This window comes from Saccostrea cucullata, unplaced genomic scaffold, assembly GCF_032062105.1.
Source record: "Saccostrea cucullata isolate Sc308-1 unplaced genomic scaffold, CSIRO_AGI_Scuc_v1 ctg470, whole genome shotgun sequence".
Lineage (NCBI taxonomy): Eukaryota > Metazoa > Mollusca > Bivalvia > Ostreida > Ostreidae > Saccostrea > Saccostrea cuccullata.
The window spans coordinates 36,442-179,859 of record NW_026920893.1 but is presented as its reverse complement, the minus strand read 5'-3'; the positions used below and the strand labels follow the sequence as shown (position 1 = coordinate 179,859).

Here is a 143,418-nt window from a genome sequence, read left to right as displayed (position 1 = left end):
TTACACATATTTCATTGAATTTTACTCTCTATCTCTCGAAGTTTTGATTGCGCGTTTATACACGCCAATCAAGCGTAAAATTGATGCAGTCTGGACTTACCTGGAAACAATGAACTCCTTGGGCTGGCATGGAGGTGTTAATTGGGTGTTTACTTAGATGACACTACACCTGTAGGTCGTCCGTGTTTTTATATAATTAATTGGTTATTAATTGCAGGGTAGATTATAAACAAATTTACAACTTATTTCGAATTGAAACTGAGACGATAATTTTTAGAAATTTAATTTATAGATGTTCGTTTCAGTAAGTTCCGATAGACTATGAACTTTTATTATGATTAAATACAGTCTAAATAATTCCAGCATGGCAAATAATGCACAAGAAAATTCCTTTCTCAAGGGCTGAATATACCGATTAAGAAAAATCTGGTGAAGGTCCCGATCAAGCCGCGGATTTTTTTTACTTTGTATCTCTCGAACCCCTCGATCTCTCGAACTTTTCTTGCGGTCCCTTGAACTTCGAGAGATCGAGAGTCACCTGTACTTGTAAATAGCTACCAGGATCAAAATAATTGTATGTACACTTTTAATTATAAAGAGCAAGATCATTAAAAGAATACTAGTACCATTTTTAGCCTTTCTTATTTGGAGAGTGGTCTAGGATATCTTCGTTAGCCTACGCTGTGAAAAAAGTACGAATTTTTTTCTCACCTTGTGATTAGAATGAATTGACATCGTTCGTTTAATCAACAGTTGATTCATCAATGACTATATTTGCGTTCTGGAAATATCTTGACTGCTTAATATCGGGAATAAAAAACAAACAGGCATGCACTTTAACGATTAGCAGTAGTGTCATAAATATCTTAAACTATGTGCTCAGTATCTAATTTAGATTATATATTCTTAATATTTAGTACCGGAGAATTAGATTTAGTATTTACACTTAGAATTATAACATTTGATGATAACTTGATACATTTCTGTTATTAATTCTTTAAACAATTTTAATTTAAAAAAAGTGTGTGAACCTGGATTAAGCGTAGAAAAACATCCTTTCTTTTGAAAGCCCCATAGACTAAGGTTTTTGAGAAGAGTTCCATATATGTATTAGAAACCCGTAGTTAGTGAATATGGCTCTCAAATAGATAAATTGGATCATTTAACGGAATTGAGTTTAAAAACTTTAAAACCCTATACATATTTATGGCAACCCCAATCCAAAATGCTGACAGTAACTGTAATTCTGTCAATAGGGATGTATATTGGAGGATCTTTCATAAGTAACGAAAAGGTCATCACAATATATGGAAAGCACAAACGCATCTTCTGATATTTAAAATATTCCTTGATAACCTTTTCATCTGTCTTAAGTTATTTAAACCAAAAGCAGAACACTTCAACATACTCTTACTAGATAAAAGTATTTCTGTATGCGCCCGGATCTAAAGTTCTTAGGTGTATATTGTTTTAGTACTGTCTGTCTGTCTTTCTGTCTGTTTATCTGTTTGTCAGTTTGTCTGCAAACTTTAACATTCGATATAACTTTTGAACCCTGAATGGTTGAGACTTCATATTTAGTATGCATACATCACTACGTAAGCTCTTTCAAATGACCCCAAGGTCAATGACCTTGTGACCTTGTCTGTGTCCTATATGCTAAAAAAGCTTTTTTGAACATTCATCATATTTTTTGAACCATTTAATCCCAGATGCAATGAAAAGAAACAAAATTAACTTTAATCACATTTATTGTTAAACAATGATTACATTTCGTGGCAAGTATTTTTCACAATCTATTTATACATAGATGTAAATACCCCGGCGGAATCCAAAGAATCACTAACTGCCTACCGGGATTACCTCCCTACTGACCTGGCGCGATAGCGCACCCACAGGTGACTGTGGTGGGAACAGACCTCTTGGAACCCACAAGAGTGAATGCCACATGGAATGAATGAATTCAAGTTCTGACCCAGGTCCCCACTCTATACCTGTCTCCCCTGGAATACAACAACAACATGGGGATAACACCCCCAGGGGTAGCTGGGTACCTTAGACCCCCAAAACCTGCCCTTGGTACCACAAGGATCAAGCCGGTCCTTCAGGTACCGTTGAGGTAACCCCCAAATCTTCCCCAGTACTGAGGATAGATTACCCAGAGTTTTGAGCCAGACATGGTAGAAATCATCATTCGTGGTAATCCCCGAACTCCGCCGCCCCCAACCCAGATTGTGACTTCAAGAACGTTACCATAATCCCAAAATAATATGTATACAAGCTTTGTTGCTTGCGATACTTAAAAAAAATAATTAACACTGTACAGTAGCACTGTACATAACACATAATTATTTATAATAACCATTGACACTGACTTTCTGGTTATATATCACACCTTAAAACTCAGTATTGACTCATTTGTTACAACAGAAAATGTCCGATGGACACCAAACGGTCCCCACCATATACATAATGACCACATCCTTCCTTTGATTCTGATTTCGACCGCTTGGGTGTTCCACATACACAACACTTTCCATTAAGGAATATCCTTCTGTCACTGATATTACAGAAGAGAAAACAGCAAAATCATGTACACAAATTTTAGGGAAGTGTGGGTGGGTGAAATTTTGCAACATGTCTACCCTTCTGGATTTTTCGGTAGATTATGACAATCCGCGTCATAAGGTGCTTGATAATATTACGTCTCTATTTAAAACCCATAGTCTCGATAATGTTTCACTACTACAAATAGAACGCACGAGTTATCTCCCGTGCACTGGTATTAAATGCATTTATCAAAATATGGTGATAACTGTGATTAATCCCAGATGCAATGAATAGAAACAAAATTAACTTTAATCACATTTATTGTAAAACAATGATTACATTTCGTGGCAAGTATTTGTCACAATCTATTTATACATAGATGTAAATACCCCGGCGGAATCCAGAGAATCACTACCTGCCTACCTGGATTACCTCCCTACTGACCTGGCGCGATAGCGCACCTACAGGTGACTGTGGTGGGAACAGACCTCTTGGAACCCACAAGAGTGAATGCCACATGGAATGAATGAATTCAAGTTCTGACCCAGGTCCTCACTCTATACCTGTCTCCCCTGGAATACAACAACAACATGGGGATAACACCCCCAGGGGTAGCTGGGTACCTTAGACCCCCAAAACCTGCCCTTGGTACCACAAGGATCAAGCCGGTCCTTCAGGTACCGCTGAGGTAACCCCAAAATCTTCCCCAGTACTGAGGATAGATTACCCAGAGTTTTGAGCCAGACATGGTAGAAATCATCATTCGTGGTAATCCCCGAACTCCGCCAAATGAACTTGTCTATACAAGTTCACCCGCCAATAACGCGTAAGATGTATCTATGAAAGTTTTAATTCAGCATTTCACCCACCTAACCTTCAAATTTCAAATTTTATAAATGTACATATATATGAGACACTTGTAAGCTAGGGTCCACATGTAATGAAGACTCGTCCTTGTATCTTGAGATAAACTTCTATCAGACCAATTAATTGAATTTGTACCAATAACTTGCAGGAAAGTTCTATACTATGAAACCATAATGATCCAGGCGAGATTCCTGGGTCATTGAAACCAACATGTACATGTTCCATCCAAGTGCAATTCAATTTATTCTAAAACAAAGGATCAATCAAATTCCTTTTTTTTAAAAATCTTTTTATCAAATTGAGGGTTTTTCCCTCGCGGACAAATGATCTCACATTGGGTATCTCAGTATCTTATGAATGCCCTATCCCAATATCTAAAACTACACACAATCTATGAATACCTGCTTCTGGCCTTTAGTTCAATAATTTGTTCAGGAATGACCTATAATGCTGCTGCTGAAAATAGTGTGAACTAACGCAGAATTTGTTCATGTTCCAGAAATGGCTTGCCCTACCATACGATAATACTGTATTAATATAAAAGGGGGAAGACAAATAATGAGTAGATCATGTGAGCCCCTGTGCCCAGCTTTAATCTGTCTTACATATTAATTTTATTCCCCGGGCAAATGGTTGGTACAATTCACTTGCACCTCCCTTATATTTACTTGCCACGGGTGTCAGGCAATGGGGTAAGTCATCACCCGAATAATGCATTATTAGTTAGGAGATTACCATTGAAATAAAACCCAAAACCGGTCATGACTGTACCAAGTTCAGGCTATAATTCCTAATGATTTTTTTTCTCTAATTAGCTTAATGATGCCAATGTGACATTGCTTGAAAGGTGTAGACCAATTATCGAAACTTGTGTTTCTGTTATTGACCTGAGATGCACGAGGACCCCAAAACCCAAAATGAAGCCATTGTCAAATAGAATCTGCAATGTAATTTGATATAACTACTAATGAACTCTTAAATAATTTAACTTAACTAAAATACTGAGATAATTGATATTAAGTACAAGTTTGCTCGTCAGTATGAAAGGTACCTCTCGACTCCAGATGTTGAACTTTTCACTGGAAGAGAGCAAACTGTATCACCCGAGACCTTAATCATATTATAAGTGTTTTTATTTATTTTAAATGTGAAAACTGTTTCTAAACTTTTTATCTTCACTAATAATTTAATACGTTCCCTTTCCAAAGCATTGAAATTTACTTTTCTGTACTTTTTATATCTTTTAAACAGATGCGCACATTACTCCGAGTACACAAAATTTGTGGGCGATTATCGAGAGATGGATAGATAGATACCTACATGTATAATATTTTGTATAAATGTTGTTTTTATCAAATACCAAACGTGTCATTCTTATCTATTCGAACATAATATGGCGATCCTCTAAAGCTTACTCATTGTGAAAAGAAAGTCCCCGAAAACCCTAGATATATCATCTGTATATATCTACATATATTATATATATATATATATATATCTGTAAATAAATGTCATGTATTAAAAGCCAATGACCTCTTCTTTGAAAAAAAAAACAGTAAAAGGGGGGTGGTTGTGGCCATTTTTGACTATTTTGATCTCCTCTGGAAGAAGAGCTCCATCTAAAGATACACTAAAATGATCAAAAACTAAAATTTATGAGATTTTCCTTACCAAATGATAGTTCATAGCTCATGATATTATATGACCCCCAACCTCCTTAGACTATTAAATTGAATAAGACAGTCAGATCCTTCGGTTATAAAATCGGCAATTAATTGAACACTCTCAAAAAAAAAAATGCTAACTCCTTATAAAGTAATGTGTATTTACACTGTACCAATGATATATCTTCGAACTTACATATATCGTTAGAGTTACCTGAAATCATGTCATAGAAAGAAAAATTATCCAATTTCAAAATATGCATATGTTTTCAGAAATTGCAAATGAAAAGCCGTAAGATAGTTGTGCAATTTTACAGTGTAAATTCATGGAGGGAAAATTTTTTTTTTTTACAGATATCCTGGCATTTGGGGGAAATGCATGACATGTTATTTATATACGTTATGGTATTTAGTTCTTATATTTTCTTCAATCCTTATATAACACATACCTGGTGTAAAAAACGTGTGCTTTCCCTAAGAGAATTATCCATATTGAATATAACTTTTTTTTTTAATTTTATTTGTGTTACTTAATTGGTATTAGGCATCTAGACACCTATCTTTGGGATTATTATATAGCTCAATAAATGTATCTTGAGATAAACACATAAGCATAGCTAGTCTCCATACTATCCCATAGACTCAAACCTGATGCGAGTTCCGCTGTCTTATCTTTGGATACTTCATCATACCTGTATGCCATATTCAACACAAACCTAATGAAAAATATCTAGCACATGCTTACAAATAGTGTCTCCCAATTTTCCTTTAAAATAAAAAAAAAATCTTCATGCATGTAATTAATTACATTTTGAATATTTTTTTCAAACTTTGTCCGACCTGGCAAGGGTTTGTTAAAGAGACATTGAAGGGGGGGGGGGGGGGGTAGTATAAGACAAACAGAATGCATTCAACATATACCCAGGCCCAATAGGCGATTAATGAATACTACTTCATCTACTTTACTTCATTTCACTGTACATGTATCCAGATCGGGGACTTACATCTAAATTGTAAAAGTCAATAATTTATGAGTGAAATTACCCCCTTTGGCACAAGGCTTACTCACCACAATTTCAGGTGATAGTGGTCATAACTTCTACCAGTCAGAGAGAGAACCATGTTGGGGAGGGGGGTACCCGGATATCAATGCCCTTTTGGCATAAGCTGTAAATGCAACATTATATAATTTCCCATGAAATGATCGTCGAGATAATTATTCATATTGTAGCCATGATGATAGTTACATTACCCATATAACTCAAACTCAATCCTCCCCCAATAACAATTTATTTACTGGACTACTGCTTTTAGTTTGGATCCGGCGCGATCTGGAGTATTTCCACCAACCAAAAATTAACGCACATTAGCATGAATAATCTATAGCGTTGGTATTTTTTTTATTTGATGAGCTTATGCTCGAACGTTTCATCTTACGATATTTAACGAAGCAGACTCTTCTCATTCAATTTCCACTGAAAATAGTCACTTTACATAGCTAGTGAAATACACTGTACTCTAATTTATTTATTTATTTATTTTTTTAATTTATTTTTTTTAATTTATTTATTTATTTGACAATCTAGAATCCGAGGTTCACTTCTCGGGAGTACCTTATACTTTTGACTGAAGATTGTCACTTTTGAATATTGGTTGTTCGAATCATCCGATTGTCACTACTGTCGAGTGGGTACTGAAACAATGCCATGCCCAGAAATGTATATAGAACTTTCTCGACTTCCCCACAAAAGAGCAGTAGTAAGATTACATTATCATCATGGCAGCACAAAAAGCCACCAACACGCACCCCGACCCAAATGGCCAGAGACCCAAGCCACGTAAACACCGACATTCCGTATACTCGAGTAATAATATTACTCCTTTTTTGTGTCAAAATAATAAAATTAATGCATGTATACATATCCATGATATATATTTAACCTCACCCCATGAAATTTGCCACTGATGCTCTTTTTAGCTGTGGATGACTGGGTAAATCAGTGATCCCGATCCTGCAGAACAGCCTACACTACTTCCATTTTGGGTTGCTCAATCTCCAGACCCGACCCATCTAGAATCCGGAGCGGCGTGTGTGTCATCCTCATACCCCCATCTTGGCTGCTATCTCGGGCATCCTTTCACTTGGTATCCTTATCCGATTTGATGTCGCAGTCTAAATTGTTCTTTCCCCATCTTCCTTGAATCGTGTGACATTACGACCCGATGGCAGCGGATATTTGTGATAGCGTTATGACATGAAATTTTGCAACATGTCTACCCTTCTAGATTTTTCGGTAGATTATGACAATCCGCGTCATAAGGTGCTTGATAATATTACGTCATCTATTTAAAACCCATAGTCTCGATAATGTTTAACTACTACAAATAGAACGCACGAGTTATCCCTTGCACTGGTATTAAATACATTTATCAAAATATGGTGATAAATGCGAAAAAGATAGAGACTTCATATTTGGTATGCATACTCCTCTAATTAAGATATTTCAAATGACCACAAGGTCAATGACCTTGTTACCTAGGCTGTGTCCTATATGCAATCATCATAACATTTAAACAATGGAAAATAGATACTTCTCCTTTGGTATGCATACTGCACTAATTGAGATCTTTCAAATGACAATGCCAAATAAGAAAGATCAATGACCTTGTGACCTTGAGTGTGACCTATATGCTAAAAATATGTTTTTAACTTTAATTGTGAATGACACAAGTTCTGCAAAAACTTTACCTTCTATATATTTCTTTACATTCTTCACATTCTTATAGAACATAACGATTATTAATACAGTAATGAATTACGGAAATATATCCCCTTCTCAATTCGTTGGACTTTGAAGTATCGTAAAAGTGTTTTGAACAGTTTGAAGGTTGTCGACCTCGGTATTTATTTCCTGTGAAATTTTATCCAATATATCTATAAACTCAGCATTAGTAGATTTTTTAAAATGCAACATGCTTAAAATGAGGTTCATTATTTTGTTGCTTCTATTGTTTCCTCGAGAATTTGAAATAGACGGGCAAAACACATCTCCGAAATTTGGGTGAGTTCATTTGTGACTGATCGTTTTTTCTGATTTTATTTCAATCTTTTTCATATAAACGAACTTTTTCTTATTTTCCAAAGAATTAAGAGACATTGTTTAGCTGGCTATAAACTCGAAAACAGTGAATGTGTTGGTAAGTCTTCATAACTTTAGCACTTTAAATTCTGTTTTGATTGTTCTTTCTGATTTCATTCATAGACGTAGAGTGTTAGGGTGTAGATAATAAAATATCAAAGTACTAAGTATTTTGATAAAAAAAGATAACCAGATTTTATCAAGTCTTTCTGTGTATGCTTTGAAAGGATATCCTTTTTTATTTTAGATCTTTTGAACTACATGTTTTGATTATCTTTATTTAAAAAAAAAATGAATTTTATTATTTGTTTTTTTTTGCTGTTACAATTTGGGGCATTAATTATATTTGAATAAACTCACAGAATGTAAAACAGGATACACTGGCCTGAAATGTGAGATAAAATGTCCATATCCCTCGTACGGGTCGAAATGCCAGCAGCTTTGTAACTGCAGTGAAACTAACTGCAACTCTGTGTCGGGATGTTATGGTATGTTCAAATATTTTATAATCTTTGAATTTGTTTAACATGTGCTCACAACTGTTTATACATTTGCAATCCATAGAAAAAATATATCTCTATGTACAACATGATTTACTGGCCAATTAAGGAGCCCAGAATAACCTGAGCCTAACGAACCTAACAAATTCATCAGCAAAGAGTATCGAAATATCAAATTAATTAAATAAAAAAATATTTATATAAAGCTTTCATGTTATGTATCAAATGCTCCATGTATAATTGCTCAAGCTGTATTTTTTTGGAATTCTGAACCGAAATCTATTTATGTTTCACTTTCCAGGTTCACTTCACACATCCTCAGATTTTCTTTTCAAATCTTCAACACAAAACAATGGAAATCCAATTTCGACAAATAATCTGTTCGTGGCGAATGCAAGAGCAATGAACATATCAGAAAAAGAAGATTTGAACAATACGACAAAAACTTTTTTGAGTATTTTTTTTGTCATAGGAATTATCGGTTTCTGTTTAATTACACTGATGATATTAAACATTTTCTTACGAACTCCATGTGGAGAAAAGGTGTACATTTCTCTTATGAATCGATAATTCATACGAAATTGAAATATAAGAATTTTACTTTTGTACCCTTTGTTCAAATTAATATTTATTGATAAATACATTTTTAAAATGCTTTATAATAAAATTGAATGCAATTGTGATGGGAAAATATGCTAGTGATATAAAGTTGCAAAGGAAATCGAGCACATTTCACGACAGCTTGGAGATGACATGTAGATGTACTATATTTGATAACCGAATATAACAAACTATATTCCATGAGTATAACTAAATGCCGCATTTTTCAATTATTTAGTTTAAACATTTTAAGTGGATTACATTGTAATGAGTGGGAAATATTATTGATGCAAATTAAGGGGTTCAGAATCTGATCAACAATGTACAAATAATCTCATCGCCAATCTCAATCATCTTTCGTCACTGTAATACAGAGTGATTCATGAGTTAAACGTATGCATAATTAAAATTGCTCGTTAATCATAACATGTCAATGTGTCTAAATGAAAAAAAAACATTGTGGTTCTTGCAGAAGGAATGATTGCCATGCAAGAAATCAATGATTAAATGTAATATATTGATAAAACAAAGAGAATCCAAGCCCCAAGGTCCATTTTACAAAACAAACATAAACCTTCAAAATTTCCGAGGTAGAATCAGGTATCGGGTGCCATGGAGGAGTGAGCATCCTATGCCGACCGGTCACATGTTTCTTTTCTTTGTCATTGCGCCTCACCCCGAAAAATCCGTTTACAATCCAGTATGCAAATGATGGCTTTAGAATCAGTATGAAAAAGTAAGTCAGCATTTGGTAAATGATAGAACGTATTTGCTGACAAGTTCATTGTATTGACCATAGAATTTACGAAATTATTACCTTTAACGAGACGGCTGATATTTTTGCTTTATCAACTAGTTTGTCAATAAGTTACATAATTTCAGAGATTGTTTGAACATTTTTTGTACATATACGTAGAACTTATATTCTTCTGTATCAAATCAACTGAGATATAACACCGTACGTAGGTGATATTGGTACATTGCTGCATAACTAAGGGAAGTTAACGATCGAAACACTGATCTTAATTAATTTTCAATAAAATACAATATCAGCAATATTCCAAAAAAAATTATTTCTTTCTTTAACCGATAAACAAAAATTACTGGATCTGTTTTCATATATATACAGAAATAAAGTCCGGGTAAATTAAGTTAACATTTTGTATACCTGATTCTGTACAATGATTGATAAGCCAGGAGTAATAAAGGTAAAGTAAAGTAAATAGAGAAAAATATGTGTGAAAGAATTAAGAAGAATACCTATTTTGTACATATATGGGTATAATACTTTTACATATTTACATACTCATTATGCTCGGTACGCATGGAGGTTATTTTAAATGCCATTTTGTATAATAAAACGTAAATAAGATTCATCTTGATCTACTTTGTTGACTAGAATATGTTTTGTCTATCCTGTTACGGTGTCATTGTTATCACCAAACTACGGAAATAAATCCCTAAAATTACTTGATGGACTTAGGAGTTTCACAGTTTATTTTAAGCTATAGAAATTGGACATTGTCTTTCAGGGAATGATATATTCATTCCCGTGACATACAAACGAGACTGAGTGCATTTTATAATTTTCCAAATATTGATTGGTAGTTTTGTGCCTGTAATGAGTATGGAAATTTTTTTTGTCTGAACTCGTAAATTAAAGATATGAGTCGAAAATAGTTTCTGAAGTTTGGGCTTGTATACTACCAATAAGTATTTTATTTGACTTTTTTTTTCAATATAATCGATTTGTTTCTTTTTAAAGGTTTATAAGGCCTTGTTTAGCTGGATTCAGACTGGAAAACAAGAGAGCGTGGGCGATTTTTAAAGCACTCCTAAATGATGTAATTATGATAAAGAAATTTAAATTTTGATTTTTTAATACTCAGTAGAATTAATTTCTCTTTTCTTTATCTCATAATGACAAAGTAAAATACATTGATTCATTACAATTTGTTGTCTGTACCATTCAAATAAAAGTTGTTCACTCATATAGAAACGGCATCCTATCCTGAAGGGCGACATAATTAGAACTATACTCGACATACAGTGTTAATATGCAGTGAGAGCTCCGAATCGTGTAAGCGCCTAATGTGTAAGGGACTTCAGTTCTCGAGGTCTTTTTTGTAAGACTCATTCATTTTCCTTCCCCTTTTAAGGCCTGTCTCTGTCGCAATGAAACGTATATGATGTCATTATTTCATTTTCACATTTTATCTTTAGATTCTTTTTTGTTGAAATGACGTAAGGATGATAAGGACCAAGTAATATCACCTTATTGAGATTGAAATCAAAAGTAATTTCATCATTTTTTTTAGCCCAAGTGCCTTTTCCTGATATAACGAAGATAAAATGATTAAAATTATTTTGTAAGCAAAATAGACTTCAGAGAAAACTGTTTCTTACTTATAAAAAAGAACGCTCACAGGGATACCGGTAGAGTATTTGTAGTGATTGAGTAAAGATTAGCACATTGTTTATCTTTTTTGTAAATAACTACTCACTTTTTTAATGATTGAAGTAAAAAAGATATGTCCATGAAAGAACATATACAATGGATGCTCGGCATTTAGCTTAAAAGATTATTGAGAAAATATAAGGATATTGTGCGAATTTCAGTTCATAACCGTGATAATTTTTATCAATTTCTTAACACTATGCATTTTTCCATATTCTGAACAAAACACATGTAGATTGGTCTTAAAACCAGGGAAAGGTTAACGCCGGTTTTGGGGTCTTTTTCAATCTCTGTTGTCACATTTATTTTTGTTTTTATTTTTGCCTTAAGTCATTTGTTATAGAGTTTAGTCCATTTCCAAATGAAAGGCAATGTCATAAACGTTATAAACTGCGTTGCAATCAAATAATTCGTTGTTTTCTTACTTCACCTCTCTGCAAATATCGGGAAATTACACTTCTCTGCCCTTGATTGGGGATAAGATTTATAAATATGCATTAGAGGCGGAGTTATATTTTGAAGAGTGGTCTAAAATTAGAACTGTTACTGTAGTGACTGTATCAATATTTCGTGCATTCCCTAACAAAAAAATAATATAGTAAACTATAGTTTACTATAGTTTACTATAGTACCAAAGTTATAACTATAGTTTACTGTAGTTAACTATAGTACCAAAGTTATACATGTAACTTTGAAACTTTGATTTACTATGGTGAAAACTTTGGAACTTAAATTTGATTTACAATAGTGAAAACTTTGGAACTTTGATTATGGCGAAAACTTTGGAACTTTGAATTACTATGGTGAAAACTTTGGAACTTTGCTTTACTATGGCGAAAACTTTGGAACTTTGATTTACTATGGTGAAAACTTTGGAACTTTGATTTACTATGGTGAAAACTTTGGAAGTTTGATTTACTATGGCGAAAACTTTGGAACTTTGATTTACTATAGTAAAAACTTTGGAACTTTCGAAGTCCTATTACTAGCAGTCAATACCTGAATCGGTAGTATTAGACGTACTACTGCGTCATGAAGAGAAGTATGGGTGCTCTGCAATATGGAAATATTCGAAAGTAGGCATGCCAAATAGAACAAATTACAAGAAATGGTTTTAATTTAAAAATTGTCACTGCACCGATAAATAAGCAGTATCAATTTAAACTTAATTTGTGCAAATAAATTTTAATCTTTATTTAAGGAGAAAAAAAATTACTAGAAGATAAAAATTGAGTAGTTTAGAATCAAAATATTCCCTTCATTTACTTCAGGCAACAAGTTTTTTCTAATGTTAAATTAACACATTGCATTTTAATTATTCACTTTTCATAAGATGAACAGTATAAATCAGACCTAGCAGACTTAAAACAGTTTAATAATTAAAAAAACTCAATTAAAATATATAAGTTGTCAACGTAATTACAAGAAACATTGGAACTTTGATTTACTATAGTAAAAACTTTGGAACTTTGGTTTACTATGACGAAAACTTTGGAATTTTGATTTACTATGACGAAAACTTTGGAACTTTTATTAACTATGGCGAAAACTTAAGAACTTTGATTTACTATCATGGTGAAAACTTTGGAACTTTGATTTACTATGGTGAAAAGTTGGGAACTTTGATTTACTATAGTAAACTATAGTTAACTATTAGTTAACTATAGTTTACTATAGTATTTTTTTGTTAGGGTTCTCTCTCTCTCTCTCTCTCTCTCTCTCTCTCGGCATATGTTTGTCACTATTATTTTTTAAGATTTCAAATAAAGTATTTATAACTAATATCAAATAACATCGACCGGTAGAAGTAGCCTTTGTTAATCAACAGCAATGGCTGATTTCAACAATTTCGCGTGTTCGAATATAAGTGCCGACTAGCTCAGTCGATAATGCACAGAATCAATAATATTGAGGTCTGGGATCGAGACCCGCCAACAACATTAAGCCCTGCATTATATTTCCCTTTTTATAAAAAAAGAAAGAAAAACGTCACAATTACTTTAGCTTTTCTTAATTTCTTTTCCCCATATTAGCGTGCTTGGGATGGTATGATTTCATTTTTATTCACTGGATCTTACCTTGGATGTTCATGATAAGCGATGATTCAAAACATTATAAATAAATCTCTTTTTTCTTGTAGACTACGAACACATAGAGACATATTATCCACTAGAAAATATATAAACATAGTAAAATGAAACGCTTTTGAGATAAATATAAGAATAATTTTATAGATATCTTATAGTTATAATGTTTGTCTATTGATCTACTTTTAAAATGAGGTAATATATATAAATATATAACTACATGTACCATAAAAAGTAGAACAATAGACAAACATGCGCTGACTATGTATTAAGCCTGTAAAAAGGTGGGCGTACACATTATCCTACGGAGATTCCAGAATATGCGATGACCCCTCCCTATAAAAACGACCTCGAACTTCGTTAATACGAACTTTTAATTTACGTAATTATACAAAGTTGCAGTTAAGCCATTGGCCATTTCCACCATTTAAAGAAATATGCCCATTTTCAAAATTGATTATGTCGCATTTTCTAATTTTCTTTAAGTGCAGTCATCCTTTCACACAGATACATTTAAACCCATAATGGCAATTGTTCAAGTTTTTGTAGTAAATTATCCCTTGATTGTGATAATTCGCTTTCATGACATTCCCCAACTTTGCGATATTTGTAAACATAAAACACTGATTCTCAGGACAAGTATGTACCAGTATTGTATGACAAATTTCTGAGAATATCATAGAATACTTCAATGCATACCTACCACTAACTATCTACTTCATTCAGGATGGCATTGATCATAACAGCCATGAATTGCTTAACAAAGAATGTTTTGTAGAATAATGGAAGAATATGGGAGAATTATACCTTCCACATAGTATAATAAATAAAAAAATGTTTAATCAAAACTCAATCTATCGCAATCTGTTCTCCATTACAAAACGATTATGAAACACCTGTTTTCAATTAAATTGCCAGGCAGGTACATTATTTGGTTTTTCAAGTAATTAAGATAAAGTGAATTTATCACAAGGATATATTTTAACACATATTTTGGACAACGTATATCTCACGCAAAATGAAATGTATTGAAATATACATTTTTGTTAGAACATTAATGATCTTATAATTTTGATGAAGTCTGCCGACACAATTCTATTTCAAAATCAAGCAAATCCCACAATTTGGAACGGAAAGCGAACAATAGCATGAAAACGTACTAGGATGCCTGTACATAAAAACATTATAAACCTATAGGGGGGAAAGAATCTCAAATTAAAAACCAGATTTGTTCTACATTGTAATCAAAAATGCTAAATGAATGTCGCCATATCAGAAAAAAGAAGATTGATTGATTAATTGATTGTATATTGTTTAACGTCCCTCTTGAGAATTTTTCACTCATATAGAGACGTCACCGATGCCGGTGAAGGGCTTCAAATTTAGACCTATACTCGGTACTCAGGCCATTGAGCAGTGAGGGCTCTTTATCGTGCCAGCGCCTACCGTGACACGGGACCTACGTTTTTAAGGTCATATCCGAAAGACCCGTGACTTTCACTTCTAGTGCCGAGCGCTTGGCAAAGAAACAGTCACTACCTATATTTATGTCTTAGGTATGACGCAGCGCCGAGATCGAGACTCGAACCCGGGCCTCCCGATCACGAGAAAAAAGAAGAAAAACATTTTACTATCAAAGGAAGCGGTACAATCGATTCAGCGATGTTTAACTTATCACAAACAATCGTGAACAGAAATTAGAATAATATACAATATTAGATAAATTGTCAGAATTTGCTTACTTGTAAAAAAAAATACTATCGTTGGTTGAGTCCTTTTTGTCCTTAGTCGGTAACTAATTAGGTACGTTTTTGCAGTATACCCGAGGTACAATTCTAATTTTATTTTACAAACAACATATGTGCACATTGCAATGCTTCAGTGATAAATACTCTTTTATATATTAATTCGTAAGAAAGGAAATGAAATCATTTTCAGGATTCTCGGTATTAGAAATGTTATTACTGAAAATTATTTTACTCGTCTTTCTTCTGGAAGGAACGTACAGTGCATTCTGGTAATTATCTATTAAAGTCAGTTGTTCTTCATATTTTAAAGAATGTTTAAATATCTTAATATCATTTAATTGTTAGTTAAATAATTATTGTTTTAGAAATTAAAGAATAATTTGACGATGACATCTGATATAACCAAACTGAATATATATGGTTGATTTATGGACTTTTAAATTGAATACTGTTCGTTTTCTCCATATCCTTCTTCTTGTATTTTTATGACTAATTTCGTTCCTTTTTATAGTGAGGCTGGCAATGACAATATTTAGAAAGTTGGACGCATTGTATTTGGCGAAGCTCGAGGGGAATCAAGCCAGGGGCAATTAGTTGTCGCCTACACAATTGCCAACCGCATCAGATCCAACCTCTATCCCAACACACTAGATGGCGTTATATCAGCCACGTATACGTCCGGTGGTAAACGATACCACGAATACAACACGCTCGATGTGCAAAGCCATACAGTAGAATGGGAGAACGCCAAGAAAAATTATACCCCGGTATACAGGAGAGCGATCATTGCAGCGAGAGATGCTCTCTGTGGAAATCGTAGCGATCCAACAACATGTGCCGTGGCATACTGTGCCACTAGCATAAAAGATTGCTCGGCCACCAAGGACAACAAATACTCTAGAGTTACTAAGACAATAACTATTGGTAGACATGTTTTCGTCTGCAGAGAAAAGAAGAGATAAATCTTGAAATCAATTAAAGTGTATTGCAAGAAGAATAAAAAACAATGAAAAGGATGCTAAAATAATTTCTTAATGCTCAAGATCCTCAATAATATTCTTTTTTGGTGTATTAAATATTTTTGAAAATTACAATAAGGTTTTCATTCGGGGACTGTTTGAATTTACAGGATTCTGTACATCTGAGATTTTTCATTTTTTGTATCAAAATCATAATTTTTAACTCAAGTTGAATAATTTCTAAACCATTGAAGTCCTCTCTTTTTGTATTTGATTTCAATTCTTGAAGAATGTTTGTATCAATAATGTATAAAATATCCTTAACGAGGCCCGATCTAGTTGAAAATTACGAGAATGGAAATCAATCATTGGAAATATATTTGTATGTATTATGGTAAGAAAAATTAGACTTAAATTTTTTTACCTTGCTTTTATTGTAGTCAAATGGTGACACTCTCAAGATATGGACCATTTTCTGAATTTCCTGTGGTTCTTGAAAATATTCTTCTGAACTTGAGCTTAAACGTTAAAATATTCTTGCTATTGGTTATATGTTTATGGAAAAAACGCACAATCGTTAAATTTAGAAAAAAAAAACTAGCGCTAATTGTCACGGGAACCTTACAGATGGTCCACAAACGCTCCTCATCTCCCTTTTGTGCAATATTACCTGTAAGCTTCATTGAATAAGGCAAGCTGTATGCCAGTAAGACTTTAACAAAGTTTTCCCGGAAGAATACCAAGTATAATCAAATTTTAGCAATGCACCCGTGCGCATGAGAATACATGTGCGTAATGAAAATATCATCTCTTAATTGTCTACACAGTATTATTTAGAAATCTTGATATACTAAATATTGAAGCATTTAATCTAAAAGTATTTGAAAATACGCTTACTGATCATTTTACTCATTTTCTCGTGCACGTACATGCATGCGTGTGCTTGATGACCAAACCTTCGTGTAGAAATGTATAATTTATATCTATGTTCTAAATCGAATCCTGGAGTTATAACAATTTAAAGTTTAAGCCAATCAGATTGCAGAGCACGTGCATGCATTTTATAAAATTGATATAAATCACATTGTAGCATATACTAAATGCATGACTATATTTCAAATTTCAAAACATTTCATAAAAAAAAAATATTGAGTTTTTTGTTTCAGCCAGTGTCATATTATCTACACTTTTTATATATCCTTATATAAAATCCTTTTATAATGAGTTTCTAAGCATTCTATCATAAAAATGTAAAAGTTATAGCAACCTATATTAAGTATGTAAGACCCCAATGCCCGATGGTGACGCCAAAGGCCGATGGTCTCGCCAAACCCCGATGGTCTGCGCCAAACCCCGATGGATCTTTGTCTTTACGGGCGCCAAAGTCAGATGGTTACGCCAAAGTCTGATGGCTCGTTTCCTATGAGACGCGCGACGCTAAAGTCCGATAGTCTGACACGCCGAAGTCCGATGGTGCGGATGAACAATCAACGTTTATGACGTCACAGTAATCCGTCGTCAATCCTTGACGCTGTTGTCCTGCCTTCAAAAACAATCATTTCTGAACTTGTCCTCGCTAAAAAAATATTATTGATTTTGCTTATTGTTTGGACCTTTCAGAGATAATAGGGTTAGTCCTCGCACACCACTCGATTGATCAGGGTTAGTACTTGCATTGCACAATTCGAATGAATTAGGGTTAGACCTAGCACCCAAGTCGAGTGATTAGGGTTAGTCTTGCCCAAACTCAAGATAATTAGGTTATTTTTAATACACACTTTTCGAGCGTTATTTCTCGCACCTGCCTGAGAGTTAAGGGTTAGTTCTTGCATTTATTTATACTTATTCTAAAGACCTTTAATTGCATGTCGCAGCATTGAGTTTTGGGCGCAGTGCTACTATGACGTCATAAACGTTAATTTTTTTCCGCACCGTCGGACTTTGGCGTGTCAGACCATCGGGGTTTGGCGCAGACCATCGGGCTTTGGCGTGATCATCGCACTTTGGAGTCCTACAAGTATATTAATCAATTCACATGCTGCACGCATCCGCATGCGCGCAAAATGACCTTCGTTCCATACATTTACACAACATGCCTATTAACCCTAAAATGTTTTTAATTTGCTCAATTGATTGGACATTTTCATAGAACTTAAAGCTTGGACAACCATCAACTTGTATTATTTCTTTCAGTAGTTTGAATAAAAAATCAAAGTAAAAGAATTTTTACTCTTTCCCTATAATTTCCGTACCGTTCACGGTAGCCTAGTGGTAGAGCGTTCGTGATCGGGAGGTCCGGGTTCGATTCCCGTTCCCGGCGCTGCGTCAAACCTAAGACGTAAAAATAGGTAGCGACTGTTCCTTCGCCAAGCGCTCGGCATCAGCAGTGAAAGTCACGGGTCTTTTGGATATGACCTTTAAAACGTAGGTCCCGTGTAACGGTAGGCGCTGGCACGATAAAGAACCCTCAATGCTCAATGGCCCTGAGTGCCGAGTATAGGTCTAAATTTGAAGCCCTTCACCGGCATACGGTGACGTCTCGATAAGAATGAAAAATTCTTAAGAGGGACATTAAACAATATACAATCAATCAATATAATTTCCGTGGAAACTATTGACAATATGTATATTTTTTTTTATATCCAATGAGCACAATTACAGATACTTATCATTACATAAATAAAATTTTACGAAGAATGTTCAAGGGACCAGAGAAAACACTCGCAAACAAAATTCGTAGATTTTTGCAGGTTTCCATGGCAACAATAACCATTTTGAAACTGAATGTCTACACAACACAACTATAAACAGTGATCCATCTTTCAGGATAGTTTCAGGATGTTTGTCCCAGTCATGTCCAAGAAATATCTTGGAGAATAAAAAGCATGCATACAATCGCTATATGTCCCCTGACGTCGTTCGGGGCGACATAACTAGATACGATCTCGTTGCAGGCAACGAGTAGGTCTTCCGTCCGATTTCCGATTAGATTAGATATGATTCTGACTATACTCTTTGTTAAAACATAATATCAAGACTTCCCCCAATTTCATTTTATTTGGCTGATTAATTAGACATTATCAAATAGTTATAAATGAGAGTCTTTTGGTCCCTCTAGGGCCCTTGTTTAAGGGGTCAGCCCCTTTTTCCCTCCTATTAAATGATATTCAGAGACCAGCCCTTAAGGCCCTTAAAGTTGAATGGTTGTAAAGTGTTCAAAATACGATTCTGAACATCTTTTATTCAATACTGTTTATCAAAATATTTCTCCCTCTGGAGGTATAAAGAATCAAAGATATAGCATTTTGGCACCTTATAGCCCCTAATTACGTAACATATGATCATAATATTATAATAGATTGTTGCAGATTATTAAGATAAACACTTTTGCTTCAATGATTTATAAAAAAATGACAGTGAAAGAGAATTGATGAAAGTCTTTTGGCTCCTCTAGGCCTCTTACATGTATTTGATGGTTCATGCAGTCCTTTTTTCTTTAAATCAAATGATTAGGCTTGTGATTTGAAAGATATTTTGTTCAACAACTATTCAGAGATTTCTTTTCGTTTATTAGCAATGCAGAAAAGAAATATTTAGGGGGCCAGCCCTTCAAAGTCTTTATGGGGCAAAAATTAAATGGTTTTTAAGAAAGCAAATTCCAGCAGGCCACTCACTGTCCCTGAAATTAAAATTTGTTTCCCATTGACCATATGTATAATTTATCACTTGTGTTCATTTCATATCTGTCTGCGTGTCTGCAGAAATCTGATCAGTAATTTGGCTTAAATTTTGATCAGTAGATGCTAGGGCTTTCATGCTAACAAGTGTATTCATTGTGAACTGTCAATATGTATCAATATGATTGATCTTGGCCCTAGAGTTTGACCCACTTAAAAAACATTAACCTTGGCAATCAATTTTAAACAGGAAGTACAAGGGATGTTTTTTTTATTTCACATGTGTATTCTTTGTGACAAACTTTCTTTTGATACCAACAATTATAACCCTTTGACCTTGACCTTTGAGCTAGACATACATTTGAATAACTTCTACCTTCGCCATAAGCTGTTATAAGGGATATTTAACAAACACATCTTATCTTCATTACTTTTAAGTGGTGGTGTCTCCATATGAGGGAAATATTCCCGAGAGAGATGTTTTCACAGCAAATAAGTTACTAAAAGAACATAAAACATGAACATGTTGGTGGTATCTCTTGTTGTCCTTTAAATCAGAAATAATGATATAAATATTCTAAGAAATATTTATCATAAGATTTGAAAAGATTGTGCATCTTTAAGTTTTGTGGTTGAATTAGCTATAAAAGTTTACTAGCTTTACTTTGTTATTCACAACACCTTGATCAACTATTTTTTCAATCATACCGTTCAGTTTTTTCAACAATGGATGCATATACATGTACCATACATTTTCAGCTTCTCGAAAAATTGCAAGGAAAAAAAAAGCTTTTCAAATACTGTAACCACGGTAACCCTTTGAAAATACTTGTGAAACCTACGTTATTAGCTCATTTGATCTTTTTCTGGTTTCCTGATCACATTATGTATGTTGTCCATCTGTTCGTATGGAATTATTTTACATTTTTAACTTCTCTACAACCACTTGGACAATTTTAATCAATTCACATAAAAATATGTACATTTGTATGGGAGTCTGTCCTTCTGTCACAATTGATTTAAACTTGGTCATCACGGTCATGTCAATTAAATGAGAAGAGACAAGATATTGTATTAAACATATGTATTAGTATTTACCTATGACAGTGGCGTGACATTTTTACCCATGACCTTAAAGTTTGACCTATTTCCAAAAAAGTGTGGGTATAACTAGCCTTGTAAGGTTGGTAATGTAATGCAGTGAAATATACATTTTTTTCTTTCAAATTCATGGAGCAAAGACCCATATTACCTTAAAATTATACTTTGTGACAAAACATTCAAATCTCTCCGATAAATACAAAAAAATGTACGAGTCCAGTAAGTCAAGACTCATATAGCAAATTTCAATAATGAGAACCTAATTGAAATACAACCCAATTCAGAAATTGAATATGATTTCTTAATAATAAAGCTCTAAAAATTCCGCACGCTTTCTTCCTCCGTCTTCTTTCAACAAAGATAACAAAAATCTAAACAATGCTTTCTCATTTTATTATGATAGAAATTCCTATATGAATTATCATAAATCAACTTTTACATTTTCATTAGAATCTTCTGGCGAAAAGGACATTCGTACAACAAATGGCCTCGAGTTATATTCCCAAATAGTTTTTAATACAATCGCGATCTCTACAACACCAGATTTCACCTGCTCCCAAATTTTTTATGAAAAGACAATCTTCTTTCTGTCAAATAGAAATCGATATATAGAGTTAATGTATTTCACCTCTGTCAACGCGCGATAGGCAACTTGAAAGTATCGTATGGGGTACATTACAACAGTTTTGCTTTAAGAGTTTAAGAGTTGCGAAAGTAGTCGAGGCATATACCCCTCGTTCCCCCCAGCACACACAAGTTCAATACAAAGGAGTTTAAAGTATGAACATTTTTTCACTGCTATTTTGCTTGACAAACGCTTTCCGTCACCACTTTACTACTACTTCTTTACAAAATAACTTGTATGGCACTATTATATAACTTTGAGCAAAAATAATTCTGAGACACGCCAACACCATCCAGGTGTTGCTAAAACGCAGAACGGAGCGGAAAACAAATAACCTGAATTTGATATAAAATTAAAGCAATATATCCTTAATATAAAAGTCATATCTAATGAAAAGGTTATCGTAAACGAATATTTATTCATGAATTAAGCACCCCCATCCTAGAACTGGCATATGTACATGTTAAATACGGTCTATAATATACTTAAAAACTAGACCCATATCCTGAGTAACAATGGGAACGATTAGTAGAAATTCTTTCAAACTCAAATGTTTTCCGGGGCCATTCGTTCCTCCCAAAACACACATTGACACTTTACCACAGATAGTTATACAGTATTATCTATCCTGTATTTTAGTTTATAGGAAGCAACTCTGATATGTAAAAACGGAAAAATTACAACTAGTGTTACATTGGAGGTTTTTGCTCTAATCGTAATCTTAAGAATTAATGCATTTTATTTCTTATACCATGGTTCAACGTACCAAATATACCCCTTTCAAGATGTAAACTTTTTTACTATAGAAAGATTCATTAAAGCTTTTTAGCTCACCTGAGTCAAAGACTTAAGTGAGCTATTCTGATCAAAAATTTGCCCGTTGTCTGTCGTCGTCGTTGTTGTCGTTGTTGTAAAATTTTCCATTTTCATCTTCTTCTCAAGAACCAATGGGCCAATTTCAACCAAACTTGCTACAAAGTATCTTTGTAAAAAGGGGATTCAAATTTGTTCAAAGAAGGGCCACATCCTTTTCCAAGGGGAGATACTTATGTATCAGAGAGAAATTAATGGCATTAAAAATCTTTTTCTCCAAAACCACTGGGCTAGGAAAGAGGAAACTAATGAGGAATCATCCTCAAGTAGTATAAATTCAATTTGTTCAAATCATGACCCCCGGGGCTAGGATGGGGCCAAAATGGCCGATTAAAGTTATACATAAGAATTTATAAGAAAATCTTTAAAAATCTTATTCTCAGAGCCACTGGGCTAGGAAAGATGAAACTCATTTGGAATCATCCTCAGGTAGTGTTGATTTAAGTTTGTTCAAATCATGGCCTCTGGGGATAGGATGGGGCCGAAATGGTCGAGCAAAGTTTTACATAGGAAGATATAGGAAAAAAACTTTAAAAAATCTTCTCAAGAACCATTGAGACAGGAAAGATCAAACTAATGTGGAATCATCCTCAGGTAGTGTAGATTTAAGTTTGGTCAAATCATGACCCCCAGGGGTAGGTTTTGGCCAAATTAAAATAGCCGATCAAAGTTTTACATAGGAATGTATATGAAAAATCTTTAAAAATCTTCTTCTCAAGAACCATCCATACAAATCCATGCTTAGTGATGTTTATATGGAATCATCCTTAGGTAGTGTAAATTTTAGCTTGTTCAAACCATGAGCCCCTGGGAGGTTAAAATTCAAGCCCCCCCCCCCTCCCCCACCACCAAACTAAGTAAACTTTCAGTTCTGATCTGATCTTTGCTTTTACCTAGCGAATTGCTCAGGTGAGCGATATGGCCCCTGGGCCTCTTGTTATTTATGTAATTGATATCAGTTATGTAACTAGTGTAATAAAAATATTAAGGATATATGTTATATGATATACAGTAAATGTATTATTACATATTACCATTGTGCGCCTCTTACTTTACCTTTTAATCTCACACATATTTTGGGTTTGCCATGGCAAAACATGGAGACTGCCATTATATACAAATGGGAGGTCATTGTTCTATAAAATATTGGCTTAAAAGAATAGCAAATGAATCTTTTAATTAAATGATAAAACCCAAACTTTGAGATTTGTGTTTAAGTATGTCAAGCTTAATCTTCGTTCCAAATATCTGAGAGAGAGAGAGAGAGAGAGAGAGAGAGAGAGAGAGAGAGAGAGAGAGAGAGCAGGGTTACACAGGTATAATATTATACATTACTTGAACATATCCTTTTAACGTAAATCCATTTTGCCATCGTCGCCCTTGTGTTGTAATGCTTGATAAGAGCGAAAGTCGCGGAGTAAGGAGTTGATTCTTACGCCGCGGGTTTGAATCCCATTGCAGGCAAGGTTCGAGTGAAAAATTCCCAAAGGGGACATTAAAAAGCAAACAAACAAAACATACCCTTGAACAATGCGTTGTAAAGTTTGCTCCTGGATAATTTCTTATCATACAAACTTCCTCGGGATAACATGTCTGCTTCCAAACACAGTTCAAATCTTCATCACAAGTGGGGCACTGGATGCCTGTTAAAGATTAAACGTAAATCAGCTTTGAAAACACATTTATTTGTGGACAACAACTCCCCCTCCAGATATACAACCCTGGGGATTGTTGGAGTCTTTTTCACAAAGGGATTATTCAGTGAACATGACGAGCGAAAGGCCTATAGTGCGACAAACATAAAGGTGGGCATTGAATTTCAATTACATGTATATAATAACTATCGATAATGAGAACTTAACTCTGAATACAAGAATTCACAACTTGAATATTATACTTTGAAATAATCTGAAGCTATAGGTTTTCTGCACAATAAGTTCACTAATCTCCTTATATACAGCATATTTATTACACTTTTTCAACATGTGTACTTTCGGAAATCAAAGTACTGAAAGCTAGGCTTTATTAGTATATTGTCTGATTCGGAATTAGTACCTATTTAATTGTTTTCTTCGCCATTTATGTTTAGCTACAAATAATTAATATCCCGGAATCTTACATGCAGACCCCATGATGGGACTGAGTTAGTCTAATTGTTGATAAAAAGACATTAACAATGTAAAGCTGTATGAAAATTGAGCTTTCAAAGGTATGCATGGTGATATTGATAGCTGACTTTTAGTGATTTTTCTGTTTAATACAGGTACATGTACACAGTATCCGGTAAAATTAAAGTGTCACCATTTCTCGTACATAAACTACATTATATAATTATTACATTTCAGAAAACTGTGGCGCTGGAATTGTAGGAAGGATTAATATTTGCTGTCATTTCGTGACCAAATTCGAAGGGAACCCCGAAATATATTTGAAAAACACACAGCACTTATTAGTAAGTAAATGGACATTAATTATTTAGAAAAATGATAGATAAATTTAATGATAATAATAATGAGTTACAATTGGGGGACCGTTACAGATGTTCCCCATATGCTCCACGGGTTCCTTTTGGTACCTTCTTATTTCCTTTCAGCTTCATTAAATAAGGTAAACTCTATTATATCTACACACTATAGATTTAATAATTTTTACCGAAGTTTATCAAGTATATTGCAAATTATAGCACTGATGCGCGCTCACATATATGCATGTGCACGATAACCACATTTTCCTGTAGGAATTCGGTCTAAATTTCATTCCGTTTTGATGAAAATCAATAGACTTATGATAATAATTAGAGATTTAAGGCATCAGCAAATTAGATTTTATTACGCATGCATGCGTCTATTTTCACGATTATTTCTTATATATCATGTTGAAGAACCTCGTATGACTATGTTTAAAATTTCAATGTATTTCGTTTAAAGATTAAAAAAAGGTAATGATATTTATATTAAAGCAAATCATAGCGAAGTGCTTGTGAGCTCTTGCTATTTTATTACCACGACATCTTTTCTACACTACTTACGAGGGTTGTCCGGAAAGTTCGTGGACAACATTGATAATTGCTGACAAACATTGATAAAATATGTGAAACTATTATTTTCATTAAATTCATGTTTCATTTTATTAATATGCAAGTTTTCAAGAAAAACAGAGCACAAATAATTATAATTTTATCAAAATAAAAATGACACACACTCAGACTCGGAGCACTAAAATGAAAATTCTTGACGTCACCCGACGTCAAAAGCATAATACGAGTGCGTGTTATTTTTCTTAATATAGTCACCGTATATCTTAATAAATTTCATATGTCGCTTTAACTAATCAAAACTATGTGCACGAAATGTTCAGGTTTCATACGTAAAACAATATTTAACAATCCCTGTCTCATATCCTGCAATCCTTCAACTTTTATCCGCGTAAAAAACAATTTTATTCACGGAAATACGGTAAAGTTACGTTATGAAGTTCATTTTTACAGCGCTGAAATCTCGGAATGATGGTTTTTGTTCACGCATGTCATCCTGTAAACTGTTTCTTCCGTCCGAAAATATTATATACCACTTAAATAATAGTGTACGGCTTCTTTTACTATGTTTTCCCGATTGTTTATAAAATCTATTGGTCTTTGTAGTTGTTTTTTCCGATGTCTACACAGAATTTTATCACTGCTCACTGCTCCACCTTATCTGAAAATGTCCCTTTTTTGAACAATTCCGATCTGTCTTATCATGTTCTAACTTTTATTGCTCAGCCATTTGACAACTTTGAATTTTCAAATTTTGCAGGTTTGAAGTGAGAACGTCTGTCAACCTCATAATGTAAAAGTTATCCAGATTTCTGCAGAATTTTTTAAAATGCAAATGAAGTTTATAACGTGATAAATAATTTTTTTTATCGAAATTTCGCGGTGCTCCAGGTCTCCATACCAAGTCTGATTATGAAGTCATAATTGTAATTAAACATTTGAAATAGAATCCGATTTTACATTTCTCAGTTCACATTTAGTTAAGAATCACAAAAATGCTAATAATAAATATCAATGACGCAACATTTATTTAATTCTTAGCCTGTACACGAACTTTACGGACAACCCTCGTATATATCGTTATGTGAGTTCTAAAGCATATCATCAAAAGTATTTTAAAAAGTTACGGCTATATCAATTATATCGGTCATTTCAAGTGTTACATCCGCAAGCACCTGCAAAATGATCTTGATTCTGCAAATCTACATAACATGCCTAATGACCTTTTAAAGGTTTAACCTCAATTGGATTATTAGTTTTTGAGATAATGATAATAATAAAAAGTTATTCAAAGAAGGTAACCTAATTAGTGCATAGGCTATTCGATCTTCTCCAGGGCCCTCTCAACCTCAAGTTGTTCGAAAGTTCATGGACGATGTCAATATTGAAATAAGCTAAATATCATGTGTGAACATTTTTTTTCGTTTTTTTTTTTGTAAAGTTTTATTTCAATAGATTTAATAGAAATAAATTGACTTCATTTTAAAATCATAATGTAATACATCTTCGCCAGCCAAGGGTTTCTGATACGCTCCCCTCCTCATAAACACTTGGCATACGGTGTTCATATAAATAGAGATTTTTTTCCAGAGTTCTGATTGGATTTCAGTACACCCAGGTCGACCAATCAGCAATTGGTTTTTGTAAATGACGATACTTGCTTTCGGGGATACATCTTCACACTTTAATCGCGGAAATGAAAAACGCAAATAAACAACGATCCGTAAGATAACATTCAATTCTATGAATAGCCATGGTGTCATCCAATATCTTCTTAATATGTGATTAAGAATCTATATTGAAGCTTCAGATTTGTTCTATAAATAACTAAAAAACATAACTCAATTATTGCTCCTTAATTATTCATGAAAAAACTTTGATTTAATTTTTTAATTTATTTCTGGCGATGATACAATCTGTGCATACCTGATAGATTCAAGATCACGTGACGTAAAACAATCCCTTCATCGTATGCCAAGAGTTTATGAGGAGAGTAGCGTATTAGAAACCCTTGGCTAGCGAAGATGAGAAGGGTAGCGTATCAGAAACCCTTGGCTAGCGAAGATGATTGTTTTATTTCCTCGGGGCATTCTTATCGGCAATGTAATATAAAAAAAATAGCGTCAAGATTTTCTTTAAAATATTATCCGTTCATATTTTACACAGTATACTTTAATAATCACTTATTTAAACCTTTTTTCTAGCTCTCGACATTATTTTTTCAAACAGTTTTTCTCCGTGTATATATTCTTTAATCAATGATTTAATTTCTTTTACCACTTAACTGTGTTTTCACAAGATCAACAGCTCTGAAACGTCATTAGCTCATGAACGAATTACTGAAAATTTTGTATAATAATTTGTATTTGTATAGATCAACTAGCTCATAAACTCTTAACCATCAAAGTTTCTCAAGCAGTGGTTTAGAAGAGAAGAATCAGGTGAAGATAAGATCTAGATGATATTTCGTTGCAATCGAGGAATGAGTAGGTCTTCCGATTTCTCCCTAACATTAGATGTAATTTTGACTGAAATATTCGTTAAAGAGAATTGAACAGTTTTCCTCCATTCAATGTTTAAATACTTATATTAACATCACTGAACACAACTTTTTTTTCATTATTTCAAACTATTCCATACTTGTAACTGATCAGCACTTCAGTCGTAAAAAGTTTGATATAAGAAAATATTTTAATGCGTATTTAGATTTTTAATATCCCGAACATGTTACTTTTTTAGTACAAAAAGGTCACACAATAATTTCCGGGCATTAATTTGCAAGATATATTCAATGATAAATATTATTCAAGCTATTTTACGTAAAGTTAGATTAAAGTCATTGCTATGGTTACATCTAATAAAATGTGACAAAGGTTAAAGTAATTAATCAAAGAGTTAAATTTATGTGCAAAAAGGTCATCTTAATTGTACCGTAGCTCATTAAGGTGAACTTTGACAACTATTTTCTTTGCAAATTTTAGTAATACTATGTGAATACTTATTCAGAATATGCATCTTCAAAAATCCTTGTTTTAACAACTTTCACGAGTGACATACCTTAAACATATGAAAATTAAATAATTTGAAATAAAAAAAAAATAAAGATGCAAACAATACCAGAGACTGGTTGAGTCATAGTAACTATTGCTGACGAAACTGTTGTAGCCGGTATTCTATGTGTTGTTTCTGTTGCCCTCTGAGTTGTTGTTACCTAAAAAAATCGAGGTTAGTTTTAAATTCATACGCATGTTGTACAGGAAATATTTTTTCGCACATTTATTTTTCATACAGATACAGATAAATGAATTGTGCTGTCCAGAATGTACCACCTGAAGAATGTGTGACTCCTTCACTCTGTAAAGTTCTTGTATGAAAATTGGTTCTGTACGTGTATGTTTATTTTAGAATTCTCTATTTCAAGTGTAAAAATAAGAAATGAAATCAAACTTGATCTTCAATGTTATGTTTCAAATGAAGGATTGTGATATATTCATCTTTATCTTTGAATCAACTTGCATTAACTATATAATAAATTTGTATTATCCTGATATCAGAAAGGGCCATTTATTCACAGCATTCACCATATATGTTTTGATAAGAATTATTTCCATTTGTTATAAATTGCAGATTTTGATCTCTTCTATTTTGCATTCACTCTTATAGCTGACTCCAGCGACTGTTCAATGCACCTCATGACAATTTTTGCAAATATGAAAAGGCTATCGTGATTTTCAAAATATCTTCCTCTGCAAATAAATCTTACCGTCTATTTTAATAAAAGTCTATCCAAAGAGAGGGTGGAAAAAGTATACAAAACTCTTTTCTGCATTGGGATCCACAAAGGATATTTAAGCAATTATAGTAATACATGTATGTAAATCTGTATAGCCATGTAAAACTTTCAATGCATTCTTCATTTTCAATCGGTATTCAGAAATTTTTTCGAGGAAATTTTATTTATTTGGAAAAAATTACAGATAACCGCGTGGTTCTTCATATTGAAAAAGAACTAACAAAATCAAATGATTGTACAGCCCTCTGAGGCCTGATCCTTTGCCCCTGTATCCAAGATTAGATCAAAGATGAATGTTTATTACACAAAATAACTTATTGACTGTATATTGATTTATGCCTTGTTCAATATTCTTTTACTCATAAAGGGGCGTCACCATTAACCTGTGAAGTGCTTCAGATGACACCCTTTACTCTACACTCAGAGTATTCAGGAGTGGGGGATCTTTATTTTGCCTTCGTCGTTTGAAAGTGTCATAGCTTAAATTTCAAGGTGCTAAGCGCTTGGCGACAGATCAGTTGCAACCTTAGATTTAACGACTTACAATGTAGGTAAGTCGCAGTTTCATAGATTGTAATACATTTATTGAACAAATTTAATGTTTCTATATGATAAAAAAATATGAATTTCAGTTTGTTAACCTTAGTTGTGGTTGATGTTTTTGTAGTTGGGATTGATGTCTTTGTTGTTGATACTGAAGTCTTTGTCGTTGGAATTGATATCTGTGTTGTTGGAATTGAAGTCGTTGTTGTTGTAGTTGTTGGCAGTTCTGTTGTCGTAACCTGATTTAATTTGAAAAAAAGTTGCATATTTGCACTCAATTTTCGAATGGTAAACTTCCTTTAACACCACAACAAAGTGTATACAATTGAAATAGAGGAAGAGAACACCTGCCCGATCAGACAAATGACTACATGTTATTTACTGATTATGGAATTCTGTGAGTATATAAAAATGTTCAGATAGGTTGCTTTAATTTCGTGTTTATGTGTTTGTTTGCACTGCAGTCATAAAAAAAATAGAACGAGCGAATCATTTAGGCTCATTAAGTCATGTACTATTAGCTCGAAATCACTTTGAGGATTATCAGACAACATAAAGAACAACATGTCTACTGTATTTTAATCAACAACAGTTTTCATGATAAGATAAATCTTTAATACTATTTACTACTATAGATATTAATAATAAATATATATTTAATACTTAATTCTTGAAAAAAATGCTAAAATATTTTGTTACTTTTCATAGTACAGACCCTAAACCGTGCTACTACACCACTTGAACGGTACGGTTTGGTACGCTTTTTTCACGGAACGGTACGCTTTGAGAACGGAACGGTTCGTTTTGTGAACGGTACGGTACGCTTTGTGCACGGAACGGTTCGCTTTGTTCACGGAACGGTACGCTTTGTGCACGGAACGGTTCGCTTTGTGCACGGAACGGTACGCTTTGTGGACGGTACGTTTCGTTTCTTGCACGGAACGGTTCGTTTTGTGAACGGTACGCTTTGGGAAACGGTATGCAAATGAAGTTGGCGGAGCCTGTTAGCTTTAATTTTTGATTGGCTACTAAAAATTAATTCATTTCAAATGACTTTTGAAGTACTTAATGCACATATATAATTATATTTCCGCTTTTAACAAATTAATTTCTCGGTTTCAATTTAAACATTAATTTACACTACAGCGGTGATTGAGGAAAAATGAAAAAAAAATGAAAGGAAGAAAAAACATCATCCCACCGATGTCTTTGACATTACGTATAGATATGTATTGATATATATAGAACTCATAAAGATTTCCGTGCTTATTTTTTACGTATATGATGAACCTTCATTTTAAAACGGAAAAAAAATAAATGAAATATTTTTTCCACTTTCAAATAAAGTTGTAAGATAATTAAAAGGAATTAATATATATATCGGGTATATACCTGTTCTATACATATAACGCTACGCACATATGTAACTTATTTTTAATTCATTAATCTATAGAAATAGATATGACTCTTCCTGCTTCACTTTTATTCGTAGTAATTTGATGTGTACATTGCTTTTTATTTTTAAAATAGATCTACCGTTCAAACGTTTGCTTCAGAAGAAAAATAACAGTAAACAAAGTAGATACGAAAATCCGCAGCAGAAACACGAAATCAATACAATAACTTCCGAGTGCTTTCTCGTAACAGAAAACATTCTTTTCACAGACAAGTATTTATGTTTTCAATAATCCTTTCAGTGTATTAAGTAATTATTTCAATAAGTTTTCTTTATTTTATTAAGTTATTCTATTCTTGTAGTCTGTAAAAACGATGTCGTGAATGAGAGAGAGAGAGAGAGAGAGGATAGAGAGAAAGATGCAACCCCTTAATACATTATTTGTAAAGAAAATATTAAATTGTATTTATTCTCATTCTTCGTTTATTTACATCGCTAAAGTCACAATTAATCAGTCTATGATTCTATTTAATCAACCCCTTTACAACTATTGTTCAATGAATAATCCGTTCTCTGTACATGCATGCTGCACGCATGAAATTCTCGTGCATCCCCTGTCAATCAAAATGGTATGACGCTAGGTAAACCGGAAAGTCTGTTTACGCAAGAAGAATTTCTCCTGTTATTTGAAACATTCTTATGGTCAGTTCATAGTTCACACCTGTTTATTGGGTCGCAGCCGGAGGGGCGGGGGGGGGGGGGGGATGCGTGTGTTTAACACACCTTTCAAATTATTTAGTTCTGACCACATCAAGTGTATTTAATCACTCAAATGACATCCAGCAAACTCATCTTCCAGGTTTCACCACAACACTGATTATAGATTTACTTCCTAAATTATCCTTTTTCAGACAAAAATGAAGCATGTATCCATAAATTATAATTTTCTTTTTTTAAAGCACAATTTAAAGTCTCATAAAGTTGCATAAGTATCGCCTTCTAGAGGGGGGGGGGGGGGGGAGTAACAAACATAACTCGAATGGCTTGAAAAAGGATTGATTTTTTTTTATATTTCATTTTATTTAGTAAATTATCTTTTTTCAGACACTAATAAGGATGTTTCCTGTGGATTATTATTTTTTTTAATTTAAAACAACGTACGATTTTGCAGACTTCTAAAGAACTATCGACCAGCTAATACGTATTGCTTTCTACAAGGGGATCGGGATACAGTGTAACAAACCTTATAATATCTTAAATTTTTTCCCACATTTTTTTTTTATTTTTCATGAGATGTATTTTAGAATGAAGTAATATTTATACTGCAGTTTGCACATTTTATTTGCAAGAAATTCGGCTGACGATTTTTGTATATGCAGCGTGAAAGTTTATCACCGATTTATTAGTAAGATTATCATCTCTGTCAGTTCAGTAGAAATATTCACGTTTACCGCATGTACTTTTTTAATCCATATTTTACATGATTACAAATTTTTTAGTGTAAGTAAAACTGCACCAATGATTCGCCTATAGTAAAAATCTTAACGGAATTAATGTGAGAGCCTAATACGGTTCTTCTTTAAATTTTTACTCTAGACAGTTAATATATGTTTTATAATTCTTACAAAATATTTCATTAGTAAAATAACGCATCTGATATAGATTACATAAGAATACATACTTACGACAAAAACGATCTTGTATCCGATAAGATTTAATAATTTAAATGAGCAAAATTAAAATCAAAAGTAGAGACAACCAGGGAATAAATTCATGATAGCGTGTTCTTTCTAAGTGGTATTATAGTCTTATGAACCTATTTTTATGTCAAATATAATTATAGGATTATGAAATATGAATGTACATGTACACATTAAAAGAGGTTTTTTCCCTGGGCACGAGCACAATTATATTGAATTTTGGGACACCTTATAATTTTATTTTAAATATCTGTATAATTAAATTACGATTGTTAAAATAAACTAATATTTCAAAAGAAAATTGATTTAATTTGCTAATATAAAGAATGAAAGACTTCAAAGACGCCGACATCGTTCGAGGTCCACACTGCCCCGTACGTGTTTTGCGGGAACACTCTTGGCCTGTACTGTACGTTTGACCACAAACACAACCAGTTGTCCTAATTTATAGCAAATAAGAAATCGTCTCACACTCTATCTAGTTGTTTTAAAGTTGTAGTTTGCTTCGAGTAGTTTCCTTATTTTCACAGTTGAAGGCCCAGACGCATATGCATGATACTTGATAATGGTGTTTCGAACAGGCAGACAAAACCTCCGTCCTCCTTTCATAGGCGCCGTAGCGAGAAATAAACCAAAATGACTTATTTGGTCATTACATGATTCAAAAATCATTGGGGGCGTGGTTTGCATAATTAACCAAAGAACGGTACGGTTCGATTCTTGCACGGAACGGTACGCTTTGTGGACGGTACGGTACGCTTTGCGCACGGAACGGTTCGCTTTGAGAACGGTACGGTACGCTTTGTGCACGGAACGGTACGCTTTGTTCACGGTACGGTACGCTTTCTGCACGGAACGGTTCGCTTTGTGCACGGAACGGTACGTTTTGTTCACGGTACGGTACGCTTTCTGCACGGAACGGTACGGTTCGTTGTTGAGGTGTAGTAGCACGATTTAGGGTCTGTACAATGAGTTTCCAAATATGATATCGCTGGAAACTTAATAGTGTAATTGTTAAATGCACTGTGCAGGTATTTACCTTTCATTTGAACTGTTTATTCTAAAGTTCCATTGACAAGAACATAAAAACTAAGTATAAATCTGGTTTGCAAAAAGGCTTGAAAAGCAGACAAATAAAAATGAATATTTTAACCACTCGATATTCAAAATATATCAGAATTTTATTTTAATAAAATTTTTCTAGAAAGTAAAATTAATATTGTAAAAATAATAATTCACTCATGATTTTTTTTAATTTTTATGTTTAATTTTTTTCTCGACCAGATGCAGTGAAAATTTTGTTTCGGTCGATACAATCAATATTTATACAAGTGGCCCACGGGTTGAAGCTCTCACCTGTGTCATGATCCTGCTTGTTTCAGTAACAGACATTACTTATGATATATTTTCTCTAAAACTCTCATGTATATTGTGTACCCAACCTATCGCCATGAATTCAATAAGCCAGCTCTATTTACAGGATCATATTAAAACATACTTGAATCTATTTATCTTATGTACCGCATGAAAACCATGCTCTTGCTTATAGAATTGAAGAATCGAAGAAATCACTTGATGTGGCCTTTATCACATACACATCCCAGTTGATTCGATAAGCCTGGGCATGCTTTACGTATGAACAATTTCTAAAAGGAGGTAAATTATTGACACAAGATTGAAAACTCAAGAATATTACATTTAGCAGTCTCGTTTAAAGCCATCATTTCGTAAGATCTATGGTCTATATAATGACCTTGTCAGCAAATACAATACACTATTGAAACAAATGCTAACTGAAGTTTGAGTACTAATTGTTAGTCCATTATTCATACACTGACGACGGATTTGCTTTTATTTCCAGATCATGACATGGAGCACACGACGGATATGAACGGTTGACAGCGGATGCTCACTACTCCATGAACCTGATACCACCTCTGGTGATTGGTAATTCGTGTTTGCTCTGGTCATATTTTGATTTGTTTTATTGACTTTTAATCTTGAATTCTATTCATTATCTCCATATGTTTCATCTACGCTCCACAACGAAAGGTTCCGTGTACTGAATAATTTTCATATTTATGGTTAAGTGGTTTCCAAGGAGGAAATTGGTTCAGTGATTTCTAAGGAGGTAATTGTAAAAAGATGCCACCAAATTTGCACTAAATCATTATTATCTTCGCTTAAAAGAGATTGTGACCCTTTATTTGAAATTAATTCACCGAAACATGCTATTGGCAACTTTTGATATAATGACCCAGTGGTTCTGACCCAGTAGAAGTCAAAGTTGGAAAGGTTTACAAACACACGAACAGACGGAGGATAAATAAAATGTTATCAGATAAAAATTGATTGAGCCTTCACCTAAAACGATATAAAATGAATATATATCAAACAATAAAAATGACAGACGACAAGAATAGTAAAACAATTTGGGATGCCCTGTCCCTCACAAAGGAGAAAGATATGAATCATTAATTAAACACTAACCCTATCTGGAGAGCAGAAGCATTTATTTTGATAGCAATCAATGTGATCGACTGGGCACGGCATTTTCCAGCCAGGAAACACCATAAACGTATTGCCCTGGTTACAGTTATCTCTGGAGGTGCAGGCAGCTACAATTACATGTGATCATAAATATTAAATAAACAGTAGGAGACAATATAAATTTGAATTAACTTTTGAAATCGAAATAAGCATCAGATTACAAGCAACCGTATTTTTTTTATTTTTAATGTTAGGAAAACAGATGATGACCTTCTGAAATAGAATATACAAAAAATTATTTTTCAATAAATATAAGTATACAAAATCCAACTTTAACATGTTCAAGAAATCATTGTCACAATTTAATGTTGAGAAACACAACAGTTCTTGAATAATAACTCTAAAGCAATGATATAGAATTCTGATTGATTCTGATTTTAGTGAATTAATGTATTTTGCAAAATGTGGACCACAACCATTTGACTGGATAAAAATAATTGAAAAAATCATCAAAATTGAGCAAAGATCAAAGGGAAAACAAAAAAAGGGACCAAGAACGAAACGAAGGGTGATAAAAAAAAATCCATGTCTAATCAAACAACTTCCATAGAAGATATAATACAAGGTTTAGATGTCCAAAGTATATTCACAGTAGTCCTCTCTAATTATAATGCTAATATTACACCTTTCTGTCCATGCGCGAATCACGCGTTTTAAGCGGTAAAGTGACTCGCGGTAGCATTCTCTCCAAGACCTATTGAGACTTTTCTGGTAAATATTTTTTTACCATGCTAGTAAATTGTTATGAAGAAAGTCCATTTCTCAGAAATGACCCAAACTCAGCAATAGGATGGGTAAATAAGGATATCCTTTCAGGGAATGAAAATTATTAATATCACATCCCGAATCTACTTCTTTGGAGAGTTGTTTATCTGATGTAGATATAATATGTGTGCCCCTTTTTATCATGTTTTTTTTTTTTTACAAACGAGAGTAAATTATATTTTAGGTATTCAATAATTATATCACAGTCAAGATACACATGTATTGAATTATTTTCTCCGACGATTTTCATCTCAATTAAGAATCGAAGGTTTGAATTTGTCCATTGATGACGTACCTGCTGCTGTTGTTGTTGGGAGAGTTGTTGTACTTGTTTGTGTTACTGGTTTCTGAAAATATTTTTTTGAAAAAGAGTGAAAATTTGGATTCAAAATTTTAAAGCCTCACAATATCAGACGGGCACTTAATTGGAAATTTTAGAATGTTTTTGTTTATATGAATATATATCATACGTTGATATTAAATTAAACAAATCATTCTTAAATGTTCATTGCACCTGTGATGACTGTGTTGACGATAATGCTGTTCCATCTGTTCTCAATACCGTCATGGTCGTCACCTATGATGATTGACAAAAGATTGCTTACCAAGATTTTAAGCATGCTAGGTTTCAATTGTTTAGTAGTTTTAATCTGAGTTATCCAATGCATAGGTCATAATATGAGCGAAATTGTTTTTCATTATAGCAAGCTTCAGGTACAAAATTGGTTTTAAAAAAACTAAACCTAGAAGATATGACAACGTTTCAACGATTTAAATGCAGAAAAAATGAAAAAAAATAAGAAAAGGATATACATTGCACGTTCCTTTACAGCAACCCTTTAACTTACAATTTTAAAGAAATTCATTCAGCGTTAAAAAAAACCATAAAACATAAATTTTAAAGTTCGATACTTCAAGCATTTTGAGAGCTTACCCTTTCTTTGGAACAAAAGCATTTTCCTCTAAAACACTCCATGTGATCCGGTGGACAGGGCATACGGAGGTTGTGAAAAATCCTAAACGTATTATCCTGGTTACAGTCATGTCTGGTGTTGCATTGTGCTACATGTAACGTAAATTCATTTACATTTCTCGTGAAAGAGAGAAAAAAAAATGTCCTTACACTCTATAAAAAATAACAAGAGGTCGATAACACATATCAGTTCAGTATTTAAAAGCTTACTTGTTTGGAGAAGTTGATTTGAATTTTCTATTACTTAAATATGTCATTATGATTATAATAAAGCATGCATACATTGTTTTGCCATGCTTGAAAAGAAGATATTTAAAGATTTTTCCAACATATTACTTGTTCTCCAATTGTGACCCTCCCCCCTCCCCCGAATAAATTCAAATCTTCGCTACTTTCAAATGGTTATATGTCAATTTGACTTCACAATTTTTTTCTGTTCTTGAAAAGATATTTTCTTATATACTCTTATACAAATCTTTGATCCCTCATTGTGGCCACACCCTTCCCCCGGGGATCATGATTTGAACAAACGTGAATCTAAACTACCTGAGGATGCTCACCATATGAGTTTCATCTTTCCCGGCCTCATGGATGTGGAGAAAAAGAATTTCAAAAAGATTTTCTCCTATGTAAAACTTTAATCAACAATTATGGCTCCGCCCTACCAACAGGGGTCATGATTTAACGAGGCCGAGTCTAATTATTTCTGCACTAGGGATTTTGATAATTTTTTGATAATTAATTTTTACTGTTATATTCATTGTTTTAAGATTAAAAAATCGAATGTTTACCACCCCGATTTCTTAGTGGGCTATCTATCTTAAATGTTGTCAAACTTTCTTCAGCGGCATGCATTGCTTACAAAATCCAAAAATGGTGACGTTGTTAGAGCCATTTCAAGGTTCTTTTTCCAATAATTGTCGTAAAATCACATTTCCAGATCAGTAGGAGTTACAAATAATGTTAATTTTGTATTAGAATTAAAATAATTTTTCAAAGATGTACTGTCACACAAATGACTACATGAAATAAAAAAAAGCTGCGCAAAGTGATGCGCATTCGAATTAGACTCGGCCTCGTTAAACACACTTGTGTCTACAGTACCTGAGGATGCTTCAACATTAGTTTTAGCATTCATTGTCGAATGGTCCTTGAGAAGGATTTAAATAAATTTTTCCTTAATATTACTCTTTAAATTTATAGCAGACATTGTGGTCCCGCCCTACCCCAACGGGTTCATGATTTGAACTTATTTGAGTCTACACTTCATGACAATGCTTCTACAGGAGTTTCATCATTCCGGGCCTAAAATTTCCTGAGAAGTTTTGTGCTTAAATATTCTTATGTAAAACTTTCTTCAGACATTGATTCCCCCTACCCTAAGGGGTCCTGATTTGAATAAACTTGAATTTACATACATTACTTAAGGATGCTTCCACGTGAGTGTTATGTTTCACGACGCCAACAACAATGACAACAACAATGACGACAACAATGACGACAGACAACGGACAAAGTTGATCAAAAAAGCCCACTTGAGTCGTTGGCTCAGGTGAGCTAGACTATAGTTTTTATAATTTCATGGTTATGTTAATTTTGACATCAATAACATTTAAGTATGATATACAGCAAATCTCGTTTAGGACGAAGATGTATATAGCGAATTCACAGATATAGCAAAGTGATTTTAGATTCCCAAATATATTAATCAAAGGAATTCCTTATACGGATATGACGAATTATTGGTATAGCGAAGTAATTCTATTGGTCCCTGTGACTTCGTTATAACCGAGTTTTACTGAAGTAACAACTTTAACACTTTGATAAACTATAGGGATATCTTTGACTATTTTAGTTTTCATAAATCATCACTGTCTCAATAATGATGCAAATCGATCAATACATATAACACTTCTAAATTTTGTTCAATTGAGAAAAAAGAAATCATTTGCCTACATCTTCCAGATTAAAATATTTATATCATTTAAAACTGAATTTCCCGACAAAGATCAATTGTTATCTTTAATCCGTTTCTTTTAAAACCTGTATATTCTAAAGACAAGACTATATACATTTCAGATAGGGAGGGATAAATGATGTTTTCATTTTTAAGAAAGTGAGATTATATAAGCATTAAGTACTCTGTATAACGTCCTGCTTCAAAGAATATAAACTGAAATATTTCAAAGCAAAAGAATATATAGGCAGAATCCTTTAAAATCTTCTCCTGAAGAGCGACAAAACCATAATTAGTCAGATATATATACAAACATCCTCATATAGAGGGAATTCACGTTAATCCATATGATGACCCCTTGGGATAGAGTAAGTCATAATGAACGATCAAAGTATTACCAAAAAATAATATAATAGGAAAACTCTTCCTCTCAAGCACACAAAATCCATTATTGTTCATTATTATGGAAGCATTCTAAGGTAGTGTCGATTTCAAATGGTTTTAATCATCCCCCCCCCCCCCTGAGGTAGGGTGGGGTCAAAATGAAAAATCCAACTTAAAGGGGGAATAGCCCTAGAAAGTACATGTAAAAGAGACATGTAAACATCTTTGGTGTAGGTTAAAGTTAATTCAAATCATTTCCAATTCTTCCTCCCTTTGGGGGCAAATGGGGGCTCTTATGCATTTAATCTTTTCAAGTTTGCGTTTTTCCTAGCCACAATGCTCAGGTGAGAGATATGGCCAATGGGCCTCTTGTTTTTCAATCTTATTTTAATTATCTATCCTTGAAAAAGTTTTTTTGTTAAGATTTGAACGAACCCCATCTTCCAGTTATGAAAGACAGATGACGAACAAATTTAATTGATCATTGAACCAAGAAAGCTGAAAGGGGTGTCCTGATATCCTTAAGTTTTATATACTCACAATCTGATGTTGTTTTCTTGTAGTTTTTAACTTTAATTTTTTTCTATACATATTTGGCCTATTATATTGACTTCTGAAAATGATCCTTAAGGTTTCATTTTGAATTTTTTTTCCACAATTATTTTATTGGCTTTTCATTATTTACCACTCATGTCAGTTGAAGAGACTGTCGTTGACGATGGGGGAGATGGTGTCTACAAATAAAACCATATTTTATAATTCAATTTCAAATAAACATTTTTGGGGAAATATGAAGATAACGATAAAAAATATAAAGCACAAACATCAATTTGAGTAATACAAATTTGGAGTGAAGAAAATATATAGACCTCTTACAACTTCAACGATGGGAACAAGTGGTATTTCAATGTGGCTCCTGACATTAAGAGGTTTAAGACATTGATTATTTTTTACTCAATATTGATGTTCAAGTGTTAGTTGTATAACATTTTCTAAGTTACCTTCCTAAATATTCATATTTGAAATTGTTCCTTTTGTTCAATCCACAATTTAAGTACTAGCCTTTTAAATTTTTGTCATCGTTAATTGTAACATTATTCAAAAAAATTCTGCAATGTATATATCGCAGATACAACGATAAAACAAAATAAAATATACCAATTTTTGAAGCAGTGATTACAAAAATGAGGCGCGTTGGTTAAATCTATACTGCATAAAAAAGATTCCTAGGTGCAATTGTTCAGACAAAATTAGATGAAACAACAACATCTTTAAAAAATGTTGAATAATCAATATTACTATTTAGGGGATTATGATCAAATAAAAAGAAAATAATAATAATAATAAAACAACATGAAAATCATACATACCTCCCAAAATATACACTGACAACGTCCGTCAACACAAATGGGAAAAAGGTTATCATCTGTGCAGTTCTTATATCGTTTTGTACCATTGATTTTCATTTCTAGTACTGTGTTTTCAGAAGTACATGTGTGATTCAAGCCTAGGTTTGAATCACAGGCTGCAGGAATTAAATAAAAAAAACATTGTGATAAGTATTGTATTCCATCACTTACCTAATCAGTCATAGATGTACTTGTCACGCGCTAAATTATTCGATGAAAACGTGTTTAGCATTCAACCAAATCACTGTTATTGTTCATACATGTACATACAATCAGTTATTAGTTCCTTATCAAATCATGAAGCTTTCCATTAAAAGGGTCGACGCGGGTTTCCATTGCACAATACATCATATAGTAAAATAAATCGTATTTATTCCTTGAAAGCATTGGCAACAATTTTCACAACATAAATAAAATCAACAAGTTAAAGAAATCACATGCTAAAAACATCACTGGTTTACAATTCTACGTATATTATTATTTTTTTATTTAAAACAATTTTTTCAACCGATAGGCATATCTAGTTCGTTATAACATTAATATTATAGCGTCTGTTTGTGAAGTGCGTTAATTTGAATTTCTTTAAGAGTGGGTCGTAAAAATTATCTAATGCATAAGTACACGATACATGTCAAAGCTCTTGAAATTTTAAAGATAGAAATTTGAGAATCTTACTACAAGACGTATATTTTGGTATCCCTTTAAATATTTTGTAGTACTCCATGAAACAGAAAAAATGTGTTAATTATGCCATTTTGAGATACCCCCCCCCCCCCCTCTGGAAACCAGACCGTAGAATTTTGTGGTTCAGTTAAATAATGTACAACATAATATTAGTAATCACACATTATAATTTGCGCAAAAAAGTAATTTAAGATTTTGCATGATTTTCTTTTAAGAAGAGAGTTAGACAGTTTTCAAACTAATCCTGTTTTTGAGACGCTCCCCACAAATACACAGATGGTAGATTTTCCCTAAACATGAATGCACACTGAAGTAAATGCAAGTTACAAATGCTATGAAATAAAGAAGATTCTTATTGTAGTTTATAAACAAAAAACCTCAGTCGGTTCCCTTATCCTTTCTTCTTCTCTGAGCTCATTTGCTCAAATTACATTAAGATGATGTAAAGAGTATTAATTTCATCAGATTGAAAATAAGATGTGTTTGTGGAACATTGATGCCCCTGTATGAAGCTTTTGGCAAGGGTTGAAATTTAAAAAAAAATGGTCAAAATTTTTAATACTCTACGGTGGCTGGTATAGGACATGGTATGAAATTTTTTTTATTAATTCGTGGCCACGAAATAAAATTCGTGGGAACGAAATAAAAATTCGTGGCTACGAAATAAAAATTCGTGGGAACGAAATAAAATTGTGGCCACGAAATAAAATTCGTGGGAACGAAATAAAAATTCGTGGCCACGAAATAAAAATTCGTGGGAACGAAATAAAATTCGTGGATACGAAATAAAATTCGTGGCCACGAAATAAAATTCGTGGCCACAAAATAAAATTCGTGGCCACAAAATAAAATTCGTGGCAACGAAATAAAAATTCGTGGCAACGAAATAAAAATTCGTGGCCACGAAATAAATTTTCTGCTATATATATTTAGCTTCTTCTCTTGTATTCATTCAAGATGAACGGACTTATTATTATCATTCAATTAGACTGAGCCAAATAGATTCATGGGTTATGGGTATTGAATAATAAGCCTGAACCATTATTTACTATTGAAATTTGATTTTTGCCAGTAACTTGCATGAAGAGCTGATGTACGAATAAATAGTACTTATCAATACTGATCTTACTAGTTCATCGCAATTTTTCCCTTAACAATTACATGTACCTTTATTGAAGTAAACACATTTTCATTTGTATTAAACAGTTGAGTTTTATGTGAAAACAATCATGACAATATATGAATATTGCTCTAATTTTTAAGAGGCCACGTTCCCGATAATAGGGGCCTACTCTGCCACTAATTGTTAAATAAATAAACATTGAGTGTTTGACGAAAAAAGCCTTACAAGTACATTCTATTTATTGAAACATCTAGCAATAAATGTGGGAAATACATTAAAAAATGCACTAGACATAATCTTAGCTATTGTAAATAACATGTATTCTCAGATTTTTGTCTGCAGATCCGCGCGCGCGTCTATGGACACATCTAAATTACGAACCCGATCTGTCAATACACTAGATTCTTTATCTTTTATTTCGTGGCCACGAATTTTATTTCGTGGCCACGAATTTTTATTTCGTGGCCACGAATTTTTATTTCGTGGCCACGAATTAATAAAAAAAAAAAATCTCATACCATGTCCTATACCAGCCACCGTAATACTCTCAAAGAAGGACTTCTCACAAGGATTTACACCTGTGAAAAATAAAAGTCACTCCCAAACAAAAAAAACTATAGTTAACTATTGTTCACTATCGTAAACTTAAGTTTTTCAAAGTGTCAAAGTTTTCGCCAATTTTTTTAAAGTGTCTAAGTTTTCTCCAACGTTTTTCAAAGTGTCAAAGTTTTCGCCAAAGTTTTTCAAAGTGTCAAGATATTCGATAATTTTTTCAAAAGTTTCAAAGTTTTCGCCAAAGTTTTCAGAGTGTTTAAGTAATAACTATAATTAACTATAATATCAAACTATAGTTAACCCACTCAAAATTTATTAGCAAGATTTACTTTTTGCGGACAAACAAAGAGATAAATAGACAAACAGGCAGACACACAGGCGAATGGACAGGGCAAAAACTATAAACCGCCTAATTTTTTTTTTTATAACGGGGGCATAAAATTAAGCGTATGATATTTTGTTTCAAATCTTTTACAGCTGTAATTCTTAAATAATAAAATGTATTTAGTGCATCTAAATTCAAAGTTAGAGTAGAAACTTGTAATCAAAAAGTTATAATGATGTAAATAAGACTATTTTCATGTACATGTAGGTGCATGAACTGTATTTGATGAAAACGCAAAACATTCTACATGTATGCATGTCGGAAGTGACCTGCGCCCAAGATTTATGTATACTAGTAATTGACACTGTTTCAAATGTGGCTTAAACTTTAGCTGAAAATTGTAATGTTATTATACGCAATTTAATTCATTTTTTAGTGACTTTTTGATACTTTATACATTGAACAAACTTGATACTTTGCATGAACGACATTTTTTTTTAATTTAAAAGGAATCGCAATCATATAGTAAACGCCATCATTACACACAAAATGTATTTATTTGTCAATTCTGATTAATATTCATGTACGAGGGTCATTCAAAAAGTTCGTAGACTTTTGTCCTAACTTTTTTATTTAACGTCATATAAAATCCAAATTCGGTAAACATATTTTAACAACAATTTCAAATAATTTGAGTTAAAAAATTGGAAAATATTTTCATATTCATACAAATTATCAAGGATTTAGAACAACAAAAATGGGGTCACGGAGCAACGTCAAATTAAGTAATTTACTAACTTTCACTTTATAGATTCTATAGCCAAAACTCGAATAAATGAAGCTAAAACAAAGTAAGATTTATATGTTTAAATTCAATCTTGCTTTATCATTTAAGATGCTATCAGATAGTGTAATATATCGCTCCATTTAAAAGATATCAGTTTCTAAATACATATGGACTTGATTAAAAAAGGCAAAAGAATTATGACGTTGGAGGACATCACAGAGCAGCGAGTAGCTATAAAATTTTGCCTTGCATTCGGGAAACTTCGTAAACAAACTTTTAAAAATCTGTATAAACCAGGAAATTTATGAAAAATACGCCAGATATTTGTATAAAATGGAAAATACAATTTTTGAGTTCTAGGGAGTTCATAAATCAGACGATGGATGATATTCAAAGAAACAGGTTAAAGTTAAAAATCTTGTCAAAAGAGTTAGGGACTTAATAAAACGTGATATGTGCTTCACTGTTGCAGAACTAGTCGAGTTCCGCAGTAGGCCTAAGGAATTTGAAAAGAATAACAATCTCGTACAAGCTATTTGCACAATTGTTAGCAAACTAGGTACAATGAAGCGCATTGAAGTGGTAAAATTTTCCGTTCGAATGGAACGTTTTGAGCTATCTTTAGAACGTTTATTGTCATCTTTTGACACGCCCATTTCTTTAGAAATGGATAAAACGGTCTATTTGTTTTTCCGAATACCTGTAGAACAGGTTTTCCGTAAATATAATAGCCAATGAAATTGACGACCTAAATAAATACCGAGTAAACACGTGTTCGACCGAAACATGTGTTGTGGTAACTTCAATAGAAATGATAAGTTCAAAAATATGTACATTTTCGTTGCAATTTGTGTTTTACAGAAGCGGAGAGTCTGTAACTCTCTATTCTAATTCTTTTAAAGCTCCATTTCAGTGTAACTCATATTGCTTGTCGCGAAGAATGGGGTGTCCTAAAACATTACGAGGAATATTTCTTTCTCGTTTCTAAAAATATGGGCGTGTCATTATGTTGTAATTGACGTTCAAAACATGACTCAGAACCTTTCGTCCAAACGGAAAATTTTACCACTCCAATGCGCTTCATTGTATCAAGTGTTATGGATATGTTTTTTGAATGGAGAAGATGCTACAAACTGTCTATGAAATGAAAAAGCAGAGCAATTATGAGAAACTTTCTCGACGTTGTTTTTGACGTTACAATTTTAGTTAACCGTGATCCGTGGTAACAAAACATGTTGCTTTAAAAATTGGCTAGCAAGATTTCAATTTAATCAAATGGAATGAAACTTCACGAATCGACAAAGAAAATGTTTTTTATTTATGAAAATGTGTTGATCTATAATCTTCTAATAATATTATGACGATGAGGAATATTGTCTACGAATTTTTGAATGACCTTCGTATATTTTTAAAACTATACATGAATATGAATGTGCAATATCTAACGATTTTAATATATAATTAAAAAGGAAATTGGTTGATTTTATGACAATTATGCTAGCAAAATATGCATTGTAATGTGACCAGAAATATGCACTACTTGTGATTGGCAATTTAAAATTAAAAACAGCATTATTTGGTTCAGTTTACACATTATTTGAATATAAATAAAATAATTAAAACTTACCTGGATTGAGTTTACATTTACACATTCCGTTGTCACATACTTTCACTTGGTAATGATTACATTTGAGGTGTCTACAGGTGGATGTGTCACTGCCTCCACAGAAGTCTGGAATAGCTAGACATTGACAGGTGTTGTTCCCGCATATACTCACTTCCCCCACGGAAACGTCGCATGTTTTGTGTCCACAATCTGCATCACCACTTTTGCAATAGTCTAAAGGTTTACATGTACAGGTTCTACCATCACAGAATTTCTTCTCTCCTGGTCTACATCTCAGATGGAAACATTTAGTCACATCGTGTCCAGAGCAGGTATCAGGGACATACGCACAATAGCAATGATTAAATCCATTACACTTAGCAGTAAACCCCGTGGTACATGTTGCATCTAGATACGCACAGTATAAATGATTTTCTTTTGGGCAGTAATCATGACTCTCGCAAACGCATTGGCCATCAACACAAAATCCCTTTTCGGGGCAGTTTTTACATTCACTGTCTTGATTGCAAAAACACTCGCATCTGTCATTCGAATTGCACCTCTTTGATTCGTCATGCAGGCAGTGGAAATTTTTGAGACAATAATATTGATTTCCTCCAGGGCAATAGTTATTAGACTCACAGACACATTGTTCGTTAATACAGAAACCTTGCTCTGGACAGTTTTGACAATGACTGTCCTGGCTGCAGTAGCACTCACATTTGTTATGCCCGTTACATCTTGTCAGTTCATTATGCGGACAGTGTAAGGGTGAACAAGGGTAATCTGTATTGTCACAAAAGTCTGCAGGATAACAAAGACAACCATGATTATCAGTAGTGCTATGACTTAAGCATTCAAACTTTCCTGAAGGACACAAATGATGGCAGTGATCTAAAATTTAAACAAGAAGAAAAGAATGAAATAATTAGGTAAAGTTAGACCTAGTTCTAGTTATTCAAATTTTAATCTTATTTAACGTCAATGCTATTTTAAAAGACTAATGCCTAGAAGGATTAAGTTTTTTGATTCACGTTCACATAACAAAAATGACTACTAGCCGTTAGATAAGAAAAGGTTTTCCCTGTGTATACGTATCTTTCGGTCATATATCATTAAAGTTTTATCATTTGCAATTGAAAAGAAACTTCTCAAAAATATATAGATAAATAAGTACTTACTGGTATAACAAAGACTTAAAGCATGATTTGTAGCTAAAGGGAAAAATAAAAGATAAATGAAAAAATAATAATGAGAATCAAGTCAAATCAGGAAGAATGTTTATTATTATTCTTCGATAATAAACAAAGAAAAAGGGTGATCATCATAACATACTTTAAAGTAAATGGAAAATAAAGGTATACATGTATAAACAGAATATATGCCTTTTCATATTTTTTTTTACACATTTTATAATAAACTGTTCATTTTAATTTTGATATGTAAAAAAATGATAATAATCTTCATTTAAAACTTATAATTATTTGTAAAATAATTCCACACTTTGCAAATCGTAATTTATACGAAGTTGTTCATAATGATAACGTAAACTTTGAGCAATATCAATAAATGCCACAAGAATTCAAAACGTAGAAGAACATACATGTGCATGGATTTCCTTGTTACAAATAATAACAAGTATATAGTTCAAGAATGGGAATCAGACGGAAATGCAGGTGTTTTTATTATGCAAGTGAATATATTTATCAGAAATGATGTTTATAATATGATTCTACTTACTTGATAGAAGCAATAAGATCTTGAGAATGTTGTACATTTCCATTTGAGGATATTCTTTAGATGTCATACATTGATTTAGGTCATTCGAATCGGGATTTATGTAATGGACGTGTCCAAGTGCTTGATAAGGAACATTACTAATGGAAGAAATCAGGTCGCCGAAAATGAAGTTTTGGAAAAGTTATAGCATTGATCAATTTATCATTTATCTTGTATGAATAGTAAATATGTAAAGATAGAATTATATATCGCCGTGGGGTCAACATCCTCTGTGGAAATGTTAGCGAGACGCAAATTTAGCGATTTGTCCTTAAGAATGTGTAATTTAGATCATGATAGTAAAAATGTTTTATTTATTCTATTTTTATCAATTTAGGTCATATAAATATATCATGTATGCCTTTCTTTGTTTTGAAATAATATATATACATATTCATAAAGTATTCCCGTATCTTTTTGGTAACCAGAGGTACATACTTCATTGATACAATAGTTGAAGCATTCTTTGGAAAAATCGTAAAGATCTAATTTGGGGACTTTTCTGTACGTTTATCTGTTGCGACATTATTGCTGGGTTTCTTGAATGTTTAGTTTGCTGAACTACTCTGCATACTGTGACATAATTGGGTCAGTGTTGTTGAAATACTGTAGAAGTACCTTTATCCGCGTGGTGTTAATTAACGCTATGTACGCGGTCACAAATTTTCCGCGGAAAATAGTCCCATCGTACTAAATTCAAACATAGGGCATATAAGGAGACCCTCAAGATATCTGCGTATTTTTTTATCAGCGGGTTTAACAGAAAAAGAGATTCCGCGAAATTATGACCCAGTTGAAAAAAGTACGTTTACAGTACCATTATTCCTGGAAAATGGGGAAAACGTTGATATGTTCAAATAGAAGATTATTTTGATGTATATAAATGCAAGATGTTGAGATTTTACAGGTTTAGAAAGAAACACTGAAAGCTTTTAATAGATTGATAGAAAGTTTAACTATAATTGGTTCTTCATGTATGCATAGAATAGGCTTTCGGAATTACTTTAAAAATGAAATCTTGAAATCGTGCTTGAATAAGAAAAAAAAAGCATTGTCCAAAACTAACTACAAACGGAGTACTTGCTGCTCATACTTCATGAACATGCACGCGTAAATTGCTAGATAGTGCGAAGTACTACGAGGCTTGTCCGGAAAAATCGTGCACAAAGTGTTTTTCAAGAAAAGTAATGGGCGCATCAATCTGAAATTTTCAGGTAATGTTTATTAATCATATTTTACGTGCATCATTATTATACAATTATTGCTGTGTTTTGAGGTCAATACAATGATTTAGCCATCTGAGTAGTACAATATTCACCGAGCCCGGAGGGCGAGGTGAATATTGTACTACGAAGATGGCTAAATCATTGTATTGACCGAAAAAAACAGCAATAATTGTTTTATCATATGATTCACTAATAAAATGATAAAACCCATTACTTGTTTGCATTTAATTAAGTCCTATCCAAATACAATTAAGAGAAGCAGAATTAAAATGATAATCAACCTTACCGGTCTTATTTATTTATTTTTTTAAAGTTTTTTTTTATCAATTTTAGTTGCCATGAAAAAAAAAATATGTCAGTTTTTTTAGGATAGATTTATAAAGGAAGGATTATTATCAGGGAAAACTGACTGCCAAAAAAGTAAATATTGTTGTTCAGTAAAAGTGTCGGAGGGGTGTCTCTGCATCCCCTCTTACCACCTTCACCCGAAAATATATATTCGTTTGTTTTGTTCACATAAAAAAAAAGTCATAGTAGTTTAAATGGCTTTCCAAAACAATTTGTATCAATTTGGAATTTCCCGATCTATTTTTAGATCAATGTAGAGGAAATAAATCCTTGTATTGACCTGGAACGTCACGTGCAGGTCAATACAACGTAGTATTTTTCTAACATAGTTGGATCTCAGCCAATCAGAGAGGTGGTAATTATTCAATCATATAATAATATTTGGTAATCTATAGACAATAATAAAAGATTTAATTATGCTTGAATGTACACAGGGTACGGTCCTACTGCACACGGTCAAATAACCAAGGTTTTATTAGAGAATACACAAGTATTAATAATAAAAGTTTTAAATACATAAAATTGGGATAAATATTATATTTAGTAGATTCCACAATCTAATTTGTCGTCTTTTTAAAATTTTCAGTGCATTTAGCAAATTTTTGACAGTTTCCCGAGCATTCGAAATTGGAAAGTGGTAAAAACAATAAAAAAAATGGCAACCTTTGATGACGTTACGGTGCGTAAGTGCATTTTTTTGATTCGAGTCCCCGGGTAGTACGAAATATACGGACAAACATATGCAAAAGCAAAAAACGTTGTCACTGCTGACCGTCAATATACGATTGTCTATAAGTTGAATTATGGTGTGAATATTGTCCGTAACTTACTTAAAAATCTTCAGAAGATAGTATGTGTGTGCCATATTGGTACCTTAACTGCTTAGGTAGACCTAAGTATGTGCATCGATGAAATTTATAAATGTAAGTGGGACTTATCCAACTTTATTTTTAGCAAAGATGAAACATGCTTTGGAAACTTTGACGTTATCATCCGTGCGAAGTAAGGCGATACAATACTTAACCTAACGTACTCTTTAGATTAAAATAGAAACTGACAAGGCCCTACATGTGTCTACAGTGTGTCCTTAACAAAGGATCACTTTTGTTCTTGAACTTTGATCAGGTAGCTATCAAGTATACTGATGTTATGTAGAAATTTATTATATGTCTATGTATACACTTTTCTCTGGTTAAGCAGAAATGGTATTTCTTTTGAAAAAAAGAAAGAAATAGTCTTTCACCTAAGGAAACTCAAAATCTAAGGAAATATTCATCCAGCGCACTTCATCAACATATCAAAACATCTGCATTTTTCTAACTAAATTTTTTTAGTCTCGGTAATTTTACCTACTGTAATATAAAAAGTAGGGAGTCAGTTGGTCAAAAATATTAAATATAATACATCAAACTATATGGAAAATGAGCGTAACAATTTATCATGAATTTGACCTTGATACTAGCTTAATGATATCTAAATTCTGGGGTTCTCCCGGGCAATAAGTATCGTTTTCTTTAAAAAATGAGGTGGGAGGGGTACGACTTACCTGACAAACCAATAAGACAGGGAAATTGTTCAGTTGTAAGTTGAAAAAAAGTTACCTTGAATTTTAATCTTAACATTTAACATTCACCTTCAACCTCTACACATATCCCTTATCTCAGTAGTAAATAAAACAGTAATATGTATATTGAAACGTGCTCATACCAAATTAAGTGATGAGAGACAGAGAGCTAAGTAGACAGACAAACAAATGTTTGGCTTGCTGAACTTTAAGTACATGTAGCTTGTACCCTTTTTGCTGTTTCCTAATTAAATCAAAGAAATTGATATAATGCTGAGTCTACTGTGTCTCAAATAGGTCAGTGTTATTAAAATAAATTTGTTACTGGAAAATGCCAAAAAATGTTGAAATATTTGAATACATGTAGAGGATGTACGTAAATGCAAGACGTTGTTGAGTTATTGCGGGTTTAGAAAGAAACTCTTAAAGCTAACATAAATTGATAAGATAAAAAGATTAACTCTAAATATGTCTTCCTGTATGCATAGTAATGGCTTTCGGCTTCACTTGAGAAATGTTTCCAATACTTCATGTGTTAATTGCTAAATAGTGCGAAGGACTAATGTTTGTAATTCTAGAATTGTACTTTTTTATTACAATGCCGAATTTAATAGGAAATTATCTCCATATTCACTCGAAGTCTCATTGGCATTTTTAAACTTGATTTTGCTGTTTTATTATAGTAGTATTTTTGACTATTTTCTCTGTATAATCATTCCTCTAAACTAATGAAGGAACTTCAGAGTGATCTATTGAATTGCGGGTCAATGGTTTGAAAATTTCGGACCGGCAATCTATTGGAACAACAGTACCAATAAACGCACACACCATTATACATGTATAAGGTAAAAAAAAAACCCAGACTAATTAATCAATAGACCAGAGTGTTTTCCCTCGATTCCCCGCTTTCATATGAATGTCCTAATATATATCATTCAAAAGTAATCACAGTTAACATTCTTATTTTTTTAAATCAGGTAAAACTGAAATCAAAAGCATTAAACATGAAGGTCAATTTTAAGAGATCAAAACTCAAGGCATGTTCCGAAGCATCTTGTGGCATATCAAGTATAAAAGCCCTGTCTTGTCTCAATCTAAAGCTGTAAGGAACACGGTTATTAAGGGATTCCATGTTCCCCGCTGAAGTGAAAAAAAGAAGAGAATGTGCTGTCCCGGGAGGGAGGGGGAATAGAGAGAGTTGTGCCACTTTAAGAAGGGCAGGAGGGGCATAAGGAGTAATCAAACGTAATTTAAAAAAAAAATAGCACATAGGGAGTTTTGGTAAAATGCCATTGCAAAAGCTTTAACATTCTCGCATGGAAACGAAAGTGTTAAAACAGAAAGAATTTTCAAACTTATGGCCTTGACTTTTTGAAATCAAAATACTAAAAAATACTAAAAAATGGTATATTTTTGTCTTTGAACATTTGGCAGGTAGCTATGAGGGGTGATCAAAAAGTTCGCGATCTAATTGAATAACTTCCATAACAGAAATGATTTAAAAATTAATCCTCTCCGATTTAATGCAAATCTGTAACTGTTCTGCGCATGCGCAAATCACGTGATATAGGCAGTCACGTGACCCCCTCCGTAGCTTTCTGTCACAAAAGCTGAAAGATTTTTCTGAGTTTTATATATCTCTCCATGTAAGTTAATTTTTATAACAAGAACAGTTTATTTGTCAGAAATTGTCAAATCTCGGCAACGGAATTGGTGAATAAGAATATCCTTTCCAAAAATAAGCATGGCGACCATCAAAACCCAAATCCTTTGTCTCGGAAGAGACGTTTATTCAAGGTGGATAGAGAATGGGTGCCTTCTTCTTATCATATCTAATATGTTTTAAATCTAAAGTAAACGATATCTTAGGTATTTAATATTATATTTTTGTTAAAATATTCAACTATTTTTCAAATTGTAAATTTGACGTCTTTGATAGCAAATTGCTTAATTAAAAACACACCTCCTTTTAAACTTGTTTTCATTGGGCAACATAACAAATATCATTGTTAACCATCTGCCTTCCTTCACTAAAACAAACAATCCAATCACAGATTTAATTGATAGGAAGTCATTTGTCTTAATAAACTTTGTACAAATTATTATACGTTACTTTCAAGGGATTTTAAGATGTACAATAAAATTCACAATCGTTTTTTAAAACACTTCGACTGAGACAGCCATTTTTTGTCACAAGTGACCTACATAGTGATGTCATTTTCACATTGTGACATCGCAAACAAGGAGCAAAACTTTATTCAGCATATGCTATTTGTAGAAATTGTGTATGGCTTTGTGTGTACCATATTATTTTCTAATCTGAATTGTGATTTTGTAGATATAGAAAGAGTTTGCGAACTTTTTGATCACCCCTCGTATAATACTATGTAGAAATTCATGTATCGAACCGTAATTTCCTATCGTTTTAAATTCATCCAATATATAACGAAACAGCGGTTATTCTCCAGTTACACTGTAATACCCATGCTACCATGCGACGTATATAGCAAAAACCTGTCAAAGTCGAGTTCTGAGTTTGTAACAGTAAATTCATCCATGCATGTAAAGTACTCAAACACAAAGAAATCAGTATAAAAGTATGTCGTATGAGGAGACTTTCTTTTATACATTGACAAAAACACAAAATTCTACTTTCAGTATTTAACTTTTTAAGAATTTTTTTTGAATTTTCATTACATAAAATACCATGATCAAGGTATTTGTAATACCTTGATAAAGCTATATAGCTTTATCAAGCTATAAACCTTTATCAGGGTATTTAATGGACCTGCTTGTAGCAAATACACTGAATAAATACCAGTTTGCTTGTTGTTCCTCTCGAAATTTTTTTTATTTTTTACTCGTATGTAGACGCCACCATTTGCTGGTAGAGGGCTGCAAATTTTGTTTTCCATCTATAGTGTTTGTTAAGAAATGCGCGCAGCATGTAGGTATTCTCACAAAATATGTGATTGTATTAATTGCTCCTAACTTGGCTGAAATATGTTTCGGTTTAGATTTGATGTTAGTTAAGTGCTTGTTATTACTGACTGTATTGTGTTATGTTACATTATTTAAGCCTCCATGTTGTGTGCCTTCTACTTGATTAATGTTGCTTAAAGACTACATTTAAAATCCTGCAAAAGATATTTCCCAATGAATATTCTTAAAATAACTCTTAGAGAAATAAAATAAGTATCTTTTCGTAGTTCTTGAATCATAATTTTCATTTCAATTTATTAAGGATTCAAATAAATTGCAACAGAATTTCTGAAAAATGAAAATAAGACAAATTATCACATATTCTGAATGTATATATTTTTTGCATTTCCGTTAATAAACAACACAGCAATATCTATGCAAAAAAAAACTTTAATTTCCGTTGATATTGATTTCTTTTCTGACATTCATGTTCGTAAATACACTCGTTTTTCAATGCTTCTTCCGATACATATGTCTAAATTACAGTTTACATGCCAATATGAAACAAAAAATTATACAATCTGGTTAAAAAACAAAGTTCTTTCACTTGAATATGCTGAAAAGTAACAACAACATCATAATTCCAAGGGACAGCTTGACACATTCAAATGAACCTGAAAAGAGAATTAAAAATAAATACCCAATCAAGACTCAAGAATATATTTGACCGTTGATTCAAGAAAAGAATATTGCTTAGTATTACAGTATCAAAAAGACTACTGATTACAAAGTTATTTTAGTTTTCCCCGACTTATTTAACCTGTTTTCACTTATTCGACTTATTGCAGAATTAAATAGAAAAAATATGTTGCCTGTTTATACAGCTAAGCAAGATGATAATCTTTAATTAAAAACGTAATATGAATCCAAATTTACTCAATAATGCAATTACCTAATTTGTTCTCAAAAGTTCTCTTTCGTGTGTAAAAAATTATAAAGTACGTAATTTAACTTAAATAATGGAAACTTTAACTGAATTTCATCCTAGTTATTAATTTGAATTCACACGTATAAGAACGGAATGCTTATGCTTCTTGTTTTAATAGTAACTTTTTAACATTTGATGAAAATATTACCTTTGAAAATAGATTTAAAAAATGGTAAAAAAACAAAGGATATTTTTTAAAATAAAATTTGTTAATTATGAGACTGTATGCCCATAAAAGATATTAAGAGTAAAATGTGGAAGTCATTACATTTAGAGAGGTATGAAATGATTCATTTTGTGCATACCAATACCAAAGAAAGTGTTTTGATCTGCTTTTCATATTTGAATTTGATTTTTGGTGTCTTTGACATACTTGAAAACAATGACGTCATCATTAAAAGTAAAATTAAACTTTAATAATTCAGAATTGTTGATGAGTGATGAAGACCTAGATATCGATAAGAACATAGAAGTATAATATATTTATGCTAAAAAATACTTATAGTTTTTTTCGTACTTCTTATACTACTACTTTAACAAGAATTAATCATCACAATAATACCAAGCTTACTTCCAGTTTTACTGGCCATATTCTTATATTCAGAGGGATGGTCAACTACTCTTAATTTGCCGACAACGTTCTTCCTCTGAATCGCAGTATCTACAAGATTCCTTCTCCCAAGTCGTGTATCCCTTCTTCGTCTGGTTGATGTGCATATTTTCTAAGTGGAAATACGATTTCACAAAAAACAATTGATTTGAAGTGCAAAATAGATTCTTTGTATTTAGACGACGTAATAGTTACATGAAGATGAAAGGTCGAATTTTAAGATGTTCATAGCAGTTTCACTACATATTTTACCAATCCCCTTTCATAACTCCTCACAAAATTATTAACAGCAACGAAGGAGGAACTTCAGAACTACTGTACAAAAATTGCAAGAGATTTTTTTATCACTAAAAGAGTTAAAGAGAATTTAAAATAAATAAATTATACTAATGTCAATAACAGCTAAAAATCGACCTTTCAACTTAAAATAAATTATATGTCAAATAAATTGATGTACATTTATGTAAAATACCCTACGGTTAATTAGATTACGAGGCTTATTTACATAAAAAGATGAGTTTTCGTTAGTTATAATGAAATAGTTTTGTCTTCTGAAAATCTATTTTCTTAGAAAAAAAATCTGATTGTACAAAAAGTTGTACAATTATTTCAAAATTGATATTAAAGTTTTTGATTGAAAAAAAAACAGTGTATCCATCAAGTTTTCTGAAGATCAAGGCTGAAGCAATTTCAATGAATGAATTGATGAACAGTATAATATACAGATATTTAATGCCTGAGCAGTCAATAAACAAGAAACAAGAAAAAATACTGTTCAGGCATTAAATATCTGTTTTATTACCTGATATTATTTTCCGCATTCAGTGTTCACAATTGAAAATTACAATAACAGAAGGTTTCTGTACTATTATGAATTCAAATCATTGTAAATAAATACCTAGATATGGTGCATCCTACCATTGAAATCTTATATTTTTTTCAATGTTTATCAAAAGTTAAAAAATCATTGTTTACTATGTCTGTGCAATGTTACATATAAATTAAAAACCCACATCGGTTTTACTAGCAGCAAGTTAATAGATTTCAGTATATTGACCGACATTCAATAGATCGGTTTCAAGAGATACGAAAAATTGGAAACCAATACAGAAAAGATAAAAATATTAAATCTCTAATAAAAGACAAAAACTTATTTTATCAGGTAATAAAATATTTTATATAATTTGTAAATGCAAAGAATGATGTGACTTGCGATCCTTGGTAAATTGACAAAGAATTGAATGTCCAAATTTTACTCTAACTTTTGCATGCATCTTATCACTCATGTGTATACCATAATGGAATACTACACGATATAAACTTTTATCCAATCGAAGAACTTGTTACAACAAGAATTAAATTAATTTCGAATATGATACAACCGTGTAACATAAAAATTGACCTAGAGGTTGGCAGCGACAGATCTAGAATTATATCTCTCTTAGTCCTTTAAGATTGAATATGCGCTAGACTTCACTTACCTTTAGAGAATTCTCTGGGAAAACACCAACTTCACAAGATATAGTAATGAAATTACTTTCTTCAAACTTGAACCCATACATTTTTGCAGCAATGGTATTATTTTTGTTGTTGTATGGATTTATTGAGTCTAGTAATTCTTTTTGCACATTGCATCCATTTCCATTCTTACTTTAAAAGAAATATTTTTGCATATAAATATACGCAAAATATATATTAATCAATTTATTAAATATTATATATATATATATATATATATATATATATATATATATATATATATATATATATATATATATATATATATATATATATATATATAGTCATTCTTAAATTTGATGAAATTAAAATATCATGAATACATTTTTTAAAATCGTAGAATATTGACTTAAATCGCTGTATTTATTTAAGAATAATCTTTGAAACACCAACATTTTTATGTTAATCAAATTGACATCAAAGCCTTTGTATAAAATTGTATAAAATTAAAAATCAAGAGAATGAAAGCTCAGAAGAGACTTGTAACCCACGAGCCCTTAGAATTTCCTATTCCTTTAATACAAACAATCTAACTATATTGTTTACCTTATTAAAAATAACACTTGATATTTTCAGAAGATGGCTTTTTTAATGCTCGAAGCACAAAATTAAAGCTTATAAAATTGTAAGGCGGGAAATAAATGTCATTCTTTTCTTACTTCGTTTCATCCCACAGAGGGAATGTTAATCAAATTGACATCAAAGCCTTTGTATAAAATTGTATAAAATTAAAAATCAAGAGAATGAAAACTGAGAAGAGACTAGTAACCCACGAGCCCTTAGAATTTCCAATTCCTTTAATACAAACAATCTAACTACATTGTTTACGGTATTAAAAATAGCATTTGATATTTTCAAAAGATGGCTTTTTTAATACTTGAAGCACAAAATTAAAGCTTATAAAAGTCAAGGCGGGAAATAAATGTCATTTTTTCTTACTTCGTTTCATCCCACAGAGGGACCTGCTTATCGGATTTCCCAGGGACAACTGTTCCTGCGTACGCTGTACAAGAGTTAGGTATCACTTTGTACTTAGAGACTGAAAATAATTGTTGAGATACAAATGTTAAAAATATTACATTATTTTTCTTTGCATTATTGAAAACGACTTTTTAAAATGAAATAATTGGGCTTGATTTAAGAGTTAATTAGAAAGAAAAATCCTTCAATATAAAATTAGCTACAAAGCTCAGCATACAATTTCTTTACATGAGTGAGCATTTCATGGTACCAAAGATATTCTATAGTATATGTATCCTGAAGAATCTAGATTATCAATTTGACAGAGTAGAAAATATTAATGAAACCTCTTGTGTTCTCCTCGACTTTGATTCCATACTATCAAACTATGTCTGCTCAACAGACAATTTTGACGCCGTAGAATTCAACAGATATAACAAAAATCTCATGAGAAAAAAAAAAGAAGATAAAAACAGATCTAAGCGTCAATGAAATATTCTGCATATTTAAAAATTATTTTTTTTCTTTTTTCATTTTTCTTATACATTTTAAATTCAGCAATGGATATAATAATTTAAAACCAATTGTGAACTTCTTAGAAATTTTTATCACGAAAAAGCATTTTTAGATACCAATGTTTATTAACATGATATGAAAATAGAAGTGATTTCTGGAGCTTTGTAAAGAACCATGAAGCACATTAAGAGGCATATAATGAAAATTGTTGCATGAAAATATTTGATTTTCAAGCTAAATTTAAAGATTTTTTGAATAAAATTATAAATTAAAGAGTTGTCCTTCCTGGTTGAGGGTCGGAGTCCCTTAAGCAAACATTTTTATGTTAGTTAAGTACAAACAAATATAAGTTTCAGTTAACAAAAAACTAAAGTTTATGAGTTTTGGATGTCATGACTTACTCAATTCGTACATACCTCCAGTATATATAAGAAACATAAAGAATTCATCTCCAATATAGATCTCACTGATATCAGGAGCTTTAATGTTCTCTGTTGCCTTAAAGCGCATCTCAACAGGAAACACCTCTTTGTGGTTGTCGGGTAGTTTGTGGGGCCTAAAATTAAACTTCATCATCATTATAACTAGGATATTATATTACAGAGACATTGTATCTTTAAAACATTTTGAATTAATGTTTTGAGTCAAAATCTTATATATGATACGTACCCAGATGCATGCATATGTTAAATGATTGCATGACCTTTTTTGAAAAGTCTTAGGAAATCAAAAGAGCACTAAGAAAATTACCTAGTTGATTTAACTAGTGTGCCTAGTAAAGCGTTCTACGTGATGAGTTATCACTCTGTTTACTAGCTAAGATAGTGAAAAGTGGAGTAGTGGTCGTAAAGATACTTAAATACCTAGTGAAAGTTACTTATGAATTCTTAGATTTACTATTATTAGAAGTAAATATACCCAATACCTAGTAAAACTACTTTTAAGGTAGTGATTGTATGGACAGTAAATTTACTAGTCTTCCCAGTGACTTTCACTGGTTATTTTTTTCAGAGGGAGAGAGAGAGAGAGAGAGAGAGAGAGAGAGAGAGAACAATTCTTATCATTAAACATTTGACCGTCAGGGTGACTGGCTTAAGTCGATAAAAAAGAAATAGTAGCAACTTTGCCAAGCGCTCCAAGCTACGATGGACATTGCCACAATATAAAAGATAACTTACTGCCCGCTCAACTGTCCTGCACATGCTGCATGTCAGGCAAAGGTCGAAATTTTTAGCCCTTCACATATACATGATGACGTGTCTATACGAGCGATACATTCACAAATGGGACGTAAAATAACATACTTTCTGTGTTTCTACATTCCTAACCCAACTTTATGATAAAGACAAATATTTTGATGAAAGAAGAATATTTACAACTTGAAGTTAAAATCATCAATTCGCATATTCTTAGATCGAAACAATGAACCTTTCTACAATAACTACTATCTTTAATTATGTCGAATAAAACTTGATTTTTTCAATATGAATTGCAAAGTTATTATTTTACATTTAATTATCAATCTACTTTTCTGTTTTCACAATCATGAAAAGAAGAAAAGGGTGAATGTAACCAGTGGACAGGGGATGCTTATTTCTCCATTGCACTCGATCCCACTTCTAATGCCAGAGAAACGTGTTTGCTCTGCTTCAGATGTGAAATGATTCAATGAACCTTTGTGCTTGATTTTTGTGCGTTATCGTCATATTTCATTTAAAATATATCAAACTCGTGAAGAAAAATTATAAAAACGATAGCACACATACATCATATACATGTACAATAATATTACAAATTAAAATTTAAATAAAAAGTAAAGAAAATTTAATCCCCCCCCCCCGTAAAGCAGATTATACATTACAAAGAAATAGACAGACAAACATGAATGAAAAAAATGTCATCAAAAGTTCCCAGTCCAATTGGATTTTAACATATACCATATTTTGTAGATGAGTATGGATATCATTTTAGGAGTCAAATACCCTGAATTACAATTTCCTAATGTGTAAATGATGAGATGAAAAAAATACCCAAATCACGTTTCATTATAAAATTATTCTTTTCATTAGTAAAAAGAAACATCAATCTTTGACAATTTAGGTCAGGATTGTGATTTTCCTTAAACTACTGTTAAGATAAGTGCTGAAAATTTTACATGTATTGCAGGAACGGTTCACTTGCCAAAAAAATATGAAATTCTATCAATAACCTGCAGAGAACATAATTGTTCGCCATTCAGTCCGATATAAGCTAAATATAGCATTGTTAAGAGGCTGCTTAAAAGTACGTAATACATATTGTATATAAAAAAAATTGAATAAACTTTACTTACCCTCCATGGAAAACATGAGCTACGGTTTTATTAACTCCAGTATCTGGAATTTTGAGACATCTTAATGTAAATCTGTGCTCTTTGTGTCCTCCAATAAAAAGTGGAGCCTTTGTAGTAGCATTCGTCGCTTTTGTAGTGGTAGGTGCAGTAGTAGTTGTGCTTCCATCAAAAATTGGATCAATAACACTTATTTCGACTTCACGTGCCGTAGTGTTTCCCTATATCATAAATCTATTTTACAGTAACTATAACAAGGATTACATCTGAGATCCCATTGTGTCTGTATTTGAATTTTTGTAACACTTCACACTTCTAATGATATTTTCAAAGTGAAGCCAGGGTCATCACGTCTCAGCAATCATCCCCTGTTTAGGAGATATTGTTGGTGCCAAGAACAATGGAGGTGTTTGTTTTAACCGACACTTAATAATTTAACTATTTAACTTATTAGCACTTAATAAAAATAACTAGTTAATGTCAATAAGACGACCAGCAAAATGACTCTCCATACAATTTTTACCTCCAAAGTAGCTTTACTAGGTTTAAAGTAGATTTACTAGATAAAGTTAGTAAATCTAGAATTTATAAGCATATTTCACAAGGTTACCTGGTATACGACACCCATTCAAAGAGACACCTTGCACTCATTATCTTACCTGGTAAACAGAAAGATTACTTATCACGACGAACGCTTTAAGAATCGCACTAGCTAAATTAACTAGGTATTTCATTCACTGTACTGTCTCCATAAACCTGAGGTAAATCTGAGAAATGTAATTTTCGTTGTTTTCGAGGTATGAAGAGACTCATGAATGCATTTCCACCACCAAATGTAAAATGTTACATACATACCTCCCAACAAGTCTTCATCCACGAATTTAAATCCTCACAAATTAAACGTTTTTACATAAGCCACAAAAGTATGACCCCACGAAAATATGTTATTTTACAGTATATGCACCCCTAACATTTGCATCTTCCACAAAATCAATCTGACTTAAGTCAAGGTCTCGTAACATAAAGGGTACTTAAGTCTAAGACTATGCTTAAGTAAGACTTAAGTACATTCTTAGGCTTAAGTCCGTAACTAGAGGAGTGCTAAGATTTTACAATTTAAGCAAGGCTTCGGCGGCCGGTAGAGGTGAGATAAGTATGTCTTAAGGTAGGATTCTTCTCTGGTTTCTGAGTAGATGAAATATTTTATGTATATTTTCTTATATGTCTTATATATTTAGGTGAAAGAGATTTTAAAGACCACATTTTTTCTTTCCTCATCATAATTGTACAACTTTAAATAGAAATGGTCAATTGTGTTTGAAAACTAGCAGGGACCATATTTTTGGCGGAATGGTGGCGTATGAATATATCTTCTTTTCTGCCTCTCAAAATTATTATAGAACTATGAATTTAGTTATAATCTTTACACAAAGAGAAGAAGAATTTTTCAATTGTTAGCTAAATTAATAATAAGGAACTAAAGTTTTAAATTATATCAGATAAATATGAATTTCCAAACAAACCACAATTATGTTAGCTTTTAAAAGTTTCGACTCTAAGTACAGATTTGAGCCAAAAATCCATAGAAAGTGTTTTTACTCTCTTACTAAAAGGGCAAAACTTTTTGTTTTTGCATCATTTTGTATCTCTATATGACTGCTTTACCATATGTGAAAATAAGAAAAAGTTAAATATAGGGCGCATATGAAAATAACTTAAATATCCTAAAAAATTAAGAAAAACGGAGAAAATTCTAATCAACCAAAATTCCTTTTTGTTAAACTATTTGTGTCAATTTGGTAATATCATCTTATAGACCCTATATGGTAATATTTTGTTGTACAAAAAGAAAAACATTTAATCTTTTGAAATAGAAGATGCTTTATCATGATTGGATGCTATAATTTTTATTCTTAATGACAAGGGAAAAGGTTATGACCTTGACCTGACCTTGACTCTAATATAAAACGGTCAAAACTAATATAACTAATACAATTAATTAGTCATATTGTTTTCATTGTTCTGTGAAAATTTCCTTAATTTTTAAATACAAAAATACAGTTTTGTGTGAGAAGAATCCTACCTTAAGTACCATATAAAAATATGTATAATAAGATATTGTTAAACCCCAGCATTAAACATTCATGAGAATTCAATTTTCAATAAAAAGATTAATATATAAGTTACATTGAATCAAGGTATATACATGTAACTTAAATAATTTGTTCATTAGCTTAATATTGATAAATATTATTAATCGTACAAAATAAAACTGTGGTACACACATTCATAAGTTTATTTGGTTGGGATTGATGCTAAAACGTCATAAACACTGCTAACTATAATTTAACAATTGTACGAGTATGGCGGCCTTATATGTACATTTGAGAACAAAGGTCATTCTATACGGAGTGAATCTTGGAGAATCAGAGGACGATGAATATCTAATTTCAACATATTGCCTCTACAGAGATCTGATAGAGTTTGTGAGTTTGTAAGATGCGACGTGGAACCCCAAAGAGTTGAAAAAGAACAAAGATTCTTGGAATTGGGAAAAAAATGAGGTATGGTTGAATTTCAAGCTTGTTTAGATTTCGTTTACTTATTAACTAGATTTATCCCTACATTAATTAAAGGAATTTCGAAGTCATGTCAATACTTCAGTAGTTTACAATGAGAGAGAGAGAGATGGAGAGAGAGAGAGAAAGAGAGAGAGAAAGAGAGAGAGAGATGCGTTTATTATTGAAATACTTTTATCATTCCATTGTATCAATTGTTATAAACTATGGCATATATAAAATGGCTGATATTCACTGTCTTTAACTGTACTATATAAAAGATAGGTATCAGGAATAGACATACGATTTTCTGAGCAGACATTACACGCGCGTAGTAACACCCTCCCCCTTTTCCTAAACATAACTTTTACTATTGAAAATGCTCAATGTTTTTTGCTTTGTCCACTTTTTTCAGCTAACTTGAATTATTTTTATTTCTCCGGCTGACCCCCTCCCCTTTCTCCCGCTTTTAAAAACAATGCTACGTCACTTTATTGAGTCTTCGTGGGTTGTACTTCAAGAATTTACTTTTAAAAAGATATGTGTTAATAACCCCTATGCCTATTAAAATAAAAGATAAAAGGGTAATTTACATTGTGAAAAATTAGCACACCCCATCCCTAAATATAAGTAAGTAAATAAATAAATACATGTAAATACATGTAATGTTTTCTTTAAAGCGCTGTTAAAGACCTGCGTACTCGAAGACATCAGTTATTTATTTCATTATCCATTTTGACATTGATTGTCCTACATATGAAATGAATCTTTTTAAATGCGATATTGTTAACAAGAAAGATAGAAAAATGCTCAATGTTTTCCAATCTTAAAATATTTGTTATACCTCCCTTCTCTCTCTCTTTTTATTTCATACCATAAAATAGAGGATGTTGCTAAAACACGGAACGGAAAGCGGAACGGAACGGAAAACGGAACATATTATTTTATATTATATCGCTTAAAATACATAATTTTTATCATAAAGAATATATTATATTCATATTAAATCCCATATTTTAAAAAACAGGTTGTTAAGTCATGTTCAGTCTCTTAATCACTAAAATCGCCGACTAACAGTCACGTAGAATATTATCAAATTCGAAAGGGGGGGGGGGGAGGTAAACTTACTTGAGACACAGACCTAAAGTATTTTAGGTCTATGCTTGAAAGAGTTTGACAAGCGAAAAATACAGAGAATTTTTGTTTGAAGAAGTGGGGGTTTGATCTAAGTCCAACATCTTTCAGTACTTTTTAACACAAATTTACTACATAAATTGCAATGAACACTTCAGTTTCAAGTAAAAGGTTTGGAGCTTATGTCAAAAGGGGAAGGGCGAACCTTTTGCAATTTTTCAGACCTTTCAAAAAAAAAAACGGAAAAATAAACTCAAATGTTTCAGCATTCATATCCACCCTGCCCTCCCCCTAACACACGCACACATGCATGTGCCACATGCAAACTATATCTTCATTTAATGTGAAGATGCTACATTTTTTACATAGATAAGTTCAAACAACAAATAAACTTTACAAGTTAGAGGTGTTTATCCGAGCTTGCCGGACAGGTCTGCTCTAATCCTAATCTTAGGAATTTTTAGAAACATATTATTTCTCCTTAAACATGGTTTGTGTATACATATATACACCGACGAAACATGGCTGAAAAATTGCCGACTCGGCGTTCAACAATATTCAATCAATCAATTTTATATCAAATATTTGCACCACCCTTTCCAGGCACAACCTTTTTTTTACTATAGAATTGTTTATTGAAATCTCCACAATTTCTTAATTAAAGTAGTAAGTAAATGTACAAAAAGTATTGAAAGACATGCATTGGATAGGGAACTGATTCCCCCTCTTGAATAATGTATTTGTGTTTTGTTTTTGCTTGTAATATTCTCTTCAGATAAATGTACCCCCCCCCTCCTCCCACACACACACACACTTTCAAATACAATTCTATGCCACTGCTACGTCAGCAATTTTCATGAATGATATGGAGATAATGAACAGTATCCGATATCAAGAGTCCATAATACAATACAAAACTAGAAGCAGAGCAAACACGGACCTCCAATACATCAGAGGTGGGATCAGGTACCATGGAGGAGTGAGCATCCGCTGCCAATCAAACACACCCGCAGCGTGCTCCTTGTCATGATCGGGAAATAACTGGAAAATCCGTCGTCAATTCAGCGGTGTATAAAAAATGAACTAACAGTTAGTATGGAAACGTCAGTCCGCATTTGACTCAATGATAAGTTGTATTTGCTGACATGGTCATCGTAGAAATGATATCTTTAATTAAACGAGACTGCTGTGTTGCAACCGCTATTGAAATAACGACCACTATTGAAATAATTATATCAATAGTGGTTGAGAGTGCATTTCAATAGAAAACATTGGTAGTAACCACTATTGAAATACAACCACTATTGAAATAATTATATCAATAGTGGTTGAGAGTACATTTCAATAACAAACATACGTAATAACCACTATTGAAATACAACCACTATTGAATTAATTATATCAATAGTGGTCGAGCGTGCATTTCAATAACAAAGATGGGTAATAACCACTATTGAAATACGACCACTATTGAAATAATCATATCAGTAGTGGTTGGGAGTTCATTTCAATAGCAAACATTGTTAGTAACCACTATTGAAATACGACCACTATTGAAATAATTATTTTAATAATGGGTGAGATTCATTTCAATAGCAAACATACAATGTATGTTGTAACCACTATTGAAATAATGTCCACTTTTGAAATAAAGATTTCAATATGGATTAAATTATTGATTTCAATAGTGCTTTGAAAAATAAATCCAATTTAAATTGAAATAATTAATTATTTCAAAAGTTGCTGACGCGGTGAAACTTTTCTTTCAAAACTGGTAGTATTTCAAAAGTCGTTGAAACCATGGTTACATGTATAATATTAAAATGCACTCTCACCCACTATTAAATAATTATTTCAATAGTGCTCGTTTTTCAATATTGGTTGAAACCTATGGTATTATACTGAAATGCCCACTCATCCAATATTGAAATATTATTTCAATAGTTGTCGTATTTCAATAGTGGTTAAAACCTATGGTTATTATATTGAAATGCCCTCTCACCCACTATTGAAATAATTATTTCAATAGTGGCCTTATTTCAATGGTGGTTACTAACTATGTTTGTTATTGAAATGCATTCACAACCACTATTGATATAATTATTTCAATAGTGGTCGTTATTTCAATAGTGGTTGCAACACTCCTGATATTCTTGATTCATCAACTTGTTTGTCAATAAAGAATTGTGAACATGAATATATCATCTCATTTTTTTTATAATACGGAAATGAATGTGTTTGAAATATACTATTCATGACAAAATTAGTGTATTTTAAGTGATTTAATCTAAACTAATTTATTCCGTTTTCCGTTCCGTTCCGCTTTCCGTTCCGTTTCTGTTCCGCGTTTTAGCAACACCCTAAAATAGATGGAATCTTATTTTACTCTATTACCCTTCTTCATATCTTTTAAAAACAATTAAATCAGTTTATGTAGCATTTATTATTAAATGTTTGAAAACAATTGTCGCACGGTTAAAAATTGGCAATTTGTGATTCATTGTAAATGTTCACGACAATTGTTTTATCACCTGAGATGTTTTCAGTTTTCCTTTTGTAACTCTTTTGCTTTGAGAAATGTTCACTTACCCTGTTATTACCGCAGACAAGAAAATATAATCGACGACCTATTCACTTGAAATTGGAACTCTAAAAAGTTCAATACATTTTGAATCCGCGCCGTCAGAAGTAAAAAATGTAAAGTAAAAATCGGGATATTTTTTCGTATGCCACCACTTATCAGCAATTCTCTCTCACTCTCTCTCTCCATTTCTCTCTCTCTGTAGTGAACCCTGTCTAGATCCGCGCTTGTCGCGTTCTACATTTATTCTACTTTACAGATACTAGTACTTTTTATTACTGTTATAGTCATCATCTTCTTTCTTTAAGACTGTATTTAACAAATTATTTAAACTCATATTTCAAAGTGAACATATAGATCCATGGTTTTTAACTATATGTTCAATTTATTTCTATAACCGAGTTCGTTCTAATTTCAGACAAATCCCTAAAATTAAATTTTGTATTTACATGTTTGCTTTGTTGTGAGTGAAATTGGAATCAGTTGACATGAATAAAGGGATGTTTTCACATCGAAAGTCAACATTAAGTAATTCTAAATATATGTACAAGAAAGTTAAGATATACTTAAGACACATCTACCGGCCGCCTAACTTTTGCTAAGATTGCCAAATCTAAGTACGCTTCTAGTAACGGTCTTAAGTTCTAGACTGTACTTAAGTACTACTTAAGCACGGCCTTAGACTTAAGTAGACTTTATGTTACGACCCCATGAGCCTCGGGTTCATGAAACATCATAAGCTTAAGTCGAAATATTTAAAATGTACTAAATTGGTCAAGCACATCAAAATAAAAGTGTCCTTCAATATTGTTTTAAAAAGTGTTTTTATTTGCAAATTTTGAGACTAATGAAATAGATAATAAACATTTTACAGGTGATTGAAAATTTGACCTAAGTCTAAGTTTGTTTCATGATACTGGGACCTGGTCCAAAGAATGTGCCTAAGTCCTACTTACACTCTGTACGACCCTATTTAAGTCAAAATCTTAGCAAGCTTTATGTTACGAGCCCCAGACCTCTTAACATAGGTCTGGCTTTAGTCAGATTGCCACACAACTTACCTCGTCTGGGCACGCCATTACAAATAAACTCAATTATTATTTTTTTTCTATTTTTCAATTTAAAAATAATATGATCTCATTAAAATTAATAGATAAAACATTTCATGACGGAAATCATACCTCCTTCACTTCTTTGGTACAAGCATAGGAAATATTAAAAATTCCATTATGTTGTTGAAGCAGAGTATTATTGCACGTCGCATTCAAAATGGTAACTCTGCTATTAATGTGGATTCCAAAAATGTCTATTCCTACACTCTCACGACATCCTGGGTATGAAAATATGATTTTGAGCAATTTATTGCAAAGAACTTTTTTCTGTTATTCATATTCTACTTACATTGTATGTTCTTCAAATTTACTTTACAAAAACTTACAAAATTGCATGTACATAAATATGACATACTGAAACTATAATGAGGATGCATCCAGTCAGCAAGAACAAGACCGGAGATCTAAAAAACAGGAAAAGGAAAAAGAAAGTATGAATAATTGTAAAAAATATGTTTCTTTATTACTAAAATAAAAATGGTAACTTATTTACGAGGGTTGTCCAAAAAGTTCGTGGACAATGACGTTTTTGTGAAAATAAATGGTTCTATATAAATCTGTTGTATATCAAAATATTTCTTGTGAAAAAACAAGTCAGAATAATTTAGTTTTTATTGATGGAACGTAATATTTTTGTAAAAAATCGGGGTCTTTAGAGGTCGCGGATTGTGTGCACGGACCAAGGTTAAAATGATGTAAACTCTGATATAAAGAGTTCGGATTAAAATGATTATTTTCTAAATAAAACAAGTAAAAAATTTCTAAAAATTTTATGTATCACAAATAAAGAGGTTATTATCATTTTATGATATCTTAAATATTGTTTACTATATAGACAACGAAAATACACAAAGAAAACCTTAACAAGTACGTGTCAATACTCAACAGAAAAAGTGACGTCGTCCTTCGGCACGGGGCAGCGTCTGGTCAAAAAATTAAGTTTTATAACAGTTGAAACAATGTAAGAGACAAAATATCTGTTAAAACAACTCAAAATTATTGAAATATATTGAATGTATCGATTTGGGATTCGTATATACGATTTTTCAACATTGTGTACAAATTCGAAGACACTACACGAATTTAAAAACACATGTAATTAACTGTAAATGGAGATTTCTATTCATGACGTTGTTATAAATCTAGCGCAGCGTCGGACTGGGTTGTTCAGTTTGGGTATACAAACTGTTAATTTAGATGACGCTCGTAAATTTGTGTGTATTGTTTTGAACTTTAAAAATTAAATATATTATAATCTATACTTAAAGATTATTGCTAGCACTTTGAAGTGCGTTGCGCCCTAAAAAAGAAATGTAGTGTGTGTCCATGAACATGTGTTAAGTCAAAATCCAAATGTTTGACGTTATAATGAAATTAGCGTAACGTCAGACTGGTCCGTGCGCACAATCTGCTATCTTTAAAGACCCCGATTTTTATCAAAATATTGAGTTTCATCAATAAAAATTAAATCATTCTGACTTATTTTTTATGAGAAATATTTTGGTATACAATAGATGCATATAGAAACCATTTATTTTAACAAAAACGTCATTGTCCACTCATATGATGTTATTCAAAAAATCACTAAGCAGGACAATATAGAGAATCTTAACATTTATTCATGAATGCGATCAAAATGTTATTAAAGGATATGCATGTATGGAGATAACGAACAGTACTCTATATCAAAATTCATAAAACATTTTGACATTCTTTCATAATTCAAAACGAATTCTTTTTAAAGATGCGTTTCCCCATCCCTGATGAGCCAATGCGAACAGCTGATACTAATGATAATATAATTACAGACTGCTTTAACTATGCTTTAACTATGCCATATTTTTATAGATGATAACCACATATAAAAATGTTGCATGATCTGATTCAAAATAAATTCAATTTAAATCTTCCTTTATTGTTAATTAAAAGGAAGTATTAATTTCTCTGCTAACTTTTTTTAAAGAAATGTTTTATATACATGTATTACAAAAAAAGTAGTAAACACTGAGGAAAATATGTGTGAATTCTTTATGTTATAAGTGATTATCTTTATTTAAATATATTTGCATATATGTATATTTTCTTCTTGATTTTTTGTATTTCTTATTTTGCTAGAATTTTTTCTATAAATCAATAATAAGGTTAATCTTTTGTACAGTCATCATGGTTGTTCCCTCTTTAAGTGTCAATTAGTTATACTACAGAAGCGTCATTAAACATCATTATGAGTTTTATGATGTTCTTCATGATTTTTTATAACCACTCAGTTGTATACTAGTATGTAGTGGTCTGTGTAATTGACACGTGTACGTATCGTCATTATTTTATAATGTTAAACAAATAAAAATGCATATAAATCGTTTCATGAATACACTGTATCAGCGCATTTTAAACATTTTCTTAGCATTATCATTTCCTTTATAGAAGAAACTATAAATCGTATTGTAATATACATAGTTAATGTTTCTGTAAGCAATGGGGTTTACAAGCAACGTACATCGAACATGCTTTTTTCCTGCCTGAGTGTATTCTCTCTTTCAAGCGGAGATTAAAAATTAATTAACGAAATTAGAGAAAAAAAGTAGAATTTTTTAAATACCTCCTCTCAGAAGGATGAAACTCATTTGGAAACATCCTCAGATAGTGTAGATTCAAGTTTGTTCAACCCCGAGGGTACATGTAGGATAGGAACATTTTGGACGAACAAATTTTAAAATAGGACAAACTAGGAAAAATCTTTAAAATTCCTCCCAATATTCTGCGTCTCAAAATATTTATTTGGAAACATCTTCAGATAGTGTAGATTCAAGTTTGTTAAACTCATAACCCCCAGGGCAAGGATGTGACCACAATGGGGGATCGGAAGTTTTACATAAAAATAAATATATAGGAAAATTCTTGAAAAAAAATTTCTTCTCAGGCAAAGAAAAACCCAGATTGGTTATATTAAGTAGTATATTTTTTTTAAATGTAGAAATAATGATTATTCTGGGAAGGGTGGGGTCATAATTGTAGATCAAAGTCTATAAATCAGAATCAGTAGCCTAAGGAAAATATCTTCTTTGCAAAAATGCAAATTCATGATTAGTCATTTTGATATGGAAGCATTCCCAGGTAGTCTAGATTAAAATTGATTACCCCCAGGGATATGGTCGGACAACAATGGGAAATATAAAATGTTACACAAGGACATTAATAGAAATTATACATGTAGCAGATGTTTTAAAATAAAAATCTCAATTACAATAAATTCCGTTATTAAAATGACATGAAAACATCATCGGGTAGTTTATAATTAAAGCTTTCCCCGTGTAAATATTATTTTGCCTAGGGAACGAGCACAGGTGAGCGATATAGCCCATGGGCCTCTGGGCCTCTTGTTCCAAAATCATTTTCAAAATTCAGCCATCTGAAGGAATCATAATGAAAATTATATATATATAAAAAAACATTTATAGACTCACTTTTAATAAGCCTTCAGAAACATTCAGTTGATCAATTCCTAATATCGTGAGTAGGATGGGACCTAATGGGCAATCAAAGTTTAAAATTGGAAACATTTTGAAAACGTTTACAGTTCAAGAACATTAGAGCAAAAGTGAGTCAGGTGGGTGTTATGGCTAATGGACATCATTAATTAGCTAGCAATTTATATAAGACAAAAAGGACAAATACATTATCTGCCATTTAATCATTGCCTTTTAAGGTAGTACATGTACAAAACATCGATGGATTCTATTTGAACTAATTTCCTTGAAAAAGTGCAGGAGAAAATTTTTTTTACTATTCTTGACAACAATGAATAATTCTTGTAAGAAAAATAATAAGGCAATTCATTTTCCCCCATATTTTGTGGAAAAAAAACCCAGAAAATTTTATATATTGGTCATTTGTAAGCTTACATTTTAAAATGTATTTGCGCTATTTAAGTGCAATAAATAACATGTAACAGTCTGTTATTAAATGCATTTTAACTTTTGTTTCATAAATAGTACAGGGCTAATATTTAGACAGATATATAAGGAGTGTCCATTCTTTATGTGCTATAAAGTTTATATCAAAAGGCCAAAATTAAATATTGTGATACCATCTACCGTACATGTATCTATGAGGGTTTTTTTTTTGCCATTGATTTTTATCGCCAAAATGTCTGAAACCACTGCTTCAAACTTCATTTTTACACATATAATTCTAGAACCATTTGAATTAATCTGTTGATTTTTTGTAAAAGTTGAATGATACGTTTTTTTTCTTAAGAAAACTTAAAGTGTATGATATTTACATGCGATTTTTTTCCGACACCAGAGTATCAATATAATTTGCTGAATTTAAGTAGCAATATGTTGTCTTCATATTAAACATTATTACACAAATTTGCAATAGATCAATTAATAATGTTGAAATAAGACTCATTCTCAAGTCGAATGTCTGATTTTACACTGATTTACAATCTTCTTACGCCGGTCTGATGGGGCATATTTCAAACTAATTGGTAAAAAATGTGTGGTTCAATTTCTTTCATATTATATTTAAAGATAGATTTTGTATATATATATATATATATATATATATATATATATATATATATATATATATATATATATATATATATATATATATATATATATATATATATATGTTTAAAATATTCTAATAAAATAAATGAATCTGTGCTTAAATACCAATAATACTTACTGCTAAAACACAAGTAATTGCCACCAGAAGTTTCATTATGTCTGATCTGCATAAAAAAAAGGTTCTATGTTAAACTTAGTCAAAATAATTATACATGTACAATCTTTCTCCATCAAATTATAATTAATTCAAAACATCTGATTTCACTAAGATAAAAAAACATCTTTATCAGAGATAAATTTAAAACAAGATGTGTTAATTGTGAAACACTGATGTCCCCGTATAGCAGCCTATGGCGAATGTTAAAATATTTCAAATGCGAGTAAAGACTCTATGTCAAAATGTCGAAAAAGTCGATATTGAATTAAAATTATTTGGAATACACACGTGGAATATGAAATCATTATTACTTTATGTTTTTAAAAATTATGGCCAAGATTAAAGGTTTGTTCAAACTTGGTCAAACTCGAAGTTCAAGTAGTCAAAATTATTTATACCAATTGTTTGTTTATCAGAATGAATAATTATATGAAGTTTAAAAGCCCTACCATCAACTGTTGAAAAGTTATGGCGTAAGGGAAAGTTTAAATGCTTAAAAAATATCTGTTAAAAGTGGAAACGAAAGTCACTTTTACTAAAACAATTATGGACAAATTAAAGGACAGGCGAGACGTTTCTTAATAATAGGTAATTTTTTCTAAGAGTTTGTCATTGGCATATTGCTACTTAAACATGTTTACTCACAAATAATTGAGGTAACCTACCAGGCAAATCTGCAAGATACCAGGGGTAGTTTTTCTTATATAATCCTTTGGGGAAGAAAAATATTTTTTCCAATTTCAAATGTTTAAGTGTTTTGATTTTTTAAAAAAAAGTTTAGAAACTGGTTAAGAAATCAGAATGTAATTAAAATTTTGAATATTTGTCATACATTACGAAGATATACTAAACAGATTTTGAGGAACTTCTCGTCTGACCTTAAATTGTTAATTTCAGGACAATGCTGCACACACAGACAGACGGACGGACAGAATGAAAATTAAGTGCCCTGAATTCCTGACATCTAACTCCAAACACATCTGTCTTCTATCTGATCAAAACTTTTGATTCTACCAGAAGTCAAAGTTGTCCTCACGGCCACCCGAAATTAACAGCCACTCGCGATCAGCAGCCACTTTCAGTTTCCCCCGACGATTTTTCCTATATTTTAACTGGAATAAATGGCCACCTGTGTAACGCGGTCAGCGGCCATTATAATCATAACCCACAGCCATTTTGACACTGTATATAATAGGCGGCCATTTCATCACTTGTTCTACACTATTACATCAATTTACAAAATGTGCAGACTCTAGCTACATATATAGACAAAAATTTAGGGTGAAAAATGATCCTACACACAATTAAGTCAGTGCTTTTTATTTACATAGCGTATAAGTAGACATTTTAACGAGACGCAAATTTAGTGATTTGTCCTTAAAACTGGTATCATTTATTTTTAGCGAGATGTTAATTTCGCTATTTTAAAATGCACATTAAGGATACACCAAAGGCTTTTTTCAAGATTTTTGTCAATTTTGAGATTTTTGGCTAAGAAAACAATGCTAATCACTGCTTTATAATGCATGAAAAAAATCTTGCTGAATATTAAATGGTTTTCTAATTATTTAACAATAATCAAACATAAACACTAACACATGTGAATGTGCCGTTATTGAAGCTTCTGAGTTGGTCTGTAACTGCCTGCTTCTGAAAGGAGCAATAAATCACTGTGGCCACTTGGGGAATTCTTCACTAGCCACACAGAGGTTATCAGTAATTAAACTACAGGGACTCTAGATTTAGGGAAGGAGATCTAACAGGTCACTAATGACCATGAGATAGGAGGTGGAGCTTAGCTCTTGCCATTTTGCCGGGAAATCTTTCTGATTCAGAACTGAACCTATTTTACTTCATTAAAAGCACCTAAATAAAGAGTAGGAATAGAACCTCCCATTCTTGTGATTATATGCATAGGAAATATGTGACAGGTATCCAAAGCTGAATCTCTAGGGTGTCATATATTTTCAGCTTTGGCAGACTTTGTTGTGTAATGGGTTTTTGCCCTCTACTGTAAAGTAAGATCAGACAGTTGGTGGTATTATTTGAAAGGATTCAGCTCCCTTATTTCTCTGAAAACTGGCCAGAATGCATCTCAAATGTGTGTTCACAAAACTGTATCTCAGATTTTTGATATCTTGCTCAGTTCTCGAATTGTTGGGGGAAATGCAGAATTGGGCTAATAAAATGGTAACATTGAAAGACAAATGGATGTAACTTTTGAATAAGAAGATCTATCAAAAATCTGAGATACGATTTTAAAGTTCAAACTTTAATCTACATTGAGGCAAAGTTTTGATTTTGAGAGGTGGAGTACAAAAAAGTTGATTAATAAAATATGAATGCACTAATATTTACATTAAAATATAAATATGTTTTTAATAAGATAAAAATGAAAATTTAAATTAAGATCATTAAATAGTGAATTTAATAAGCTTTCAAATGATATATACTTTTAATATGTTATCTTTGTTAATGACAGAATTACAAGCAAATTAAATTTTGCCCATTGGAAACCTTTGGTGTATCCTTAAAGTAGCTATAAGAAATAAAACGCAATTAATTTTTAACGATACTCAGTTTGCATTTGGGGGTTCTCGGCACCCTCGCTAACAATTACAAAATCAAATACTCGCTAAAAAGTCTACTTATACGGTAAAACGAATTATTTGTAATCATTTTAAATTAATTGCTATAAAGTCCAAAATATCTGCCATTTTTAATTTTTTTAATACTTTTGATATTTTACATTCCAGGGAAACGTCAGAACCGTTGCCAATACGAAAACTGGGAATGCTTCTCTTCCTGGCGGCAGCGATTTCTCTGATTGATTTTTTTTTTTATATTTGTGAACCGAATTAAATGCCAAATCTAAAACTTGTCATTAGAAAAATACCTCTCCAATAACGTTTTTATCGTTAATTTATAAAATGTACAGTCCGATGAAAATATTGTACCATACCGTCGAGTTTTGTTTTTATTTCGTGCGTTTAAAAATCTTGAAAGATCTACATGTATGTCGAAATTTGGAGTGACGGTTTCTTTTCAGGATATTGGTGAGAACTAGAAGAATTGTGCTATTGATTAATTGTAATTTCGGCATTTAATTCGGTTCGCATCGGTTGGAGACGACGAATTCCACATTTTTATAATGGCACTAGTTCTGACGTTTTCATGGCACGTAAAATACCATCGTGAAAAAGCCTGGAAAACCTCAGATAATTCAGACTAATTGTTTTGTGAATTCCAATGTAGTTTTAAGTTGCAATGATTTGATAATTTTGCTTTGATTTATCAGGAGAAAAATTATGAATTCTCTAGATTTTCAAAATTGATTTACCTTGAACAGTGTTATCCCAAACACATACTGACAAGGAAATAATAACAAATCTTTAATCTCACTAGATTGCTGCAGTATTTGTCAGAAAAGTGTTCTTAAAATTAAATATGTTTAAACATAATTTCAGAAATGAATTGCAAGAAGCCGCATATTAAAATTTTGGTTCATTCAATCCGCAATATTTTTGGGGAAGCATTCTAGAAGAACTTGGATTTAATTCTACAAGTGGTAATCCTGCTTATACTCATACTTCCCTTTCTAAGGAAAAAATTCTTCAAAATCATATTTCAGTTTTCAATATTTTTAATATTCCACAGGGCCAAAATGAATTTGAACTACCTTATATATATTGGATTCCGAAACTTCATAAGAATCCTAACAAACAAAGATACATTGCAGGTTCCAGTAAATGTTTAACCAAGCCTCTTTCATTACTCCTTACTAAGATATTGACAGCAGTGAAGGAAAAACTTCAAGAGTACTGTGCAACTATATAATCAAGAAGTGGTGTGAATCAGATGTGGATACTCAAAAATTCTAAAGAACTTTTGGACAATTTTTAAAAACAAGACTTGACAAAAATCAACAGCTTAAAAACGTACGACTATTCAACTTTATACACAACAATTCCCCACGACAAATTAAAATCCAGGCTTTTTGATATTATTGACAGCTGCTTCTTCAATAAAAATGGAACTCGTAAATTTACTTACCTCGTCATTGGTCATTCGCAAAATTATTTTGTAAAACCGATTCTGATTGGACACACAAGTACTCTGAAGTTGACATCAAGAAGATACTTGAGTTTCTGGGGACCGTTTTGCAAATGGACTTACGACCTAAGACCAAATTTAATTCTTCATATAACTTTTTAAATTAACATTATATCAAAAATTATTTTAAACTTTTTAAAAGGAATGTGGTAATATATTTTTACACAAACAATTTTAAAGAGAATTATAAATTTTGCAAAATTTTACAATCATCTTAAGTTTTTGATCTTAGTCGTAAGTTCTTTTGTAAAACGGGCCCCTGGTAGCTCCATGGACTGTGCATGTGGAAAGCTCGCTCATTCTGGCATTGAGCTTCAGATTGACAATATCTATGTGGTTTTTGGAGACCAGGTATTCCAACAATCTATTGGAATTCCAATGGGTACAAATTGCGCCCCGTTATTAGAAGTCTTATTTTTATATTCATATGAACCAGAATTTATGCAAAGTCTCATGCGTGAAAAGAAGAAAACACTTGCTGTGGCCTTCAACTCAACATTTAGATAAATTGACGACGTATTGTCAATTAATGATGATAATTTCCATTCCTACCATATATCCTGGTGAGCTTGAAATAAAAGATACCACAGAGTCCGACACTTCCGCTTCATATTTGGATATTTTACTTGAAAAAGACACTAATGGTAATCTAACAACCAAGCTATATGATAAACGTGATGACTTTAACTTTTCTATCGTCAACTTCCCTTTCTTATGCAGCAATATACCTTCATCACCTGCATACGGAGTATATATATCTCAGTTGATTCGATACGCAAGAGCATGCTCTACGTATGAACAATTTCTTAAACGAGGTAAATTATTGACAAACAAGTTGATGAAACAAGAGTATCAGCAGTCTCGTTTAAAGTCATCATTTTCTAAGTTCTATTGTCAATACAATGACCTTGTCAGCAAATACAATTTATCATTGAGTCAAATGCTGAATGACGTTTTTCATACCAATTATTAGTCCATTATTTATACACTGAATTGACGACGGATTTTTTTCCGGTATTTCCTAATCATGCCAACGAGCACACGGCGGATGTGACCGGTCAGTACGGGATGCTCACTCCTCCATGGCACCTGATCCCACCTCTGATGTTTTGGAGGTCCATGTTTGCTCTGTTCTTATTTTGTATATTGTTTAATGGACTTTGAGATTGAATACTGTTCGTTATCTCCATATCCTTATTTAATCCATGATCTCTTCCATATAATAGTATCTACGGGATATGCTGTTGTTGATTAATTAAAAACCAGTTTTAAATCTACAGTGTATACGCCTAATGTTATACATGTGCATACTATAAACAAAGTAATGTGAGGAATAACCCAGTAAATATCATCATAAACATTATTTATCTTTTGCTAAACGATTCATCTTTCTCTATAGATTAATATGCGAAGGATTTCATCTATAGGGTGACGTGAAATAAAAATTGCATTTCCTCTCGCTCAAAAATGAATAATAAGTTTTGAATTTATTAATGTAAACCCTTTATCTTATCTACAAAGATAGTATCTGTCATGGGGAATTCTCCGAAAACCTGCAATGACTTTGACTGATTTGACCAAAAACAGGAAAAATTAGTTTTAGATGTGAAGTAGAATCAGATAATGGAGACCGGTTTTTAAAATCAAAATTAACTATGTTAAATATCTAATGTTTGTCCATTATACTCTTAATATATATCTACAATACTTTGATCTTAGTATTTATGCTTTATGATCAAATTCTGTACAAGTCTCACATAGTATTTTGAAAAAGAACTTTGCAAACCATTTACCTATTGTAAGTGGTTTTTGTACATAATGCAGAAACGGGGAGCATTTAGTTCTGCTAGGTTTTATACACGAAAACAATAGCTTAGAGGGAAAATACAAAAGTATGAATTAAGATTGACTCCCGTCCGCCAAATGGAATTTTTTCCCCCTGGAAAATCACAATTTTGTTTCAAGACGAGCCTCTCTTCAAGAGAATTCCAGAAAATTTTAACAATTTTTTTTACCGATACAGAAACTGGTTTTTTTTCTCTTAATAAGAATATACTTTATTATATTTCAAAAGCTACACTGTTCAATTTTTTTTTTTCAAATTCAAGAACTGTATTGAACTTTTGTTGACATTTTCTTAATTGTTACAAACTAGCTTTCTATAAATATGTGAAGCTAAACAGGTATCAGGACCTAACGAATTCTTCTTCTGAAGTTTTGCAAATCTGCGTAAAGATAGAAAGATAAAAAATCTCTGCAAATAACATTACGTACATGAGAAGAAAAAAAAGAGTAAAGTTAAAAGTTAATCTTTCAAAGACTTTCAGAGGTATTATAAATGCAGTCAGATAGAAACAAAATAGAAATACCTGTGCCCAAAATGCCTATTACAATCCCAGTCTTGTAGACAGAAGCTGAAATAAATTATGAAGGTTTGATAGAAAGGATAAAAAAGAAAATAATAATATGACTTGAAGGAAAATGACCTCACCTTCTTCGCTAAAAAATCAGGAATAACTGTACTTAATGTTAACACGTTATTTTATCCACAAGGAGATTAGATATTAATCTGTCATAGGAAATTCTCTGAAAACCTACAATGACTAAGTCATCTTATCCAGCATAAGCGAGTACCAGTATGTTTGATAAAAAGTTATGTAGGACGCATATCTGATATTCGAGCATTTTAATAAACATGAACGTGAAATTAAGTTTCATGATCACATTTTGTCCAATCTCAAATCGTATTTCAACAAAGAAAAAAAAAATATTTTAAATTCTCTACCGCATGATTTGTATTATTTAAGTGACTAATGGCAATTCTTTATTCATAAAATAGGATATTTAATTTTCTATATTTATTAAATACAGATACAGTGAGCATTTACTTCTGCTAGGTTAAAAAAAAAGGTTTTTTTAATGGAAACAGTAAAAACTCTTAAAGCGCTGGACCAATTCGATCGCATTGTCTTCTATGAAGACACTAGTAAGCACGGATGCAGAAGGGACACAACTACATGTATCTGCAGATCTACAGATAAAGAATGAAAAAATAAGATTCATTCCGATCTGTCAAAGGAGTATTTTTTTCTTTGGGAAACTACAGTTCTGCAGCTAGACTAGGTATTCTCGGTGCTCGCTCCCCCTTAAAGAGAAATTAAAATTTTGTGACTGCGATTACTAAGCGACAACACGGACATCTCACCGTGCTCATTGCACGTCCATGGAGTTGGCGAACACAATGCAATTTCAAGGCATAAATTACATAGAATTTTTCCGATTCAGGAAATGTTGATTTAGTATAATATAAAAGAAGACTCTTAAATTATTCCCACAGACTCCTTGGTAAAAAAAAATATTATATTTTAACAGCTATTTAACAGTTATTATGTTCTTATGCTTAAAAAATCAAAAACTATATGGAACAGTTAAGTTACATTTTTTCAATATTCTCCAAGAAGTGTGACTTTATCTAGCATAAAGTTTTGTAGATATAAACACATATCATTGCATTTAAATTTCGTAAGGGTTTTTAAGCAAAGATAAATGTTATGGATTTTGGAAGAAAAATGTGTTAAATATCCTTAATGTTAAAATTTTAAATCTCATGAATCTTGTTTTTACGGTCATATACATCATACAAGGTACGGTTCTTTAATTGTCGATTATCACGATTGAACAGTACATTCGTGTAGGAAAAAAATTACAAAAAAATACTGATCGAAAATTACACTACGCATTAGGGAAGGAAAAGTTTTATTTCAAACTTTTAATCACTTTCAGAGATACAATATAATATACATCCAAACATATAGAATAATAAAAAAAACCTAGAAATTCCTGTGAGCAGAACTGGCCTAGTTCCTAATGCCTAAAGCAATTCTAGTCTTGTAGGTAGAAGCTGAAATAAATAATGTGGATCTAGTAGAAAGGAAAAAAAGAACACGAGATACAAGGGTGGCATAAATTAAAAAACAATTACCTTAAAAATCAAGAATGACATGAGAATTTACTAAATGTAAACACGTTATCTTATCCACGAAGAGATTAAATATTAATCTATCATTGGAAATTCGCCGAAAACCTGCGATGACATTCGACTGATTGATATATTCATAAGAGCATGAGCGATTACAGTATTTATGATTAAAAGTTCTTCAGGTCGCATATCTGATATTTATGCATTTTAATTCACGTGAAATTAAGTTTCATGATAAAATTGTGTCCAACTCTCAAATTTCAATGAAGAAATAACATTTGAAATCCCCTGTGTATTATTTTAGTGACTTATGGTAATTCTTTTCCATAAAATGGGAGATTTACCTTGCTATGTGTACTACATGTAAATACAGATACAGTGAATGATTACATGTTCCTCTGCAAGGTTAAAAACTGTAGCTTCTATGGTAAACATAAATAAACATTTATTGGTACAATAAATTGTTTTAAATGCAAAATTTTTCATAACTCATAACTCATGTATTTTTTTTTATTTAATCATTACCCTTTCGGATGCTCCTTCAATTGACGGCTAGATTTTATAGTTTGGACCAATTAAATGAAGTTATACGTATCTCGTGGTAAATTTACTCTAGCCATTTTTTATCGGGGAAGAAGCCGCACAATTTTACAGCAACCGTCACTTCCCCTCCACCACCCAATTTTGTAATTTTACATGTTAATTCATTGTAATTTGTTGTTAGTAAGAATGTAAAAATTGAAAATATTTGTTTAATATGGTGCAATGGCTTTTTTGTACATCACCTTTTTGCTTCTTAAGTTTTTTTTACCATTATACTCTTGGCTGGACTGTTCTTGTATCATGTGATTAGGAAATATTATGTCATATGACTAATCTAAATGTTAAACTAGTCAATTTGTGATAAACTGTATATTTTGATTTAAGCCCAGCCAATTAATTGTTATATAACTTTTTTGTAATATGTATTGTATGTTTTAGTTTTAGTCAATTTCATTCATTTGTTATTATAATAGATAGTTTTCAGTAGACCCATATTGTGTTATTTCCCGTAATCTTGTGGGTCAAACAGGTAATTTTCCCTCTTTGTCCTACCAAATATACGAGGGTGTAGCAGAAATATTTGGTGAAAAATCGTTATTGAATAAGCATTATGAAATAAAGGAGGCTCTAACAAATGTATAGTTGTCAGAAAAACAATGCTTCCCAGACCACAATAGCCAGTATAAAAAGTTAAAGTTGGTTGAATTATGAAAGAATATGAGCAGGTTGACCCACAATATGGCTGCCGAAGGGAAATAACTCTTGTTAATTTGGGTCTACTGAAAACAATCTATAAATGACAATTTCACTCAATTGCGTTTTTAAGGTAGGATTCTTCTCTGCTTTCTGAGTAGATGAAATATTCAATGTATATTTGCCTAAATGTCTTATGTATGGAGGTGAAAGAACTTTGAAAGGCCATATTTTTCTTCCTCATCACAATTGTACAACTTAAGATAAAAATGGTAAACAATCTTCGAAAACTAGAAGTGACTATATATTTAGCGGAATGGTGGTGTGTGAAAATATATTCTTTTCTGCCTCTCAAAATAATTATAAAACAATGAATTTATTTATAACTTTTACACAATCAACGATTTTTCAAATGTTAGCTAAATTAATAATGAGGGACTAAAGTTTTAAAATACATTAAATAAATATGATTTTCCAAACAAACTACAATTATGTAAGCTTTTAAAAGTTTCCAATCTAAGTACATATGTGAGCCAAAAATTCTTAGAAAGTCTTTTTACTCTCTTAGTAAACTGTCAAAACTTTTTTTCTTCCTTATTCTGTCCAAGGAAAAGTCGATGACCTTGACCTGACCTTGACTGTGATATAAAACGATCAAAACTAATCTAACTGATACAGTACCATAACTTACGTATATTGTCTTCTTGATTCTGTAAAGATTTCATTAATTTTTAAATACAAGAAATACAGTTCTGTGTGAGATGAATCCTACCTTAATAATTAATTGTTATAAGTTTAGGAAGACAAGCTTTGAATGGCCAGAATTGTCTTGTCTCACTTTCAGGAAAATTTGTGGATATAAAATTTCTTAAAAGATCTGGGGCCGTCTTGATCGCTTAATTTTCTCAAAAGATACTAAACACAGACGCAAATGAAACTTAAGTTCTACAGCCACTTTAGATACTCCCTCTTAAATAGAAATTCCACAAATAAATCTCTCTTCTTCTAAATAAGTAACGTAGATATTTTTCCATTGTAGAGAATCTTGATCGTATAACATTTAAAAAAGCCAGTTAAAATAACAGACACTTTTCAGTTACTTAACTTTCTAATATACAAAACGCTAGACTGTTTATTGTATTTTATTGGTTTTTTTTTAATTCAGGAGCTACATGAATACTGAAGGTAAAGAAATATTTTACTAATTTAATCAAATTTTGTAGATTGAACTTTCATATTTAACATCATTGATTTGTTTGCATCAGAAAATTATTAACATGTTTTTCTCCGTCATGAAAATATAGATAACTGATTAAATATCTCCAAAATTGAAACACAATTATTATAATGAAATGGTTAATATTTAAAGTGTTTATTTTATTCCTTTAAACTATGCCATTACTGTTAAGTATGCGGTGCTTTGTGTGCAATCTGCAACTTCCTTGAGTGTTCCTGAACCATGGTAATCATCCTGAGTAGTGAAGTTTTGTTTAATCGTAGTTCCTTCTTCTTCAGGGTTAATAGGTCCATCATTGACTGAATGATACGGACTTTCAAATCCAATGTGTAATTCATGATCTTCCATCTTTTCCGTGTATTCGTTTCCATTTTGGGGGTTACTTGAAGTGTAGAGCGATTTCAAGTAAATTGTTATTGCAGAACCAAATACGAAAATAATCAGAAACAAGATAGTTAAACCATAAGCTAAATGAACGATAAAATGACGGCCATTATCAGGTATAATAGGAACCAGACTTCTATTGCACGGATTTGTTACGTTTTTGATTGTTAGTTCTAAGAATATTTTTGTTGTTTCGACTGTTGGTATATCTTTTGCTGCAAAAAACATATTAATTTTATTAAGATCCCTTTTTATCAATTTAATTTTTAATTTATCTGTTTAAGTTTTTTACTTCGTAGGAGACATTTCATGTACATGGATACACATTTCTCACCGGTTTGACATCCGTTAACATAGTCGCAGTTGTCAGGGGAGCAGTCACATTGCATTAAACATCGATAACCGTAATTTGGATACACACACTTTGAGTTACAAAACAGACCTTTATAACCATTTCTGCATTCTAAAATATAAAAAGTATCATAGGAAAACTGTACAAGAAACTAACTGTTATTTAATTTTCACGAAGGCGAGATTGGTTTTTATTAATATTTTTTAAAAGATAAATAAATGCAAGTGGCAATAAGACCTGGTAGTCGACAGCCTAATGCAAAGTCACACAACTCCTCTTGACACTTGCAATACTGCTGACACTCAAAACCATATGACGGGTAAGGACATGTCCTATTGCACTGTACACCAATATAGCCGATGTCACATTCTAAAGACAATAATATTATTGTACTTAATTACGTAGTTTATTTAACTAAAGCATTATTATATCTAATGAAAGGTAAATATAATTCTCTCGTTTACCATTTAATTACGTACTATAGTACAGGATGTGAAATTCTTTGATACTTTGAACATGTTGAATTTGATGTACTAAATTTTTAAAGATTTTTTAGTTTTAGTCATGACTTTTTCTGACATATTATTGTCAATAACAGATTTATTTTTTGTTGAAACGACTTGCTTTATATTTAGTAAAAAGTTTAAAAGAGTAACTATATTTAAATTCAAAGCTTGATTTACTTCGTAAAAACTAGTTTTTCGCTAAAATTGAGATGTCAGCATATGTCTCTGAAGGGCTTCAAATTTGATCTTTTCTCAGCACTCAGGGTCATTGAGCAGTAGGGGATGAAATGTAAGGTCTCATACATATAACCCACAACTTTAACTTCAAGTTCTGCCTAGCGCATGGCGAGGAAAAGGTTGCTACTAATTTTATATCGATTAAGGTCCGTCCTGGCCAAAATTTGAATGCACGATCTCCCGATCACGGAGTGAGCAACTCTACCAAATAAGCTACTGTTAACAGATTTAAGTATTTAATTTAACTTAAGAGTTTTATTTCAAACAATAAAACCTACAGATTTTCTATTACGATATAAAAGATATAAATTGTCGCTGAAATATTTTTTGAGCATTTGAAAGCGTAACAAATATATAATCGACTAACCTCCCTCCAATAGGAATATGTACGGAAACAATTATTGTTACATGTTATATATAAATCAATATTTCTAGAAAAGTTTTAAAATTTGAATCAAAATTATTTAGTTATTTAAGCACATTTTTAAAGCATTAATATTTTCTCGTGGTTAAAGATTAAATCTTAGCCTGTCGACGAATTGCGTACACACATGGATGTTCTAATACATAATTAAATTGTTTAAAATTGATATTACAAATTACAAAAGAATACTTGATAGAAAAAAACCCAAAATCAGGACAACTTACTTTCACAGCTGTGACTAGTTTCGTTCCATGTATAACCGGTGCAGCATTTACCTGGTCTTTAAAAAAATGAATTAAAAAATGAATAAAAACCGCAAATTTAACGAGAGAGAGAGAGAGAGAGAGAGAGAGAGAGAGAGAGAGAGAGAGAGAGAGAGAGAGAGAGAGAGAGGAGGATAAGAATATCATACCCATCACAATTTGGTAATTTCTTTTCACAGAGCGCTGTCAGTAAAAAGTAGTAAATCATCAGGAATTGGAAAAACATGTTCTAACATGTATCAACCAAATCCGAGAACTAGGCTGCAGAATTTACTTACTTATGGATGATAATATATTAATCTAATGTATGTTTTAAAATATATTTCACGCTATCACCAAACACGAATTCTGTACTTTGAAAGTTCAGAATAAAGTCTGTAGCATTGTCAATGTTTCAATATTTCCTTATTTCAATAGTGTAGTCGTATAAATTCTTGACCAAATTTCAAGTAATTTGAACGTTATAACTCGAAACATAGAGGCTAATAAAAAAATCAAGATCTGATCTTAATCAAATGGATGTAATCTTTAGACAGGATCTCAACCTTGCAAAAATTATCCGACTACGTGGTCTTATAACAGGAAGATATATTTAACGAAAAAAAATGGACCGAATGCTGTCATATCTAATCAAAAGGCAATTATTTGAATGAGATATAAAAAAAATTAAATGTAAATGCATGTGGCTTATCCTACTGCATATATGGTTGTGCATTTACATATTTACATAGCAAAAACGTACGCCATTTGCCTTATATGAAATTTATAAAACACGCCCTCACCTTGTTATATTAGAGAAATAGAATAATAGCGATGGCAAAGTTGAAGTCATTTGTATTATACATATCATAAGATAGAAGGTGTAAAATGATTTCTTATTCAATCTTTTACAAAAAGACGAGCAAGGTAAACTTTATCGCAAATCTCATGTCGTGATAATCATCTGTTTTTATTTCACTTATGCTTTTTAAAACATAAAATACATGTTTCAATTTTCTAAAAACTCTACTTTATTCTACATTACTTCTCCTCCTTCAAAAACAGAAAACATAAGCCATTAAGTTTGTGCGTTTGTATGTGTGCGGGGGAAGAAACAAATGGAAAATCACTCGAAACTCAAAACAATCTTTGGAGCTTTTTGGAGGGTTTTGACCGTTGTCGCATAATATTTGGTCCGCCTCGTTTAAAGGTCCGGCCGGACCTAATACGATATCATATTTGGTCCGCCTTTTATAAGAAAAGGTCCGGCCCGTATAAGAAAAGGTCCCCCTGCGTTTTAAGGTCCGGGTGGTGCAAAATGTTTTAATCTTGAATTTAACATATGAAATTAAGGCTACCGGGTAGTTTGTTTATATTATATGATGAAAGAAGGATTAACCCTGTTGTGTTTTATTTTTTGTACAACATACAAGTATCTCTAGACAAGAATCTACTCGTATAGTGTGCTTTAAGCAGTGCCGTTTAGGGCCATGATTTCTTTAAAAATCATGCCACAAGTATTTTGCAAGTGTTTGTTTTTCCTTAGAATTTGCTATTTGTAAATTAGTACGATTAAAGGTGTGAAATCTGTCGGTGTGTATAGCTAATAAAACAATGGGTGTGTGACGTATTTGTTTACCTGACAGGTACCCACCGTACCCACAGTAGAGCCCGCGGCAGATGGCGCTGTCATTGAATGGTTGGTGAACCTAATGGTCATGTGTACCTAATGGTACATATTAATAGATCTTATTTTTTAATTAAAAATATTATGCCAAGAGAGAGAAATATTCAGGCGTACACTTCAAAAGTGCAAAATTTTTGATAATTATAACCATACATGTATAATCTTTATTTGAATATTTAAATCTAAATATGGCGTATCTGAGCTAAAAATTAAAAATACAAGATTAAGCATAGATTTACATGAGATTTGGTTTTTAGGTTCAAATCAAAAATTTCACCGATATTGAACTTAAATACCCCCACGTTTCTATTAGTTAAATTCAAACTAATTGAATTAAAACTGTGTCTGATATTTAAATTCCGAGTCGATAAGAATCGGCCATTGTTTTAAATCTCGGATATCTATGAAACACGATTGATTTAAATTGTTTGATTTTCATAAAATGTTTCAGTCTGCATTCCATATCGGATTTTTTTTTTTTGGTGTTGAAATTTTAAACTTTTTATTTCCGACATTTTAAGCTTTCATTTTCGACATTCTAAAGTGTTCATATCCGACATTTTTCAGGAATTTAGTGCTTTCCGGTAATGAAAATTTTTAAAGAATAAATTATAGACTGTTTAGTAAATCAATGTTCGGCACAGTCTTTGACGTTTAATTTAGTGAACATTAAATGCGATGAAAAAATTGCATGCTCATTAAACTCTGTTAACTAGACTTAATGCTTCATGTACAGATACATGTATACAGAACTTTTATATTAAAATGTTGTGTATAATAAATTCTTTCAAAATTCCATTTCTACATACATGTACCTGGTAATCATTAAATTGCCGGAGAAGTACCTTGCAAAAATTCCAGAAATGAAAAGAAATAAATGTCAGAAAAGAAAAGACAAATTGTCGGAAATGAAATAAAGAAATGGCGGAAATGCCATGCCGATTTCCGGAAATGAAATGCAGCAGTCCTATCTTTACAGCGTGGTATATAAAGTACCAAAACAAATAAAATGATCTTTTTTTATATTTCTAGTCTGAACTTGTAAAAGAAAAACGCCTTTTATGACTTTAAAGGTTTTAAACGCAGTATTATATAAGGTCCGCCCTCTGCATTTCATATATCTTCATAGCTGCAGATCTGTAACTCTCCGAAAAAAATATATTGATACACCGGAGAGCTACAGTGCCACCCATTGAAAAAACTATATTTATTGCGCACAAAAAAGTGCGCTCGGTTCTTGATTAAATCTTCCAAATTCTTACCTCAATTGCAAAAAAGGAAAGATTTTTTTAAAAAATGCCTTTATCCTCTATCAAGTACTCTCGTAGTTGACATCTGAACGAAGCATATTGGACCGAATTATCTTTGAAACTAAAATGGCAGTATAAATAGCGAAATGTTCGATGATTACAATAACAGGGACAGGAGGACTATTAACAGCAATTATGAGGAATGTTTGGTTGTGGAAACCGCGAAAGAATATGTTAGGAACACACGATTAGTAATGTTTTTAAAAAATGGAGAAATAAATCGAGAACCGAGCGCACTTTTTTGTGCGCAATAAATATACAGTTTTTTCAATGGGTGGCACTGTAGCTCTCCGGTCTATCAATATTTTCTTTTTCGGAGAGCTACAGATCTCCGGTCTATCAATATTTTTTTTTTCGGAGAGCTACAGATCTGCAGCTAATATCTTCATGTCATAAAGTGAAATTTTTGGACTGGGTTTATTTTCGTCGCTTTAAAACTAAAAAAAAAAAAAAAAAAATAGACAGGGCGGACCTTAAAACGCAGTTATAAGAAAAGGTCCGCCCTCTGTATTTAAGATATTTTTATGTTATGAAGGGAAATTTTTGGACAGGGTTTATTTTCGTAGCTGGAAAACTAGAAAAATAGACAGGGCGGACCTTAAAACGCAGTTATCAGAAAAGGTCCGCCCTCTGTATTTCAGATATTTTTATGTTATGAAGGGAAGTTTTTGGACAGGGTTTATTTTCGTAGCGTAAAAAACTAGGGAAAAAGACAGGGCGGACCTTAAAACGCAGTTATCAGAAAAGATCCGCCCTCTGTATTTCAGATATATTATTCATAGAAGAAAGAGAAATTTTTGGACAGGGTTTATTTTTATAGCTTGAAAACTAGAAAAATAGAGAGGGCGGACCTTAAAACGAAATTATCAGAAAAGGTCCGCCCTCTGTATTTCAGATATTTTTATGTTATGAAGGGAAATTTTTGGACAGGGTTTATTTTCGTAGCCTGAAAACTAAAAAAAAAAAAAATAGACAGGGCGGACCTTAAAACGCAGTTATAAGAAAAGGTCCGCCCTCTGTACTTCAGATATATTCATGTCATAAAGAGAAATTTTTGGACAGGGTTTATTTTCGTAGCTTGAAAACTAGAAAAATAGACAGGGCGGACCTTAAAACGCAGTTATCAGAAAAGGTCCGCCCTCTATATTTCAGATATATTCATGACATAAAGGGAAATTTTTGGACTGGGTTTATTTTCGTACCTTAAAAAACTACGGAAAGAGACAGGGCGGACCTTAAAACGTAGTTACCAGAAGAGGCCCGCCCTCTGTATTTCAGATATATTCATGTCATAAAGAGAAATTTTTGGACAGGGTTTATTTTCGTAGCTTGAAAACTAGGCAAAGCGACAGGGCGGACCTTAAAACGCAGTTATCAGAAAAGGTCCGCCCTCTGTATTCCAGATATATTCATGTCATAAAGAGAAATTTTTGGACAGGGTTTATTTTCGTAGCTTGAAAACTAGGGAAAGCGACAGGGCGGACCTTAAAACGCAGTTATCAGAAAAGGTCCGCCCTCTGTATTTCAGATATATTCATGTCATAAAGAGAAATTTTTGGACAGGGTTTATTTTCGTAGCTTGAAAACTAGAAAAATAGACAGGGCGGACCTTAAAACGCAGTTATCAGAAAAGGTCCGCCTTCTGTATTTTAAATATTTTTATATTAGAAAGAGAATTTTTTGGACAGGGTTTATTTTCGTAACTTGAAAACTAGAGATTAGAACTTTTTTAGTGTGCAGTGTTTAGAACTTCCTTATAATTATTATTAAATTAAATAATTAATATTTTAAGTACCAGCCTAATAGTGTGCAAATTTCCTTCTTTCACACAAGCTTTATAAATGTATTATACTTCTTTTGCCATTCACACAAGTTTGTACAAAGTTAGGCCATAGTAAACAAATGTATGGTTTTGTTCTTTATATTTCATGAATTTCAGCGTTAAAAATTGTTGAATCGTATGGTTTAGATATCAATTAATGATTGATCAATTAATGATTTGATATGAAAAATTTGCTAGCTTTGTTTATTTTTTTACCAAGGCCCATAAGTGCATTCGTTCTTTTCTGAAATTGTGTGTCTTTAAACTCAAGCTCTTTATATGGTGTACAATATCGGTATAATTTAAAACTTTAAACTTTTTTGACAGGTATCTGCGTGATTTTACTGCACTCCATTCCCCCCCCCTCCCAAAAAAAAAACCCATTTAGGAGGGGGGTATAAAATGTTGATTTTTATTGAAACCGAAACCGAGAGACATAAGTATAAATAATATAATTATCATAAATGTAGTGCACAGAGATTTTATATGAGCAAAATGTATATTAAATATGAAAAATAAAGGCATTTATAAATCCAGCAATTTGTCGACTTAATTTGGTTTTTTGGTTTGATTTCGCCAATTAATGCACATTTACCTTGTCCCGGAGTAATATTTAGTAGGCCGCATTTCATTTCCGGAATTTCCTGAACTTTTCATTTCCGACATTTTTAAGTTTTTACATTTTAAAAGTTTTCATCTCCGACATTTGTCAAATTCATGTCAGTACTTTTTCGTAAAAGAAAAAAGAATTCATGCATCCGTTATAAAAATCCTTAAGGTAAAATATTTTAGATAATTTATTCAAAGAAAAGACTTTGCTCTTAGCTGTCAAAGAAACTTAATTGATTTTACTCTGGAACAGATGTAGGTACATGTATTGTGAATGTGAAGTTTCACTTAACTGTTTCCTTTACTTATTAACAGTCTTAATATTGTTTACTTCTACTACTACTACTACTACTAGAAGTAAACAATATTAAATGTTAAATTTAAATTGCCGTAAAGGTATCCTAAAAAATCCGAAAATGTGAAAAAAAAGAAATAAATAATGTCGAAAATGAAAATAAAATTGTCGGATTCCGAAATAATAACAAAAATTGTCGGCAGTGTTAAATTCAGGAAATGAAATGTAGAGATCTAGTAGATATAATAATTAGCCTTTGAATAGGTAAGAGACAGTGTTAACTTATAAAAAACACAGGGGATATGGTACTTTAGGTTTTCTCAAACGAAACAATTATAAAAAGATTTTACAAGAAATAGCAACTTGATACCTAAATTTAAGAACATAGTTAATTATTTGTTTACACAAAATTCCACCTAATCCCACGTGAAATTTCACCTTTTTCTACCTGATTTTCAGAAAGTGGGAATAGCTTGCATAAACCCCCCCCAACTGCCCAATCCGTAGGCATGTTGTTTTTACAATAAGGGGTGTAGGGTAGTACACTGTGACATAAGCCCCTGTCACAGCTAGTGACCCTCCAGTTATTTACAACAATATTAAACGTAAAGAATGACAGATTTCTTTTATCAATACTATAAAGAAATATATTTTGAAAGATGTGAACTTCAGTTTTTGTGAGTGGATTTATATTTAGTCAAACGTTTATCATGTTTATAGGAAAGAGAGTGTAACTAAATGATTCGTGTTGGACTTACGAACATTATCTGTTCATTCAATATGATTAATCTGCTAGTAAACAAGGCGATGAAGGTAAATGTATGTACATTTGTATTCTTAATATTTTTTTTATGATAATGTTGACATTAGTGTATTAATTTAAACGACAAAAGAAGCATGTCCTATCTTCCCGACGGGAAACCCGATCAATAAATCTAAACATTCCTTTATTTATGTATTAATTTCGATTTCTTACTTATTGTTTACTACATTTTCTTGGAGAAAACACTAGCTATTAATACGACTTTATATCCTTAAATAATTTTAAAAGAATAGTTTTTCAATCAATATCGAATGAACCACATGCATACAATTTGTATAGCCGAGGGCGGACCTTTTCTTATAGAGCCAGGCGGACCAAATATGTTATCGTATTTGGTCCGGCCGGACCTTTAAACGAGGCGGACCAAATATTATGCGACACCGTACAGCAGCAAAAAGGGGAGGGGGTCAGGAAAAAATCTCAGAAAAATAGGGTGCCCAATTCCATCTTTATATGTACATGTACCACTGTCAATATCTCCATCTTGAAATGTCGTTCGCTCAATAATCAAATAGTTCTCCTGTTTCTCAAATATTGCCTCCCCGTTGAGACAGTGGACATTATTAATTTTAACTATGTGGTTTTGTGTTTTGCCATATACCTATATACACTTATGAAGGCTAAATGGAGAAAAAAGAGTATGAATGGCTTGACTCGTATAAGACCTTTTTTTTTTCTTGCTTAATTACCAGTGTTAGATTGACTTGTACTGTGTGAGATTTTTCTGTCTTACACTGTGTATTACTACGCCGCAAACGATAACGTAAACATTCCGTCTTAATATAAAAAAAATTGTAATAATGTTAAAAAATACCACATAAAAATAAAATTCCTCATTTAACTTATAAAAAAAAACTTATTTTCATTCAAAATATTTTCACTTGTTAAATGGCACTATATTAAGATAGCGGAAGAATTCTTCTTGTCTAAGAATGAATGTTTACGCTGTCGAATAGATAAGTTTTTTTTATATCCAGTTTTAATCTATCTAATGAATTTACATAAACTGAAATTTATTTTTTAGTTAACACGATTACACTACGTGTAAACCATTTTTAGGTAAGCTCTTTCCGATGGTGTATTTAGATTTTTTATTAGATGGAAAACTAAAAAAATATTTTTTTCATCCCTACATGTAAGGTGACGTCATTGACAGGCCGTTTTTTTTAAATAAAATAATGCGAGAAAAATAATAATTCATTATTTACTCCTGTGGGAATAGTGAAATTCCATCTCGGGGCCAAGATTCACGGTAAAGCCTCGTCGTAGCTTGACTGTGAATCTTGTCCCCTCGGTGAAATTTCACTATCCCACACTCGTAGTAATGAATGATTCTATTAATCTCACCGGAACATTTATCTCCCTATTTGCTATCTGTTATCTATTTCATATATGTAAACATATATATCTATGCAGATCAATATACGTACGGTTGCACATGTACAACAAATATATTTATCTTATTTACTCTGCATTTGGAATATCAAAAATGCTGTTATGTGATATTCCAGAGTAGATTCATATTAACTATAATTATCATTATTTTAATGTAGTGCATGCAAACTTTTTCGATTGCAAAAATGTGCATTTGTGTGCGATATTTTCCAATCATTATTCACTTTACACTGAGTCACGTTACCGCTGAAAATGTAAGTATATGTGTTTTTGAACAAATAAGAATTTGCTATCTTCTTTTCTGGTGTAATCGAAATTGACAATTCTAACTGTTAATGTACTTGCTTACTAGTATATGTTATGATATACTCAGTATCATCTTTCAAATTTCAGATAAATGAAATAAAAACAATGTAACTGTATATATTGTTAAGCTTCGTCATGCACTAATACAAATACGTTTTATATGTACTTATTTGAATGGGATTTTGAAAACGAATGAAGCACAAAACGGAAGTATATTCCCCATTATATATCCTACGAACACATTTTTTAAGGAAGCTCTGGAGGGGAATTGCCTTACTTGTAATGGCTTATTTGTTTAGACTTTTTGTAGCTGGTTATTACAAAAGGTAATTAAGAAGCTTAATGGAGAACTTGAATACACTTTGATTGATAAATTGTGGTACATGTATAATACGGAAGCCTTGGAAGGGCATTGACTTACATTTTATGATTATTTGTTAAAGCTTGTATGTTGTGACTTCATTGTTATGAATTATTTGTTTTTAGTTAAAACTAAGTGTAACGTTGCCATGTAGAACGTGTAGCCTGGCTTAAAATGATATGTTAAGATCTATATTAACAGTGGTTTTAAATTGTTTGAATGTACACTAGTTTAATATCTAAATACAAATGTGAGTACTAAATTCTTATCTATTGACATATTTGTGTTAAAACTAAATTGTTTTTTGTAAATGTTATTTCTTTTTAACGTAAAAGTTGCTATTTAATTTTCATTTGTTACTTCCAGTTTGCATAACAAAATATAACTGACATTTTATTTTACTGTTATTAGTAATAAATTCAAATTCTTAATTTTTTTTCCCGAAAGTACAAATAGCCTACATTTCTCGCGCCAATTTTATGTTTCATGAATAAACATGTGATACCAAAAAAAAAAGCTCAAAGCACAAATAACAATAATATCCATCTTTTTTCCAAGGATATACCGGTATGATACAGGCAAGTTTTTGCTACAATTCATCAAAGAATATTTAGAGAGGCTTGGTGGTGGCAGCCATTTTCAGACTTTTTCGATATCCTTTAAAAGAAGAGGTCCATATAAAGATATACAAAAATGATTAAATTTTAAATCTAAAATATATGATTTTTTTCTTTGCCAAATTATAGTTGACAGCTTAAGATATCGTATCTAAAAAAAAAATAAGCTAAATCTCGTGTATAATTTGCGGTTAATTTGTTAACCTCCCAGCCTCCTTAAATTAGATTATTAGATTAATAATAAGATTAAATGATCAAACGTAAGCCAAGCTATCACGTTCTCTGTATCTACTTTTTACTCTTTATTATAACTAGTATCAAGAACTTCATAATAAATAAGTCATAACAAATAGGTCATTTCAAGTAAGTCGATGTCCCTTATTACTTAATAAATGAGTTAATATCCATCTAAGACTTCCGTATATAAAAAGGAATAAGTAGTAAGTTTGTAAAATATCAAAAACACACTGTATTGATAGAATTTGCTATACGTGCATTCAGCAATGTTCAAAATAAAGAAGAATATTAAATATCTAGTTACAGGTATTAATTAATATTTGTTGTCAAACTACACAGTGCAACTGAGAATACATGTATATTTAAGATATAATGATGATTTACCCTTTTAGAATGGAGCGTGTTTGGCGTCAATTCCTACTATATCTCATGTTTCTCATTGTCCACTTACCATTGAGAAATGGAATGAGAGAGCGAGTAAAAAACGGTGTCAGGATATTCCACAACACTGTTCAGAGGACTTTTCTTATCACTGTGTTATAAATTCGTTCCGGAATGCAACCATCGAGGTGTGTGCAAAACCAAGACAAATTGCAGGTAAAAATAATCTTAACGTTAAAAAAATCGTTTTGCTGTATATGTTTAGAAATTAAATCTAAATAAAAGAAAACCGGACCAAGCCCAATTTATATTTCACATTTAGAGAAAAAGAAGCATCCGGGAGGGGGTAGTCGAAATAAGTAGTTGTAGTTAATTGAATGAAATAATTTTTTTTCAAAGTAATTGATGTTGTTTTTAATTTACTTTGTTTTTCTATTACAAGTAATTGAATGTATTTAGATACATTCAAAAATGTCATTCATTTATAAATTACATTATTGAATTACATTTCTAAAGTAAAATATATTCAAACTAGAGGTACTGTGAGCAATGAGTTCACTAAATGAGAACCCCGCCTCCCATATGAGTACATGTATTACGGCGAGCTTTTCACCCGCCTCGGAATTAGCTCTGGAATTGCCTTACACCCAGCAATAAATCGGTGGAGAATCCGGGTAACGACACCCGGGTCTGCTACATTAATTTTGTGGTAGTCAGATCTTGGACCTCTACAGCTACATGTAAATAGCGAGTTTTTCCACACTTTGACAGTACAGATACAGATGAAGCAGACGTATTTGGACAGCAATGGAGTATTCTTTTTTCTTTAAGTGGAGACTTAAAAAGTTCAACTTTTCTTTCCTGTCAGTATATAGTTTGCGGAAGGTGCGGAAACGTGCATCCTAATGTTTTATGTTTTGCGGTAAGCCAGAAGTGTTACGAATGCCACAGAATTGGACATTATTCAAGAATGTGTTTCATACAGATGAAGAAAACAGCACCAAAACTCGAAAATGAAGGGGAAGTCCCAAGCAAAAGGAAAGCGCGAGACAGGAAAAGGCTGTGCAAGTATCTCGAAATCAAACGAATTCTGCGAGAATTACCATTCAGTTCTCTTTGAGACAATCATTTTTGATCAATATGTGATACATCGTGTACTCTACGAACTGAGCTGAAAAATATTAAAATCCAGCTATGTATATCAAATAAATTAATGCATCAGCAATATAATTCTGTAAAATACTTTAACTAAGATTGGATTAATGCATTCATCCCGATTAAAAAAAACATGAAAATTCATATAAAAAGAGCAAGGTTCACTTTTGCCTTTTTGGCCCTGTGAATTTCTAAAAAACGAAACTATCTCGTTATAATTAACAATGCATTAAATATTATTTAGATCTTTGGTGATTGCGTATCTATCAAAAATGGCATAATTTTCTGGCTAGTCAATGCATTATGACCTTACGAAATGCGTCAGTTTCCTCATATTTTGAAAAAGTTTAGAAAAGCGGTAATTTTTGAAGCTATTTTTCGTTAACATAGGGTGCAACCTCTGATCTAAAATATGTAACTAGTAAATGATAGAACTGTTGCTGAGGATTAAAAGACGTTTAATTTTTTAAATCATAGAGTGCGCTCATATTATTTTTCTTCATTGAATGTATTCAAATATATTTGTTTACATTAACAATTCAAGAACATTGCAATTTCAAAAGCCAATTTCTCAAAGACCTGGACTTTTATTAGAAACTTTTTATAGGAAATGAAAGCATAAAGTCTGTATTTTATTTAACATCAAGTGTTAATCAATCAATTTATATATCTACAGGGCCATTTTATGCATTAAGTGAACCAAGCTCATCTTTTTAAAGTTTGGTCGAAGTATATGGAATTAACGAACGATATTCAAGATCAAAAGTACATAAAACAATACAAAATAGAATCTCAATTATGGGATCAGGTGTCATGGATTGAATGAGCATCCCCTACAGACCGGTCACACCCACTGTATGCTCCTTGTCATGATCGGGGAATTACGGAAAATCCATCGTCAATTCAGTGTATAAATAAAGGACTAACAATAAGTATGAAAAACATAAGTCAGTATTTGACTCAGTGTAAGATTAAGAAGTAATCGAATTTAGATTTAAAAAGTGACCGCAAATATGTGCTCTCTGTGGTAAAAAATCCATGGCAAACATTACATATAGTAACCAAAGAGAAACATCAAAACTTATTTTTGGTAAATGTTTTATGGCTCTTTTCTGTATTATATGGTCAGGTTTCATCCTTTTATATCCATACGTGTATGACTTTAAACCGTTTATTGAATATTTTATGTTTAAATTTTGATAATTTTGTTTTATACATGTAGTAAGGTATGTCATAGTTGATTTACCAATGTAATATTATTGACAATAATATGTTTTATGCATACATATGTAATTTACCATTTTCTGTGGTTAGAATGTAGTGATTGTAGTATATTTCATGTATATATCAGGTTTCAGAGCTAGGACGTTATGTAATGCATAGTCTCAGGTTTTGGGACTTTGCGTTGATTAGTCGTGAGCTAACGTCGGAGATATCACGTGATTGTTATCGCTGGTGGATGCTGCAAGTGCTTGTACACACCATTTTTTGTACAAAAACATAACGATTTCGGATTATTCAGCTTGATCAATGCTTAATAATCAGTGGGTTAGCAGTGCATACGACTTTATGCACAGTATGTAAGTGATATTTCGGATTCGCTTTGTGACTGTTTTTCGACTCCATCGGAGCCTGGGTACATGCGGGGTGTTTCAAAATGGCGGACATGACGAGGATTGTGCTAATCGGCCATTCGTACATTAGAAGGATGGACAAGTATATGAAAGAAAAAAATGTGAAAAAAAAATCTTTGTTTTGACCTAAATTATAAATAGATTCTCACTGTTGATCCGTGGCCAAGGTGGGTTAAACGATAAGGGTTTGGCGACATCGTGAACACTATGTACTTTCTCCACAGCCCCTGACATTAGCCTTTTTCAAATCGGAGGTAACGAACTTTCCTTCGACCCCCCACAAAGATTGTAAGGTATATTTCTTTTACGAACTTCCTGATTCATGGTACGAGTGTGAAACATGTAATTTTATGCAACTTCTCCTACGGGACCCTCACAACTTACCACCGGGATGCAACAATGTTGTTATTGAAATTAATCAGCTTAGAAACTCTGTGTCTGAATCCTTACCATACACTGTATGTGTCATTTTGGAAACACCGGGGTTTTGGGACTAATCTACTGTACCTGAGGGAGTTCACCTACGTACAAAATCATGCAGTACCCATCCAGTACTTATGGTCAATGGTCAATCAAAGATAAGGTGGTCAACACTTGCAGGAGGCTAAGGCCAGTATAAATTAATTTGAAGTTTGATATAATGATATACATGATATATGAGCATAAATCATGGAAATGAATAGATGCATATGTATAGGACACGAGTCAAATATCTAGTAAGATATTTAGAAAGATGTCTGTTCTAAACATTCAAGTATTATTATATCTTTCTTTAGGATATATATAACTTCATGAAAACCTGCAGAACATAATGTCAAAATTTTCCATGCTAATGTCTCAAAGTAATTGTTTGCAGGGTAAACTTACTGTATACATATGTCAAAATTTTCCATGTTAATTGCTGTATTAAAGTTATTGGTTCGCAATGTGAACTAGCAGTATACATGATGTCAGAGTTTTCCATGTTGCTGCATCAAAGTTATTAGTTCGCTATGTGAACTAGCAGTATACATGATGTCAAAGTTTTCCATGTTACTGTCTCAAAGTTATTGGTTTGCAATGTGAACTAGCAGTATACATGATGTCAAAGTTTTCCATGTTACTGTCTCAAAGTTATTGGTTCGCAATGTGAACTAGCAGCATACATGATGTCAAAGTTTTCCATGTTGCTGTATCAAAGTTATTGGTTCGCAATTTGAACTAGCAGTATACATGATGTCAAAGTTTTCCATGTTACTGTCTCAAAGTTATTGGTTTGCAATGTGAACTAGCAGTATACATAATGTCAAAGTTTTCCATGTTACTGTTTCAAAGTTATTGGTTCGCAATGTAAACTAGCAGCATACATGATGTCAAAGTTTTCCATGTTGCTGTATCAAAGTTATTAGTTCGCTATGTGAACTAACAGTATACATGATGTCAAAGTTTTCCATGTTACTGCCTCAAAGTTATTGGTTCGCAATGTGAACTAGCAGTATACATGATGTCAAAGTTTTCCATGTTGCTGTATCAAAGTTGGTTCTCAGTGAGTACTTGATAAGTCATGTGGCTGTCTCAAGGTATAACTAAACTGTTATCTATTCAATACAAGATCAAAAGCAAGGCATGTTTTTTTTCTTTTATAAAGACTTGATTTTTCAGTAAAATATAACAGTTATGAAGCCACTGTTGTTGAAATCTTCATCATTTTATTATCAAAGTATGCAATTATGAAAGGTCATTACCTAAAATGTTGGTGATACCTTTCATCATAACAGCAGAAAATACATGAAGTTGTTCGCTTAAAATATATAGTCATAAATTATATTCTAGATAGAATTCTTTCAGCTTCAATCCTGCCCAAGAGACGGCCAGCCACAGACGAAACCTGGAGAAGAGGAAGGAGTCTAAAAAATCAGAGTGAAGTGTCAAAACTGGTGGAGCATCCATCCGTGCAGATTGATAATGAAAACAAGCAGACAAAATTCTTAAGTAACTAGTGCTAATTGTAACGGGGACCGTTACAGATGTTCCCCAAACGCTCCCCAACTCCCTTTTAGTGCCATATTCCCTGTAAGCTTCATTAAATAAGACAAACTCTATGCATCTGAGATTTTAACAACATTTACAAAGAAATGTACAAAAATTGTTTAAACTTTAGCATTGCACGCGTGCACATGTGAATGCATTTGCGTCATGACCATATCATCTTGTCTACACAATCTATATTTTTAATACACTGAATATTAAATATTTAATCCAAAATTATTAAAAAATACGCTCATTCAAGTGTATGTTTGATTTGACTCATTTCACGTGCACGCACGTGCATACATGAGCATGCTGACCATACCTTCTTGTAGAAATCCATTATATCTATCTATGTTCTAAATTCCACCCCGTTTGGGTGAAAACTATGGGAGTTATAGCAGTTTAAAGTTTCAGCCAATCAGATTGCATCACATGTACACGCAAGTGTATGCATGTGCGTGGTGACCATACCTACTTGTAGAAGTCCATTATATCTATCTATGTTCCAAATCCCATCCTGTTTCGTTGAAAACCAAGGGAATTATAGCTGTTTAAAGTTTAAGCCAATCAGATTGCAGCGCATGTGCATGCACGTGTTTTCATGATAATTGCTTATTTCATGTTGTAGGATATCCTAATGCATTGCTATGTTCAAAATTTCAAAGGATTTCGTCAAAAAACAAGAAAGATATTGAGACTTAAGTTGCAGCCAATCAGAGCGAAGTGCACGTGCATGCGCGTGAGATCTTGCTATTTTCACCATGTCGTCATGTCTATACTACTAATATATTCGCACATTATGAGTTTCAAAGCATTTCATCTAAAAATGGAACAGTTGTGGCTATATCTATTATATTGGTCATTTCACGTGTTGCACGTGCACGCTCTTGCAAGCACGTGCGCGCAAAATGACCTTGATTCCGCAAATCTACATAACATGTCTACTAACCCTAAAAAGGTTTTACCTACATCGGACGAACAGTTTACAAGATCATTCCCGGACAAAAAAGTTCCAGGAAGAAGAAGAAGAAAAATAATAATAACTAGTGCTAATTGTAACGGGGACCGTTACAGATGTTCCCCAAACGCTCCCCAACTCCCTTTTGGTGCCATATTCCCTGTAAGCTTCATTAAATAAGACAACCTCTATGCATCTGAGATTTTAACAACATTAACAAAGAAGTGTACAAAAATCATTTAAACTTTAGCATTGCACGCGTGCACGTGTGAATGCATATGCGTCATGACCATATCATCTTGTCTACACAATCTATATTTTTAATATACTGAATATTAAAGTATTTAATCCAAAATTAAAAAAAAAATTCGCTCATTCAAGTGTATGTTTGATTTTTCTCATTTCACGTGCACGCACGTGCATACATGAGCATGGTGACCATACCTTCTTGTAGAAGTCCATTACATCTATCTATGTTCTAAATTCCACCCCGTTTGGGTGAAAACTAAGGGAGTTATAGCTGTTTAAAGTTTCAGCCAATCAGATTGCAGCACATGTACACGCACGTGTATGCATGTGCATGGTGACCATACCTACTTGTAGAAGTCCATTATATCTATCTATGTTCCAAATCCCATCCTGTTTGGTTGAAAACCAAGGGAGTTATAGCTGTTTAAAGTTTCAGCCAATCAGATTGCAGCGCACGTGATTGCACGTGTTTTCATGATAATTGCTTTATTTCATGTTGTAGGATATCCTGATGCATGGCTATGTTCAAAATTTCAAAGGATTTCGTCAAAAAACAAGAAAGATATTGAGACTTTAGTTGCAGCCAATCAGAGCGAAGTGCACGTGCATGCGCGTGAGATCTTGCTATTTTCACCATGTTGTCATGTCTATACTACTAATATATCCTCACATTATGAGTTTCAAAGCATTTCATTTAAAAATAGAACAGTTGTGGCTATATCTATTATATTGGTCATTTCACGTGTTGCACGTGCACGCTCTTGCAAGCACATGCGCGCAAAATGACCTTGATTCCGCAAACCTACATAACATGTCTACTAACCCTAAAAAGGTTTTAACTACATCGGACGAACAGTTTACAAGATCATTCCCGGACAAAAAAGTTCCAGGAAGAAGAAGAAGAAAAATAATAATAATAATAATAATAAGAAACAGAGTAAAAACAATATGTTCCCCAACTTCGTTTGGGGAACATAATAAGAAACAGAGTAAAAACAATATGTTCCCCAACTTCGTTTGGGGAACATAACAAGGTAGTCGCGGAACCCTCTTAAGATGCTACAAGCAACATATCAGAAATACTCAATCAGTTATTCAGTTCAGGCGAACCAGCAACCCCAAAAATAGCATATCGACATTGATGGGATTCCGCTCGGTGCAACTGTAGCACAACGCATAAAACAAAAAATCTGGGAAAATTAGTATTTAGATTTGCGTGTGCTGCTGCAGCAGCGAGAGGATCCAGTATCTTGGGGGGGGGGTCTTCGACTTCCAACACCAGTCAACCCAAATAAATTAAGTGAATTTCTAGTTCATTATGATAGATCTCTTTCAACTTAATTAGTGCAGAGTTTTAAATAGGATTTTCGCCTGGGTTGTGTTGCAGACCCCATCATATCCAATATGTTGAGTAATCATAAATCAGCAAGGGAGCACCAAAATATTATCAATGATCACATAGAAACAGGTCTGCAAAAGCGAATTGATGGACCATTACCTGCACCCCCATTAGATCACTTTGTTGTATCACCCCTACTGCGGCCCTAAACTTAGTGTCAAAAGGTAATTCAAATAATTTCGGAATAATTCATGACCTCTTTTTTCCAAAAGACCAGTCTGTGAATGCCAACATCCAAAAGAGCTCTCTGCTGTACACTGTGATTGGATTGTTAATATTGGAAGTTTGGTTTGGTTTTTTTTTTTTGTGGGCCCACCAAATTCATCAACTGAGGTATGTTCTAGCCAGTATTTTATTCTCATGTAGGCAAATTGGGCCTCCTTTTAAGATGCACTAAACACAGACAGCTACACCTAAAATAATTATCTATTGGATAGAAGTAGATACTGGGATAATGGAATACAGACATCCATATGAAAAAATTTTTAAAAGTGCAAAAAGGTCTCATTGAAAGAATTACAGTCAGCACATAAGTCTTCTTTACTTCGCATGTGGGGTAGCTAGTAGTACCTGGTAGAGCCTTTTTAAGGCGTTTAAACAATCTCACTTGTTGTTTTGATGATTTTAAACGATATGCTAAGATAGAGGGGAAGCGAGAGCTGACTTAGCTACCTGGTCATATTTCCTGGTCATATACCATAAATCATTTTCATGGAAAATCTGTCTTCCTGAATAAAGAATTGATGTCCTCAGAATATCTAAATTTGCAAACTGATGCCGCAGGGTCACACAGTTTTGCTGTAGTTTTGGTTCAAAATGGTTTGCGGATAGATGGCCTGATGCCCTTATACAATGTCAAATATGCATCAAAGAACTTTTTCCAATTGCTATTGCATTTAGAAGTATGTGGGCACAAGCTTCAAAACCAAAAAAAAAAGACTTTTCTTATTTGACAATAAGGCAGTAGTAGAGGTCATAAATAAACAGTCATCTGGTGAACATAACCTCATGAAATTATCATGTCGGCTTGTACTACAGTGACTGGAACGTTATTGTTGACAACTTACACGAACGATCACGTTACACGAACGATTCCGCACGATTAGCGCACGATTAAACCTGTTACACGAACGATCTTTCACGTTCACGATTCTACACGTTACACGATCTTACACGATTGTTAACGCAAACGCACTCTTCTTCACTCAAAATAGTTAAAAGTATTTAGGAATCAATATTTTCAAAACGAAATACGGCTTAATTCTTATTTAAGATTTCAAAGAATTATCAATATTATTTCATAGACTTTGAAAAAAAAAACGGAAAAATGATATTTCTGTAACTAAATACATGTATATGCAAGACTTCACATTTTAGATTAAAAATAATTATTTCTAAGGTAATTCTCCGATAAAAAAAAAACTGGATTTTGTTCGTTCTATTAGACGATGTACATGTATATGGGTGGTATAACTTGATTGAATTGGATATCATGATATGCAGAAAGGGGGATACAATTGAACAAAAATGGCAGCATGGAATGACTTAAATTATAATAACAAATTTCATCCTTATCTTTCCAATGATTCAATGTCTGATAAAGTTGCCAATTATTCAACTTTTTCATTTGCAGAAATTTAAAATTAATTTATTACAAATAGGCTCAAGAGATAAACACAGATAATTAAATCTCTCGAAAATCATGCCGTGTCCATGTATATTTGTCGACTAACTAGTTATGTAAGGATTGAGAAATGTTTATTTCTTTGTAAAAAAAAATATATATATTTATTTTCAATGAATTGATTTTAAGATTATTCTGACAACAATAAGAAGTAAATAATAATTAAAATAAGATTTTCCAAAAAGGCGTTAAAGATCTAAGTACGGTTTATCACAATATTGATCGCGCTATTTGACGAGAACTTTATATTGTTCGACTTACTATTTTGCTTGTTTACTAGCGATAATTAGTTCGTTCGGGATTCTATTATGTAAATTGCGCTTTTTCATTTTATTTGAATTTTGATTAATAAAATATGGAAAACAAACAGGGAAATGCTTATTTTACAAATAACATTCCGATAAAAACTTACAAAACGAAATTTACACGATTCTAAACGCACGATCTCGCGCGATTAAAAACGCACACGATTGAGTCTGATACACGAACGATCTTGCACGTTAAACGAACGATCACTCACGATACATGAACGATTCGACACGATTGGTTTGTCAACAATAACGTTCCAGCCACTGTAGTGGCAATACAGTGCAATATTCACTTTAGAGCTAACCATGCTTCAATAAATTCTAATGTACTCGCTGACAGACTCGAACATTATTCACCAAGCACATTGGCATCACATGTTTGGGCCATTAAATTTTTCAATAAAAAATTTTGAATTTGCCAGACCCATCTAAGAATTTTTTTTTTTGGTTCAGAAATCAAAAATCATGCCAAAGAACAGCCTCAAGACTCAAAATAACGAGGGAAATTCGGAGGGAAATTCCTACAAAAGTTATAGAAACTATACGTCTTACAAGGTCTACTTGGAATAACCGAATTCTTTTAAGAGCATTAGATTGGGAGAATTATTTGTCAGGACACTGCAATCTATGAATCAAGTGTTTTTAAGGTCAAACATATACATTTTGAAACTGGGAAAGGAAAATTGAAAATTGTAAGTTTAATTTTATGTCACACACAAAAACTAGCAATCTGGTCAGTCAGTTACCATCTACCTAGAGGCCCAGTCTGAAAAAGATCTCTGTCCTGTGTTTGCCCTTTTTGAGTATATGTGCCAATTTAAACATTCAAAGGGGACCCCTTTTTCAATTAATTGATGGCACTCCAGTTTCACAGTCATTGGTTTCAAAACATTTAGGTGCAAGTATTACATTCATGGGTTTGAGTAAAAAATTTACAAAGGTTATGCTTTTTGTATTGGGGCAGCTACTCATGCAGCTAGGTTGGGTTCTTCGAAAAATGCAATCCAACATATGGGTAGATGGAAATCTAATGCAGTCAAGAGATATATAAGTACAAGATCCTTTACTCTTTCTCTCCAGTAGTTTGGTTTTTTTTTTGTGTTTTTGTTTCTCCACAATTCATTGAATTGATAAGGTATAGTCTACCACCCTCTCCTAATGATAACAGTACAGCACAAAACATCTGCTTATAAAGGTCGTCCTGCAATCAATTTTGTATTGGTCAAATTAATCTTGTCATCCTCATGTAGGCTGTCCCTTAGTTAACTATAAATGGGTCAGATTATGCCTGTCAGGTTCATGTAGGTATACCCGTTGTCCTAAGATAAGCTGTAAATGGGTCAGATTATGTTGGTTGTGTTCATGTAGGTTGTCCCCAGTTAAGCTTTCAATGGGTCAGATTATGTTGGTTGTGGTCTTGAAGGTTTCCCCAGATAAGCTGTAAATGGGTCAGATTATGTCTGACATGTTCTTGTAGGTTGCCCCCAGATAAGCTGTAAATGGGTCAGATTATGTCTGACATGTTCATATAAGTTGTCCCTAGATAAGCTGTAAATGGGTCAGATTATGTCTGACATGTTCATGAAGGTTGTCGTTAGGTCAGATTAAGATGGTTCAGATGAGGTCTGTCATCCCCTTCCCCCTACAATTTATTACCATAGAGTTACCTTCAGTCATCTGCAATTGATGATTAGAGCGTAAATAACAAATTGGAGCATGAAATAAAGGACTCGGCATTTGGAATGTTTACTGCAAATCATTTGTATAGACTAATTTGCTGTTTGCAATGTAATTAATTAATTGTAATTAACCATTGCCGATATGTTGTTTTATTACATAAATACAAATATTTTAAACCTTTGTACTAGAAATATTGTTTATCATTTATCATGATTTACATGTATATAAATGCAATTAAAATGTGGTAAGTTACAGGGGTTTGCTAGCCATCATTTATTATTCAGAGCGAGAATCTTTTCTTAAACATATATATTAAGATTATTAAGGTTTTTTTCCTATGTTGTCCATGTACGTGGGTTGTTTCCCTTGGGTGGCGGAAAATCCAATGTAGTTGGATTTTTGGTGGCCTATTGTTTGTTGCCACCTCATTTTTCAGCTTAAATGTTTGATATATTTGTGTTTTTTGAGTATTGTCATGATGTTATTTTAAGTTTTGGGAGATCCATAACAAGGTGTAGATACAAATTGTAGAAAGTCATATGATCTCCCAAATTTCATGTGTTTCATTTGTGTCATTAATAAATGACATATTTACAACAATACTCATTCTTGGTTTTCATTCAATCTGAAATATAACAGAGCTGCGGGAAACTTGGTTTTAAATTTGCACTATTATCATATGGAAGGCATAATGTAATATTATTGACAATAATATGTTTTATGCATACATATATAATTTACCACTTTCTGTGGTTAGAATGTAGTGATTGTAGTATAGTTCATGTATATATCAGGTTTCAGAGCTAGGACGTTATATAATGCATAGTCTCAGGTTTTGGGACTTTGCGTTGATTAGGCGTGAGCTAACGTCGGAGATATCACGTGATTGTTATCGCTGGTGGATGCTGCAAGTGTTTGTACACACCATTTTTTGTAGAAAAACATACCCTCCACCTCCACGTACAACTGTCCCTTAGGTTAAACTTTACTTTGGGATGTATTTTGATAATTTCTTTTGACTTGTGGCCTATTGTTTGTTGCCACCTTATTTTTCAGCTTAAATGTTTGATATATTTGTGTTTTTTGAGTATTGTCATGATGTTATTTTAAGTTTTGGGAGATCCATAACAAGGTGTAGATACAAATTGTAGAAAGTCATAGGATCTCCCAAATTTCATGTGTTTCATTTGTGTCATTAATAAATGACATATTTACAACAATACTCATTCTTGGTTTTCATTCAATCTGAAAAATAACAGAGCTGCGGGAAACTTGGTTTTAAATTTGCACTATTATCATATGGAAGGCATAAATATATTTATCATACATTAAAGATACCAGGCCTTCAACTATTGGGAACAGTCAATGCAAAACGTTAACTATCAGACGCTAAACATGTTAAAATTGCTATAGTTCAATTTTTTAGACATATTGCAATGGTTACAGTAACACATATCGAAGAAAATTTCCCTTAGTTTTATTGAAAGTGTCAAATACTTTTCTAATAGAGAATTTGGGGGAAAACTACGAGACTATGTATGCCAAAGCTCCTAAATAAAATTTCAAGTCTTTACAGAGAATTAGTCTTAAATGTGTAATTATGTTTGTACAGTATAAACATACTCACCAGCCAGGATAAAAAGATAAGTTCAATTTAAAAATATTGCTGCTTCGAAATATTCGTATACTGTATATGTTTTCCAAATGTTATTGGAAATGAAACTTAAGTAATTGATATGTTCTGTATAGGGGATTAGTTTCACGGGTTGTAATTTTCACATTTTTTCCTCATTTAACACGATCGCGGTTTATTGAATTCGCGGAATTGGTACATGTTTATAATAAAAGTTACCTTCCTTGTCTTTATTTAACGAACAGCAGAGTATAGTTTGATATAAAATAACTAGATTTAATAAATAATTGACAAGTGTAGTTATCAAAAGTCTTGATTATAAACGTCGAATGAACTTTATTTATATGCTATCTATTACGATGAGTGAACACATACACAACCCCAAGATTTTCAGAAAGCGGCAAATAACCACTGGACGGTAATGAGTTAATGAAGGTCGACAAAATAGTATCCTTCCACATCTTCAGTACGTTCGATAGTTATTTGAATGAATTTTTAAAACCAAAATATCGATAAAAACTAATATGCATGATAAAGCAGGTAACAAATACACGTGGTAACATTAGTTACGCACGGTAGACAAAACCCATGGACCACGTGTTTAACTGATGAAACATTTTTTTAAAAATACAGGTTATTATCTGCCTGTTTGATTTAAACTATAGCCTGCTTATTAAAATAATTGAATGACGAGTACTACTCGTAATTACTGAAATGATTATTTACTGCACGAACATGTATATAAACCTACGTTATCTTACTAGTTTATTCTCATATTCCCAAATGAAACATCAATTAAATTCTTCAGAATTATTTAAAGTAATTTATTATATTTGTTAAAATAAATCTTATTGTTGATTTTACATGCACAAGTAATTGATAGGATTTACAATGTTAAGGACAATTTTAAGTTACATTTTCAAGTACACTTGATAACATTTTAGTTTCAATCTCATCGCTACATGCACACCGTAAAGTATTAAAGATGAATTTACGGGCGAATATTTTAATTAATATCATTAATGATTAAATTCATGTTGTAACTTAAATTTGTAAAATATCAACGATATTTGAAATCTTTGAACTTTTCAGGCGGATGTGCAGAGTTTAACTATGGACGGGGAAGTATTCAAATACATCAAGCTTATCAGTGTAAAACATGTCTCGGGAAAGTCTACAATTCTACAAATGCCTACAAATGTAAGAATGATATTTTTTGTCAATTGTGTCACTCTGCAGCAAATTAATACTTGATATCGCGATTACTTAACTTAGCGGAACTCTTTGGCGAAGGAGGTAGGAATCGTCTGTTGGGTGGGGGCAATGTGCTATTCAATACAGTGCAAAATCGATCATTGTAGCATTTATAAGGACAGAGAAGTAAAAAATCTTGGTAGAATACCACGCTAAAAATCGCTGAACCAGCCTAATATATTTTTGAGAGGAGCCAATCCTAAATTGTCACATTTTAACGATATTTTTAATTAAGCTGACTCTTCTCGTTAAATTTTCATTGAAAATCGTCACATTTTTAAGCAGATAAAATATTCTAAACTTTCCTTATTTGACAATCTACTATTTGGAGTTCAATATCTGGCAAAACATCGTGATTTCGGCATTAAATCGTTCGAATCATTCGATTGTCACTACTGTAAACAATGTCATTTGCCCCCAGAAATAAAGACTTTTCTCGACTCCCCCGCAAAAGAGCGGTAGTAAGTTAGATAACTGCGAGGTACTCATTGGTAGTCGCGATATTACGTATTGCCCACAAAGACATTCTGTTATACCACCTTAGAGAAAAAAATCAAATTGATACATGACTCATGAATTTCAGACAAAGAATGCTATGAGTTTCAAACGCAGGAGGTTAATATCATCACTGAAAACAGTCAGCAAGGCATTCGACCATATCTGTGAGTTTACTTTTTGAACAAAGTACTTTTTATGATATATGTAATATAAGAATTCCCTGACTAAATGTACTTGCGCTGTTTTGTTCTATAAAAATATTCTAAACATATCGATAAACATCAATCACATATAATTACAATTCGTGCAAACAGTTGTATTAACTCAATATAATGATCTTTACTAGATAACAATTTTGACCCGAAATCAATATTGGTCTTGATACATGTACCAAATGATATGCAATGTCAATGTTAAACTGTTATAATTTTGCTTTTTTTCAAGTGCAAGTAAATAGTTAATATTAAAATTGAAAAAATAAAAACAACTTAACTTTCTCGATCTGGAATGTACAAATTGAGAGTGAATATAAACTTTTAGAAAAAACGTATTTATCCGTTCAGTCAAAAAATAAAATTATGTTTTTACCAAGATATGTCTCGAGGTTAAGCCATTAAAATATTAAAAGAGCATTTTTTTTTCAAATACTTTGTGTTCGATCCACTTTTAATATTTTTGTAAAACTCAAACAGATTCTAATAAGTTATGATATTTTATAAAGATATGGGTACAAATTTTAAAAACAAAGACTTTTACGTTAAAGGATGCATATCAAAAACTGAAAAGATTCTGAAATAATTCAAAATATGCATTTTGTCTAGTGTAAAAGTTGACAACCTTGCCAATTCGGACGATCGTTCAGCCCATTCAGACCATAAGATGCAGACCATACTGCTGACGGTTATGTGCGTAGTAATTAGTTGAATACTTTTAATACTCATCATGGGTGTGATTTTTGTGTCTCCGAGGAATTGTTCATGTCAACGCATCGAAGGTAAATCTCTGTTAATTAAAGTATATGTACATGTTCTTTTATTAATTATGTCGTGTTTTTATAAGCAGGTTACGTTTATTTTACAATGAGATGCCTCATAAAATCGTACTTTCGCAAGGGCATACACTTAATAAATCTTAACCATTTTTTAAATATAGATCAAGGATATTTTTCTTAACTTGAAAAGTGCTGCTGCCTTCTTTAAATCGAGGGGTGATTTTATAAGTACACAAAATATTTGGTAAAAGTCAAACATATTTCGACATTGGCTCATTTACCTGAAATGTTAACTATTAAAACGCGAATTCTATGCAAAGCAGCAGCACTTTTCAGAAACTACAAAGTATGCAGAAACAATTAATACCTTGAATTTTTAATTTCAACTAGGGTATGCCCTTGTGATATTGAAATTTGTTCATGACCTACATTCAGTACACGCACTATGCATTCACCACGTGACTGTCCATCGATGGGACCAAACTTCATACAGTACATAGTGGGTTATACTATGCTATTTCCATAAGAATTTGAGTTAATTCTGTGATAATAAAACAGCTTAATTAAAATAAATTCAGTTTTAAAAAGAACCCCCTTTTTTGCACAACTATTCTCCGTCGATTTCTCATAGTAGGCCTTAACAGTGCTGCGTAGTTTTATCAATTGCTCTGAAATACATTCATAAATCAGTTTTTGTTTTACAGTTTGGCTTAATAACAACCTTTCTTATATTTGTATATATATTCAATGATAAAAATCCTTACTTTAAGCATTTTGCTGGTATATCGATATTACAAAAAGGTATTCCATACGATATTTCTTTTCATTGTATTGCAATATACCGAAATTTCGATATTTTTGCCCAGTCTTATGTCTTAAAAACTATACTCGATTTTATCTCTTTTTTTAAATGCTGGAAATAAGATGTCGTGCTTATGCATGTCAGTTTAATCTTACAGATACATACATGTAGTCACTTATCTCCTCCCCGCAATCACACACCCGCCAAGCCTCATTACAACATTCATTAATTTTATAATGAAACGGTTCTGGAACCCTAGAAGGCAGAAAGCGCTTACACTTATCTCTATCATGTAATGTTTTAAATGAAACGAAATGCTTGATTTCACGAAAAAAAAAATAATGATCATTAATAATCAGTTGCAATGTCAAACATCATCTTGCGCATTTCCTTGTAGGATCCCAAGAAACAGGAGGAAATTCAAACAGAGGACAAAATGGTATACGAAATTTTTGATATTCTGTTTCATAATGTGTTTTTCATAATAGTTCAATAACTAAAAACATGTTTTTTATAATGCAGCAGAAGCTTTGAGGAATAGAGAACATCTACTTTCATCTTCAACAGAGGAACAGATAAATGAGAAGCCGTCGGAGTGAGAAAGTTAAAGGAAAAGTAAAGGTCCTTGAAACCCTCTGATGAAAATTGGAAGACACGACAAAGTTTACGACAAAGAAATATAAGAGTGTCATTCTAAATATATTTAAAAACTTTCTTTTTAAGTATTTCTTAGACTTTAAAATGTTTACTGAGTATTCTTTCCTGACAAGGAATATAAAAAGGTAATTTTACAGTTTTTTAAATATATTTTTTTGCCTATTCACTAAATCGACTTTTCAAGAAATTCCCTGTTTTTTTATTCATTTTTTCAAATGTATGAAATAATCATCTCAATATTTTACTAATTGTTTATATTATTTTTTTTTACTGTTTTCAGCTCCACCCCCTAAAACATTCCTTATAATTTTTGCCTATAGAACTCTTGGCTCTGAAATTGAAACTATTGATAATTTCTCTTTATTAACTGCAATTTTGGTTTGCTAGATAAATCTGTCCAAAGCGCTTCATGCAGATGTCATCTACGATGAGTAAGAAATTTTTCGAAATCTAGCTTTTTTTCAAATGGAGTAATAATTTGAATAAATAAATCTTGAAACTAGCACAGTTTTTGTGCACAGAAAATTTATTTTTTATGAATGTCAATGAAGCTGCCTGGACCTCCATCCTTATTTTTTTCTGCGGCTAACAGAGAGGTTCAAGGATATATTTTCGGAATGTGCATTGTCCACATACATATATATTTAGGTACTTTGTGTCACACTTATCTATGCATTAACAAACAATTAAAAACAATAGACTAGTATTTTGGTTATCTTTTTCTCAAAGCCCTTTCAATCCTATCCTACATTATATATACCGTACTTTTTTTTCAAAGTTGAACAGTTAAATATTAAACAGTTATGTTAATAGTAGCTTCAAGTTTCTTGACTTTGACTAGTTAAACTATTTTTTTTATTTGTATATAGCCAACTGGATCATCTGAATAACAAATTGAATTGAAATGAAGCAAAAATCATTCGAAGAGTTCGAAAAACTCTTTTGTATTGTGATACACAGATCCATGATTTGAACATATTTTCTTGTACTAAATATATACAATGGAATTGGGCACAAGTTCTAAAAACTTAAATCGCCCTCTCCCTACATGTACATGAAATATTATAACAGGATGTATTAAAAGTGTTCAACAGTTTGTACAAAAAAGATTACAAGTAAATTAAATAAAATCTCATTGTGGACATATATATACTGCTACATTATTGTTTATACAAATAATTTTAAAAATAAGTACAATCAGTTAAATCTACCAGAATGCTGAATATAAGAATGTACAATAGAAAATAGCTATTCAAGTTCAGCAATACTGAGTGATGTATCCCCCGTGAGTAAAATCTGAATGTCAACAATATGGACTTTATTATTCTCAAGAAGGTATCGAAAAACTCTTTCAAGACCTCGTTGCAGTTAGGACACAAGGAAAAATAATGATGTGTATCTTCTACCTTACCGCAGGAGAATAGTGGGCTAGATATTATATTACATCTATAAAGATCCATGTACGAATATAAGTCATTGTTTATAATACTTCTACCTGCTTCATTGATTGATGTTGAATTTCTTTCTTCATTTGTAAATTCCTATAGTGTTTTTGCTAAACTAAATTTTATTTACAAAACAGGACTACAATTTGTTCTTCATTAATTTGACGCAAAATTAATAAATTCTCAATTTCATTGTCAAAGGTACCCTAACAAAAAGTACTATAGTTATCTTAAGTTTACAGTAGTTGAATATTATAACAGAAAATCAAACTTCCCATTTAAAATATAAATTTAAATTATTTTAACTTTGAATTTCAGATTGTCATATTTTATCTTTAATAATTAAATTCCCACGCACATCTTTTTTTCTATTAAATCAAAATAGTACTTGTCAGTCGTTTTCTATAAAAGACAAATACGATTTTAAATGTGAAATATCAGCAAGCAATTATGTGACCAGGTTTGTGAAGTTAAGATATTTTATTTTTTACAAAAACAGGCCTGTATGAAGCAAGTTCAGTCGGGGGTTGGTACAGTCAAATATCATTAGTTAAAGTTTATAGCGATTGAAGTTGTTTTGAACAACAATTCCTTAACGAGTGAAAAAGTTTTCAGACAGTATAATTTAGGGAACATGCGACTTAAGAATCCTTGATTCTATAGCATACAAAAATTAATATACAGCTGTTAAGGAAATATCATCATGTACAACCCAATTCACCCTCAGCTCTACCAGTATGCCGGACACTTTTGAAAAAAAAATATATTCGTGACGAAAATAATATTTGTATAAAGAATGCATTGTTGCAACCACTATTGATATAACGACCCCTATTGAAATAATTATAGTGGTTGAGAGTGCATTTCAATAGCAAACGTAGTTAGTAACCACTATTGAAATACGACCACTATTGAAATAATTATATCAATAGTGGTTGAGAGTGTATTTCAATAGCAAACATGGTTAGTAACCACTATTGAAATACGATCACTATTGAAATAATTATATAAATAGTGGTTGAGAATGCATTTCAATAGCAAACATAGTGAGTAACCACTATTGAAATACAACCACTATTGAAATAATTATATCAATAGTCGTTCAAAGTGTATTACAATAACAAACATAGGTAATAACCTCTATTGAAATACGCGTTACGACCACTATTGAAATAATTATTTCAATAGTGGGTGCGAGTGCATTTGAATATAATAACCATAGGTTTCAACCACTGCTGAAATACGAGCACTACTAAAATAATTATTTAATAGTGGGTGACAGTGCATTTCAATATGGTAATCATAGGTTTCAACCACTATTGAAATACTACCAGTATTGAAAGAAAAGTTTCACCGCGTCATAAAATTTTGAAATAATTATGTAGATATATATTGGATTCATTGTTCAATGCACTATTGAAATCAATAATTTAATCCATATTAAAATCTTTATTTCAAAAGAGAACATTATTTCAATAGAGGTTGCAAACTATGTTTGTTATTGAAATGAATCTAACCCACTAGTGAAATAAGTATTTCAAAACCAGTCGTATTTTAATAGTGGTTACTATCTATGTTTGTTATTGAAATGCACTCTCACCCACTATTACAATAGTGGTGTATTTCAATAGTGTTTATTACCAATGTTCGTTATTGAAATGCACTCTCAACCACTATTGATATAATTATTTCAATAGTGGTCGTATTTCAAAAGTGGTAATTACCTATGTTCGTTATTGAAATGCACTCTCAACCACTATTGATATAATTATTTCAATAGTGGTTGTATTTCAATAGTGGTTATTAACTATGTTCGTTATTGAAATGCACTCTCAACCACTTATGATATAATTATTTCAATAGTGGTTGTATTTCAACAGTGGTTATTAACTATGTTTGTTATTGAAATGCACTCTCAACCACTATTGATATAATTATTTCAATAGTGGTCGTTATTTCAATAGTGGTTGCAACAATGCATGTTTTAATGAAAAGTACTCAGTATTTCTTATTCAGCTATACATGTGTATATTTGTAGATATAAAATTGATTTGAATGAAATTGGGAGTGAATTTTTTCTTGATTTAAATTACCATGCATCTACAGCTTGAAGTGACGCATTGCATTAAAAACACAGAGTGAAGCATTGCACCGTATAAGGGTTATTTTTACGTGCTGCTCTTTTTACGTAAAATTTGAAAGCGTAAAATTTCACAAAGGTAGACAAAGTTTAAACTCGATTTAATTTTTAAAATAGTATGTATAAAAGTAATGCTAATTGGCATTCAGCTCAGTATCAGGTGGCAATAGAATTAGTACTGTTACGTTGATATTTTTAGCATACATTGCATTTAATTTGATCATCAATTGAAATATCGATCGTACAGGTAAATCTTAATTTAGTTGCATATGAGTAACTGTATTTTTAGTATTTTTACGAAACGTTCAATTTCTGATAATAGAGTTGATGAGATTTTAAACTTTTACGCATACGTGTTCTTGTGCATTTACTGTGAAGTGCACTTACACGTTTTTATAATTCGTGTGTTGAGATTTAAATGACGTTTAACAGATACGTTTACACCACGATCGGTGTCTCTGTAACAACTTTTTAGAAATTGTTTTACGTCATTTTGATTTTAGGTAGATTATAACAAAACATTCTTAAAATATGTGCTCATGACACTAAGTATCTTAAGTAATGTAAAACAACTACATTTTCGCACATAAATTGACCGAGTTTTATTATTAAATCTACACGTTTTCACTTAAACCCCTTTAACACCGGGGCTGCGTACTCACGGCGACTGCACGGCGTCATCAAAAAATGCAAAACGGCGACGTGATCACAGTAGAGTCCCCTACAGCGCCGTGACAACGCGGCGAGATCTCCGCTGAACGCGTAGGGTCGCGAAGGGTCTCCTAGAACGCCAAGGGACGTCGATCACTTTGGGCATGCTCAACGTATATACGTGCCGTGTGACCGCGGTCTGATAAGAACGCAGTTTGATCGCTGAAGCAGCACAGTGAAATCTCCAACTGCGTAGTAGGAGCTCCGTACGAACGCCGTTAGACGCCCATGATCGCGGCACGAACGCAGTGATAGTAGACTGCGCTTCCACGTAGATCTAGACCTCACGGAGATGTCGCGGAGTCCTTGGAGATGTCACTGCGTCTATCGCATTTTTACGTCGCTTCTTTTGGGATTTATCGTCTTGTGATTTTTTTGTCCCTCGCTTCAAAAGTGGGGGATCTTAATTTGGGTCTGTCTGTCCGTTCGCCCGTTTGTCCGTCTTTCTGTCTGTCTGTAACGCTTTCGTTTCCACACAATATCTCGAGAATCCTTTGAGCTTTTGCAACGAAATTTTGCATAGCAACTCCCTATGGACGAAAGAAAACCCCTATTGATTTTGAAGTCAAAAGGTCAAAGGTCAAGGTCATAAATTCGTAAATTCTGTCTGTTATAACACTTTCGTTTCCGCGCAATATTTCAAGAACCCTTTGAGTTTTTGCAGTGAAATTTTACATAACAACTCCCTGTGGCTTAAGGAAGACCTCTATTTATTTTGAGGTCAATAGGTCAAACTTCAAGGTCATAAATGTAATCATTCTGTTTGTATTTAACACTATCGTTTTCGGGCGATATTTCAAGAGGATGTTGAGATTTTGCAATGTAATTTTATACCAAAAGTCCCTATGACCTCTCTCACCCCTCTCAAAGTGCCCCGCCCCGTTTATTGTATTAATATCGATTGTGCTACATGTCGCTATTTTTAGCACAGGGGCATGAAGGAGAGTTGTTTCGTATAAAACATGTTCTCGGCGGACTTTATATTCTTATTACATCTATTAGAATTGTTTAATAAAGGTTAAACATATGTTAAAATAGACACCATGCACTGTGTTAAATTTTGACAATATATCGAACGTGAATATATTCATGTATATGACTTAATGTTTGTATATAATTTTCGCCGAGTTATCGCTGCTCCGTGGTCTAGTGGTATGTCTCTCGCTTCACATGTGAGAGGGCCAGGGTGTGCATCCTGGAAAATCCTTTTTTTCCGAAATACTTTTTTTTACTAAGTGATAGTAATCAGCATGTGAAATGAAAAAAAAGTTAGGTCTGGCTTGTACAAACTCATAAAATCATCATTACAGTGTGATAAATATTCCATATTAAAAGAATCATCACACACATAATAAAGAATAATCATTCAAACCTTTATATCCATATTGGCATATTTTATTTGCTTCAGTATACATTTAATAATTCTACAAATTCAGTCAGGGGGATCCTTTTTCTCTGAGCGGGGGGCACAAATTCTCTGAATTAACTTTTTTCGACTCCGATTATACCGCGACAGCAGGGAGTTGTCACTGCGATCATTGCGCTTCCATGGCGTTTCTACAGCGTTCACTGGCGATCACGATGCGCTTTCAGGGCGCTGTTAGAGCGTTGTCAGCCATCTCACAAAACAAGAGCAAGGGGATTATATTTGATCAGCAATAATTCCAACGTATTTGTTACACTAGGAGCATTTAAATGAAAACAAAAATGGAAGAGAAAATAACACCAGAACTTGTTCTGTTGTTTAAGTTACATTTTGTAGAAAACTTCTCAGCGTGTTTATTTTTTTGTTTTTGAAAATAAAATCAAAAAAAATCTAAGAACACAGCTGAACCCATAAAATTTAAAAAAGTAGTTTAATCATGAAACTATCAAATAGAAAAATTTTAATTATTAAGAATATTTCTTGACATGATTAGAAGTCTTTTCATCGTGTAACCGTAGGGACGCCGTGACACTTTCATATTGTGAAAATTTTACAGAATTTTGTGCAATTTTCCGATTTTAAAACGTTAACAACGCCGTTATGACTCCCTGTTCACGAACGCAGCTTGGTGTGACAGGGCCTTTACGTGTGGATGCTATTCTACACGTTCTAAGAACGTGTAGAAACCTCCTCATCACTAAAATTGATTACGAAATACGCGAGGAATTTAGGTAATATCCCTACTTGACGTACCCGTACACGCATGAAGTTTCTTCCATTAATACACGTGTCTTCAAACGTTGGTCTTCTGTTCAATGTTCTTCGAATAAAAACAGCATGCGACTTTTTGAAACTCTCTTATTACGGTTGATTAAATCATGATTGTTAGGGTTGTCTCTCTTTGTTTTCGGTAAAATCAAGAGGAACACGTGGTGTGCATAAGAATGATCCCTAGCAATGTTTACTTAAAAATGGAATAAATGAAGGGCGTATGATATATTATAAAGGTAAATAAAAATATATGTTAAATAAGTTAATAAAGTTGATTGACCCATGCTGGAAACCTGAGAAATTTTCCCCAGATCTGCGCATAAAATCAAACAATTACTCTACAATTCTGCGGGGTATGTAGAGAATGCTCTTACTTATAGAATCAATTAAAAGAAATAAATCCCACGTGAAGGTGATGAGGGTTAATTTATAGTCCTGCATAAGAAATGAAAGTTGAAAACATCGCGTTTATCATAAAGCTTGCAATTGGTTGTTAGATTATCACAAGCGAATTTTACTAATGAAATTGAAACAGATGTGTCAACATATTATTCTTTTAATTTCAATCTCTCTGAAATATTGTTAATTGTTAATTGAAATACTTGTCTATAATCAACTGTTTAGACTTTTCTCCACACGGTCATGTGAAATAACCGTTGTTTTACCCCTTGTCACGTGTGTTGCTGAGGGTAATTGAACGGATTGTTAACTGCATCTAAACCAATAAGATTTTAGTATTTAACACGAAAGTATAATACTTGAACTTGGCACCCCTAGGAAATACATTGTCAACATCCGCTGACGCGTCGGTTGACAATGGTTTTCCTTGGGGTGTCAATTTCAACTGTACCCTCATCGCGGCGCCGTGTCATACCTAAGACGTAAACATAGGTAGTGACTGTTCCTTCGCCAAGCGCTCGGCACTAGAAGTGAAAGTCACGGGTCTTTCGGATATGACCTTAAAAACGTAGGTCCCGTGTCACGGTAGGCGTTGGCACGATAAAGAACCCTCACTGCTCAATGGCCCTGAGTGCCGAGTATAGGTCTAAATTTGAAGCCCTTCACCGGCATCGGTGACGTCTCCATATGAGTGAACAATTCTCAAGAGGGACGTTAAACAATTTACAATCAATTACAATCAACTGTACCCTCCAAAACAGGCACTATTTATATGATGGTATATATATTACGGGCCCGGGGATGTCCGGTAAAATCGTGGACAGAGCGTTTTTTCTCAAAAAATAATGGACCTTATAGGCTGAAATTTTCAGTGAATATTTCATTATCATATTTGAGTGTATTATAATTTTCTGGATAAAAAATAGACAAAAATAAAGATTTTTTTATTGCTTGAAAGTAAACAGGGTAAGGTCCCATGGGGCACGGTCAAAAACGAAGGTTTTATAAGAGAATACATGAGTATTGATTTGAAGTTAAAGAATTAGGGTAAAAATTATCCTTATTTGATTCTAAAATTTATTTTGTATCCTTTTTAAAAAAATTTCAAGGCATTTGGTCAATGTCGGCAGTTCCTGAGCTTTCAAAATGGGAAAGTGGTAAACACAACACACAAAAACTGTGACGTTTGATGACGTTACTGCGAACCGGAGATCAGTTGGCTTTGATTTAGATGGTGTAATAACGCTGTATATTACTTTTGAATGCAGAAGAAAAAAATCACTAAACAATTACCAGATCTTTGGCATAGAAATGAAATGGGAGTTTCTGAGCTAAGTCTTTCTTGATCAAGTCCTGAGGTAGTACAAAACATACAGGCAAACTGTTACTGTAATAGCAAAAGACTCTGTCACTGTGGACCGTCAATATAAGATTATCTATAAGTTGAATGATGGTGGGAATATTGTCCGTATCTTACTAATAAATCCTCAGAAGATTGCACGTTTCTGCCAGCTTGTAACAGTCAGTTTCTCAATTGATGATGGGAACTGAAGTATGTACATTAAGGTCATACGCAATGTAGTTTGAACTTTATTGAGTTCTTCCCTGGAGTTGAAGAGTTCCACTAAATGAAGGAACCGTGCGCAATACCTTTAATGTCTTTATATGGATCTGTACACCTCTTCTAAAACAATTTTTGATGAAAAAAATTCTGGAATTTTGTTTTTTGTAATTTTTGTGCATTTTTCTTTAAATAATGCAAATTTTTTCACAATTTGATATCTTTTCAAAACCCCTGGTAACGCATGCTGATTTTTTGTCTAAGAACATGTAATGATATTGTAAGTTTAAATTTAGAATATCTTGAAAAATTATCGGTAGGTGAGGTACGTTGCGTCTTTCCTTGATAAAATTCCGAAATTTAAAGTGGGACTCATCCGACCTTACATTCAGCGCAAAGATGAAATTTGAGGTACCTGACGCTGTTTTAGACACTTTGACGTTATCACCCGTACGCCGCAATCTCATAATTTGATTATTCATGTATATATATATATTTGAAATTTGATATATTTATTCAGAAAATATGTACTATGGAGTAATGAAATTATCAGATCGCAGTAATGCTTATTATTCACACGAGACAACTTGTCCACGATTTTACCGGACAACCATTGTATTCATTTATGGAATGGGTAAGAGAGAAATAGCAAATTTATGGTTCCCCGAGGGAAATAGTTTCCTGCCGAGGGGAACCATAAATTTGCTATTTCTCGAGTTCTCATTTTATAACTGTTTTATCATACCGAAACAATCATAGGTAATTTAATTTTTTTTACCGATATTCCCACAATTAAAAAACACTGTAGAGGTATATTTACAAATGCATGCGGTTTAACAGATTGTATGATAAGTAATGCATCGTATCCTAAAACGATCAAATTATTTCTAAAAAGTATTTTCTTTGACATTTCGAAGAATTATCGTTGTCCTCATTATGCTAGAATTCAAGTACTAATATGATTTTGACATCGCATTTGAAATGTTTTGACGTAATAGTTACATTGCTTATAAGGTAATAGTTACATTGCTTATAAGATGAAGTCACAGACTCGAGATTCCTTGAACGCTCCGCCCACTGAACACTTTGATTGGATAAAATTACTAATAAATTTTCATAAGGGAGTAGTCCCAGGGAGTAGCTCTGGTTTTCAAGGGAGAAGCTTCAAATGAGGGAATTAGTCTCTTATCCGAAAAAAAACACAGTTTTATGGTTTAACTTTGATATAGAGTAATTACAATAGAGGTATAATAATACTAGTAGGTAAACAATAGAAAAGAAATTATACATACATAAAATAGATATGCTTTGATAGAATGCTTGCCTCCATCTATTAGAAGAAAAAGTATATATGCAGTTTTTTTGTAGGGGGGTCTAACTTGCTTTCACGGCCGATATGACTCCTGTTAACCTTAAATGTCACAAAAATTTGTCAAACCATCATGTAAAATCTGTGCATAATTTAAATCAACATTTTGTATTCCATTTAGCGTTGATGGAAGAGGGAGGGGGCGAATTCTGTGAAGTGGCGTGTTTCATATTTTTAGTTTTAAAAATATACAGTGTATCTTCAGTGATAATCTATCTAATTTATGTACATTTAAAGATAATACAGTGATAAAGTGTTTATACTGATTATCTGTTTCAACTATCTATATATTTTGTTAATACAGTGATAAAGTGTTTATACTGATTATCTGTTTCAACTATCTATGTACAGACTACTTTGTAATCAAAATTCTTGGTACATTATCTTAATACCAAGAAAAACAAATTTTATATAAAAGCAGTATTTTTCAATCTGATTCTAAAAAGATCTGAAATTCAATGGGGGAGACATAAATGAATTCCTGGAAGAGTTTTTTCTTCAAATTTCTTCAAATTCATGGAATGGCTTCAAGCAACCACAAGAGGAAAATAATTGTTATTTTCATAACATTCTTGTGTAATATGTTGCAATCTGTTAACCTTGATTCAGTAAGTATTTGTAATTAACAAATTTGAATAATGCCGTTCTAAAAACATTATTTAAATGTTGTTCAGCAGAAAAAACATACTAGATTTAACAATTTTGATTTCATAAATGTTTATCTTCCCTAACAAAAAACCTATAGTTACATATAGATTACTACAGGTAAATGTTGTTTACTATAGGTAAATATAGTTTACAACAGTTAAATATAATAAATTAAAGTGTCAGAGTTTTCAATAATGTTTTTCAAAGTGTCAAATTTTCGATAAAGTTTTTCAGATTGTCAAAGTTTTCAATAAAATTTTTCAAAGTGCCAAAGTTCTTGATATTTTTTTTTAAATTGCAAAGTTTTCGATAAAGTTTTTCAAGCGTCAAAGTTTTCGAAAAGAATTTTGTGTCAAAGTTGTTGATAAAGTTTTTCAAAGTGTCAGAGTTTATGCCGATGTTATTGAAAGTGGTTTTTTTTCGCCAAAGTTTTTCAAATTGTCAAAGATTTCGATAAAGTTTTTCAAAGTTTACAACAAAGTTAATCAAAGTATCAAAGTTTTTGCCAAAGTTTTTCTTAGTGTCAAAGTGATCACCATAGTAAACCAAGGTTTTCAAAGTGTCAAAGTTATAACTATAGTAAACGATTGTAAACAATTGTTAACTATATTTTTTGTAAGGATTTAAACGAATTTGTGTGAACGAAACTATACACCACGCATACAAAAACAACTAAATTTACAATTACATGTAATCACTTGAAAGTAACAGATTCGTCAAAATAACAGATATTCTTAATGCAAAACATTAATCAAAATAAACGATATTGTGTTTTTCTTGAAAGAGGACACTTACTGGCATGTTAGTAAAAACACATTCCATCAACTCGGTTTTTCAAAAAAAAAAAAAAAAAAAAAAAAAACTCAAGTTTTTCAGAAACAGCCCACAGTATGCATATTGCACGCACACAAATTTATGTTTTGCTTATTGATGTATGGATTTTGTTACATAGATTAACAAGTGCGATGTTTCTTTTCCAACTATATCTGTTGTTTCCTATTGTCCTGTTTCCGAAGAAGAATGGAATGAAAGAGCTGTGAAGAAGCAATGCCATAATATTCCTCAAAACTGCTCAGAAAACTTATTATTCCATTGTTTGGTTAATGTCTTCAGAAATGCAACAGTTGAAGTGTGCGCAAAGGCAATAGAAATTGTTGGTTTGTATTAGTTTTTTTTTTCATTTTCTCGACAGCATTCAATATCAATATCTTTCAAGTTATATTAGATATGAGTGTTCAGATGCATTAACAAGAGCCTCAGTTGACCAATTTAAACTTTGTAAAATACCCACACATGCATTTATAGTGAATTGAGTCAAAACTTCTTCAGGTGGCTGTGCGGAGTTTAATCAAGAAATAGGGAGTATACAGACAAATGTAGTATTCAACTGTATCTCTTGTAAAGAAAGGATTTACAACTCCACAGATGCCTATAAATGTAAATACATTTATGTTTTAATTATCTTCTTGTTCAAGTGCATGTCATTTTTTCAAATCTTTTAAATACTTACATTTTAGTATCATCAAAGAATTTAAACAATAAAACGTAAAAAGATATACGATTTGTATAATTAACACTTGATTCAAAATGTAGTGTGCCTTAATAATTGTTTATAAACAGCTTATTTTCACTATCTTGATAGAGTTATACTGTTTATCACATATTTTGTATCAATGTCAGTTTAACATATGACGTTTTGTTTCATAAATCACTATGTTAATCCCAATGAAGATGGGGAATGCAATCAAGTTGTAAAACAACCAAATAATGCAGGCAAACCTTTATTATTCTGGGGAGATCGTGGAGACAAGGTGTTACAGTGAGTCATTTGATTTTTTTTAATAATTTCTTTTCAAAATTTCAATAATATGTTATTGCAAAGTATTTGAAAACAGATTTTATAATTACACGCTTCGTCAATCGAAATAAAAAGTACACCTCTAGACAGCTCTTTACTTCCGCCTTGGCGACTGCGATATGATCAACGCGATCTCATTGGCTATTGAGACTCTTGGATGTTTTCCATGCAAATATATTGAGGCAAAAAAGTAATCCAAATAAAATTTGGAAATCTTACAAACGTAACTTATTTTGAAATCTATATATATCGAGGTTTTTTGTAAAATTTGTGTAAGATGACAACGTATTGGTAAGCATGTTTAATGATTTTATAGTAATTGTTATTACATAAATATTTGTCATGTCTAGTTCAAAATGTACCAGTAGCCAATGAGATCGCTTGTAATATATCCGGATCGCCAAAACGGAAGTGTGTAGCTGTTTAGGGGTTTGCTTTTTATTTCAATTGATAAAGCAAATAATTGTAAAGCCAATTTCACATTTCGCGAGGGGATAAATAAGGAAATATATATGAGGTCTAAGAAAAGGGATTTCGCTAACAATTTCATGTGCATTTTTGTAACCAACTGCGGATGATAAAAAGGAGGTTTGAATTGGTGACCAAAATTGTTCTGGAAAAGATAAAGGTATGAAAAACTTGGACATTTACGACACTCTTAGGGCCTTGGAGAAACGAGGGGTCTTTTTCATGCAAGCACCAACGAATTAGAGTATCCACTTTGTAATGAAGCTGTCTAATAAGTCATTCTCTTCTGACAAAGCAGTAATTGAGATTAGGATTTTGGACAAATTTTCCTATAAACTGTGCAGTATTTCATGAAAAACTTGGATTACCTATTGTAGACATACATTCCCGGAGGGAAACTATACGCTAGTACTGCTGATAATGAAAAAAAAATTATATATATTTCTTGATGAATTTAAAACATCTTTTATTGTGGCCTAACCCCCATGAAGTCATGATTTAAACAATATAAGTTTAAAGGAAGCAACCTTTTTTTGGTCACAAGTGATCTACCTTATGAAGCAATTTTCACATTGCAATGTCACAAACACGGGTCAAAACGTTCCATTACATATGCTATTTTAAGAACATGTGTATTACTATGTGTGCCAAATTTCAATCTTATCTGAATTGTGGTTTTGTTAATATAGAGAATGTTCGGGAATTTTTTATCACCCCTCGCACTTGTATCATCTCAAATGGTTCCCGAGACGAAGATATTGAGATAGTCTGTATAAAACTTAATAGTCCGATCGTTTTCCTGAGGTTAATTGTCTAAAAAAAAAATAACTAAATCCACAATTTATGTCAAAGCTTTTATATAAATTCTAACTTTTCTGATCCACAGTGGTTCTTGGGGAGGCTGATTCATTATAGACGTATCTCAAAACTTAAAAGAAATTTGGGCATGTTGATGGTTATAAACACCAATCCTTAACAATCCTGACCCCAATTCTGAAAAATGAATTATCTAATACCCTTTATGCTAAATGGTCTGAGTGCACAGTAGAGGTCTAAATTTTAACCCCATGCCTGTCATGGTGATCTTTTTTTCTGTAAAGGAAATAATTCTCTAAATTGAAGTAAAGAAACATCAATCGGCTATGAAAATAATACAGTTAGCGGCTCCTCACATTTCTTTTAAACAAAAATAATGTTACTTTTCAAAACATCAATATCATAACTGAGATAATACTTTTTTAAATAACATCAATATCATTAATGATTTAATCAAGATTAAAGTTGATTGATATTTTTCCGATCTAATTAAAATTCAATATTTCATCCGATCGCATATATACTTGCTACACTAACGTGTATGTGAGTGGATCTACAGTGTAACATCTCGTAATTTTAATTAGATCAATATTTTTCAAGAATATAAATCTATCTTTAAACGTTCGAAACTTTTCTATATATGTTTCCCAGATATCCATCTTTAAGAACTTTGAATAAACTTCCAACACCACACACCCCTCCTTCCAAAAAAAAAATCTCAATTGATCAACTCTTCTTCAAAATTACAGCATAACAGTTGAAACCGATGAAAAAACAACTGGAAATTTTCCTGCAATAACCAGTACGACTGTACTTCTCACCTTCATGTGTTTAGTGTTAACAGTTCTGCTTGTAATGATTGTAATTTTGATGATTTCCAAGTTTCGAGGGATTAAAGGGAAAAGATGACTTAAAGGTAAGCTTTTCAAACTTTCTTCTGCTTTTTTATCCTAATACCAAACAAACAAAAATCAGAAGATTCAGATTTTGAGAAGATATGTTTAATTTACATGTATTAAAGTTGTCACTCAAACTGCATTACAATTTTAAATAATTATGTTAAATTATGAATATGTGTGCACTATTCTCATGTGTATTTTTTGTCGGATCATACATGTATGTATATCTGTGTCTCTCTTTCAAAGAACAAGGTCCACTTTTAACTTTTTTGCCCTGTGGATTTCTGAAAAAAAGCTGACTGTTTAGTTTTAATTATCAATACATTGAATTTCAATATCACTAAGATCTTTAGTAATCGCATATCTTTAAAAAATGACGTAATTTTCTGGCTAGTCAATGCATTATGACGTTACAAAATGCATCTATTTCCTAATATTCTGAAAGAATTTTCAAAAAAGGGGAAATTTTTCAAGCTATTTTTCTATATTTGAATATAGAGCGCAACCCCTGATCCAAAATATGCAACTAGTAAATGATAGAACTATATCTGAGAAATGAAGGACGTGTTTTTGTTTGTTTTCTTTTTTTTTTTGTCCCCCGCTTGAAAAGTGGGGGATATTAATTTGGGTTTGTCCGTCCGTCCGTCCGTCCGTCCGTCCGTCTTTCTGTCTGTCTGTAACGCTTTCGTTTCCACACGATATCTCGAGAACCAATTGAGCTTTTGCAATGAAATTTAGCATAGCAACTCCCTATGGACTAAAGAAGACCCCTATTGATTTTGAGGTCAAAAGGTCAAAGGTCAAGGTCATAAATAAGCAAATTCTGTCTGTTATAACACTTTCGTTTCCACACGATATCTCTAGAACCACTTGAGTTATTGCAGTGAAATTTTACATAACAACTCCCTGTGGCCTAGGGAAGACCCCTATTGATTTTGAGGTCAAAAGGTTAAAGTTCAAGGTCGTAAATTTATACATTCTGTCTGTGTGTAACATTATCATTTCCGGGCGATATTTCAAGAAGATTTTGAGCTTATGCAATGTAATTTTATACCAAAACTCCATAGGACCTCTCTCACCCCTCTCAAAGTGCCCCGCCCCGTTTGTTTTATTAGTATTTATAGTATTACATGTCGCTACTTTTAGCACAGGGGCATGCGGAGAGTTATTGCGTATGAAACAGGCTCTCGGCGGACTTAATGTTTTTATAACATCAATTAGAACTGTTTAGTAAAGGCTAAATAAATCAAACACCATGGATTGTGTAAAATTTTGACAATATCTAGCATGTATGTGACTTCACTTCTGCATATGCGCGACGACATTATAAGTGCTTCCGTGGTCTAGTGGTATGTCTCCCGCTTCATAAGTGAGAGGTCCCGGGATCGAATCTCGGACGATCCTTTTTTTTCTTTTTTTTTTAAATGATAGTATTCAGCATATGAACAGAAAAATTTATGAGGTTATAAAATCATTATTACAGTGTGATAAATATTCCATATAAAAAGAATCTTCTATATACATAATAGAGAATAAGCAATCAAATCTTTATACGCATATTGACATACATGTATTTTATTTGCAACAGTATACATGTATACATTTAATAATTCTACTAATTCAGACAGGGAGATCCGATTCTTTTCCCTAAGCGGGGGACACGAATTCTCTGAATTAGCTTGTTTGATCAGGGAGTGCGCTCATATTCTTTTTCTTCAATGAAAATACTCAAATATTTCATTCTAGTGCATCAAATGGAACATCAATTGTTAATCAGTCCATTGGTGTATCTACAGGGTCATTTTATACATAAAGTGAACCGAGCTCTTTCCATCGTAGTTTTCTCACCTACTAAACAAAATCCTCTTTGCAGTTTCTAGTTTATATGGAAGTGCAAGACAAATATTGGAATAAAGTATTCACGGATGATTATTCCCTATTGTCCATGTTAAAGGTCAATTACTTTTGTCTCTTTCAGAATGTATATGTGTAACATAGTTTTCGTCATCAATGAAGACTGTGATATTTTAGAAAAATATTAAGACTTTACTATGAATGCGAGTTTTGTATGTAGTAGACCTATAAAAGTGGAAACATCGTTAGCGATGAAAATCGGACGGCTAGCAAAATTGTATTTACCAACATACAGTATGACCTTGTAAATATTACAACTGAACTGATATTATACATACTTTGCAACATGATTTATTCCTTCGTTCACGATAATATGGTATGATGCATTATTTAATAAAAACCGTTGCTTGATTTTTCAAGCACGCAACAAGTTTTTTTTTTTTGCTATTTATCAAAGGTTTTGATGTGTTGTAGGAAATGATCATGTAAAAATGCATGGTATACAAATTTCTTCTCCAAGGACAGAATATTTCAATGAAAATAGAAAATACTGCCACTCCTGCTTTATTAAAAAGTCTGAAATTGAATGAAATTGAAATCGTATAAACCGAGGTCCCGTATCGCAATAGGTGCTGGCACGAAAACGATCCCTTCCTGCTCATTGGCCCTAGGTGCCGAGTATAGGAGAATTTGTTGCTCTCCGCCGACAAGTGGCGTCTTTATATGAGTGAAAATTCTAGAGAGGGGATTAAACAATATACAATCAATTAAACAATTTTCCAGAAATTCAATAATATTAATTCAATAGGAATTTTAGATATTTTATAAAAATATGTTTATATGTATTTTTTTAGCCCTCTGTGCATGTTTATGTTCCTGTATTAAATTAACAAAAATGCATGTTTTTTTTTTATTTAACGGAAGTTGTTCGAAATCTTTTTTTTTTCATGCCAATTAATGATCCCTGTGACAATTCTTACATGAAGTATATTTAACGCTTTGTCAGTAAAAATTTGTTTTTATTCTACATATTTGTATTTTTTTCATCCTCAGATTACTGCCTAAAGACACATGAACAGCTTCTATCTTCAGAAAATTTTAATAGAACAATACTATTCAGTTGTTGACAATAAAAGATTTACAAAGTTTATATGATGTTCAAATCATCCATTCAATTTTTATTTTGGTAGAAGATTATATTTTGGGTATTTCAGCGATTCAAAGATTGAATTTCTCAATTTGCATATGTCCCAACCATGATGCATGCCATTGATCTGACGTCAATCCTGTTCAGGCAAAGTACTAATTATGTTTACAGAAGAACTTTATTGCTTTGTCTATGAAACCTCTTATTAGGATATAATCTTTGGTGTTTTGAAGGAATATTATGCACAGGAAGGGTTTTAAAAATAGGAGATAATTTTTATATGCCCTGCGCTTTGTTTCTGCTAAGATTTGTCTCCATACAGGGCAAACGATTTTTTTCTGTTTTTAAAAATTAATTTACGGACATTGCACTATCCAAAAGAAATTATATGAAAAAACATTTATGATATACCCGACTGTGTATCACTCAGTTTAACTATTGAATTAACAAAATCTTCTGGCATCGTGATCCGACAAATCAGATCGATATCAGAACAATGTGATTTTCTGAATCCATTTCACCCTCTCTCTCTCTCTCTCTCTCTCTCTCTCTCTATGATATTGATGCCGTAGACCGCAGAAACATTACGTTATTTTTCTTGCGTATTTAACTGTTTCTTGACATTACGCTTTGTTAAACGGCTTTGTTAAAAGTTTTTTTTTAGGTTACCTGAATAAACTCAGATGACCTATTGTTTACTGTATTTGTCCGTCGTAGCGCGCTGTGATCGTGCGTTAACATTTGACATTTGAACATTTTCACCTTCTTCTTTAAAATCGCTCAACCAATGTCAACCAAATTTGGTCTAAAGCATCTATGAATAAATAGAAACAAACATTGTAAATTTCATCTTCCCTGCCTCCCTGGAGCCTAATGAGCTGGGCCCAAACCACTAAAATAAATGAAATCTTTAAAAATCTTCTTTACTCCTGGGTATCAAGCACTCAAGCTGTTGCCAAGATTGTAATCAGCATTAAGTCCTCTGCCAAAATTATGAAATTCATTATTTAATATATGGAAAAAGGTTACCTCTTCCAAAACCGTTAATTCCGTGGCCCCAGGGTCAGGGGCTCCAATGATAGGGCGGGGCTATATAGATCCTATATACATTCTCTTGGATACTAAACAAACTACCAAGTACATGGGTTTGATGAGCAAGAAAATATGCAAATATTTGTGAATTTAATGCCCCCTCGGTAAGGGATTTTGGAGTTATAGCGGGGCTCTATTGATTATATACTGAAAATGCGTGAATTCTTTGAAATTTTCTTATCTGCTCATGGGTATTAATCAAACTTACTATGCACATAGTTTTGACAAGTAAGAATACCTTTTCCAGAATTGTGAATATTGGCCCCTAAGCGAAGGTTTATAGTTAGCGTAGGGCTCTATTGATAATAAACATTTGAAATGAAAATTGTTCATTCTTTAAATACCTTCTCTGCTCCTGGGTATTAAATAAACTATCCAAAATCATACATATGTTAAACAAGGTTCCTTCTTTCAAAAATATGAATTAATGGCTTCACGTGTTAGGGCGGGGCTCTTTTGATTATATAGGGAAAATGCATTAATTCTTTAAAATCTTCTCCTCTGCTCCTGGGTATTATAGCACAAACTACGTACACTTGTAAATTTCAGGGCCCCTGTTTTAAAAGTTCTGGTGTTAGGGCGGGTCTTTATTGATAACATATTGAAAATGCTTGAATTCTTTAGAAATATTTTCTTTTGCCACTAGATTTTATGATCTAAGTAAATATTTATGATGAAGAAAGGTGCCTCTTTCAAAATGGTTGATTTAGGGGCCCTTTGGTCGGGGGTGGGTGTTACATAACCTGAAAATGAATAAATGCTTTAAAATATACTCATTAGTATTAATCAACCGTTTGTGATGATCTAATATTTTTGATAGAATTATGCAACATGCACGTAAGTTCACTTCATAGAAATGTCGTTATTATTTTCCCGCAAGCACTTAATATCTCTTAAGTTTAGCGTAAATAATATCATAACGTATTGTTTTTGTAGTATGGAAAGGAGGAATGAGTAAACATACATTGAAAATTCATAAATACATATATAATGAAAACATATGACTGGACCGGGAATCGAACCCGGGACCCCCGTGTCTCCGGTCAGGTGCTCTAACCACTGAGCTATCCAGGCCGATGTCCTCAGTCCAGCCTAATTTCCTACATTTTAATAAGAAAATGCATTAAATGGCCCTTTACTTATATGAATTTATTATCTATCACCCTCTTTCCATTTTCATATATCAAAGAAGTAGACACTTGGTGCTTTCATGTTCTATAATGAAATGTCGTTTTGAGAATCCAAATATTTGAAAACAGGCTTTGAGAAATTGAAATGTTCTTGATATTTGCAGAAATATGCGTATTTGACTACCTTCAGCAAAGAATTAAAATATGAGCACAGCCCGGGAACCAAAAAATAAAACATGTTTTTTGATCTCCAGAAATAGGCCTTTCATTATGCATTGGTGTATTTTGGATCAGAGGTTGTGCTCTATATAAAATATTGAAAAAATACTTCAACTTCAGGCCATTTCCAAAGGAATTTACAGGATATGAGAAAAATGACGCATTTTACGACGTCATATTGCATTGACTAGATGTGAAATTACGTCACAATTAATAGATACGTGGTCACCAACAGTCCAAGTGATAAATACTGCACTTGCAACCTAAACTGAGCGGTTTTGAATTTTCAAAAATTCTCAGGGCCAAATAAGGCCCAACGTGGCTCTACCTCTTTAATTAGATTTATGCAAGTATAAAATAGAAGAATTTAAACGATAAATTGATGATTGAATAAACTTTATAAAGTGCATGAAATTGCTTGATCACGAGAAAACGGTATATATGTGATTTTGCGTTAGAAGTAGGAAATTGTATATGTATTATTGCACTCTAAAGGCTTACGATGAGAAATCAACGGAAAATAGAAGTGCAAAAACGGACATTGTTTTTTAAAACTGATTTTTTTATTATTCAGCTGTTTTATTATCAAAGAACTTAAATACTTATTGAAATAGCATAATTTATACTTATCCACTGGTTGTGAGTGGGATAGCTCTTTTATCAAACCCGCAACAGGGAACTATTTCCCCGAGGGCTTGCCCAAGGAAAATAGTTCATGTCAAGGGTTTGATAAAAGGGTTATCATACTCAAAAACCTGTAGTTAAGCGTTTTATTATACTGATGTATAAAATAATGCTGCAAGAATAATCTGAAACCCTGATGACTTCATAATGCTACTGGCTTCATTATGACATCATCAGTCAATAGATTGTCAAATAGGCTGTCAAAATTGGCGGCAAAAATTGCAGAAAATTTTCCGAGGGTTGAAAGCAAAAACTGTACCTCGGGGTATAGCTTTGCTATGACTTAACTATAAAAGGTAGTTTTTTTACCTTCTAAACTTTAGAAAGAAAACATTTTAACATAAGTACATGTATAATAAAGATAAGCTCTGAACTGTATGCAGTTTGGTCCCATGGATGGACAGTCTGGTGATGAATGTATAGTACGAGTACTTAATGTAGCTCATTAACAATTTTCAATATCGCAAAGGCAAACCCTATTTAAATTAAAAATTCAAGTTATACTTTGTACTTCCTGGAAAGTGCTGCTGCTTTCAATAGAATTCGCGTTTCAATAGTAAAAATTTCAAGGAAATAGGCCCAAGTCGAAATATGTTTGACTTTTACCAAATATTTTGTGTACTTATAAATTTACGCTCTCAATTTAAAAAGAGCAGTGTAGCAACCTCTAATGATAAAACGCCGCTTAATGATAGAAATAGCATTAAGCGTTGCAATTGCAACGCTTAATGCCATAAATTATTGCATTAATAGCTGACATCATCAACCGCTAATGCTAAATTGCCGCTTAATGATAGAATTATATCATTAAGCGTCACAAATGCAGTGCAACATCGACGCTTAATGAAACAAGCAAATATCGACATATTCGACGCTTAATGATACACACTTGTGTATCATTAAGCGTTGCAGTTGCGACCCTTAATGATATAAAATTTAGAAATTGCTTGTAATATCTAAGAGAAACACACATCCTGAACAATGAGATATCACTTGTCAAAATATTTATAGACGCCCTTGTTCTATATACAAATGTTAATGGTAATTATTGAAGTTTTTCTGCATGTGTTTTCTATTTAGTCAAGAGAACATCTTTAACCCACGGGTGTTTTAGAGATAGCTCGAAGAAAGAGATACAAACAAAGAGATAAATAAAATGATATTCAAATCCTTTAAAAGAACCATTTTATTAAACTGAAAATACAGAGGTAAACAAGCAATTAAATTCCTTTTAAATTTATACAATGATATGAACAGTCAACCTGAAATATATATATGTTTTAGATTTGATACAACTTAACACATATCACTGTTAACGTTTCAGATATACGTATCAAGATTTTTACTATTGCTTCGTTTCTTCAAATTCCAAAAAGATAGTAATCAATATTGACAAATCATGTTTAAGGATATATAACAAAGAATACAAGTACATGAAATACATAGAATAATATATATTGTGTTGAGAAAAAAGGTTCATTTATGCTTTAAAAGTGAGCCGTGTTACTTGAATACATCACTGTTGCATGATTATTTTAGAATCAATTTTGAATTCTAGTATTTATCAAATTACAATATACATTTTGACTGAGGTAGAAGAGGCTGTATTTTTTTTTATTTCTAAATGACATATTTCATATGTAATATTTTTTTTCTTTCGATATACATGATATATAAGACTATGTTTACATCTGACTAATATTAAAATGAAATAGATTTAAATGAATATAGTTCTTTTTTCGGTACAAGAGAGACCCTCTCTATTAATACTAGTATTCATCAGAATTGTTTCGTTCACTGCGAATGGGTATTGAAAGGTCGCATGAAAAGTCCGACTATGTTTTACTTGCGTTGATTATTTTAATGAGCTACAAAATATTTTCGACATTCAACTACAGCCAGATTGGGAGAGGATCGTACATTTTGACAGTGGTTAGCGACGTTCCAAAGTTTTCACTTTAGCAAATCAAAAAAAGTTTTTACTTTGCTTCTCTACTTAATTATATTAAACTACAGTAAACTATGAAGTTTTCTGTAGTATTTTTTTTGTTAGGGACATGTCTGCTATCTAACATCAGCCATGAGTGAAAAAACTGTCTAAATTTCAGACTTATATTAAGCAAAAACCACTAACAGGCGAGTATAAATGGTACATGTATACCGAAATAGATCATTCTATACTGACAATTGCAGTGAAGACAGACTGAAATCGTTCTGGTTAGGAATAGAATTAACAACTTTTGAACAATATAAGACATTATTAGTCTTATTCTTGGCGCTCAATAATTAAATTTTAAATCGATTCCACATGGTCACAAGGTCATCTGATTCTATACATAAAAAGTAGCACAAATACAAGGAAAGAAAGAAACACAGAAGTTTTTCTATGTGCTGTCTAGTTGGCAAAAATAAGCACGAGCTAGATTTTTTATTGCAATGACATTTATTTAATTTTCATTTTTTATCGTTATAAAAAGATACTTTGATTAGAAATAGTTACTTTAAGACCATTGGGTACCACATGTAATTTAGATGATAAAAAGAAACGTAAGTTGCATATCAAGCAAGTCTGTGGCAAACTTTTCCAAGTATAGAGGAAGGACTTCAAAAATGGAGAATAAAAAATCAGTTATCTTCCCCAAAACATTAAAGATAGATTTAACTTAAGAGGGGTTCTTCTCTGGTTTTTTACTAGATAGAATATTCAAAGTATATTTGTTGATATGTCATATATTTAAATGTAAGAGGCTTAAAAGACCATATTTTTCTTTCTTCATTATAATTATACAACTTGAAATAGAAATGGTAAACTGCGTTTGAAAACTAGCAGGGACTATATTTTTGGCTGAATAGTGGCGTATGAAATATTTTCTTTTCTGCCTCTCAAAATTATTTTAGAACATTGAGTTTAGCTATAATTTTTACGCAATCAAAGACTAGACGAAATTTTCAAATGTAAGTTAAATTAATAATAAGGGACTAAAGTTTCAAAATATATCAAATAAATAAGATTTTCCCCACATACTAGAACTATGTTTCCTTTTAAATGCTTCAAATCCAAGTACAGATTTGAGCCAAAAAATCCGTAAAAGGTGTTATTTTTGTAGACGATCAAAACTGTTTATTGTTGTATCATTTTGTGCCTTTATGTGCCAACTTTACTATATGTGAAAATTGGAAAAATTTAAATACATGTATAGGAAGTACATAAAAATAACTAATAAATCCTAAAAATTTAGGAAAAATAGAGGATATTCTGATTAGCATATTTCCATTTTACTTAAATTGTCAATTTGATAATATGATCTTATAGGCCATATATGGTAGTATCTTTTTGTGCAAAGATACAAAAAATAATCTTTAGAAGTACAAGTAGGGATCGCATTATTGGAAACAGTAATTTTTAGGTCTACTGGTCAGAGACTATAGAAGAGCTTTTGCGATAGTTACGCCCGTCCGTCTAGCTGTCCGTCTGTCTGTAAACATTTTTTTAAACGTTACTCCGACTGCAGTTTTGGTCTGATTTCAAAATAACTTGGCACACAAAGATACATAAGATATTTCATCGGTTTTTGATTTCGATGAACAGTATTTCTTGTCCTTCAATTTTTGTTTGATTTTGATATAACTTGGCAAACAAGTAGACTACACTTAGATACATAAAATAGTGCATCAGTTTTTTTATTTTAAAGAACAAGGTTGCCATGATTAGTAAAAATAGAAATTTCTGTGAAATTCCTTTAAAACGCTACTCCCTCTACAGATTTGGTCTGATGGTAATGGCTTCTTTTCTGATCCTTTGTTATAAGTACGAACCAGTTGAGCTACAGTCTTGACAGAGATTTCTGGTTTAATGTTTAGGTCAGACGACACGTTTCTCAAAAATATATATAATTTTTCATAAGAGATTGTCATTGAGTAGTAGGTACTTAAATAAAATTCCTCGCAAAAAAAGGATACCTTACAAACCATTTGGACAAGATACCAAAGGTTCATATTTCTTATATAACCCATATGGATAATTCTCTGAACAGTTTATCCCACCATTTTTTGGTGTACCTTTATTTTAAAACATTTTGAAAACAATGTAGAAATCGGAAGAGAATGTCAAATATGAATATTTTGTATCTTATTCCAAGAGACACAAAACATATTATTAAAAAAAGAAAAAGGTAATGACCTCGACCTGACCTTGCCTCTAATATAAAACAGTCAAATCTATTCTACTGATAGCATCACAAATGCGTATTGTCCTCTTGATTCTGTGAACATTTTATGAATTTTTAAATACAAGAAATGTGAGAAGAATCCTACCTAAAACATCATAAAATATTTATTAATATAAATAACCCCTTCCCCATCCCATCCCTACGCTTACAAACATACTTTGTCTCATTACTTCGCCTTAAATTGAAAACTTCCATTAAACTACAACGTAGTTTGATCGGTTTTTTGTTTTATTGTGATGAGAAAGTCGGTGATGTTACATTGCATGACAAACTAAAATTTATAGGATAATTTCACGGCTGGTGTAAAGCAAATCCATACACATCCTTAAAAAATACTACAGTAAACTAGAGTTTACTTTAGTTAACTATAGTACCAAAGTAAACATTTAGAACTTAAATTTACCATTTATCGTGAAAACTTTGGAACTTTGATTTGCTATAGTAAAAACTTTGAAACTTTGATTTACTACAGTGAAAACTTTGGAATTTAATTAACAATAGTAAAGACTTTGAAACTTTGATGTAATTATGTTTTGATTCCTATTCTTAATATTTCATTACATTTCAAGGTTAAGATGAAGAAAAAGGTTCCAACATTTTTTTTAGGAACAGGACCATTTTTATGAAAAAAAAATATATACAAGAAATAAATACTAGTACATGCATTGATAGAAAGGGTCTCTCTTGTACCGAAAAAAAAACTATCCATTTAAATCTATTTTTTTTAATATTAGTCAGATGTAAACTTAGTCTTATATATCGAAAGAAAAAATATATCTCTGTCGAGACTGTAGCTCTACTCGTCTGTACTTACCTAAAATAAAGGAAGAAAAAAGTAGCAATTGGGGCTTAAAACTTTATAAAAGCAATCAGTAGAATGACAGTCCTTAATTAAATCTATTTTTGTGGCAAGATTGCAATAAAACTACAACTGTAGTAATAGCTTTCAATAAAATTTCACAGAATTTTCAATTTTAGTTATCATGGTAACATCAAACAACAAACTCAAAAACACGAAATTGATAATAGTGCTTGCCAGTATAGATTACTTGCATGCCAAATTATATCATAATCTGACTAAAACTGTAGGAGGAGTAGCATTTTGAATGAATTTCACAGAAATTTCTATTTTAGTAACCAAAGCAACATCTTTGATCGAAATCCAAAACCTCTATCTTTAAGTGTAGTCTACATGTGAGCTAAGTTATTTTGAAATCAGACAAGAAATATTGGAAAAGTAGCATTTTATTATATTATTTATATCTTTAGTAACTAAGGCACAAATCAAAAACCGATGCAAAAATTAAGTATCTATAGTAGTCTTCTGTGTGCCAAGTTATATTAAAATCAGACCAAAACTGCAGGAGGAGTAGCATTTTAAAAAAATTGTTTACAGACAGACGGACAGACAGACAGGCAAATATACTACAAAATGAAGTATGCGTCATTTAGAATTTTAAAAACATCAGCTTCATCTACTTCATTCGACATATTTTTCATAATTTGATAATTATATACATGTACTAGTTTTCAAAATTGATTCTAAAATAATCATGCCACAGTAATATATTTAAGTAAAACTGATAACAAATAAAAGATGAAAGAACCTTTTCTCAAAATAATATATTATTTAATATATATTGCATTCATTTGTATTCTTTGTGTTTAATATACTTAAAAATAAATTGTCAATATTGATGTCTCTCTTTATCGAAATTTGGAGAAGCGAAGCAGATTAAAAATACAATTGAAGTGAAAATTGTAAATTTATTTCTCGATACGTATATCTGAAACGTTAACAGTGACATGTGTTAAGCTGTATCAAATCTAAAATACAAAGTTTGGAATATTTTAATATATTCGAAATATTTTAGGTTGAGTATTAAAATCATTGTATCAAATTAAAAGGAATTTAATTGCTTGTTTGGTTCTGTATTTTTAGTAAATAAATTGTTCTTTTAAAAGGACTTGAATATCGTTTTATTTATCCCTTTGTTTGTATCTCTTTCTTCTAACTATCTCACTATCTGTCTCTTTAAACATCCGGGGCTTAACGACGTTCCCTTGACTAAATAGAAAACACAGTAAAACTTCAGTAATGACCATTTATATAGCACAAGGGTATATATAAACATTTTGACAAGTGATATCTCATTGTTCAGGAAAGGTGGGTGTGTTTTTCTCTTAGATATTACAAGCGATTTCTAAATTTTATATCATTAAGGGTCGCAACTGCAACGCTTAATGATACACAAGTGTGTATCATTAAGCGTCGAATATGTCGATATTTGCTTGTTTCATTAAGCGTCGATGTTGCAATGCATTTATGACGCTTAATGATATAATTCTATCATTAAGCGGCGATTTAGCATTAGCGGTTGATGATGTCAGCTATTAATGCAATAATCTATGGCATTAAGCGTTGCAATTGCAACGCTTATTGCTATTTCTATCATTAAGCGGCGTTTTATCATTAGAGGTTGCTACAGAGCAGCAGTACTTTTTAAGCTAAGGAATATATATCCTTTATTTATAATTAAATAAATGGTTAAGATTTATTCAGTGGTTGTCCTTGCGAAAGAACGATTAATGAGCCACCTCGATGTACCTAACCTGGACATAAAACCACTTCAAAATTATTAGAATACATTCTCTCGATAGTTGAAGAATAATTGCACTAAACGAAGGATATACGTTGGTATTAATAGCCTATTTAAAACCTGTCAATAACATTCTGTTTTATAATAAAACACATTTTTCATTGTTAAAAAATTCCTTGTTCTGCCTTTCACAGAACATTAAATACTTAATTTTTACCAAAATGACGTCATGATTGACAAGTTCATCGAGATCAGTGATTTGTTTATTATTAGGTGTTTGGGATTTAAGTAACAACTTTTTAAAATGCATTGATATGTTTTATTGTTGTTTATTATAATAATGCAGATTAAAGTTGCAAATTATTTCAGTTTCTGGTATTATGAATCACATAAAATCCATACTTTTGTGACGTCACAGTTAATTTTTCCAGCATAAACTACGTCCCGCCTCCTTATTTCAGCTTAAACATGGAAAACTTTTATAGATATTTTGATGGGCGGGATCAAATAAAAGAAGTAAAAGAAAATCAAAATAAGCTGAGTGAGAATAAGTGAGACGGTTTTAAATTGTGTATCAATTGTCTTGAAAAAAGACACATATTCTTTCCATGGCATAAAAGACGCATATGCGATTAGAATATAGGCCCTTGCTGGTTAAGCAGGTTTTCTTCAACGACTAGATGTTCTATTTAGCTTACCTGATCTGGAAGCTCAAGTGAGTTTTTCTGGCCATATTCTTTTAGTCCCTCCGTCTTACTGACTATTTGTGTCTCCGACCGTACACGTCCGTTTGTAAACATTTTACATTTTCTTTTTCTTTTCTAGATCCGCTGGGACATTTTCAAGCAGACTTGCCACACAGCAGTCATTAGTGAAGAAGATTAGCCTTGTTAAAGATAAGAAAGCAAGCATTAGTAATTAACATTACAAGACAATGCACATATTAAGTGTTACACGTAGATTCCTGTTCTATGTGACGAAACCAAGAATTGAGGTAATGTAATGGGTCTAACACGTACTTCTTTTTTTCATTTTTTTTCAGAACTTCAGAAATAATATCATACGCTTTATCACTCTTTAAACATTTTTAAGAATATTAATGTGTCTCGAAAGGGGAAATTTGATAAGTTTTTTGTAAACTGATGTCGGATTTTTTATATTAAATTACAATCCTATCTTCATTTTATCTTTCAAAGTCATTAATCTTTTGCATTTTATATGATTCTATTTTTATATTATTTTTATTAATAAAATCTGTTATACGACATCATTCTTATCTTCATTTTACCTCTCGATAATTGTTCACGCATATGTGAGGTTATTGAAACAAAAAGAGGATCGGATAAATGTAGATAAAAGATTATACTCTTTTTGTTAGCAATTTTGAAACTTGATTAAGCAAAAACAATGTACTAAAATGAATGATAAGCTTGAAAATATTTGCTTTTATCATTTTTATTTTTACACAAAGCTACAAATAAAATTGAAATGCATAGATATCATATATGTGACCATTTTTTATCATTAAAATTTGGTACTCGCTCATATTAGATCTTATCAGTCAAAAGTCATCGCAGTTTTTCGTAGAATTCCCTATGATAGATTAATATTTAATCTAATTGAGGATAGGATGACCCTATTTATTCTTGTAAATGCATTTATTTCGTTATTCCTGATTTTTGAGCGAAGAAGGCAAGGTAATTTTCATAATTTCATTCCTTGTCACCCTTTTATCATAACATTCTTTTTTTCTCTCTCTCTACTAGTTTCTTTTCAATAAAAAACGAGGGAAAAGAGATTCTTCTATAGTAATACAAATTATAAAAGTATTAAAATGTTATAATTGATTCAATATTTATAAAAAATAAATATTTTTTTATATGACATTACGAACATATGAAAATGTGGAGAAAGATAAATAATTTAGCTACATGTAACAACACAAAATGCTAATGATGATATTTACTGGCTCATTCCCCACATCCGTTTGTTTAGATTCAAAATTGGTTTTAAGTAGGCTGGGGTCAACAAATTAATAATAAGATGTAACTTATTTTCTAGATATGATATCTTAAACTGTCAACAAACATTTAATTTTGGCAAAGAAAATTTTTTTTTACATTTTAGTTTAAAACTTTGTCTTTACATGTACAGTGGAGCCTCATTTATCCAAACGCTTTGATTCCTAGTCAATTTGTCCGGATCTATGAATCTCCAGTAAAACAAGAAAATACAAGATTAATAAACAAATTCTGGTACGATTAAAGTTGAGATTACACTCAATATATATACACATATTTTGCTCAAGATATTAATCATTGAATATCTAGGTGCAATTCGTTATTTTTCTCCTGATAAGTCAAAGCAAAGCTGTCAAATCATTTCAACTCAAAAATGCATGGAATTTCCAAATTTTTTAACCAAGTTTTATTTTTTTATTGATATTGTATTATTTTTTCATTTCACTGTCATATGTCAATTTCGTATATGCAACTAATTCATTTTTTTTTAAAAATGACTCGAACAATTCATACAACTAAACAAAAATCAAAGTGAATAAGATTTTTTGTTAAAGAAATCAAAACTGTCTGTTTATAATTTTAAATATAGATGAGATGTCTACAGTGTTGTAAATTTTGGAGTTACACGGTAGCGATTTACTCCAATTTTACAACAAAATATATGTTGTAAGTGAAATAAAAAGCATTTTTCTGTGCTCTATTGACTGACACCCTTGTAAATGTATATAAATTGTTTACAAGTGTGTTTGTGCATTAAGAGTTTTTTTTGTGTGTGTTTTGTGATTATTAATGTTTTTGTTTTCCTTATCTTGCATAAACTTGTTATATATTGCTATATTTTTGGCAGTTCTTATCAGAGACTATTTTTGATCTAAATGATAAGGGCTATTATTTTTCGTCACTGAATATATGTAGACATCAGACCCACCTTTAAATAGACATTTATCACTTAGCATGATATCGTCGGTTAGTATTTGAGTGTTTCTTTATTTTTTTTTTTGAAGTGTTGATTATTAAGGTCTCCCGTCTTCACGGAAGACCTTCTAGTGATTCTACTGTTTCTTCTTATTAGGGCTTTTCGACTTTTGTCGAAAAGACCTATTGTTTTCGTCTTTTTTATTATTATTATTATTATTCTTAGCAATTCTTTTGCT

At 32.1% G+C, this 143,418-nt stretch overlaps 6 protein-coding genes across 9 annotated transcripts; 3 read left to right on the top strand and 3 right to left on the bottom strand.

Annotated features, from left to right (window-relative positions):
- The first annotated feature begins 2,021 nt into the window (after nucleotides 1-2,021).
- On the top strand, nucleotides 2,022-9,291 carry LOC134258600 (uncharacterized). Its single transcript, XM_062741153.1, has 5 exons — nucleotides 2,022-2,108; nucleotides 3,099-3,238; nucleotides 8,227-8,279; nucleotides 8,584-8,709; nucleotides 9,023-9,291. Exons 1-5 carry the CDS (start codon nucleotides 2,022-2,024, stop codon nucleotides 9,289-9,291), a joined length of 675 nt encoding a protein of 224 aa, XP_062597137.1.
- Nucleotides 9,292-21,763: 12,472 nt separating this feature from the next.
- LOC134258599 (protein psiG-like) lies at nucleotides 21,764-48,216 on the bottom strand. The gene is made up of 13 exons (XM_062741152.1): nucleotides 48,174-48,216; nucleotides 47,615-47,647; nucleotides 46,455-47,327; nucleotides 41,315-41,469; nucleotides 40,630-40,678; nucleotides 37,565-37,692; nucleotides 37,145-37,207; nucleotides 36,926-36,977; nucleotides 35,806-35,933; nucleotides 30,318-30,458; nucleotides 29,001-29,094; nucleotides 24,371-24,492; nucleotides 21,764-21,938 (listed from the first exon to the last, which is right to left on the bottom strand). Exons 1-13 carry the CDS (start codon nucleotides 48,214-48,216, stop codon nucleotides 21,846-21,848), a joined length of 1,974 nt encoding a protein of 657 aa, XP_062597136.1. The 3' UTR covers nucleotides 21,764-21,845.
- A 6,359-nt stretch (nucleotides 48,217-54,575) lies between these two features.
- Nucleotides 54,576-79,835, bottom strand: LOC134258596 (uncharacterized). Its single transcript, XM_062741150.1, has 10 exons — nucleotides 79,795-79,835; nucleotides 73,274-73,319; nucleotides 68,934-68,982; nucleotides 68,648-68,796; nucleotides 61,197-61,414; nucleotides 59,281-59,420; nucleotides 58,328-58,427; nucleotides 57,352-57,520; nucleotides 55,823-55,982; nucleotides 54,576-54,946 (listed from the first exon to the last, which is right to left on the bottom strand). Exons 2-10 carry the CDS (start codon nucleotides 73,307-73,309, stop codon nucleotides 54,876-54,878), a joined length of 1,092 nt encoding a protein of 363 aa, XP_062597134.1. The 5' UTR covers nucleotides 73,310-73,319; nucleotides 79,795-79,835; the 3' UTR covers nucleotides 54,576-54,875.
- A 4,195-nt stretch (nucleotides 79,836-84,030) lies between these two features.
- LOC134258597 (multiple epidermal growth factor-like domains protein 10) lies at nucleotides 84,031-87,742 on the bottom strand. The gene is made up of 4 exons (XM_062741151.1): nucleotides 87,682-87,742; nucleotides 84,851-84,982; nucleotides 84,596-84,724; nucleotides 84,031-84,476 (listed from the first exon to the last, which is right to left on the bottom strand). The coding sequence occupies exons 1-4, from the start codon at nucleotides 87,740-87,742 to the stop codon at nucleotides 84,031-84,033; spliced, it is 768 nt and encodes a 255-aa protein (XP_062597135.1).
- A 6,360-nt stretch (nucleotides 87,743-94,102) lies between these two features.
- Nucleotides 94,103-112,777, top strand: LOC134258595 (uncharacterized). Of its 2 annotated transcripts, XM_062741148.1 has the most exons (5): nucleotides 94,103-94,217; nucleotides 95,877-96,081; nucleotides 109,668-109,775; nucleotides 110,413-110,491; nucleotides 111,149-111,316. In XM_062741148.1, the coding sequence occupies exons 1-5, from the start codon at nucleotides 94,125-94,127 to the stop codon at nucleotides 111,249-111,251; spliced, it is 588 nt and encodes a 195-aa protein (XP_062597132.1). In that variant the 5' UTR covers nucleotides 94,103-94,124; the 3' UTR covers nucleotides 111,252-111,316. The 2 variants fall into 2 exon arrangements, with proteins under 2 accessions (XP_062597132.1, XP_062597133.1); XM_062741149.1 differs by lacking the exons at nucleotides 109,668-109,775; nucleotides 110,413-110,491; nucleotides 111,149-111,316 and adding exons at nucleotides 112,518-112,559; nucleotides 112,643-112,777.
- A 10,279-nt stretch (nucleotides 112,778-123,056) lies between these two features.
- LOC134258594 (uncharacterized) lies at nucleotides 123,057-141,353 on the top strand. 3 transcript variants are annotated; one of them, XM_062741147.1, is made up of 6 exons: nucleotides 123,057-123,207; nucleotides 124,200-124,404; nucleotides 124,577-124,684; nucleotides 124,979-125,066; nucleotides 127,139-127,305; nucleotides 141,069-141,353. In XM_062741147.1, the coding sequence occupies exons 1-5, from the start codon at nucleotides 123,073-123,075 to the stop codon at nucleotides 127,296-127,298; spliced, it is 696 nt and encodes a 231-aa protein (XP_062597131.1). In that variant the 5' UTR covers nucleotides 123,057-123,072; the 3' UTR covers nucleotides 127,299-127,305; nucleotides 141,069-141,353. The 3 variants fall into 3 exon arrangements, with proteins under 3 accessions (XP_062597131.1, XP_062597130.1, XP_062597129.1); XM_062741146.1 differs by lacking the exon at nucleotides 141,069-141,353 and adding an exon at nucleotides 130,196-130,236; XM_062741145.1 differs by lacking the exon at nucleotides 141,069-141,353 and adding an exon at nucleotides 129,267-129,878.
- Nucleotides 141,354-143,418: the final 2,065 nt, after the last annotated feature.

What these genes read in the sequence shown, in the direction of transcription:
- LOC134258600 (XM_062741153.1), top strand. Translation starts at nt 2,022, where the DNA reads ATGGGGATAACACCCCCAGGGGTAGCTGGGTACCTTAGACCCCCAAAA. An exon ending in GGATCAAGCCGGTCCTTCAG is followed by an intron (nt 2,109 to 3,098) that starts GTACCGTTGAGG and finishes GTTCTGACCCAG; the next exon opens with GTCCTCACTCTATACCTGTC. An exon ending in CGAAAACAGTGAATGTGTTG is followed by an intron (nt 8,280 to 8,583) that starts GTAAGTCTTCAT and finishes ATAAACTCACAG; the next exon opens with AATGTAAAACAGGATACACT.
- LOC134258599 (XM_062741152.1), bottom strand. Translation starts at nt 48,216, where the DNA reads ATGGAAATGTACAACATTCTCAAGATCTTATTGCTTCTATCAA. An exon ending in GTCAGTGTATATTTTGGGAG is followed by an intron (nt 40,679 to 41,314) that starts GTATGTATGATT and finishes TTTTATTTGTAG; the next exon opens with ACACCATCTCCCCCATCGTC. An exon ending in CGTCAACACAGTCATCACAG is followed by an intron (nt 36,978 to 37,144) that starts GTGCAATGAACA and finishes AAATATTTTCAG; the next exon opens with AAACCAGTAACACAAACAAG.
- LOC134258596 (XM_062741150.1), bottom strand. Translation starts at nt 73,309, where the DNA reads ATGAAACTTCTGGTGGCAATTACTTGTGTTTTAGCA. An exon ending in CCTCTGTGGGATGAAACGAA is followed by an intron (nt 57,521 to 58,327) that starts GTAAGAAAAAAT and finishes TTTCTTTTAAAG; the next exon opens with TAAGAATGGAAATGGATGCA. An exon ending in TCCCAGAGAATTCTCTAAAG is followed by an intron (nt 55,983 to 57,351) that starts GTAAGTGAAGTC and finishes ATTTCCACTTAG; the next exon opens with AAAATATGCACATCAACCAG.
- LOC134258597 (XM_062741151.1), bottom strand. Translation starts at nt 87,742, where the DNA reads ATGACCATTAGGTTCACCAACCATTCAATGACAGCGCCATCTGCCGCG. An exon ending in TGCCGCGGGCTCTACTGTGG is followed by an intron (nt 84,983 to 87,681) that starts GTACGGTGGGTA and finishes TATTGTCTTTAG; the next exon opens with AATGTGACATCGGCTATATT. An exon ending in TGTTAACGGATGTCAAACCG is followed by an intron (nt 84,477 to 84,595) that starts GTGAGAAATGTG and finishes TGTTTTTTGCAG; the next exon opens with CAAAAGATATACCAACAGTC.
- LOC134258595 (XM_062741148.1), top strand. Translation starts at nt 94,125, where the DNA reads ATGCAAACTTTTTCGATTGCAAAAATGTGCATTTGTGTGCGATATTTT. An exon ending in AAAACCAAGACAAATTGCAG is followed by an intron (nt 96,082 to 109,667) that starts GTAAAAATAATC and finishes TGAACTTTTCAG; the next exon opens with GCGGATGTGCAGAGTTTAAC. An exon ending in TTCTACAAATGCCTACAAAT is followed by an intron (nt 109,776 to 110,412) that starts GTAAGAATGATA and finishes CATGAATTTCAG; the next exon opens with ACAAAGAATGCTATGAGTTT.
- LOC134258594 (XM_062741147.1), top strand. Translation starts at nt 123,073, where the DNA reads ATGAATTCCTGGAAGAGTTTTTTCTTCAAATTTCTTCAAATTCATGGA. An exon ending in AAAGGCAATAGAAATTGTTG is followed by an intron (nt 124,405 to 124,576) that starts GTTTGTATTAGT and finishes AAACTTCTTCAG; the next exon opens with GTGGCTGTGCGGAGTTTAAT. An exon ending in CTCCACAGATGCCTATAAAT is followed by an intron (nt 124,685 to 124,978) that starts GTAAATACATTT and finishes ATCCCAATGAAG; the next exon opens with ATGGGGAATGCAATCAAGTT.